General features: G+C 40.2%; 1 protein-coding gene and 1 long non-coding RNA gene across 8 annotated transcripts in view; both read left to right on the top strand.

Annotated features, from left to right (window-relative positions):
• Window positions 1–4,425, top strand: part of LOC124137521 — a 6,205-nt gene extending 1,780 nt beyond the window's left edge. Inside the window, exons 2-3 of the long non-coding RNA XR_006861533.2 lie at window positions 1,827–1,972; window positions 3,145–4,425. This is a non-coding gene — a long non-coding RNA (uncharacterized LOC124137521). The remainder of the gene's footprint in view (window positions 1–1,826; window positions 1,973–3,144) is intronic.
• A 33,760-nt stretch (window positions 4,426–38,185) lies between these two features.
• LOC124137454 (glycine receptor subunit alpha-2-like) lies at window positions 38,186–124,363 on the top strand. 7 transcript variants are annotated; one of them, XM_048387750.1, is made up of 11 exons: window positions 47,706–47,857; window positions 88,393–88,461; window positions 105,780–105,920; window positions 108,439–108,509; window positions 110,089–110,156; window positions 111,335–111,561; window positions 116,055–116,137; window positions 117,597–117,731; window positions 121,484–121,869; window positions 122,265–122,461; window positions 122,700–124,363. In XM_048387750.1, the coding sequence occupies exons 3-10, from the start codon at window positions 105,820–105,822 to the stop codon at window positions 122,418–122,420; spliced, it is 1,227 nt and encodes a 408-aa protein (XP_048243707.1). In that variant the 5' UTR covers window positions 47,706–47,857; window positions 88,393–88,461; window positions 105,780–105,819; the 3' UTR covers window positions 122,421–122,461; window positions 122,700–124,363. The 7 variants fall into 7 exon arrangements, with proteins under 7 accessions (XP_046359695.1, XP_046359699.1, XP_046359697.1 ...); XM_046503739.2 differs by lacking the exon at window positions 47,706–47,857 and adding an exon at window positions 38,186–38,335 and having other exon boundaries at window positions 122,265–124,363; XM_046503743.2 differs by lacking the exon at window positions 47,706–47,857 and adding an exon at window positions 38,484–38,503 and having other exon boundaries at window positions 122,265–124,363.
• The last annotated feature ends 2,285 nt before the right edge of the window (window positions 124,364–126,648 follow it).

The following is a 126,648-nucleotide window of genomic DNA, read 5'->3' as shown; positions in this document are numbered from 1 at the left end:
GCATGTACAGGTACACAATGTTTTCATTGTCTGTTATTATTGATAGGAGTGTCAGACAAACAGAGGAACGTTAACTCCTGGAAGCATGTACAGGTACACAATGTTTTCATTGTCTGTTATTATTGATATGTGTGTCAGACAAACAGAGGAACGTTAACTCCTGGAAGCATGTACAGGTACACAATGTTTTCATTGTCTGTTATTATTGATAGGAGTGTCAGACAAACAGAGGAACGTTAACTCCTGGAAGCATGTACAGGTACACAATGTTTTCATTGTCTGTTATTATTGATAGGAGTGTCAGACAAACAGAGGAACGTTAACTCCTGGAAGCATGTACAGGTACACAATGTTTTCATTGTCTGTTTTTATTGATATGAGTGTCAGACAAACAGAGGAACGTTAACTCCTGGAAGCATGTACAGGTACACAATGTTTTCATTGTCTGTTATTATTGATATGAGTGTCAGACAAACAGAGGAACGTTAACTCCTGGAAGCATGTACAGGTACACAATGTTTTCATTGTCTGTTATTATTGATAGGAGTGTCAGAAAAACAGAGGAACGTTAACTCCTGGAAGCATGTACAGGTACACAATGTTTTCATTGTCTGTTATTATTGATAGGAGTGTCAGACAAACAGAGGAACGTTAACTCCTGGAAGCATGTACAGGTACACAATGTTTTCATTGTCTGTTATTATTGATATGAGTGTCAGACAAACAGAGGAACGTTAACTCCTGGAAGCATGTACAGGTACACAATGTTTTCATTGTCTGTTATTATTGATAGGAGTGTCAGACAAACAGAGGAACGTTAACTCCTGGAAGCATGTACAGGTACACAATGTTTTCATTGTCTGTTATTATTGATAGGAGTGTCAGACAAACAGAGGAACGTTAACTCCTGGAAGCATGTACAGGTACACAATGTTTTCATTGTCTGTTATTATTGATATGAGTGTCAGACAAACAGAGGAACGTGAACTCCTGGAAGCATGTACAGGTACACAATGTTTTCATTGTCTGTTATTATTGATATGAGTGTCAGACAAACAGAGGAACGTGAACTCCTGGAAGCATGTACAGGTACACAATGCACAGGAACTGACTGTAGGTTCTTGTTCCTTGACCTGAGGTTCATTTGGTTCTCCAGTTACACGACAGTACTGTTTCCGTCCATTGCGCCGGCGGATACTGTCAAGTCGATTAAAGGTTGGAAGTTGATCAGCGAGTGCAGTGCACTATATTCAAGTAGTCATCTTCTCAATGAGATTCATGGAAGCATATATAATGATATTGTTACAAGTAATAATTTAAAACGTGGTGAATGTACGCTCCAATAATTTCTCTAATTGAAATCACGTATGGCAAATGCAAATAATGCTTTAAACATTGGGTTATTAAAGAAACATAACAGAAGATAACAAGTTCTTAGTTCTTTGTTTGGAGATAGTAACAAGTTATGATCTTTATATGTACACTGAGTGGAATGACAGAGTGGGTATTAAGTGAGTTCATTGCACTGGACATTTGATTATACCAACACTATTAATGATCGCCGAGAACCTCACAATATGAGGATCAATGCTATATTACAGTGATGCATGGTTTTAATGAATCCGCCAGATGTGATTGCTGAAACGGGTAAGATATTCAATTAGGAATTGAGTTTCCGTTCAGAACCGAAAGTGAATTACCGTATCGAGGGTAATGAATTAGCTATAGGAAAGATGATTAGTGCTATCACAAATTTGATCAACGTTGTATTCATCAATTGAACAACGAAATTGACTTACATGTATATTGAACATTTCTTAACGCAGTATTTCAGCTTTGGTCGGTAAATGATCAGAACCAGTGGCTGATAGCATGAACATCGTCCCTGGAAGACGATGTAACCACCGACTATCATGGGATGCTGGGACCTCGCGGGATCAGGAATCCTCAAGGGAACATTTATGAAGAACAGGTACCATGTCAACTGTGGACATCCTGACTGCACGAAACATAAAATAGTTTGACGTACCACGACCTTTATGGTTAAATGTATTTTCGAAACAAGGGGATATGTACCGTAAGTAGCCTCACAACCATCACAGGGAGGGGCTTTGGGTAACCTTCTTTCCTTCATGAAAGCCTGCCTCACTAACCAATGATATGTGAATCAGAAGGTGAATATAAGAATCAGTTCGAACTCTAGTAACACGGCGACAGGGCTAAGAAAACATACCTTTAAAATCGTATATTGTGTCTAAAATTGTGTCCGATGGCCTCTTATTTGCAATGGTAACGTATCAGTGATGACAACACTTGTTGAATGAACGCAGTTGTGAATGAGCTTACGGCGATATTCGGTCACCAGGGGCCTATGTGCACAGCTAGTGATAGGTATTAGGTTTAATGGGAAGCTATGAGCTTTATCGCGGTTAGACTACGATAGATGCCTTGGAGGATTACTTCCCTTCCCTCTCAGGTGGACAGTTTGATGTGATACCGTTTGATTGGTCGACTATTCTAAGATTTCTATTTCAACCCGAACTGCTCCTTCAGGACGGTTGCTGTACTTTGCTATTTATTTTATGCCAGGATACTCCGTGACGATGATTAATTTGTTCTTTATTAACTTTGGTTTCGAGTATGCGAACGAAACAACTAAACCCATACTTAACAACACGCACATGTACAAGAAATCACTAAGAATGGATACCATCCAATAAACAGTGCTATAAATTTAGAGATGATTACACCAGGCTGTGTACTGAGCGTGTATCTCCGCTCAATTTGCTTTGGAAATTTCATATAATTATCCACGATGTACTCGTTTGAAATCAAGACCAACAAGGGATGAAGAAATCTGTTTTATGCATGAAAAATAGATTTAAACATACTGTGACAGCCTGGAATTACCTAGATTGTTCACAGTTAACATTAGTTTAATCAAAAGAACTAGAATTGCTTGTTACTGAACACTCTGTAAGTTTAGGGTGATTCTTAACGGTCACTAAACGTCATGTGAGATGAACATGTTCATCTTCTCTTGGAATCAAATAAAAGATGTGTCCTCACACAACTTCAAAACCACAAAATGAATTGTCCAGCGTTTCACTATCTAGCAAACTACAAATGTCTTATTTATTGCAGAAGAAATTGATACTGTCAAGGCCCTACCATTAAAAGAGAGAGCAGAACTTTGACCAGCCTGCATCCTTGACTCTAACAGTGCCCAGGTGTTCGTGAAACCGACCATCATGCCCTTCTCGACAAGGGTGTTATTAAGTTACTATGATTGTCCGGAAACTTTGACGTTGTTTTGATCAGGCAGAAAGGTCGTGGATAACTGAGGAGAGACGGTGAGCAGCACAATCTGTCAAGCACGAACAGATGTGTCGTTGTCCGGATAACAAGGATACAGTCATTGACTATACGGTAAAATGAATAGCTGGACGTCTCCGTTATGATCAAACATGTGAAACCCAGATTGTTGAATTAAGTCATGCGTCTGTCATGTTAAATCTGTGAAGTCTTCAAGACGAATAATGACTTGGTTTCCCACCGGGTGTGTGATTTTTCAATTTATGTCAAAGTATAGGAATGGTATCAGTCATATGCGGAGAACACGTTGCGGCACACGGTTCCCAGAGAAACGCATTGCTGATACATACAAATCCAGGGAATATGTAAAATATATTTGTCCAAAGGTGATAAATATTGTAAATATAAATATTGAAAGTTCTAAAACCAAAATGCATTGATGTAGTTAGTTATATAACAGTATGATAGGTTTCATTCTGTGTTTCTGTGACTTTTGTAACATTGCCGGGTGTTAAACAAAATGTGCTATCTGTTATTGTTATTTGTCGTGGATCCGTGGTCCAATGGATAGAGTCACTGCTCTGGTTATAGCGGTTTGATTACATCAAAGAAACATTTGATCACTATCATCGAAGATTAAAGTCCTCATAAATTTTGTTTTGGATGAAATAAACTTCGATCAGCGGGTAGTAAAACGACATTAATATTCGGAGTTTTACACGCATGGCATCACATCCAGCATGAAATAGTTTGCGTTTTGCACTGGTTTTATTACTGTTTTGTTTTATATAGCCGCCAACAATAATGTTCCAGTATATAGCATCTCAAGGAGCCACTTAATAATTACTTGATTAATGGACAGTTTGGGTAAACTCCAAATAACTATATCATTCAAGCGAACACATGCAGTCGATATGAGTACAACTAATGTCCAGTCAAAACATGATAAATGTGGGCCAAATAAACGCTCTGTTCTTCACAGCTGTTCTGCTGGCAAGCTTGTTCAGGGAATCCATGTTGATAACGTCTGGTAAGCTATTTGACTGAGCATCATATATGCTTTACAAACAAGTGCATGTAGTTGTGACTGTCATGTTTCTGGCGAAATAGTGCGTGACATGGTAGGATGTCAATCAGCTTTTACCAAAAACTTCCTGAAAACGAGAAGAAATGATAACGTGGTACATGTATGTCCCCTACAAGGGTTGTTACGACGATAATGAAGGTAATGTTCCGCCTAATGGTCTGAAGGTGTTCAAAGTGGCAAACCCATTTCCATAATGATAAGAAATCAACACACTATCATTACTGCCAGGCAAATTAAGTAAACCCACGTTTGATGGTGGATAAAAATGAAACAAATTAAAAATGAAAATATTATTCAAAGTTGATGTATTTGATACGGGTAGCACGGGTTATATTACATGCATCATATCAATAAGTATCTCACTACCGGTGAGTGGCACGCGAGGATCGCAATTTCCTAGTACACAGTAATGAGCAGCGAATAGGTCTTCAGCAACCAATGCTTGCCGTAAAAGGCGACAATGTTTGTCGTAAAAGGCGACTAACGGGATCGGGTGGTCAGGCTCGCTGACTTGGTTGATGCATGTCATCGTATCCCAATTGCGTGGATTGATGCTCATGATGTCAATCACCGGATTGTCTGGTCAGACTCGATTATTTACAGATCGCCGTCATATAGCTGGAATATTGCTGAGTGTGGAGTTAAACAACAAACAAACAAACAAACAAAGGGAAGCAGGTATTTACAAGTGTCTTCTAGTTTCGCCCGGCAATCAGAAAGCATGCAGTGCAGTCGGGGTGACCTTTTCACTCACATTATATGATAGTTATAACTTACACATATATAGATTTATTGAATTTATGCTAATACATACCGGTGTTTGTACTGCCCGTGAAAACCTGTCATGAGTGATGAGACAACTTGACAACGTACCAAAATAGATATTTACATTTTCTTGTCAAATAATGTTATATACTGTTTTTCTTATTGCATACGCACATTAACCTGACAGCGTTAATATATTCATGATATCGCCAAAATATTAGATATTCTTTGACCTGAAAACATAACTGTTCTATTTACTAAGTATTTATGTGCTGCAAGAAGTATGTTTTTCGCGATCATACTCTGAAAGCCATAGTGTCATTGGGACTTCCTACGGAATAAGCTATTAGTTCATTCGAGTAAGATATACATTCTATTTTCAGATATATACAGTATTTCATCACTTAATATTTGATAAAAACCTCAACATGTCCTTTGCTAATTATAAAGACATTTTGGTATAGGTTTTAACAGGACGTTTACATATGTTTATGATATTTCCTGAGTTAAGTAAATCAAATACGTATGCTTAAATATTCGCAGTGAAGTCAAAATAAATAAGAAAATATCAATTTATCTAAATTTAGATAGATATATCAAACTTCCTTAACTCAGGGAATATATAAAACATATTTCCTCTACAGTTTCTTATCATCTATTACCATAGGTGACGCCAAGACATTGCATAGATATGTGTAAATTATTCTGCAGCTGTGTTGCCCACTCCACTATGTGGGGGTGTCATCATTGGCCTGCCAACAATTACATTCTTAACAGAATTGCTGAGCCAGATAGCCGTAGGGATGGAAACATGCTACATAAATCCAAGTACTCCGACACTTTAGTCAGCCTCAACCTATTCTACCAAAGGTGTGAACCAATTACTCACAAATTGGTATCGTAGGATCCAGACCCTATGGAGCTAAAATAACCTCTTACATTACCAGTATCTTGCTACAAACTACAGAACAATTACTTTTTGTTTGTTCTTCTTGATGACGATGCAGCCAGTGTTCTTGTCATCGGCCAAGGCGCCATATTTGTCTCCAGGCACCACGGATGCTTACATAAAACAGAAGGGCAGCGTTCTGGAATAGGTGTCCTTGTTCGGGGGACAGTTTTGGAACGACAAAAAATGCCATGTTCTGTAATCACTTGACAAGTAAAAGTGTGTACACATTTATGTTGTGACTCCGAGCATTGATCGCTTCATGCAATCTATGGAAGAGTTTTGGACATATATATAAAGTATTTTACTTAAGCTTGTACTTATACTTCTATAGATAAGAAGCCTTGTGATAAGGTACACTGACATGGTTGTCAATTAATCTATTACCAAAAGGGGATGCTGCGCTTTGTGATTTTACGAGCACTTCAAGTCGACCTAATTCTGCACTCGGCCACGAGGCCCTATCACAAAAAATACACATGAGTTTAATAACATGGTAGTTGTCCCAGATGCATCATCTTCCTTACACCCCTTTGGGTGAGAAACCCATTTGAGATAACTGGTATCAAACATATGTGTGAGATCGAATTCCAGGCCCGTGCTTGGCTACTCCATGGTGATGACCTGAGGTCAGATGATGACGGACTACTTTTCTGAGTGTAAGTCATTCATAAGTTGCTCGTGCTTCAGTCGAATGTTCACATCCGTCTGTATTGAACCACAGGACCGTGTAAATAATAATATAAATAAACAAACTCGTCCTCGTCTGTGAGCGTGTTTGTTATTATTATCAGTTACATTGTCTGTTGTTATTTCAACGTTATGTTTTTTCCGAGTATGAACCCCCTGGATGCCAGAGCGACACATATACGTCCCTCCCCTTCAAACCTCAGTTCGAAGTCGAATAAAGTAAAACATACATTATGCAAACTAATACACTTCCCAGTTTGAATTTCCCCCATCTGTTTATCATTTACTGTCATTTTAGGCAAAGCAAAGTTACTGAAAGTGACTTCTGAAAATTATGTACATTGTAAATCTCGCCAAATCACAATTCACGGCGCTATTTACTGTGTGTTCAGAAAGCTAAATATCGGATATTTACTCGAAGAATTAAAGTAGAAAAATAGCATATTAGTGATCACTTGTATCAAATCACTAATTATAATTCTGAAACGTCGCTGATTAGCCTAGAATCGTTTAGAATGTTTTGGAAAATACACGAACGCCATATTGGATTGTGTTTACAAAATGCCGGTTATGAGACGCCTTTTTGATCAGGTATATTTCAAACTCAGCTGCTATACCTGCATCCCTGAATTCCTCATACATGTTAGAAACAAATGACAAATGGTCTTTGTCACCAATGCAAATTGTCTTGATGAAATTATGCGAAATAAATTAGGTATGGACACGAAAACTGTGCTCGGAAAACTGAACTTGTTGAAATGTAAACAAAGCAAAATTAAGATTTTACACTGTGTAGCATTTTTAGAGGTACTTACGTCTAATTGTTGCATACATTGGCTCGATCATCCGTTTGAGAATGTTCATGGAAAGAGTATCGTTGCACTAATTATTGAATTACACATATATACATTACAATGATGTGGTAAATTTCATCAGAAGCCGTAAAAGTTTCCGTCCTGAGTGATGCAATGACTGACACTAAATCACGCACAACGTCGACGGTAGTTATCTGCATATCTGACTTATTCTCTTTGTTACATTGGAAAACATGGTAAACAAAAAACAATACGCAGATTGTCGGAATTTTTCTGATTACTTACGTGACACATTTATGCATATACGATCCCTCCCTCAATCAAAGAAAATCCTCCTGTGGAAATCTCGCGTACTGTTGTCAGTGAACACACCATTTTGTAAAAGTCGGTCACCGGTAGTGATGTCATACGGAAATAAACATCGTACATATTTGGTAATTTCTTTGAGGTGTAAACTTTTAACTCGGCACCCGCGTGTTCTTTGTGTTTGTCTAGTTTGAATTATCATCATCGCCTTGATACTCCACAGACATGGTGGAAACCTTTTTGTGTAGGGTCACATTATTTATGAGTAGTAAGCAGTACATAGGAGTGAGTGAGTATGATTTTACGCCGCTTTTAGCAATGTTCTAGCAATATCACGGCGGGGGACACCAGAAATGGGCTTCACACATTGTACCCATGTCGGGAATCGAACCCGGGTATTCGGCGTGACGAGCGAACGATTTAACCTGACCTGACCGCCCCCAGTACATAGGATAATCACTGATGACATTGGTGGCATGTATTAATGCGCTACTGCAATCATGAGAATAGACAAAATGCGGTTCGATGCTACAAAGGTGCGATTTTAGGGTGTGTAAGAAACATATAACTGCACTCGTGCCTGTCAGATACCATTTATCTTACAACTCGTTGTTACAAAGCGTATCTAACTGGCTTTCGCTCGTTAGATACGTCTTGAAACAACTCGTTGTAAAATCAATGGTATCTGACAGACACTCGTGTAGTAATCTCAATATCTTGCTGCCGGTGAGCGATGCACCATTGTTCTAGCTGCTGGTCACAGATGCATCGCCTACATGTACCCAGCTGTCTGTCAACGATGCCGATCTCCACCTACCTAGCAGCTAGTAACAGATTCATGAACATGCTTCCTATGCAACATCTATGATAATGTATCTTACCTTCTTCGTAGCCGTTGTTTTGCAATACATATACAAGAACGATACATGCCTTTATAATTTTCAGGATATGTCATACATGTGCGTCAGTTTGTTAGCTCGAACATGTGGAAAAACCAGACAAGACAATTCGTATGGGAATAGCATGCACGTTTTATTGTCCACTCCATAATGGGTTCGTATAATTGCATTCATTCACGTTCCACTGCTAACAGTTTCCTCTCACCACATTAATCACCTATCCTGTCACCTGTATGGCATAAGTCCTTCCCTATTTGTGATCTAATCATGCTTTTACGACGTGCCGTGGCGACATATAATAGATATTTTAAGAACCCGATATTGGTAAATTACTGTATCGAACCTCAAAGGACTTGGCCGATAAACCACTAGGATACTCCAGGGAACTGAAGGCTGTCACCTACGTGTTCCAGGCTTTGATCTATTACATCATATAATGTCTTGCAGAATTACGACTCTGTCAGAATGAGAGACTTCATTTAACGGGGCAGTATTACATATGACATGTGCCCGTGCATCGAGTTACCATGGTGCGTTTGGGCGATCGGTTTTATTGTCATCTGCTTTGGTTTTTTATCATCAAATTTCATTTTTCCGGCGAAGGTTATGTTAAATTTTAGAAACTTTGACAAAAATTCCCCGGATATTTAAATGGCAACTTTTCATGCAATGGTTACTTGGGGTGACGTTTCTTTTGCGGTTCAGTATAGTATCGAACCTGTGTGGAACGAGCTGCAGACCGCCCTCTCACGACGCCATCTCCTTCCGGCAACTCTACAGGATCTGGGTAAGACACCGAGGTAACAGATATTCAAAAGCAGTCAAGCTTGTTAATAGTCAACAGTCAGCTAGTCAAATTGTCGACAGTTAATTGCGATAACAAGTCATCTGTAATAATGCCTTCTAATGAAGTGAATTGTCTGGCGTGTTTCCTCTGCACATATAATTTGTAATACAATTTTTACGTAAATAGTAAAACCAAACTAATTGCAGGAATTCCATTATTCTTTGTTCTAAAGTACTAATTTGCACAGATGGTTGATTAAATTCTTTGAAATAATAGAAAAAATACAAAACATGCACGCTAACAATACATAACAATCTGCTGGACAATTATGTACTGAGATGAAGAGCCTGTACACTGTACAGCCTGCAGTGATGATTACAGCCACCACTCTCATTATGTGGTATAATGTTACATGTGTCGGGCATCGTGTGAACATGGCTCCCTTCCAGACGACATACAAAGTAGCCTTAAATTTGTCATAAATACTTTCAACTGGAAATGATACAAAAAGGAGTGAATTATCGTAGTTCGTCAGTAAATACCCAGAACACAATTTCCCGACTTTGAGCACGATGTCGGCAACATGGCACCACGTGTAAGATCAGGGAGACCCAGCATCATCACAAGAGGCCAGGATCGCCACAACCGGGTCCTTCTCTTTCGATATGGGACTCTCACTGCAATGGACACTGTAACATTTCAGTGGGACATGCATATGGTTTATATATCATTTTCATGTGCTAGACAGACGTTTTTGTCAACGTCAAACATTGCCACCGACTCTTCAGAAATTATGTCAAGCGTTTCAGGAAGAATGTCAGAATGAATCACTTGAAAATTACAAATGCGTTTCTTTTGAAGGAATATATTTGCAATACATAGAGTTTATCACGCGAGTGTGTTTGGGGATGGTAAATATCCTGCATTAGGAATAAACATATACATATACAAGAACGATACACGCGTTTATAATTTTCAGGATATGTCATACATGTGCGTCAGTTTGTTAGCTCGAACATGTGGAAATAGTAATATCCTGCATTAGGAATAATAAACATTGTATTTAGCGAGCCTTGGCATATAGTGTTTATTCCTAATACAGGATATTTACCATCCCCAAACACACAAGCGTGATAACCTCTTCATCATATAATGTCTTTCTTTAATTCTGTGCTTCAAACTCGCTTTCCCTCTCTCACAAACATTACCGGAACATTGCGAATTTTCCTGGAATGCGCGCATTAATATTTATTACGTCACAGGGTAAGTGATGTGTCAGTCGGACAGTGACAGTAGCCAATATAGTTCCAACTGAAATCTGTTTCTTATACAGTGGCGAAGCAACATATACGCAAAACAACAATTGTTTTTTAATTGCCTTTCGTGGCAATCCATCGGTCTGACCGCTAGAGTTACTGCCCTTTGTCAAAGGGAAGCTACTCTAACCCTAGTCAATGAGACGTCACGGCCACGGTCAGACGTTGTTGACAGACGGTCTTTCCTGTCATAACGTTCAGAAGTGTAGTCAGATGTACAGACAGCGACAAAACGAACAAGGTAACAATTCAAACATATTTCGGCCAAATCCAACTATTTTAATTTGTGCAGAAGGTTTCAAGCCGCAGAGGTCTACAAGAACATAGATTCTATATGGCTGCTGATTCCGCTTGGCTAGGCCTAGCGCCCTCGCAAAATTCTTTCGAAATTTATATCTCCAAAGTTGCCAAAACTTATAAAATGCCTTAGCTACGTCACAGTTAGACACAGATTTTAAGTATATTAGACTGTTCTTTTGATAATGATAGCAATTATGCCTGTAGTTTATCAAAATTCCGATGGTTAATTCTGACTCGATTACCGAATGACAAGGGCGACGCCATGTTTGTTTATAAACACTGAAAGTAGTCCCTACTTGACCTTTGATGTTTGCATCTCTATTCGCATATTACCCCAAGGGATATCTTTTTTATCCGTTGGCTTTATCCTGCCGAGAAACCTACCCATTATATGATAAATGAAGGTTATTCGAATGAGTACTTTGTTCATGGTTTCAAAGTTGAATAGTAATATAAAAGTTAAACACGACTTCGCCCTTCACATGATCCAGAAAGAGAGTCACCATAACGATTAAGAGGTAAATTAAATCCATTCTAACACCGTTAACGATACGATACTCAAATTCCGTATATAATACCCCAATATAAGCGACAATGAAACCATGAGTCGTTTAAATTAAATGTTCACGGGCTGACACGTTTCTGAGTGAATGTTAATTAAAGCAACAATGCCTGTACTCCAGGTACTGGGTCTAAGGACTAGAATATCAGGTATCTATTTCTAACACAGCTAAATACATTCACACCCAGTGCTCGTCCCTGAGGCGTGATACTTCAAGATAGAGCACGTCACCTTTCTCCTTCCAGCACACATCTGTGACCAAAGAACCGCGTACAGTTGCATATTTATCTGGACGCTCTTTTCTCATGTATCTTTTGTCTCTTATATTCAGTGACGACCATGTAAAGGATATATGCTTTCGTGGTTGATGAACCCAAGTTTATTATAATCGTATGGTTGACTTCATGGTATCTTTGACACGCCCTGCTGTAAACATAAAGCTCCACTCACAAACGTTTATACTAGATGTTCGTAAAAACAGATTTATGACAAAGCCCTACAACTTCCACAATTCTGACTGTATACTTTGATGTCGAACGTCTTTCAATGTTACATTCACGGACTTATGTTTCGCGAACGTAATGAATCATTGTCAAATACATTATTTGGGTGTTTCTGGCATGTCGCAAAACAGCTTCAGTAGGCCTTATAGTTGAAGCATTTTGCATGTGTAAAATATGCACAAAGTATACCTGTCACATCTGTAGATTACGGCAATTAACCTTTAATGTAATAATGACATATTGGTGAGTGATTAAAAGTGTGGGTGAGTTTAAAAGTTCATTTTTTACGCGTTGGCGATAATTTCAATAACATCAAAGCAACAGATCGAGGTGGCTTTAAATGTAGCCCGGGAACATGGCTGTGATGCTGAAACAACAAGAATCGTAACAAGGAAGAATCTGAATTTCAAACCCATGGTTATATATGACTGTGTTACGACTGAGGGACGCACTCTGAACATCCTTAGAAGTCCTTGCTTAACTTTTTCCAGGTCTATATATGCTATCTTTCTCTTTGATTATGAGGGAATATGTGATTATTGACCTTGAGTAAGATTAGCTTATCACTCTTGATTGCTCTCAGTATCAGTATTTAACTACCAACACACACACATGGCTGAAGTCAGACTGAGAATGACCTACAGCCATTGGAGTGTCATGCTTTATGATTCTAACACACGAGAATGTCGTTGTGTGGTTTTAAAAGGTAATTTCTCTTTTAACGTTATATTTGAGAATCACTGAATAATACTTTTCAAATGCAAATACAAATGCATATACAAAATCAAATACAAAAAGGAAAAATCCCTTTTCCATTACAGCCATTGCCGATGTTATTGTACTGATTAAGAAAAAAAAATTGTTTAATGGCTTTTTTATTGAAGTTATAATTAACGTGTGGGTTAGTCGGTGCTGGTTTGATCAATCACGTGGGTGAAATGACATTACCAATGAAAGAACCATGTAGTTTTATCATGGCTCCATCAAATTATTGCCAGCACACAGGTTGTATTACACGACTGATCATTATATTCAAAAGATAATGTAATGTTATTATAACTCCGATCTCTTTCACTGAAAAAGGTTATGTATATTGTATTCTAATTAGATTGGAGATGGACCCCCTAAGCAATCTGCATAATTTGGTTTGATTACACTTTTAAAAAATAACTCCAAGGAAATTCTTGTATATTAAGCTGAAGATGGACCCCCTTAGCAATCCACAGAATTTGTTTTAGCTTTAATTCAAATAATTAAGAAATAATTGGACATCATTGTCTTGTGTTTCTTACAGATGTCATAATGAAATGTTTATTTTCATTACCCGCTTCACCAGTATCGTGAAGCAAAATGGTATTTAATCATTTATATTGACCAAGTGTTATTTAGACAGAACCATTAACATTTCTACATCAAACGTACGGCAACATCACATAAAATATGACCCTGAAGGAGAATGGCATCATAATACATGTAATAGTTCATTTCCAATGTCACTGTGGGCACTTTCTGTTCGTAGAAGATGACTTGTGTTGGGTCCAGCTGGCGGCACATGTTTCCACATCCTTATATATAAGTGACATACATGTAAACGAAGAGAGGTCCTGCCACTGCCAGATGTGCACAGTTCATGCTGTCAATAGATCTTGTAGTAATGAGCGCCCGGTGTATAAATGCAGCTGTGTCTATCCATCTACACATGTATATGTAAATACACACGCATGCATGATATATGTATATGCTGCTACTAATAGAAATAGGCGTGGATTAAGATAAGAGCAGTTTAAATGCTCTGGACTGTTTTGTTTGCTCAAAGACGCATTATAATTTCTTTTTGAGATACATATGTGCAGCCCGTGTGTGAAACATATGTACTTATTACTATATCGAGGGCTTATATGAAGCTAGCATGGTTATGATGATTAAATGTTTGAAACGGTTGGCTTCCTAGTTTGAAGCATATTTCTTAGTAACTATATCTCAGTTAATAGTAGATAGATGGTTAAATTCCACAGATTGATACAATTTGTGAAGTCTGTTTCTGGTCCCTCCACTTGTTCTGCATTATTTGTACAACGTTAACCCTTTTCCTCACATGTACGAAGAGAGCCTAAATAATCTTTGGAGATGTCAGTTACAAAGGTGAGTTTTTCCAGGAATATATATCAATGCGTGCTAGCAATTTCTGAAACCCAAGAAGACGACAGGACATACCAGTCCGCCTGACTCGACGAAACATTGAGTTAATGTGTGAGGCTCAACGCAGCGTCGCAGGCATTCCAGGTATGTAGTGTGTCAGCTTTAAGTGAGAGGAAAGTAGCCTAACGATGATGCATAGTTGATGCTGGTATTTCATCTGGCAACTCACAGCTCAAGATGTCAAACCACCGAACCTACCATAGGCCCAATGAGACTTTGTCCTGTAATGGGCCTGATAATAAAATTTGTGAATTTCAGGAGATTAAATTTGTTTTGTGAACGTGTAATGATCGTTTTCGAATGTCGAAGCCTTGTCCGACAATTTGACCTTGTTGTTGTCTTCGAGGAGATAAGATCTTGCCTAATCTTGTAAACAGGATGCTAACTTGCATAGTGTACATTTCTTTCAAGGAAACGTTTTTCTTTTAAAACGAATTAAATAAAGTATTTTAACTGTTTTGAAAAACGGATGTAAACTGCTACAGACTTACTTCCTCCCTATGACATGAAACTAAATAAAAAATGAATAAGAAACTTAAATTAAATAGAATACAATAAAAATATACAAAAAAAATAGAATGATTGTTATCTGTTTGTGTAGAGCTTGACGAAATCATACCTAATTAGGCCCTTAAACGTTCTTTCACATTTATCCTACCACGAATTTGGAAACTACTTGATTCTGATTGGTCAATCAGGGGTTGTCGAATCCCTCTGATTCAAACAGCCGATTTGACGGCCGCATCACCACGGAAGCCAGTATTCATGGAATAGTTGTTTTTTCAGTAATTATCAGTAGGCATATTTAAATAAGTATATCTACAATTATGGGTTACAAAATGCAAAGTTGCGGTTACTACAATATTAGAATGTGTGGCAATACATTTCGTTCAGAAAACACGATAGAAATCTGCAAAGAGAATGTATTTTCAGTATTTTGGAGGACAGAAAGCTTGGATTTTGGCGTTTTCTATATACAACTGTGACGTCATCTTTTACGTCAAAATGAGCGACATGGTGTCATCATGGTGACGTGCGGTGTAGAACGAAAGCTTTGCAAGGCTCGCTTGGTTTTTTTAAGGTGTGGGATATTACGAAATTATATAATTTATCTCGGAACTTTAGTTTATCGCCTACCCTTGATGAAGAGATCATGAGAGGAACATCGAAATCTTGACGATTTGTTTATATTATCAAATAGATACTGATACAATGTACGTGACAGCTATAGCATATAACCAACGATTTGAAAACAATATCTAAGTTACAATACGCTGCATCAACTTGATGTGGCCTAGGCTGTTAAATCATCTATCATTTCTAAAACCCACAAGCACAGGTACTGACAAACTAAATTTACTCAAGACAGCGGACCCTTTACGGCAAGGGACGCAACTCTGCACATCAAATGCCAGAGACGAGTGGAGGTCTGTTTATAATCAATCTATATATTGATACACATATCCAATGAACAATTATTAGCCAAAATAATGCCACTTGTGCTAATTTCTATTTACATAGTTTTCTGGCTTTGAGTGACTTACATAAACAAAGGCACAAAAAAAGCCTTCAATCTGTCTACGCCAAAACGACTGTACCCCAAACAGGAATTATCACTATTTGATAGTGAATCATAAACACATGCTTATGACATATAGTCGGATTTGTACACCAGAGATTTGATTTGGAAAGGACAGTTTACAAATATTTAAAGGAGCTGTGGGCTGTCGGGAAACAGGTCAGGGAATTCAGACACTGCAGCTCTCCCTCCAGTAATTTGGGGATGCGGCGAGATTACGACACCTGACACAAGACCTACTTGCATAAACTCACAATCAGCTGATCAGGCCAAGAAACGGTGGCTTATCTTGCTCCGTCTTATCTTTCTTAGAAAAACGTGTATGTGGTGATTACATCTTTGTAGAAATACATTATTAATTGCTCTCCGAGAGTAACACGGAAACATATACTGATCTAAAGCACAAATACATGCAATACTGGGATCTCTGATTTCTTTTCCGTCTGGATGTATCGTCGTCTTGCCTTGTCAGGATAACACGACAACGGACAAGGCGCGGCACATGCCAATGTTTTACTATTAATGAAACCAATCTGAAGTAATAGACGATGAGGACCTTTTTGGCCAACTGATAACATAAACGGTAAACTGTACGGTTAACTTGTAATATTGATATGAATTATCAGAGGAAGTCCTTGACACACGATGTATGTGTACCAGGTGCTGGTGCTGTCAAATATTTACTAGTGTTTAAATGTTTTGGAAAAAATGTTTGCAGAAAACATAAGAAGTCAGATTTTTTACATAGTTTCGCTTTACCTATACATGCATTCTTGTTTTAAGCTTTGTTCACATTCTCATAAACATATGTGAATACTTACATAAGAATTTTAAAAAGTTTTGCTCATTCCATGATATTGTGCATATCCTATCGACAAAAAAGGGCACTTTCCATGTGTTGTCCTTTAACCTAAAGACATCAGTATACGAAAATGGGATCGTTACATCAGTTAATTGTTGGAAGTCGTTGGCTTATGGATATTTACTGTATACGTTGTAGCTACATGGGTACATGGTACATAGGGTTTTATGCCTCCCGCGATAGGCTTTATACCACGAGCCCCCGTCTTTTTGCATCGAAGCGGGGTAAAAGGGATTTATCCTGCCTCTCAGAAATCCTTATGCAGCCTAACTTGGCCATGGCGGGGTATAAGGGTTTTTGTCACCCGCTGAAAAATGTATTTCCCTCCAAGGCGGGATACATATTATTTTATCAAGATCACGTGGATCAATCAGATCTCATCATTCTGACATGGAAGTGTGATAATACTTTGTATGTGACGCATGGTGGAGTATATCCAAGTTCTAATTTATGAATATCTGATAAACCTACCAGAATGTATCATATAAATTCTTGGAGAGTGTTATTAATTCTTTTGTACACAAACAGAAATAAGTTGGTTCCAACGAATGTCAGGAGTAGAATATGTTACTCCTAGAATAATAACATTGTGTACAAATAGTCCTAGGGGTACATGACGGCCAGCTACTGATCAATCTCAGGTAATGTAATTATTGCCAAGGTCAGGCCGCCGACACAGATGAAAATGGAGACCACATTTGGAATCTCATTAACACTTGCAGGATAGTCATTGCGGTATTAGTTGAATTGAACATTGTGAAGTAGTTGTCTGGACAACGTCCAACACTCCATATATGTCAAAGGCTTTCGCAGTTGTTTCCATAATGAGAACATGGCATTGTTTGGGCGCAGTTGCTGCTACTACTTCTGTTACGTGAGGGTTCTGGGTTTAAGTATGTACCCAGGCACCTCAGTGAGTGAGTGAGTGAGTATCGTTTAACGCCACAGTTTAGCAATATTGCAGCAATATCAAGGAGGGGGATACCGGCAATAGGCTTTACACATTGTACCCGTGTGGGGAATCAAATACTGGCGTGACAAGCGAACGCTTTAACCGCTAGGCTACCCCACCCACCCTAAACAACTAAGATGACGTAAGAGGCGTTTTAATAGATCGGGTGGTAGACTGAAGTGATCGGGGCTCATAATATCAATCACTTGATTACTGGTCCAGATTACCCACAGGCCGCCGTTAAGCCATCACATTCACATTACACATGTGACCAGTGCCTGTTATGTGTGGGTGTTAATGCCACGCGTGAGGGGAGGGGTGAGTGGGCGAGCATATAAGTAGAAGGTAATATATCCTCTAAAAGCCGTCGGTAACATTACTGTGGCAACACTGCATTTGGAAGGCCATGCATGTGGACACTTCCTTATGTTTTGTGGTTTACGTTTCACGCAGTCTTCTCTATATAAATTCACATTAAATCAACCATTGTGTGTCACCTTGCACGGAGCAGAGGTATTAACATGGGTCTTTGCATGAATGTGTCATTCATCTTTGTCTCAATGATTAGCTATACACTGCATCATGGTTTGACGTGTGATTGCTAAGTGAATGAAGCTCCAACCCCATCCATACTCCACACGTTATGTCTGAGTGATGTTCCATGAGAAAACGCATGAGTCTTATACTCTGGAATTCCTTGTCGATCTAACGCACATTGATTACTCCTTCCTGACTTTGTCGGTTAAATATACGCTTCCCAACTTATTTGCGCAATACATCTGATGATACTGGAAAACTATATATATCCTCGAAAACACGAATGTATTTCCTTCTGGATAGTTCATGTTTGAATTGTCTTGTTTTGGGTACAGTTGCCACACACGTTTTACAGACAACAAAACATTTCATGTCACATACGAACCTTTGTAGGCTATCATGTAAAATCGACGTCTATAAGGTACTACTATAAATGTACGTTTGTTTATTGTAGCTGATTCGTTGTTTTGTCGCGATCTGTAAGAAAGAGTAGAATGAAAAATGAACTGTACTAGATTGATCACATGGATCAGAATGCATACGGTGTATAACAAAACAAGCCACACGTGTATCAACAGTAATACCGTGATTAAGTCTACATTGTTGACATGTTTACCTGGATAATCACCTGGAACAAATGAGATGAGGTTCATGCAATGTACAATGTAACTGTGTTATCAAATAAAGCAATGTGCAATATATTGTAAATACATGTAAATCAAGGTAAAAATGTATTGTTATCAAAGTTATAAAACAGAAATTGTGATAATTGATAAAATGGTTAAGTAAAATAGCGAAAGCAAACTGCAATATGTTGTAAGGTAATGTGAACCAAAGTGCAATGGTTTCTTACAAAAAGGTAATAGGTATAACATAACACATGTTGTTGACTATTATATTATTGAATAAAACGTTTTGCTGAGTACATGTTTATTGTGTAATGCCGAGTGCGATATTAAGTATTGTATTGTATTGTATTGTTTTTTATTGTATTGTTCAAGAATCTGCATTTCTACACAACAGACACAATTCATAATTTAGTTATCGTTTTTAATTTCAACAAAAACAGTGAATGCGCTGTGATAGGATGTCTGGTTCATCACTTGATTGTCTGGTTTGTTCACAAGTACGAGTATTTTTATGCGGCGTCAGCCAACAAACACATGCCTTATTTATGCAAATTGTGTGAAAGGCGGGTTCTTCCGGTAGGGCAAGACATGCTTACCCTTTTCGCGAACACCTGGTGTCATCACTTATTTTCTGTGATCCATTCATATAATTGGCACCGCCATGACCACTGTAATCTGTTTTTTCGGCTAACCGAGACTGTTTATTATAGCTGCACAGCCTGTCCGCAACCTGTCCGAGCAAGAAGGCCTACGTTGTCGACTACAGCGACTGCAGTGGTGTCGATTACAACATCAAGAGCGTCCCGACGTTGGCGTTGTGTTTGGTTTAGAGAACGAACCCTGTACCTTTCTTCATAGGAGAGATATTGTTGTGTAATGTATAGCTAAATGCTGTGATGTAAATGTAACCGTCAACGCTAGAGAAAGCCTTGGGCAATGTAAGTATACAATAGTAAGCCAATGTACACTAAATCATGAACGTATTATCCATATCTGATTCAATACAAGTCACACAATGAGTATGTACTAGAGCAGTATAATATAAGTGATTAACACACTTCGCTCCGACCCAAACAAGAACATTTCAATATCTGACCTCCAACCAATGGCAATGGTAAGTAGCGCCATACGACGCCTCTGATTGGCGACTGGATCAGCCGCAGCTTAACATGGGTACTACACTCAGACACATTATGAGGACTCCGAGCTTACCAGTCCTTGTTTTCTCTCCTTTATGCTGAGCACCAGGCAGGGTAACAATAAGAACCATCTTTAGCGACTTTTATGCGGCCTTGTAAGTGTTTAACTCACGTCTATCAAGAAAATTTTTATATGGCAAAATATTTAAACAATATTGAAAGATGTGTACTTGGTGCTAATTATAATGTGTTCGGTTTCCAACGACACCTTTCCCGTGTCAACGATTTAAATCAAAGAACAGAAAAAAGAAACAAACTAAATGTATAATTTGAAACTGAATTGAAGTTAAATTAAGTTCAATATTTATACATATCACGACGTCAATTAACGCTATTCACTGAGTTAGGGAATAAGTCTTTACGCAACATAAAGAAATATATTTGACGTCGACTATACCTGCCCTGAATCACGTGTCACACAAAAACAATCTTTATTTAATAAAAATACAGAAGCAATCTAATTAAATTCCATACATCTTAATAAATGTCGTGAAATGTCGATCAAATCAATGCTACTAACTTTTTACCGAAAAAAATAGAGATTCCATTAGCTGTTCTGAATCACTTAATATCCACAGAAGAGACTGCCAAGGTGTTTTATTTGTGAAGTGTTAAAACGCTTTACGAACAGCTTCTGAAAACGTTTTAAAATGATTGATCCTTAAAAACAATTGTAAAGTTGATAATGTAAGTACCTACTTCACTGGTATTAAGGAATTCTTTGAAGTTTAAAAGACTGTTTTGAGGCCCTGTTTCTATATTCAAGAATACAATCTAAGGTGTTGATATTGTTTTGTGACGGACATGGCATGTGCAGCCATCACAAATGTAATTGCACTGTATACGAACTAAAATAATTCAGATTAGGCCGTCCAATTAATTCAAGGTAAACAATCTTTCTGATTGGTTACATCCACATGTTCATAAATACAAGTTACTCCTATAAATAGTTACTGGTGGCAATGAAACATGCCACCTACATAAACAAACTGTTACACTTAAATAGTTTGTTATAACACAGGCTATCCAATCACTCTCAAATTGGTGTCGCAAGAACCAGATGTTCCAACGCCAGCGCACATGGGGAAATGACGTTTTACCAAAATAGGACTTTTTAATGTTGAATGCCTTCTACTCATAAAAAAACTCTTAAGTTGTGTGTCTGTTGCATGCCAGTTTCTGCATATCATCCTTTCACGTTTGATTGAATTACTGTAACATCATCCCACCTGTTCCTACCAGGACTTGTTTGTCATCCTAAAGCTCGCATGTTGTTTTGTCTGTGACTATGTTGCATCAGAGATGGACAAACAATCTGCTTCAAGCTGCTAACTACTCTAAACTTTATTCCCTCCGCACGTTATATTCTAGATTGTCTGTCGTGACAGAGGGTAAGTGCATTCTGAGAAGTTTTCTCTCAAATATACGATCTATAGAGGTTATCACGCGAGTGTGTTTGGGGATGGTAAATATCCCCTCAATAGGAATAAACATTGTATTTAGCGAGCCTTGGCGAGCTAAATACATAGTGTTTATTCCTAATACAGGATATTAACAATCCCCAAACACAAAAGCGTGATAACCTCTTTATCATATAATGTCATTCTTTAATTCTGTGCTTTAAAATCGCTTTCCCTCTCTCACAAACATTACCGAAACATTGCGAGTTTTCCTGGAATGCGCGCATTAATATTTATTACGTCACAGGGTAAGTGATGTGTCAGTCGGACTGTGACTGTAGCCAATACAGTTCCAACTGAAATCTGTTTCTTATACAGTGGCGAAGCAACATATACGCAAAACAACAGTTGTTTTTAATTGCCTTTCGCGGCAACCCATCGGTCTGACCGCTAGAGTAACTGCCCTTTGTCAAAGGGAAGTTACTCTTACCCTAGTCTATGAGACGTCACGGCCACGGTCAGACGTTGTTGACAGTCGGTCTGTCCTGTCATAACGTTAAGAGGTGTAGCCAGATGTACACACAGCGACATCGAAACAAGGTAACAATTCAAACATATTTCGGCCAAATCCAACTATTTTAATTTGTGGAAAAGGTTTCAAGCCGCAGATATGTCTACTGATCCAGCTTGGCTAGGCCTCGTGCCCTCGCAAAATTGTTTCGAAATTTATATCTCCAAAGTTGCCAAAACTTATAAAATGCCTTAGCTACGTCACATTTAGACACTGATTTTCAGTATATAAGAAATATATGGTAGCAATTATTCCTGTAGTTTATCCAGATTCCCGATGGTTAATTCTGACTCGATCGCCGAATGACGAGAACGACGCCATGTTTGTTTATAAACAGTGAAAGTAGTCCTACTTGACCATTGATATTTGCATCTCTATCCGCATATGACCCCAACGGATATCGTTTTTATCCGTTGGCTTTATCCTGCCGAGAAACCTACCCATTCTATGATAAACATTATTATCTATTCTAATCTTGGAATGAGGAGTAGCCAATGGTCAAAGTGTTGCCAATTTCTGATAGAAGCAAAACAACCTTTCCACAATCATATTAGAAATCTCGGTTAAGTGTTCAATGGGTGACCTGTTTCTGTGTGAATGTAAATAAATACGACAAAACCATTTCTATAATCATAAAAAATGTCTGCCAAATGCAAAGTACATTGTGCGATTCCGACTGTATCAGAAATATGGGTTTATGAATAACATAATAATAGTCATGATGCTTAAAGGTGAGCGTATCCTGCATCATACTTGTCACCCGTGACAAATGCATGCAAAGGCAAGTCAAGAGTTCACCTGAACAATACGGTTACATATGGTAATGTCAAAATAGGGAATTGCAACGGACAAAAATTTTGGTAATTGATGCGTCAAATTTGAATTTGAATGTTGTAAACCTGATCAAAGAAAGTTTGAGCAAGACGCTCTTTGACATATTCTTAGATTGTGCATGCTCATTTGTATCAAAATTGTGAACTGTACACACCAAAGGCTGGAGCTGCTGGAATATTCCTCGACATAAAGGGAAAGTGGACTATCGGAAAGTTGAAGTCATCCCTCTAGTCAAGAATCTCGTGGTGACATTTGCACAGAACCAAATATGAAACGGTTTATTAACTGGTATCCTTTATGTGGGTAAATCAGTGGGAGGGCATAGGCTTTTTTACTTTTATTAAACGATATCAGATTATAGATATACCTGAAGCTTAACTCAAACCTCTTGGCCAAATTCCCTTGTTTTGCTTGTGCCAATCTTTGATGAAATCCCCATTATAAAGAAACAGATCAACAAGGAGGCATTCTTGTCCATGGAAATGCATACTTCTTGCCTAAATGCCCTATCCTCAAACACAGGAAGGCAAGGCAAGTGTTTACAAACATGGGGACATATATATGGTTTGCACCTTTGCATTGATATTACTTGTTGATTGCTAAAAGACCCATAAACCTTATATTCACCTACTCAGCTTTACTTGACATAATTTTCTATTATATTTGGTCCTGTTAACAAACAGTTAGATTGAGACTGCTTCATGCAAGTCAATAACAACTGATGCATATACTAGTATATGTTTCAATAAGTTAAATGGCTATGACTGATGCTAATTTTTGAATGTCGTACTTTAGCAGCCATTTATCATTTAAGTAATTCGAGAAGCCTTCGTAAACGCAAGGTGTTGTTCGGTTTAAGTGCAAGGATCTGAAGGTAATAGTTCAAAGAATGACAGACAAAGCGAAATAGCATAGCTTTCCTTCGTGTTAAGTACTGATTGAGACGAGAAAAGGAGCTGATATATCTTCTTTGTCAACAGTATTAAGTATTCTTTAAGGGGTGCGAAAAGAAATAGAATTGAGTTGACATTTGAACCGATGCTCTGCCAAACTACAAATACGATACTGATCTTTTCTTCACTTCATGTGCCAATCATCCCCATAAGTAAATTGAAAGACATCAAAAACACAACACCCCAACACACCCGAAACATTTCACGTGGACTATGCAAGTCTTCCGTGCACGTGGGTAGGATCATTCTTCATTTTGACACTTTAGTGATAGGTCGTCAAATCGCTCAGAGCCATTATTATTGATGATTTTCAACCGTATTATGTAACTCTCAACGCTTGCTTTAATGGACCGGCCATTTGATATGCAGGGGATCTGGGGTGTTAAGGAATAAAATAGATTGTCCCTGAAAAGTCTTGAAAAATTATAATTCTTCAGACCTGGTTTTACAGCTGAAGCTAAAGAAATATCTCATCTCGATACAAGGCCACTCCTTAGGATATCAAATAGTCGATCCCTAATGCTGTAGTTTTGACCAGATTAAGAACGCGTCGTCTACAACGTGGTGAACGCCGAATGGCTATTGGCATGCTTCAAACTGTTAGAACACAACGAGAGGTAGCCAGTATGTTCAACGTGTCTCAGTCGTGATTTGCAGACTTTGGAATAGGTTTCTGCAGACACAAAACGTTAATAATCCGATTCGTACCCGGTGAGCTACATTGTAGGTCAACAACACAAGTCCAGGAGTAATTAATGAGACACCGGGCTTTACGACATCGAGCCAAAACATTCAATCAAATATCTGTTCACTTGAGCCAGGCCACCAGAGTTAAAGTTACTGACCAGACCACAAATCGGCTGTAGGCTCGTCGACCACGTGTTGTAGAACCGTTAACAAATCGACATATGCTGGCCAGACGCTAATTAATGGTGTTCAGATCGTGGAAATTGGGGAAATCGCCGACGCTCTGGTGTAATGTTTTCAGATGAGACCAGATTCGCGCTGGGCCTTCTGTATAGGCGTGGACTTGTTTGGATATATCCTAACGTCATGTGAACGTCCACGAAAATCAACATGACAGATCTGGAGGTTGGGTCTGTGTAGATTTTGAGCAGGGTCACTATGATTGCCAGAAGGCCACCGCATTTGTCCATGGAAGGGTCACTAGACAGTACTACTGAGACAACTTACTGGCGACAATAGTTGAGCTGTTTGCGCCATGCTGGTGCACATGCTGGTCGGGAGACGTGTAGGCCAATGTCAAAGGCCGCCCACTATGTCAGCCGAACAGGGTCAGGCGATACAAAAGGTGTGGACAAGACTCAAATTGTCATTGGGAGATTGATTCAAACCATGCCACGCTGTATAATCAACCCTTTTTTATCAACTATTTGTTGTTTGGTTGTTCGTCTTTCTTGGGTGTTTGCACCCTCACAATACCCCGCACACATGTCCTGTTGATTGTCAATTTACAGCTGGTCATTCCCTTTACTTATCTATCCAATACCATCAGTTAACGTACTCCTGCGATCATCTATGAGTTTCAAATGTTTCATACTTTCTTCGAGAGTATACTTCCATGCCGAATGCCAGGGAATTGAAATAGGGACTTTTTTTTACAAATTATGTCAACAAATGTGCTAAGTCCAGAATGCGTTTAATGCTTCGACATATATCAGTGGGAAGTAATCATTGTGATTGTCATCCTAACTTACCTTGCTTGCTTTCGTACATTAACAATTTGGTCCTTGCGTTTATTGGCATATTAAGAAAGAATGAGCCATACAATACACAGACACACACCCACTCACATGTACGCATCCCCACAGCCCTCCACCCACACATCCCCACCAATACACATATATCCCTCCTCTATTAAGAATACAAATACCGCATTATATGACAAGGCGGCATTACAGTTCATGAATATGAAATGCGCCTGGAATCTAAGAACTATTATTGAAGCCAAAATCACATCACAAAATCACTTTTTCGTCTGATGTACTGATTTGTATCCTTTACCCTCAGCATTCTACATCAGCTTTCTATCATGAAACAATCTATTCTAATGACAAACTTCTTGTTCTGTTCAACCTTATCTATGATATAATCATTATTATGACCCTTTCATGGCCAGATAAGCCATCAGGAACACCACATCAATTCAACATTGTATCATTTCTTCCAAGACTATCGATTGATGTTTAACATCATGGAGCAGGTTCCCAGTCTGCTCCACTTGTCTCTACCTCCCAATTATCTTCAATTATGGCTTATCATGCTTAGCACCATCATGAATCTTTCAGATGGTGAGTGCTCGTTTAACCGTACATTACTCACTATCACAGGACATATTGCTGCCCTATTTTGTCTGCACGACAGGTTCGAACACAAGATGTAATCAAACCAATCCACTTAAACAGCTCCCGGTAGTAGGACAATGACGTATTGGTATACTCCTTGATCTGTGAATGTAGTGGAAGACCGAGTACTTCCTTTAATGATAGAATAGTCGCTATATAACAATGATATATGCGTTGAATTTGTGAAAAAACGGTGTAAGAAGGTCTTTGTGCTGTTAAATAATTAAATCAGCAGATGGACAACCCTAGTATAGAGACGGCTCTTGTTCCCACAACTAAGTTGATGAATTTCTAGCACATTTACATCCGCCTGTGATGGGTAGTGTACGCAACGGCCGCTCTCAGTGTAGCTCGGCGTTTTTACTGTTTCTAAAGCAGAGTCATATGGGAGGCGTGTGGGAATGACAACGGAAGTGAAGGCAAGAAGTAGGCATCCCATGGCAGTAATTGTGCTTCCCTTCTTACTGATCTGTTTCTTTATGCAAATCTGTCGACATTTCTTTTGGGACTGGCAAAATCTAAACAAGGTAATTTGGCCAGGAAGTAAACTGGGCGGCAAAAGAAAGAATAGGCCGAGTTCCATGATCGATAAAAAAATAACAAGAAGAGGTTTTGTTGTGAATTATAATCTAATCTACGGAAAGGTAACAAATGATTAATCAACCACAGTTTGAATGAAATTGTGCAATCACAGGTAATGTAAGCTCAAGGTAAACAATGGTGGGGTAAGAAATTTCATTTTCAAAAGTTGTCTGAAATGTCACCAAAACATTGTCAGACACACTACAAGTTTATTGTCGACACAGTTGCCTTCAATAGCGTGTATGACCTCCAGCTGCCTCAATGCATACTGTGATACGCCGCCTCATCGATGACGTCAGTTGCCACTCGTCTCTCAGGGCCTGCTGCAATTCTTGTCTGTTGACGGGAGGCTGACGGCGTGTTCTAATCTGTCTGTCAAGATGGTCCCACAGTTGTTCAATAGGATTCATATCGGGTGAGTGGGCAGGCCAGGGCAAAACTTTAACGTTCTGCTGGTTTGGACAGTTCCGAGTCAGTCTTGCAGTATGGGGCCTGGCATTGTCGTTGTGAAACAATGTCCCCTGCTGTTGGTTTTGTAAGAACGGAAGCACAACTTGCTGCAACACTTGGTCTCTGTACTGCACAGCGTTCAGGTTTCCCTGTATAATCACCAAATCAATCTTCTGATCTCAACAAATACCGCCCCACACCATGACACCTCCCCCGCCGAATGGATGGACCTCTCGAAAACACGCCGGAGCCAAACGTTCCACTCTGCGTCGTAAACTCTGCCGTAATTTCGAAACAAGTTAAACCGACTTTCATCACTAAACAGCACTCGACGCCAATTTCTCACTTGCCAGCGTTGAACCTGCCTCGCCCATCGGAGTCTCAGGTGTCGATGTTGAGCAGTCAGTGCCATTCCTCGGAAAGGACGATACGCTCGGATTCCAGCAGCACGAAGTCGTCGTAGTACTGTACGTTGGCTGATGGGATGTCCCAACGCTGTTGCTGCTGTCGCCGTCGCCGTTACGAATCTGTTTCGCTGGTGAATGAGCCGTATCTGACCGTCTTCCAGTGGTGTTGTCACTCGGGGTCGTCCGGTTCTAGGGCTGTCCTGTGTCCTCACTGTCTGCCTGCACCGTTCAATCAGCCTGGCTACTGTAAATTGGTGTAACCTTCTGGTAATTTGGACCGGGTGAGGTGTTTTGGTACCAGTTCCAGGGCAGTCATATTCCCAATACCCACTTTCCACTAGTTATCGATGTTTTTAAGAAAATTACAAATTGCCAACCTATACTTTCTTTTGCCCCTTAGTTTACATATAATGTCAAGTTCTTGAAAGAACACATTTGGGTAAAAATCCTTGTTTACCAATTCTTACTACTTTTGTCTCGATGTGATATCACGTAATCAACATGATGGTATTATTCATTGCTGAATGCTAGATGTTGTTCAAAGAAAAAGCTCATATTCGAAATGTTCCAAAACAACTTTATGTGTAAATAACTCATGCAAACCAGAAATGTAGCGATATCCGCCATTCATGGTCGTGAGTAGACTGAGATGAAGTCGTCCCCGTGAAAAAGAAGACTTTCTGCTGGTTATTAGTATTCATTTGAAAGCCATCGCCTCACAGCTCATGGTGTCGCGGTGAGCAACCCCGTGGAATTCCGGGGTATAATAGGTCATCAGTAACCCATGCTTGCCATACGAGGCGACCTAATGAACTGGGTGATCAGACTCGATGCATGTCATCGTGTGCCGATGGCTGGGGATGTTACTCGCAATATCAATAACTGGTTTGTCTGGTCCAGGCTAGATCAGCTGGAAATTGCTAGGTGCCGCCACAAACAAACGATTAAACCAAACAAATAATTGATCATATCATGACGGCCATTTACGTTCCATAAAAAGACGAACGAATGAAGGAGACAAGAAAACACACTTCATGCCAACTATTCATTATCTTAATAAAACTGAAGGAAATCTAATCCACTTGGTTTAGATTTATGAGGGTGATTAGAAAAAACACAGTGTGTTGTAAATACGGATCAATCTGATACTGTCAAAAAACTTTCTTTATTAAATCAAGTGGCACAATTGGAATACATTGGTGATGTAAATATTCCCCATTATCACGTTACATGCTGGAAATACCAATCGATCGAATGGAGTAACAGATTGATGTTCCCCTTTATGCAAAACATCTGTATTATATATTGTAATGTTGGGATTAATCTGCTCGTGTAATGCAGGATTTAAAGAGCGCATAATGACTACAGTTCTTATGAAGTAACTTAGAACAGAATAAATCGTGGCAAAACCAGTTCCTTATCCAATAGCAATCTCTGCATAAAGCAAAGTCGATTGAACGATTCCGACTATATCATTGGCATGTGTTTAGGAAACACTATGAAATAGCGATGATAACAGGTTTTTTGCGAACAGATGAGCGTATCCTACCCCATCGGTGACACCCGTCACAAACAGGCAAGTCAATTGTTCATCTGAAAAAACAGGGGAACATATGGTACAAGTCAAAATAGGGAATTGCATTGGACATAATTTTTGTCACTGATGCTTTCAATTTCAAAATGTCCTCAACATGTCCAGCATAAAACGTTTTGAAAGCTTTACTGAGGCCTTAAATGTTGTAACCTTGATCGGGGGCACGGGTGGCCCAGTCGTCTAAGGCGCCGCGATTCGCTGTGCAGAGTTGCGTCCCTTGTGCACGCCAGAAACCTATGATTGTGGGTTTGAATCCCGGTACGCCCCAAATATGCTTCCTGGTTTGCCACTACCATACCAGTGCTCGTGAGGTTCAGCAAAGTGGTAAACGTCTGACACCTGCATCACTTCGGGCTTTCCTCATTAAGCTGACACGCCGTGATATTACTGGAATACTGTTAAAAGCGGCGTTGATCCCAACTCACTCACTCACTGTAACCTTGATCAAACAACTTCTGAGCAAAATCATATAACGCACACAAAAAATTGAAAAAATAATCAGGCGACGAAAATGATTAATAACAAGAATTTGCGCATTGACTGATTTTAATTCATTATAATGGCCAAATACTGTTGTTAGGTTGAGTACAATTGAAACTGCAACATCAAATACGTACTATAAATTGTATAGTATACAGTCAATTCCAAATCAGGCCACGCATGAATCATAAATTCTATAGCAGCGATATAAATATTAAAGAAGTTCAAACAATCTCCCCATATTTTGACGCCCTTTTTTTCTCAATTCTTTCTCAATGTGATTATATTCCCGCGTTGATCCACTTCTGTTGTGAACATCAAACATGTTCACATTGTTTTCCCCCTTTTCCCAAGCTGTGAGAAGAGCGGGCACAACAAGAAAAAGATCGCTCTCTCAGGGGATCTGTAATCTGCAGGAAGGAAATCGACGTCTAGCAAATTCTTTTATATTGTGGAGCTTGCCAGCATCCTTGGCCACAGATCTATTCAATCACCACTGTTGCCATTTTATGTGTAATTCACTGTTCCAAATTCCCGGTCTTCAGCACAAACACCTGCCCAAAGACTTGGTTCATTTTCAATTTAAATAATTGTTATATATACAATCACCAAAAATAGGACGTGGTTCCAATTTCGATCTTGTAAAACATTCATGCAATTTTGGCTGGTGTGGTTGTAGACGCATGGAGATGATTGCTTTCGAGTGTTAAGATTTCAATTAAGGACTGGTGCACAAAACCAAACGGCAAATCCTACAGCCCACAAATCCTTGTACGCACTGTCAACTAGTGTCATCATGCCCCGACGGCATGTGTCCATTGTTCACCTTGTCATCTCGTGTTCGACATGATCAGGTCTAGATTTGGTTACAAGCAGCTGAAATATTCCGATAGCGGTGTTAGTGAGTGAGTCAGTGATGTTTGATTACATCACTGCAGTCTGTAAAGAACCAAGACCAAATCCATGTTCAAATGCATATCACATCACTGCAGTCTGTAAAGTCGTAAGGGGCGACTAACGGGATCGGGTGGTCAGGCTCGCTGATGATGATGCATGTCATCGATTCCAATTATGCGGATCGATGCTCTTGATGCCAATCACTTGATTGTCTGGTCCAGACTCGATTATTTACAGACCGCCGTCATATAGCTGGAATACTGCTGAGTGCGGCGTTAAACAACAAACAAGATCCATGTACAAATGTATATCAACGCGTATATCAATGTGTATCAATGTGGTCAACGTGTTTGGGAAACGGTGACACAGTCCAGGTCAGACACTGTAACCACTCGGTCGAGATGTCACTGGAACAACTACCTAGAGATAATAGAGCCCCCCTGTCGAGCTGAGTCAGACACTATATTTCAAGGGTTACAACCAAGCCCATTTAATGACAGTACATTCGCAACGACTATTCCCAAGCGTACATAAGCCTACATCTGCAGTCTTTCTAAGAAGCTTATAAGCTATTTTTTCTTGAACTGATATAAGTATTGCTCTATTTTATCAACAGTTAAGTTTAACGAGACAACTGATACAACTATTGTGAGGGGATTGACTGACTGTAAGCATCTTACATCCATTTATAGTAGAGGTAGCAACCAGAAAGCCTGAAAAGAATCAGTACTTAAAAAGATGAAATACCTTTCGCGTTGAGTAATGTTTGGTGTCTACAAGATTTCGGTTTTGAATAGTTGACATATTTTTTAGGTGCTTCGTCATGGTCGGTTAAGATCTACAAAACACAAAAATAATAGATATTCTTGGTCCTATTACATAATCATAACTGATATCTGAATCTGAGCTGAATGATCCCACTTCGGGTTCAAATCTGGATAGAACATTATCCGTACAACAAACCTGACAATGAGTATGATTAGAGTACTTCAAGTAACATCGGTGTAAACACACAAGGTGTTGTTTTTCGGCAGCATTCTGTTTCGTGTATTCTGTGTTCAGCTTAACCATTTATCTCCTTCCGTAACAACCAATTATATCTTTTCGTAACAACCATTTTTCTCCTCCCGTTACAACAATTATCTCCTTCCGTAACAAATCAATTATCTCCTCCCGTAACAACAATTATCTCCTTCCGTAACAACAATTATCTCCTTCCATAACAACCAATTATTTTCTTTCGTAACAACCAATTATCTCCTCCCGTAACAACAATTATCTCCTTCCGTAACAACAATTATCTCCTTCCATAACAACCAATTATTTTCTTCCGTAACAACCAATTATCTCCTCCCGTAACAACAAATATCTCCTTCCGTAACAACAAGTATCTCCTTCCATAACAACCAATTATTTTCTTCCGTAACAACCAATTATCTCCTCCCGTAACAAACCATTTGTCGACCACAAGCATTGAGCGATGGTAGCAAAAACACTACGATCGCTTGAAGGACCAGATCATGGTGTTCCGCAATGTCTTATCACCTTCAGCACACATGTGCACACATGAGCTGTTTCATAGTAGAACTTACTCAAAGCATAACCAAGGCGGGTGTTGGGGTAGTCCAGTGGTTAACGCCGAGGACCCGGGTTCGATTTCCCTCATGGGAACGATCTGTGAAGCCGATGCTTGTGTCCTCCGCTGCGATAAACTATAGTATCTTACGTTTAAGGATTTTCTCCACTTTAATTTAAGATGACAATTTGTTTAAATCAGTAACATGTCCCCAGACTCGCACGGTACCCTGAAACAATGCCAATATGTTGACGCAGAGTGATGCCTCCTTAACCAATATCGATTGACTTTCTGATTACCTCCAGCAGTTCCATTTCCCGTTTGTAATGAAAAGGATTCCGTTGATCTTGAGTCATTTCAAACCTTGCATGTTGAATCCCACAAAAGGCATTAATTAGGACCCCTAGGGCTTATGATGAATCGACTGTCAAAAACAATGCCATCAGCCTTTGCTTATGTCATTTGTATCCAGGACGTAGCTGATGCATGTGGATGTCGGTACCTGATCACGTCCCGTAATAGACATTCACTACGGCAGTAACACGTATATTGCATCCTGTGCTCTTCTAATAACACTTCAGTGAGTCTGTTACTTATTATTACCAAGGAAATGGGGAATATTGGCAACGCGCTAATGTAACTCAACCTAATTGATATTGATATAGGTGATGTACAGCTGCAGTGAGGAGCGGAGAAGTACAACCAGATTGAGTGAGTGAGTTACTTTCCAGGACTATTCTTCTTGTATCATGAGTGCCGGTATGTAACGAGTGGCCAGGGAAACGAGTGGTCAATTACATGGGCATGACCCACGCCGTAGGGTTACGTTGACACACAATCTGTCACACATTGTGACTATCCGATCCTCATCAGTGAAACCACACTGGAAGCATGGGATACTTCATCTTCCCGAGGCAAGGGAGTTAACTGACTATAAAATTCCAGTTTCCACCCTTGCCAAACTAGGCTGGTATAATGGAGTTACAGTTTGGCTGGATTAACGAGTCTATGCATAGTCCAATCAAAATCGCGCAATGAACTCGAAATCCGGTTCGTAAACAATCATGCAGATTTCGGTCGATTCCACTATTGGCAAAGCATTTGCACCGACAACTCAGTTTCAACAGATATTTTCCCAAATCTGTTCATGTTTTTAACCAAGGTGTTCATGTGATTTGAAGCCCTTCGCGATGTTAAATCCGTTTTATCACAATATAGATCTTGATTATCGATCAGATCGTCTTGACTAGGCACCGCCATTGTGTTTGAAGCAAATGCAAATGCAAGAGATACGAGGGTTGGAAATGATTGGTCCATAGGAGAGGCATAGAAGAGACATAACTCGTAATATCCACTGGTGGCACTACGATCGGGCCCAGGAACTCCAGCCTAGTTCGGCAAGGGAGGAAACTGGATTTTTAGAGTCAGTTAACTCTCTTGCCTCGGGAAGATGGGCATAATTGGACAATGTGCCCTTTAATCCCCGTAAGATATAAGTGTATAGGATCGAGGAAGGATTTCTATTTTGTTCTGTGACACGCACTTCACCTCAGGACGTCTCCCTTGATGATGAAGCACGGATCGCCCCTGTTCTGAATGGTGCAGGATCCGCTGGATCCGTATCGCGTCGTGCTATTGTGCATACTCCATCATCCACCCACTCTACACTCACTCACCCACTCAACACCCTCCTTACCACTCATTCACTCACTCACTCTGTTGGGTAAATATATTTTGTGAAAATACGTTCCATACACTTTTTCAATGAAACCAAAATATAATGTTAGCATTGACTGTTTACATATTGCATTTGGAAACAGATCCTCAACAACAGTGAACGTATATGTAAGTGTGTCTATGTTTCCGCATGGTAAAATAAGTAACGAAATACACAGAAACACGTACATAGTAGCCTCTTCAGTTTTCTCTAGAGCATCGCTCTGGTACTAATTGTGTTTATATTTGTTGATCGCGATCACCTCAATTTGAATATGCTAGGTCGTCGTTGAGAGTGACTAAACCCCAGAGACATTTCTCGAGTTTATTTATTCAGAGGATCGTCTCGTGGTGTTTTGTGAGGCGCAAACGAGCTTGAGGCTGCTCACCTAAACCATCGGCAAACAGTTCGTTCGGGTGAACCTTCACGTCTCGGAAGGTATTTTAGATTATCATGTAATGGGTAGGTTTCTCGGCAGGATAAAGCCAACGGATAAAAACGATATCCCTTGGGGTCATATGCGGATAGAGATGCAAATATCAAAGGTCAAGTAGGACTACTTTCAATGTTTATAAACAAACATGGCGTGGCCACAAGGGGGCGTCATGGTCAGTACCTGGTCACACCACCTCTTGCAGCCGTCACTGCTCGACACCTCCTTGGCACAGATTGCACAAGTTTTCGGATTTTTTCGTGGGGAATTCTTCGCCATTCCTCCTGTAAGACGATGGCGAGTTGTGCCAGTGTGTGGGGACGCTGGTGACGTTGACGGACGCGTCGATCAAGTTCGTCCCACAAATGTTCAATCGGGTTGAGATCAGGCGATTTGGACGGCCATGGAAGGACATTGATGCTCTCATTAACAAGGAAATTAACTGTTGCACGTGCTGTGTGGGGCCGAGCGTTGTCATGTTGAAACAGCTCCCTCTGGCGGTCCAAAGTTGGGAGGAGGTGAGGACGCAGAATTTGGTCTATGTATCGGTTAAGATTGCCCTGGACAACAACTTACTGTGATCTACCCGTGTAGGATATTGCTCCCCACACCATGACACTCCCTCCACCAAATCGGTCCACCTGTCGAACGCAGTTCGGCGCAAAACGTTCATGTCGACGTCCGTATACACGTTGTCTTCCATCCCGTCGCTGAAGAAGAAAACGTGACTCATCGCTGAACTAAACGCGTTGCCAGTTCCTGAGATACGTACTCCGTTGTACTCTGTTGCACCACCGGACACGTCGTTGACGGTGTAGACGTCGCAAGACAAGTCCAATTTTTGGTCGTCTCGCTCGAATTCCCACTTCCCTCAGACGATTTCTGATGGTTTGGTCGGAAATTCTTCGCATACCAGGCACTTGTCCTGCAGTGCCCGTTGCTGAAGCAAATCGATTCCGTAGGTGATGCAACCGGATGTACCGATATTGAGCAGGGGTGGTCACTCTTGGTCTTCCACTTCTGGGATGATCTTGAGTCGAATTAGTGCGGGTATATTGATCCCATAGTCGATATATGGTGCCTTGGTGAACGTTGAAGTGTCTTGCAACGGCAGACTGGGACTCCCGTGCTTCCAAACGTCCAATGGCGATATTTCGGTCAGCTGCAGTTAATATTGGCATTTTTCGATCTCCGTTCACGTCAGAAAATTCGTAAAGAACTGATGAATTTTGTATGGTCTTTTATAGTCAGTGTCTCTACTCTTGTTTCCAACACTTCACACGTGCATTGTGTTGAAAACTTTTTCTAAAAGCAATTTCCGTGCATCCTTTGATAAACGTTTACAAAAAAACATTTTAAGATGTGTTTGCGCGCAATGCACAACAAACATGAGATGATTAACGGGAATCAAACATAAGAATTATCTTTATGACGAATGCTAGGAAAAACAAATCTAATTGGAATTCTCAAAACATCTATGCGTTTCTTTTTTGGAAGAGTTTATTCCTAATGCAGGATATTTACCATCCCCAAACACACTCACGTGATAACCTCTTTGTATCCAATCTCGTCATGTTTGACTTATTTAAAGTAATTTAAAGTAGTAAAAGAGTATGATTATGGAAAATAATTTAGTATAATAATATAAGGGATAACAACACACAAGGTGTGTGTTTGAGTATGATATAATGATTATGACAACAACTACAACAACGATATAATAATAATCATAATAATAATAATAATAATCATCATCATAATATGCACCTTTGCACACATTTATTTGTCTGATGATCCTTTTGTGAAACATGTCATGACTTATTATGAAAACAAGGCCTTCCGCAATTTTCTTAAACGAAACAAGGATGTAGGCCATAATCTCAATGTCAATGTTGATTTTGTTGATGGTTTTGTATAACTGGACGGAACAGAAATGAGTGTCAACCAAGCGAAGTGCCATATCAAATCGCCTCAGACTCAGTTTTCCAGGGAGAGGCTTTCGGAACGACCACTGCATCGTGTAATTGTGCAGAGTGTTGAGAAGGTAAGCAGCCTTGCAGAGTCTTTCGCTAGGATGAAGTCGCCTGGCCTGAAAAGTAAAATAGAAGGCTTTCTGGTTGCTGCTCAGGACCCGTCACTTACCACCCCAACCCATCAATGTGTGATTTTGCATCAGAATGTAAATATGAGAAATTATACAATGAATTTAATGAGACTGTTCAACACCTTGCCAGTAGTTGCCTAGCTATGGCACAAACACAGTTTCTTAGGCGACATGATGGAGTGGCTCGATCCTGTTATTACCGTCTTCGCTATGCTGGTGGTTTTGAGACAGTGGTCATCTATGGTACGACCCAGAATACGTAGAGCGTTTCATTTAATATGATAAATACAAAATTCTTTGGAATATGCCCTTATACAGCGTCAGACCTATCTAGGCCAACAAACCTGATCTTGTCCTTTTTCATAAATCTAATGAAATATTTTACTTCATTTGATTCTGTACCTATTGACATTAATGTGATTGACAAGATCTAGGAGAAACATGGCAAATGTGCGGACCTCGCTTTCGAAATCTCAAGCTTATATCCCAAGTACCAATTGTCCGACCCCCCCGTTGTTCTCGGTGCCTTTAAGGGCTGCGTGTGGAGGGAACAAGGGCCCGCAGCTGATGATGTCACTGTGCCAAACCCTCTTTGCTGCGTTATTTTTTCTTAATCTGTAAATAATAATTAAGCAATAACGATATTATATATACATTATCGCACACGTGTGACCCGTGAAGATTCGGGGTAGAATAGGTCTTCAGCAACCCATGCTTGCCGTAAAAGGCGACTATGCTTGTCGTGAAAGGCGACTGACGGGATCGGGTGGTCTGGCTCGCTGACTTGGTTGATGCATGTCATCGGTCCCAATTGCGTGGATCGATGCTCATAATGTCATTCACTGGATTGTCTGGTCCAGACTCGATTATTTATAGACCGCCCTCATATAGCTGGAATATTACTGAGTGCGGCGTAAAACAACAAACAAACAAACAAACCGCACACGTGTTTCTGTGCTGATAATATTCTTCAGCTTCCCATCAGTGCAGTGACCCTTGCTGTAAGATATAGATGTGCACTACCACGCCCAAGTTCACCGAGTAATCTTATTCAATCTTCCCCGTTCTAGGATGGAGTTCAAAGTCATCACAAATTCAAATTTAACGGAAATTGTGTTGACGAAGTCGATACATCTGCAAGTCTCTAAAGAATTTGCGCTCCGATGCACACTGCACTTTTTGAAACAGAAATATTCCCTTAGCATAGTATTTATCTATTCAAAATCCTATTGATTTTTGCTTGACGACATCGACTATCACTCCAAAGAGGCTTAACACATGTTGCTTTCTCTGTGACACGGTTCAAAAGTGAAATCGTAAAAGATACTCCTGAAAACGGCATCCCATTAGATCCTTCCGTGGTCAACAATAGGCTACTTTCAGCTCTAATGTACATATGATTCAGTAACGGTAAAATAAATGCCTCGGTTGGTCGCCAGTTCTTATACTTCCGCCAAATCCACATCTTATTAGGTGCAAATAAACCACTATGTCACGAGATGCGACGAATAGGCTGCATCTGCCCATGAAGTGAAAAGCCCTAGCTCCAATTCTCCATAGGCCGGTTTGACTGCTGATCGTGCGAGTCAGCCTTCTCCGTCCTCATAGGGAAACGTTCTTCTAGTGAGTTAGCGATCAATATTTCTGCCATGCGGCTGTAGCAGTAGCGAACACAGTGTTTAACCATAGACATCATACTAAAGACGCTGGACGCACCAAGGTAAGCTTATCTATTAGCTTATTTGGCGTTAATTGTTTTGACTCCTGTAACCCCCACACTGCCGTAATAGATATTACGCCTGCCTGTCATTGATATGACCTATATATGCCGTGGTGTTGGATGCATGGTCTGAATGTGGTGATCCTGGATACAGTTGACGTTTCTGGAGTGAGTAGCGTTGAGTGTTGGGGATTGGTACACTTTGGGCTGGATCGGGGGGACGGGGGCTGGTGTTTTGTTGCTGCTGTGGCGAGGCAGTCAGTGGTGTTTAATGATGTGAGTGGATGTCATTGTGATTCTCGTCAGGTAGACTGTGAAATGCGTATGTTGGGTGTACACGTGGCCTTTGTTAAATTGACAAAAGGAAACTCCAGCTATGTTAGCATTTGGACATTGACCATGTTTGTTTTTTTCTTTCGATAAGTAAATTTTAAGGCTAGTTTCAGGCTAGAACTCCTGTTAGAATATACACATGGCAGCATTGACATTACAAATGAAACACACCATGTTAAATCTACAGTGTGATACAAAAACAACATCAGCCATTCTATTCGTGAGAATGTTGTACACACAGGCAACAATGTTTACACAGTGATATCCAAGTTCACGTGCGGAATTTGAATGCATCTAATAGTGTATTTTCATATGGTTCATGACGACATACGAACTCGTCGTTTGTACTTACCATACCGACATGAGATTTCACTATCAATAGCTTGATACATTTCAAAAATGTTTGACATAGATAACAATGTATACGCAGATATCCGTAAATGATGAATCGTGAATTATTTCACAGAAGTGTAACTATACATTTGTCTCAGCTACCTGTGGTTCACAAACGTCTGCCAAAGAAAGCCTGCATAATGGCATTACAAATTTATAAGGAAACATCACCATCGGAGCCTATATTGATATTCCTGAAGTACTTGCGTTAGTTCCCCTGTACAATTAGGAAATAACAACACTGCATTGATTACTGACGGACGTCTTCTATAGTTTATTACAAATGTTTGTATGTAATTTCGGAGCATTGTCTTCACGATGAAGGCTTGAATCGATAATCACGACACTGAGTAATCCACGGTAGCGCCAATCAGCGGAACAGTTGCGGTTGCATTGGTTACATACGGTATACACTCTCAGACGGCGTGGCCTTTGCGTAGTTCTTGCTCATATAACATGAATTTAACCTTTGTTTGATTTCTAGGGGATACAGTTGTGGCTGTTGTTAATACAAGCCTTCCTTGTAAATAACGAAAGCACCCATGAACGTAAAGTGTAAGTAATATTTTCTTTAAATCGTGTCAGAATCCTAAGGAGACTGCCTTCCCAGTTTATGTAAAGGTTTACGTGAATAAGAAATGTATATATTGATATTTGTTCGTTCAATGGCACGAAGAACATAAAGGGAACACGCATGATTTTGAAATGACACGACGAAGTGAAATTACTATTTTCTTACAAGTAACAACTTACATTTCAAGGTGCAATCTCAGTATAACCTATGGTCTATGAAGTCTTTTATAACGCACTGCATTGCTCTCCCCTAAAATCAAAACAATTAATTTTCCTAATGCTGATGAAATAGACCTAGCTAGAGCTGGCTAGAATTGCTTTTGTATAAATCTAGATTGGTTTTGTTTTCATAAAATGCATATATTCCTCAGTCATGGCGCAGGACTAGGTATAGCCTTCATACATGGAAGACAAAGCGTGACGGGGACACATGACTAGGTATAGCCTTCATACATGGAAGACAAAGCGTGACGGGGACACAGGACTAGGTATAGTCTTCATACATGGAAGACAAAGCGTGACGGGGACACAGGACTAGGTATAGCCTTCATACATGGAAGACAAAGCGTGACGGGGACACAGGACTAGGTATAGCCTTCATACATGGAAGACAAAGCGTGACGGGGACACATGACTAGGTATAGTCTTCATACATGGAAGACAAAGCGTGACGGGGACACATGACTAGGTATAGTCTTCATACATGGAAGACAAAGCGTGACGGGGACACAGGACTAGGTATAGTCTTCATACATGGAAGACAAAGCGTGACGGGGACACAGGACTAGGTATAGCCTTCATACATGGAAGACAAAGCGTGACGGGGACACAGGACTACGTATAGTCTTCATACATGGAAGACAAAGCGTGACGGGGACACATGACTAGGTATAGTCTTCATACATGGAAGACAAAGCGTGACGGGGACACAGGACTAGGTATAGCCTTCATACATGGAAGACAAAGCGTGACGGGGACACATGACTAGGTATAGTCTTCATACATGGAAGACAAAGCGTGACGGGGACACAGGACTAGGTATAGCCTTCATACATGGAAGACAAAGCGTGACGGGGACACAGGACTAGGTATAGCCTTCATACATGGAAGACAAAGCGTGACGGGGACACAGGAGTAGGTATAATAAGGGTATATGTCGTGGACTTACAATACAACAACACTAAATATACAGGAAAGACTTATATAGGTCAAAATGGATGTATTTAGATGTTTTAGGAAGCGGTTTCCTATTATTAAACATGTGTTTTGAATGAAGCTGATTTGTTAACAAATGTAAACCAAACTGTCGCTCAGTCTAGCCGCACCTATTTCCTCGTGTCAGAAGTCCAAATCCTGCAAGTTCAAGAAAGCGTCTTAGCACATGTTTCTGAGATCGCATTGACTTAAAATAGGCGAAGTGGATGTGTATTTAAAACGTAAGCAGTTATGGTTGCTAGAGTACAACGTGTGTGGTGTATTTGCACAGATATTCGCAATGTGTGCAGGCCATACACTCTGAACCTAATCAGGGTGTATGTGCCCTGTATTCATATCTACTTTTTAATTGTTGACATATAAAATAGGCGAAGTGGATTTGTATTTAAAACGTAAGCAGTTATGGTTGCTAGAGTACAACGTGTGTGGTGTATTTGCACAGATATTCGCAATGTGTGCAGGCCATACACTCTGAACCTAATCAGGGTGTATGTGCCCTGTATTCAAATCTACTTTTTAATTGACTTGTGTGACACTGAATATGAAATAAAGGCGACAAACAATTTCCATAATTATAAGAAACATCTTCTGAAAGCAGTGTATTTATAGGTAATAAAAGGTAATTATCAACTGCTGGACATGTTCAACAGTTGGGAGACTAAAATTTACAATGTATAACGAAACGAGACCGAGCGAGTTGAAACGACCTTTTGTGTAGGATGATATGGTATTGCCATTAAATATATTAGATGCACTTTCATGTGTTTCAATTTAGATATCTTCGATTTTTCGTGATAGTTTCCCATTCATCTTCAAACTGTCAAAGAAATGGCTTGTAAATAGTCGTCTTCAATATAGTGTATCCATCACTAACCATCATCAGTAACGACATCTTCTCATAGTCTTACATGTTGGATTGTTTCCTGACAACTTGTTTCAACTGTAATCAATATATGATCTATGCAAATTCCCCTCTCCATCTTTAAAAAATGGTTTAATCAATAATCTCACAAGAATCCCACGGCCTGTTATTGAGGCTCAACTTTTCTATATAGACCAAGTATTTCAAAGGTATAGGCATCTGATCTCCAATTATCCTCTTGTCCTAGGTGTATGTCAGCTAGTTAATGTAAAGAAAAGCGAAAAGAACCATTTCCATAATCATAAGAAGTCTATGCCAACAACAGAGGCTATTGCACGATTCCGACCACATCATACGAATGTATTCATCAGTCAGGTGCCAGGTGGTACAAATCAGGTGGCACAAATACAATGGCAAGGACATTGTTCACATGGAAATGGGAATTGCACCAGACATTAGTTTTGTCACTGATGTTTCAAATTTGGAAAGGTCCCCAAGAGTCGTGTGAAGTCTTTGTAGAAAGATCATGCTCGATTGTGTCTCAAAGGTTGTAAAACGTAGACACCAGTGGCTGGAGCTGCTGCTCGACACAAAGGGAAAGTTGACAGTTTGATTCTCGACGGATTTACGCATTTGGAGATGCTAAATAGAAACCGGGTTCCCTTCTTCAGCTGTTGGTTTTACGTATATTTAGAATGCAGTCAGGTGAGCAACTGTGCAAAGCCACATTTCCTTCATTGAAAGTTATGTAAATTAAACATAGTCTTAGCTTTATTGTGTGGATGACATGGCACGAAAGAAACAAAATAATTGTCAAATATAGTTAATAAAAAGTTACTGGATTTGATTGAATGTTTGCCGCAGGCCATTCACGATGTAATAAGGTTAATTACAGAAACATTGTACACAAGAATAAAGGTAATAATTCAAGCACAAGATGCGCTTGATGCATGGTGCCAAGTCCCAGTTTGTTAAGTGTTTACTTTGTACGTTAATGCCTTTTGTGATTTCCCTGCAAGCTAATTCTGGAAACTGGGACAACAGTACGACGTTTCGATCTCTTTTCAGGTTGCTGTAGGTTGGTCGTTGCGACAATAAATCAGCTCTGACTATATATTATCCGTGGTACTTATTATCCGATAAAGCACACATACTTTCCCAAGGTGCTTATCACAATGACGCGGATCTACCATTGCGGACTATTGCTGCAGCGTCCAGTGTGGCGATTCCGTCCAAGCTGCTCATTTGATAAGTAGTAAACGTCATAGGGACTCTCTGACTTTCCCCTCAAGCCCTCGTGATATAAGTGAAATATTGGTTAGTGTTCAATTCCAGTACAAACTCGTGGTAACCCAAATCATCCAAAATTAATAAAGAACAATTCGACTGCTACTACTACCACCTTTCTGGTAATATAGATTCACGCGTGTAATTAATTAACTTATCGTAATTGCTTCGCTATCAGCATTGAAATTACTACCGTTTTTTAATCTAACAAAACCCTTTTCAAATTCCTAAGAAATATTTACCAAAAACAGAGTCGACTGTACGGAGTCGTAAATCGCTGTATCAGAATCCAATGATTATTGGTTCGAATCCTGGATTCGCCCTAATTATGATTCCTTAATTCTCAGCACCATACCCGGGTTTCACAAATTGGTAAACGTCTAAGAATCCTTTCGAATTTTTCCCAACATTAAATGAAACTGACGACCTATGGTAAAATCAAATATTGTTCAAAACGGTGTTAAATTAATCACTCACCCATATTCACTATTTGGACCACACTCTGGGTATCATGCGAGAAACGACATAAGACTTATCATGCATCTCGTGAATATATATGTTCCTACTTTTCATAAACTGTTTAATAAGTAAAAAACATATAGTTTATTATGCATTAATTATGTGCACCTATCTCCGCTTAACAACATAACTGGAACTGATAAATCCCCCAGCAGACTGGTCACGCCTCATTTGAACACAATATAGTGTTCAGGTGTCCCTGGCAATGCTTGGTTGGCAATGTATGAATAAATTATAGCACCAGGATAAAACCTCTACCAGCTATCTGTTCATGTTCAGTATAGTCATCTTGCACCAAACATGGACTTATTGACATTAACGATGCTAATAGACGTCCACAGTTCTCGAAGGCCTTGTGTTGTGGTTTATGTATGCTATGGAACTGTACCCACGCGTGACCTCACAGTCGTAATTGGGTCTGACGCGTACGGACGTTTCACGATAAGTGTTCCATCAGTCAAGGAAATTAAGTTCATTCAAATTTTTACTGGAGTTACGAACATCGACTGCGTGGTGTACCTGGACATGAGCTCCGATGAAAGGAGACATACAAATTATACCTTGGCATTTCAGAATCCTGCATTCGGATTGGTCCGGTATCGAAGCTACGTATGAATGACATTAGACCTCGTGACCTTTTATTTGTAAACAAATCCTCGACCATGCTTCTACCTCCAGCAATGTTACACATTACGATCCGGGTTCGAATATGCCGTAAAAGGCGATTATATTTGTTGTAAGAGGCGACTAACGGGATCGCTCGCTCAGATGGTTGGTGCATGTCATCGTATCCCAATTGCGTGGATCGATGCTCATGATACCAATCACTGCATTGTCTGGTACAGACTCGATTATTTACAGTCCGCCGTTATACAACTGGAATATAGCTGAGTGCGGCGGAGAACAACAAACAAACAATCTGGAGATGTCTCCAACAAAGATATTACTTCAAGCTCTCCTCCCACATGAAGTTGAAACACCGTGACATCAGTGACATGATGTTGAAAGTGGCGTTAGACCCAACTCTCTCACTCTCAGGTGAGCATGTCCTGTCCCTTCGGTAACACCTGTGATCCATTGAAGGAGGAAGTCATATACACTTACACAAGAATTGAATTCGACAGCTGTCAATGGCAAGGATACTTATATTACCCTTCGGGGGAATTTGGGAATGAGGTCATACTGAAACTGTGACAGGTCTCTTGGCTAAATTGGCCAAATTGGCACTTGTGTGAAGTGTACTCTGTGAGGACAAGTGCTTGGGGATTTTTGCTTGATAGAAGGAAACAGATGGTATTGGAAACATAAACGCAATCTTCCTGCATTGTATTTTCTCTGTGCAAAGTTTTTATGCGAAACTGAAGCCCTAGATTATTTGATTTCTGTCTAATGGATAAGCTATCGATACGTACTCTGTTAGTTTGATGTTATTGATAGAGATCTAGATTAGGGCAAATTTAACTTTACATACAGGTTAACAAGGAAGAAATGTTAATGCACATACATAGAGAACGTCGCCCGAGTGTCTCTTGGTGTCATATATATACACATAGTGTATATAACACAAGTCTCTGATGTTTGTATCTGTGTGTTAAACCTTTTTTGACGAGTACGGACGTATCAAGAGCCACAAGGATTAGATTCTGTTGATCATCCCAAATGATCCTTCCAACAGTTGTACACAGTAGTTATCAGTGTGACAAGTACAGCTAATTTGAAGGATAAGTGTTGCCATTTGATTGTAATGTCATGATAACAATGGTTGCAAAGAATTATGACGCAACTTCAACAAATCTGTATCTCCTAGGAGGCATCGTTTGATCTCCTGTACCTGGTTATTCCTATTTTGTGTTTTAATCTACCGTGGACACCGTTAACTTCAACATCTGTTTCTAAATCAACATGCCAGGGGTATTTGGGTTTGAATTTGTGATGACAATATTTTATTTTCCATCTTCTTGAGTCAGTCAGGCGAAGAGAGACACAAATACGAAACATAAACATAAAACACACACCTACATACATGTTGCTACACTTGAATGCCGACATGTAAACACACCGAACAAGTCCACTGCTGATTTGGCACATAACATCATCACAACAAACCAATACAACTATGTGTCTAGTAGCAGAATCTCGCTTACTTTAGATGATTTAGTTCGATTAATTCGCCCGGACTTACAGCTTGCATTTAGCGAAGCATGGATACAGATACACCAAATTGTATCCCAATCTAATTTTCTCTTTGTTGCTTTCAGAAACAAGATTTAATGGTGCATATATTTGCATATAAGTTTAATTTCCCATTCAACATCAATACGTGAAAGGGTTTGGACACGGACAGATTCCGTTACAAGTTTATGTCATCTAATTTTATTGTTCACCTAATACAGAACAATCATCCAAGAGCACTGGGTGCAATTATCGTCATTGTAGCGTCTTAACTAACATATCACGAAATATGTTTTCTTTAAAGAGCATTTCTGTGTAAAGGAAGTGGGATGAGAGCACGACAAGAAGGACATATTTCCTAATGGGTTGTAGGGGACAATGTGAGTGGTATTGATCAGTATTTACATCACCATTTGCCGTTACAGAATGATGGAAATCATAGTGTAAGCCTGGACATAGGCTATTGCTGACGCCAGTCCAGGTAATGACATCGACATTCATGCTCCTTGTGCCATGATACCGCTTGTTTATCACACGTCAAGTGATCTCTAAGTAATTATGTCTGTTGCATGCGATGCTTCAATGAGCTTGGCTGTCGTTTCGTACCCTTCATAGTAGCGGTGCGCGTTTCAGGCTGAGATTTGAGTGACGAAAAACCGAACCACTTTCTCTCAGGGTTGCTGAATGCTGCCTAACGAATAGTTAGTCCCGAGACATCGAGTCCCGTGACACCAAGGCTTCACAGTTTCAAAGGTTGGTTTTCTGCTATGTTGCTTTGATTGTTGTTTAACGCTGCCCGCAGCATTATTCCAACTTTGTGTCTTCAATATTCGAGTCATAGGACAGGTCATTTTCAGTTTTCGGGTTCAGATAGTATTTTGACCAGTTCTAAGATATTTCTGGGCGGTGGGTAGCCCACTATTTATTGCATAAGTTCGTGACGCATATGGTCCGGTTTGACTCCCACGTACAATGTATGCATGTGGAATATTGCTAAAAGCAGCGAAAAGCCAGACTCATGTTCATAGGTTTCATCAAAATGAAATAGGATAGTGGTGGGCGGGGATGGGCGGGTTTTTGTTGGGGTGGTTGGGGAGGCAAAAGAATGAATGACAGGGATGAGGAATAATATTTTATCCCTGGGCTTACCTGCGACGACGAAGGCGATTTGATGCAGTTTTGTGTTGTTGCAAGTTTGAAATATCGATGGTAGGCATCACATATTGTGCCATTGTTTTAGTAGCATGAATACAATTTGTTGAATCTCAAATTTTATTTTGCCTAACCACATATTTCCAATTCCAAAAAGCCATTTACGTGGCATCAGTATGGTTGATAGAACAACTAGTATTGCTCCATCAGTGGTAGGTTGAAACCATATTCTACATGTATGCAGCCCATGGTCTCAGTGGATGTTTAAACGATCTCAGTCCACTCATTCTTAAGTATAACCTCGACAGAAGGCGTATATTGCACCCAAGGGAAATTACTCGGTAAGTCTACCAGAGGGCTGCTGTAGTTCAGAACTACACGTGGGCATTCAAATTGAAGATACCTTAACGGCGTAAAAAGAAAAACGTATTGTGGTAAAGACACAGTTATAATAAAATCACGTCGAACCTTTTGAATCTTATGACGGTTCCGATGTCATTGAATTGCCAAGAAATGGAATCCGGATTCAGTTAACATGGATTAGAGGATGTTATCGCCAAATGTAATCACTCGCCCGGATGGTAAAATCCTGTTGAACCAGAATCCAATAAGGCATCCTTCTCACATCTGACAATTCGACAAAGTTTCCTTCTTATGACTGAAGCCGGGGAATGGTCAGTGGACCGTTTATGCCATCAGGCGTTATTTGCGCAAAAAAACGGAGATGGAGATGCTAAGCTCATTGGCTGTTGTACAGTTTACATGCATTTGATTGGCTACGGTTTCTGATTGGTTCAAAAAGCCAAACCGGAAGTATTTCTCAGCTAACATAATAACACAGAATCTAACGCGAGTTGGCGACGTCACAACCTCGGTGTCATAGTGCGGGATGTCAGTGATAGTACGACGGAAAATCAGTTGTCAGTCAATTCAGTTCTTAAGACAATTTTCTGAAAACTGGAATCATAAACGAATTATATTGACGGCGCTTGTAACACCAGATGTTCACGAAAAGGGTAAGCATTTATTCCGCACCTCCTCCTCTTGTCCTCTTTCTTCTCGTCAGTTTTAAGGGGGCAAAGCTGAGGTGTATTGGCACTCCTTGTAAATTTTATTGGAAGATGCCCCATCCTTTGTTCCATACATAATTATGTATCAGTAGGAAAGTAGCAATTAACTGTTTCCATAAGACAATGTTTGATATTGTAACTAATTAATAACAACGTTTAGAGCCAGACGGACGATACACGCGGAACATGGAAACTATACTGCCACCATCTGGACCTGCATCGTAAATGTATATGAAGCCTCTTGGTGACAGATGTTATTTATCTGTATGAAGTTCATAAAAATGATCTTGAATTACATGTAATACTGTTGTAATTAATTGCTGTATTGACGAATGCACTTATTAAAAAACCCAGGACAGTTGACAAGTATAATTAGTAACGTCAGTGGCAGCCTATGGTGGGTCGCCCTTGTGTACATAGATTCCTGGATGTGACATGAATGGCAATCAATATTCGTGAGATGAAATGTTTCGAAAAATGTACAATTATCCAAAGAGCTGTACCTTTTTGTGTCAATTATCTCTTCACAAAGAACATAGCAAAGAAAAACAAAATGTACTTTTGATACGCGATTGTTTCCATAAACAACACTGGCGTACATACATATAATCTTCATACATGACCAGACCGCCTCCGTGGTCTCGTGGTAGAGCGTCCGCCCGGAGAGCGGAAGGTCCGGGGTTCGATCCCAAGCCGCGTCATACCAAAAGACGTTAAAAGATGGTACTTGTTGTTACCCTGTCTGGCGCTCGGCATTAAGGGGCTAAAACAAGGACTGGTTGGCTCGGAGTCAGTATACTGTGTCTGAGTGGGATATTCATGTTAAACTGCGGCATGGTATCTCAGTGAGCTAGCACTATAAATCGGCATCAGTCAGGGCTAGTACAAGCAGCCACACACACACACACACACGTACATGCACGTCGCTATAATCTTGTGCAATAATCTTTAGCGCGACGTTAAAGCCAATTTCACCTCACCTCACCGTGAAACAAGAGTGTCAGCCTTGCAAAATGCTGTACATGGATAAGGTAACTGATAAATTACGAAAATAGCAACAGGATTTAAGTTAGAACACGAGGACCTGGAGTCTAATCGTTGAAATGGTTAGTTTGAGTCAGCGCGGACCAGGGTCAAACCTATTTAAATCATGACCAACATTCAAAGAGCCTCAGCATCTAATGTTTGAACAGCAATTGTGTTGAAAACCGTAACTAAAGGACTTTCAAAAACTCTTTGCTTAGCTATAAGAACACTCGGGTTATGAAATACAATCCCGGGGCAAGTATACACTTCATATTGCACCAACGTGTGCAAATTTATCAATCACATAAATATCGGCAATGTTGATGAGCCAATTATGAACTAGCATAGACCTGATCAGGAAAGGAGCAACGAAATAAAGAAATCACAAATGTCCGTGTTCAGAAACGATTAACTATTAGCCTTGATGTCAGTAAATATACTATAAACAATGTTGATTCCATATGTTTTCTTCCATTTCGCTCCGTCAAGATCCGGGTTACAATTGGTCGACAGCAAACCGTATTTGTTGTAAGAGGCGACTAACGGGATCGAGTGGTCAGGATCGCTGATTTGGTTGACGCATGTCATTGTATCCCAATTGCGTAGATCGATGCCCATGATATCAATAGCTGGATTGTCTTTATTATTATTATTTACAGACCGCCGTCATTCAGCAAACAAGCAAACAAACAAAACATGCCGCCATGGCAGTAGATTACATTTGTTAGCCTTCCGTACGCCCTCCTGTTGGCGTCACACGTTTTGAGGGAAATTATTCTCTCACGAAGGTGAATAAAAGGAAATAAAGAATATTGCGAAGTGGTGTTCAACTAATAATTCAGTTAGTTTATGCACAGTCAATGATAAAAGAGCCATGGTTTCAGAAACTAGAGTTCCATTGATCTATATGCAAATGTGTTGAAGAACTCGTACCAGAAATACATTACCATTGAATCCTGCCAATGCCTTTCGTGCCAGCGTGGATGTCCTTGTTATAATTTCATTGTTGTTTTGAATTACGTGAGCAATTACTTCGAAATCAAACATGCTCAAAGGTAGAGAAAGTAAGTTTTCTCTGGATCTTCCACTGACACTAACTCGTAGAAGGAATTGGTCCTTATAACCGTTGTATTTATTGTTACTGCGCTTGGTATCAATGAAACGTTGTCGAGAAACGTTCAATCGACCCTTACAAGTAAAGTACTGTTTGATGTTAACTCCCAGGTAAGGTGCCAATTTTCGCTGAAAGATTGTTTCAGCAATGTTCGTGCCCAATAAAAGTCCTCTACACAAATCCTGTTACTGAAACCTTCGATTAACGGCTTTTCATAGTTTTTATTCCCGATTTATTTGTATGCTAAGGCTTACGTTGAATACCTCGGAGTTTGACGGAGAACCCCGGCATTGACGGCATTGATAAGATTACTCTCCTTCTGTGTATCTAATTTGAGTCAACGGGGAATCTCAAGTAGAGATGGGAAAGTGGAGCTTCTCGGCTGTTGTGCTACTCGTGGGGTTTAGTTTCAAACGAATATGCAAATGAAGTATTTAAACAATGAATTCATTCAGTGCAAGGGAATCTACCTTTGCTGCCAATTTGTAGTTAAATATATTTGTTTTAACTGGGAGGAGTCAGAGGTGAGCTAGGCGAAATGACAATTAACGTCGCGTTCAAGATTATTGACATATCTGGTTTTGCAGCTGCAAAATAACAGAAATTCCCCCATCCCTCTCCCTTATACTGAACGGGGAAGATTACATGTTGGGTCATAAAAGGTCTGAGAGGAATTTGTCTGTTGTTGTCTTGAGACAGCTGTAGATTGAGAAAGTGAGTTATTTTGAACGGTATTTTATATATCAAGGCGTGTCAGATTGAAATGGGAGGAAGCGTGCTGGACGGGCATAGGTATAATGGTGCGATGTGACATAAAAACATAATCAGGAGCATCTGGAATTTGGTCCCACGATCTTGAAATGCTGACAAACGAATTACGGTGCCTGAGACGTGCCCCCTCGAGTAATTTAGTTTGGTTCTAAGTAGTACCCACAGCATATCACACAGTCTGGTCAGCCATATATTTGATAATGTTACCAATGGTATTCATCTGGAACTTATTAGGGCATTCTACTGAGACAAACGAACTTTGATATTCACAGGTGCATCATTTGTTGTCTCCAAGGCACTGAAAATGACAGACAAACAGACTGATATTTTTCGGTCATGAGGATAATGACATTTTATTTGAGAGACATTTATCGTGGAGGAACGTTTGTATATTGCATTTCGAATTTTATTAGTATTCAATGTATCATTTTCTTTCATAAAAATGCAAGTCTGAGAAGAATGTGGCTAATATTGCCGCCCATTAATTGAACACATTATCTTTGTGTTGGCTACGTCAGGTAGGTATTTGATTTATATCATTATATGATATGAAGAACATAATTATAGTTCCAACATCCTGGGATATCCACGCAGATGCAAATCAATGAGAAACATGTAACATCGGCCAGAGTATCTCGCAAAAATATCCAGTATGAGTCAACCTTGCATTGATGATCTACAAATATTGGGTACCTTCCACGTTATGCTAAAATTCCTTATTTGGTTACCAGTACAAATTTACAGATGTTTTATGGATTTACCCAATATTGTGGTGTTTTATAATACATCAGTATTGGCTTTCTTAAACAGTTATTTAGCAGGCATGTTTCTAAGTTTGTTAATAAACTATTCAGCTGAATACACTTCTTTATCTGCTTGCCTTGAAAGTACTTCACATATTTGTCAATATGTTTCGACATGAAATTGTTAAACCAAGATATTTATAGACTAATACTACTTTCTTGACCGAAAAATCATTTATCATAAATAAATATATCTCCACCTTTTCCCGAAATCAACAAATTTTGTATTTATAGTATTTACAAATACTCCCCACTTATATTTATATCGAATATTTATCTTTTCTCTAAATTTACAAAACTATCTACACACTTTGTATAAGCAAATATACAGAACCGCAAAAGAAACGTCACCATGGAAAGATATATGAGAAACCTTATTTGTCCAAACACTGTAAACATACTTTGAGACATATTAAAAAGATGAAACTTGGCAAAACTGATCATCAAGGTTGAAATTAAAGTGTCAAATGTTCTTAAAGTGAAACAACACTAGTCTCTGAGAAAATGGCATCACAAGTCAGTATCTCGTGTGTCTCAGTGTCCGCCATGTGCATTGATGATTGCCGTGCAACGTCGATACATGGAATGGATGAGGCGGCTGATGAAGGCCATAGGCACTTGAGCCCACACTTTGAGGAACGCCTGACGCAGTTCAGCTGCAGTTGTCAGCCTTGGTCGGACGTCATTCAGCCGTCTTTGAATATCGTCCCACAGGTGCTCAATGGGATTTAAATCGGGCCTGAGGACAGGCCACTGCATGGTTCTGATGCCATTAAGCTAGAGAAATTCTCTTGTTGCTCTCGCAGTGTGGGCACGGCCGTTATCATGCTGAAACTCTTGGTTGCGTCGACGTGCCAAATGAGGTATGGCGTGTGGTTTCAAGACTTGATCAATGTACAGAGCTGCTTTGACACCATTGCCTCTCCCTGGACCGATGTTCTGGAAGACCACAGGGCCGACCCTCTGTGCAAGACCAATTCCAACCCACAGCATGATGCTCGGACCACCCCACGAGTCTCTCTCAACAACACAAGCATCTGAATAACGTTCCCCACGGCGTCGCCAGACTCTCTCTCTTTTATCTGCTGATGAGATACAGTAACGGCTCTCGTCTGAGAAGAGGACTCTTGTCCACTGCTGCTGGCGCCAATGTTGGTGCTGTGTTGCCCACTGAAGACGATCCCGGCGATGACATGGTGTCAGAATGGGTCCTCGGTGTGGCCTGAGACAGTGGAGGTGTCTGCTCGTCAATCGTCGACGCACGATGTCCGCACTGATGTGTCGCTGGTGTGTCTCCATGGTCTGTCGTGCAGTTTCCGCAGCAGTAACAAAGCGATCTTGAAGATGCTGTCGCACAATCTGACGATCCTGACGTCGGGTGGTGACCCTTGGTCTTCCACTACGTGGTCGGTCATCTGTAGTGTTGGTGGTCTGGTACCGTTGCTGGAGCCTGTATATGGTCCTTATGTGGACTTGAAATGCATTGGCTACTTGCCGGGCGGTTTGTCCAACTTGCAATCGTCCAAGGGCTTGGTGTCGCTGATTTCTTCTTCTTCATTTTTATGCCTCTTAATCGTGTACTTATCTTACAATGTATACCTTTACCGAGCAACGTATAAAAGTACCTGTCTCAAGAATAATGGCAAAAAAGACGCTTGCGAATAATATTTCTTTCAAAGCGTCCTTGTGAAGAGAATACAGCGTCATCCTCTTCTTAAACAAAAATTAATGTTCATGATTCAAATACACACACATTACATGTCGATGCTTTAATGCGTGTACAGTATATCTCGATGATTCCAATATGAATGCGTGTATATGATTAAAATACACGCACAGTGTATGTCAAATCTGACTGAATGAATACAGTACATGTCTTGGACTCAAATACACAGAGAGTGTACCAGTGTTTTACGCCTGAACCATGTATATCAGTGCTTCTAATGCATTCACGGCATGTGACAATGATTCAATACACACTTCGTTCATGCTCACGCAATGTGAAGACGAAATTATCAGGGAAAAGTCGATACACAGCCATGCACTGTCATGTGAGTGTCCAACGGACTTGCTGGTTGTCATGGGGAAAAGTCAGGCTCTTTAAAACATTCTACTTCAGTTCAAATGTCTAACATCAATTCGATTTCAGTAAATGGTCATATATTTTTTTAAGTTTGAAAGTTTATATTGTAATGCATTTTGAAAACGTGTGCAAAGCAAATTTACTCCAGTGATGTATTTCAGTATTCAATTTATATCCACTAAATTGATCCCATTTATCTTTATTGTATACACGTGCACTTGACTGATTGGCAGTCTTTCCAAGTTCACACCTCACTGGAAGGTGGATTAGAGTCAAGCCATATACAAAACTTGTTATCTATTTTCATCGTAAATCTTTAATGATTATTTTGAAATTGATTAGTACTTTTCTTTTACAAAACATATCTATACGTAATACATTTGCATAGTAAAGAGTAGCCATGTGGTTAACGCGTTTGCTTGTCACGCCCAAGACACGGAGGGTTTGACTCGCCACAAAGCTACGATGTGAGAATCCCAATGTTGGCATCCAATAAATACTATACACACACAGCCACTCGGCATAGTTCATCGTTACGTTTACAGCCTGACAACATAGCAGAATGTTCTCCTTACACATCACGCAAACGATACTTCGGTTGTTCCCGCAGTCTTGACTTTAACCCAACCTGTTAAGGGAGAAACCACAAATTCAATTAGTAATGCGTAATCTTTTTTTCACAAAGGAAATATCTTTTTGAAATGATATAAACGACAGTCCAAAACTGTCCAAACTGACGATTCGTACGCTGATTCTCGGCCCAATGTGCGCTCTGACAACTTGTGACACGTAGAGATGGAACCAAGCTGTTCGCTGTTTCCGCATCGTTTAAAGTTTGTCTTTTACTACCGAATGTCTGACATTACCAAATATTTTGTAGTGATTTTTGGTGTGAAATAGCAACTTTTGTTCAGGCAGGTAGTGGAACAGGAACTGACACGATTGAAGTTAACGAAAGTAAACACCATGCAATATCCTTTATAACAACGAATGCGACGTTTCGGTGTAGAAACTACAGAAACCTACGGTTATAACGAGCACGCTTATAACGAACTTACGGATATAACGAACTTACTTTTTTGCTGTAGTTATGCTGTATATATGCTTATTACGAACTACGGTTATAACGAACTAACATTAGTAGTCCCTTTGAGTTCGTTATAACCGTACTTTACTGTAACACCGTTATCAAGCAAGATGATAAAGCGTTTGCTTGACATCAGTCTTAGTATCTACCCGACACACGTGATATCATTTTTTAGATTCAGAATTAGTGTGTGGTGGGGGTGTTGATAACACACTAGGGACCCCTCCTCCCAACCACACATGGACTCCCTCAAGGTTACACTGCCTTATGTGTACCACCTTGACTGGCCTGGATGCTTGCTGTGATAAGACCTTCACATATCGCATACATTCACTTTTAATCATGTGGCGTATACTTCAGGATATGACAATTGATGTAACATGGGTTAAAGAAACAATATAGGTACAATCAATATACCAGTGCGGACGTACCCCAAAGGTGGAGGCTGCACTGGCTAACTGTCTACAAGTACACGGCATGGAGCTTCCCAATGCGTTTTCAGTTTAAGGTTAGCCCGGCTTGGTCAGCGCTCCTAACGAATTAGTTAAGGGAAGACAAATTGAGGTAGTCGCCCACTGTGCACTGGTCATCACAGGAACCTGGCACTAATACTTGTACTATGCTACTATTACATGTATTCTATTATTGATATGCCGCGAGCACCCCAGGAATTAGGAACACAGTTGCTGTTCACTTTTAGTCCATAGTCTCATCAAACAGTCCGTAATTGCACAAACCAGTCTGCGTGTAAAGGATTCATTTCCAGATCAGCAGGTTCTTCTGTACTCACTTTGCCAAGGTTATACTATCCACACAACGTGTGTCACTTTCTTCACGAGAGACCTCTGTTGAAGAATCACTTTTTGCTAATGAAATGTTAATTTTTCCTCTCTGTTCCCATGTTCTGTAAACTAGATTACTTGTCGAACCCTGGGACCAATCACGAAGCAGTTAGCCATCATGTTACATTGTCCTGTCCAATTACATACACGACTTTAAACCAATTTTCTTTACGTTTCCGAGAGAACATTTCCAAAGAAATGTATTGCAATCTTATTATTATAATATCGTTTTTTGTGAAAACGCGTACCCGTTTTTGGAAATAATTCGTTTAGACATTAAAAAATAATTAATTTTCTTACTGATACAAAATTTACGAGGATTATAAAGAACACTAGAATAAACACCCTCAAAGTAAACAAAAAGACTATGTGATTTGTTTGATGCAAACGAATAAAAGTTTCGAAAATTGATTCAATGTAACAACATTCTAATATGTAATCTTAAACAGTGTATAAGCAATTGAAAAACAGGTTAATTAAGTTTTAATAATTCAGGGGCAAACTTCCGATAATTGAGATTATTAACAGTCGGGAATGATTCGACAAGGGATACAATGACTCATGATTCATAAAGGGCTAAACTCGTTTCAGAAACGTAATTTAGCATGCGTAAATCTTTTAAGCTACAATGGATTAGTTTGTATTATAACTTATTTACATTGCGGTGTCGAGTGTCTGAGGCCAAATGTTCTGTGAGCATGCTTGGCGTGCGGCCTTTGATTGGTTCGCACTGTCATGTGGCACATTAAGGAACTATATGTAGGTCGAAAAATCTGTGTCAGGGTTTACCGACCAAACTAATTAACAAATAATCATTATTCTACCATGAATTTTGAAAATACGTTAATCAGATGTTTCAAATCACACTTACCAGCTCAGATTGAAGAAGTGGATCAAATATCCATATCACCGCAAATGTTACTTTGTACATGTATAGGAAATTTTAAGTGCACCTACTACTACAAAGGACTACAGACAGCTTCGCATTTTCTATATCCAGTTGTGACGTCACATTGTTTGCTTTGCAATGAACTCATTCAATATTTTTCGAAATCAAATTCAGATTGGCCCTTCTGCCCACGCTCTACGCCTGACATATATGTGAGTAAAGTACGGTGATGTAAACAGACAGCATTTGAACAGATACAACACCAAACTTTCTTGAAAAGCTATCATTGATTAAGATCGATAAAATGCATCCTGTTCAAATAACCTGCGGAATAAACCAATTCCTTTGCTAGCACGAAAGAGTTGAATCTTGTCATGGAAGAAAGAGATAAATCCACTTTGTTTTCTATGAAGTGTCGCGTGTACATGTATGTTACCTGTAGATTTAACCACTCTAAATTAAGTACTTCAAGTTAACAACTCAATTCTGAGCAGTTAATAATACAGATAACCTAGCTCTACACAGAAACACAGTGGGTCAATCTTCTAAATATTATACCATAGTCTGAAGAAAATGCATCTGTTATTGACGACGCAAAGGAAATCAATTTCATTGCTTTCGGAATCAGTTTGGGAACGCGTGGCGCCATTTAATGTTAATGTTGAGAAGTGCTGGTGACTATTGGGTTGTTTTTTCTTACTACTGGGAACAAGAAGGCTAAACGTTTAAGTTATTGAACGTGGAAGTCATTATTACCCAATTTTCACTTAACATTGAAAGCTTGTTGAAGCATCTTGACTTTCACTTTTTTCTCTGTGAGGTGATATCTTGTTCTGTAACGTTCGGGATTTCTCTGCAGATGGAGAAACGTTACGCAAGAAAGCAATAATTTTTTTTAATAATGACAGTTTTCCATTAAACGCGAAACTACATGCAGGTACGTCGATTCCAAATACACTCAAAGGTAATTGCGACCCTGACCTTATTCATCGTGGCGTGACGGTTTGGAAGCACACATCTCGAAACACCAGTAGTCTTCTAACGACTTTGAGTTTACTGGTGTTTAATTTGGTTGAAAATGAACACAGCAGGAGTAACAAACTTTTAAACATTTTAATTTAAATTTCATATTTCAACTCCTGTGCTGTCTGTAAGTATTTGTGTTACTTTTCACAAGTTGCGCGTATGTGTTCGGTCCGCTAAAGTAGTGTTTGTGTTCATGTATTTAGTCCATTTCAGTGTTCAGTTATCAGTTAATTGCTGTGGTAACAATCACGTTTCTCTGTTATGACACCTACATGATCATACAACTGTGTAACCAGGGAACAGTGGTTGTGTCATGGGATGACGTGTGTCATCCACTCATTTTGGATCGTTTACATTTTGGAGCAGGGATGCGAATTGGGTGGGGATGGGATGTTGCAGAGGTGCGGACCCAAACATTTCAACAAATCTTTAAGAAACACAGTTTTATTTCCCAAGCATGTATTTAGGCATTATTGTACTTTAAGTGCTCGCCCTTTTCCGAAACCTCGGAGCCGCGCTTTGGGGCCGCGTGTGTAAAATGTATTACTCAGTGTTTCTGTGAATTGCGAACCCGATTATCCAGTCTTCTTGAAAACATACAGTCTGGATGAACATCTGGATGTAGTCATCAAACCGTCACTTAATTATGGTTGATTTGAGGTCATCGGCTGTTTTGTTATTTGCAGTCTACACTGTGACAACAATAGTATATAAACTGCGCCATCATACTTGTTTAGCTATTTCTTCAGTAGGTTCGTTCAACATCGTTGGAATAAGTACATGATTTGAAAAATAAATTGACGCTGACCAACTAAGGGATATTGTTGGACTCAACAAATTGGCTAGGATTTAGATTGAAGAAGGGATGGAGGGTTGTTATCAATGAAAAAGGTCTAGATGCCTTCAAAAGCATCTTATTAGAAAGCCGGTAGTCATTTGTTAACGGTTTTTTTTTATCTGGATATTGAAAACAAAGGATTCATTTACTGCATTTTCACCCAATGCTATACTTAATAATAGACTTAAAGCAACACGTTACCATAAGAGTTATTTTACACTTCGAGGGTTGTTTGTAATTATTTAGCATCTCAATTATTTCTTGCCACACGGAAATGTTATCAATGATATTATTCTTTATAACATATTTCTAAAAGATATTGTGCAATGTAAAGTTGTTCTATTTGCTTAAATATTCTTTTTTTCCGTATGTGGATATATGTGCCAAGATCGTATCATGGATAAACAAGGTCATGCCAGTAAAACGAAGTCATTGACCTGGATGTTTACTTTGATCTTTTATATGAATAAATAAACAGAACATTATCCTGACACATCACGCTTCAAGGCTTTATTGCTCCTTAGCATGCAGTTATCTCCCCTATTTTCGAGGTTTGTTCGTCGGGTCGGTCTGTAGCGACCATAACGCGGGCGATATGGTTATATGTTGATAAAATATTTGTTGCTTATAGCAAAGTTAAACATTTAATGTAAGTCATAATTTACTAGTATCAGCTCTATTAAACATTGTCCAAACTCAACACTAACGTTATTGAATACACAGTATGCCACCAAGTACTGCTGGTGGTGCATATGCTTACCAACACATGAATAGATAATGTGTCACCACCACCCGAAATGAACATTTAACTGTCGTCGTATGTGAGTGAGCATGACAGAGTATCAATTACTTAAGGAATCGAAGATGGAAATAGATGCATGATGACAGTGACCTAATTCCGCAGTGCCAGCACGAAAAGTGCAAGTGCCAATCAACGTGCCAGTGGCTAATGGGCGGACGAAATTGTTGGAGTTTTTGGGTAGGCTGAGTTTACAGTAAAGCTGAAGCTGTAGCAAAGTCTGAAGTTATAATAGAGGCTGGAGCTATTGAATAAGTTGAGCTTACTGTAAAGTTGAAACTATAATAAAGTCTGAAGTTATTATAGAGGTTGGAGCTATATAATGGGCTGGGTTTACAGTAACGTTGACGCTACAGCAAAGTCTGAAGTTATAAAAGAGGCTGGAGCTATAGAATAGGCTGGAGTTACAGTAAAACTGAAGCTATAGCAAAGTCTGAAATTATGATAGAGGCTGGAGCTAAAGAATAGACTGGAGTTAAAGTAAAACTGAAGCTATAGCAAAGTCTGAAATTATAACAGAGTCTGGAGCTATAGAATAGGCTGGGTTTACAGTTAAGCTGAAGCTATAGCAAAGTCTGAAATTATGATAGAGGCTGGAGCTATAGAATAGGCTGGGTTTACAGTAAAGCTGAAGCTGTAGCAAAGTCTGAAGTTATAATAGAGGCTGGAGCTATTGAATAAGTTGAGCTTACTGTAAAGTTGAAACTATAATAAAGTCTGAAGTTATTATAGAGGTTGGAGCTATATAATGGGCTGGGTTTACAGTAACGTTGACGCTACAGCAAAGTCTGAAGTTATAAAAGAGGCTGGAGCTATAGAATAGGCTGGAGTTACAGTAAAACTGAAGCTATAGCAAAGTCTGAAATTATGATAGAGGCTGGAGCTAAAGAATAGACTGGAGTTAAAGTAAAACTGAAGCTATAGCAAAGTCTGAAATTATAACAGAGTCTGGAGCTATAGAATAGGCTGGGTTTACAGTTAAGCTGAAGCTATAGCAAAGTCTGAAATTATGATAGAGGCTGGAGCTATAGAATAGGCTGGGTTTACAGTAAAGCTGAAGCTGTAGCAAAGTTAGAAGGTATAATTGAGGCTGGAGCTATAAAATAGGCTGAGTTCACAGTCTGAAATTATCGTAAAGGCTGAGGCTCCAGTATATTTCATTGAAGTGCGACTACAACTTTGCACAGTAGTTAAATGACTGTTTTACTTCAAATCACATAAAAGGGGGCAAACAGAGAGTGAGATAGTTGGCAAATAAGCTGACTTAACCCCGCTTTGAACTGAATTTCAGCCATATTACATCACGTCATCTTGTAGTTACAATAGAGTATGATACTATTACTTTTCTCAAGGACCGTGGTACACAGTTGATGAGACAGCAACACTGTCTCTTTCAAACATCGATAATAATCCCAACTGTAATCATATAAAGTGTCAAAACTTTGTCACACAGTGTTAGGCCATTTAGATATAATCGTACCAAAATCCGGGATGAGCCCCCTTTTCACAACCTTGATGACCAGTGTGTATGTAATAATGTGTTTTTGTCTGACGTCCATGCCATTAGACGGAGAAATTGACCTGTTTTCAAATATTATCGAGGCATGTGTTTGTAGACAGACACTGACCCTAATCCAACATGACATACATGTCTGATGCCAGACAAATCCCGTTTTCCGCTGAAAATTGAACAAGAAAAACAGATAACATATCAGATTTACAATTGTAAATATACACTCAGGACGTTCACCGGGACCTCCATTTGCAGTGCGCATTTGCAGTGGATACATCTCAGGTAAATGGGAGGTTAACAGAGGTTTTAGGTCGCGTTCAGGATAATTGCACTTTTATGGCGACATGCATGCACGTGTGTGTGTCCTGTTTGTAGTAGGCTTGGCGAATGTCGGATTTTATTGTGCTGGCCCTCTGAGATAACATGCAGTAATAGCTTCCCCAATCAGATACATAATACTGACTTTAAGTGTGCCAGGTCTGACTTCATTCCCACCGAGCGCCGGACAGGGCAACAGCAAGTGCCATCCTTAACGTCACTTGGTACGATTTTAAAGGTCAGGGGATGAAAGCTAAAATCCTACCGCATTCCGGGCAGGCACTCTCCCACTACTCCACGCTGGCTGTGGATATATATTGTGAGTTTTTGATTGCGTTGTGTTATGTCTTGAGTATATATAGTTTAATTAGAACAGATTTCATCTTAGGGCATCGTCTTGCTGTCACCAATCTACTTCCAGGGGAAAGTCGAGACTTATTGGTTAACTCTTAACGTCTGTTATGTCACGAAGCACTGCTTGATCGAATATTGGCATGGTGGTCAAATAGATATATACCTCTTGTTCTGGTACGAAAGTGACGTTCGCTATAACGTCACATTCTAATTCAACGACTGTTCTTCGCTGTGAGTTTCCTATAATGGCTGTGTAATGAATTTCCTAACATAGAGAACGTGATTTTGGTTCATTACCGTTTAATTGTTGTGCTGCGTAACGTAGGTGTGGTAACGTAATGTAACTATGAATATAGAATTTCCCATAAAGGGAATAGACAATTAGGAGGAGCCATTCAGAACTGCATCAGGAGCCAACAAAATCTCTACAACCACTAGTATCTGAACGTACTACATGACATATTCATAGAATATTTGAAGGACTGAATTGGTTTTCGTTATCACATATGGGTATGGTTTGTTGATATAAAGACTGATACACTATTAAAGAACCAACTTATGATTATGCATTGGTTATGCACATTACAAGACAGATCTTGGTTGAATAATGATTTCCCCATAGTCCTTGTTTGAACCAAAAAGCGACAGAACCATTACCATAATCATGAAACTGTCTGCTCGTCCTTTGTACGAGCTCGATTACAACATTAGCATGTTTCAATGAGGTATGATGCCAGGTGTTGTCGAAAAGCTGAGCGTTTTCTGCTATACCGGTGGCGCCGTCACAAACACATGCAAATGCAAGTCATGTGTTCATATGAAAAAGAAACCTCACCGGAATATGTGGTACAATATATAGTCAATAATAATTAGTAACCACAATCCTGAAAGTTTCTACCGTTCAGTTAAGACTCAAAAGTCAACATTCAACCTTAAGCTAAAAATGAGTTGATAATTACCAACAAGGAACCTCCTAAAATTGAGTTTTGACAAACATTACAAATCAACATCCAAACGGTAGGAACATCTGACAGAAATCTCAGTTTCATATATAACTATAAACGTTATTCACATGATTTCCAATAATTACCAAATCTTCGCGAAATGAAATATAAGAAACTACCCTTTTCCATGTGCTCTTTCCCTACTGCAATCATGCTTTTATTAAATGGTGTATTAACCTTTACTGTACCACTATAAGTCTTTGTCGCAAATGTAAGTGAACTGTTTCACTTATACTGTCAAAAACATCTAAGTCGAAACTCTGAAACCACATCCTCCAGCCTCCTGGCGTTCATTTTAATGTTGCTGCGTAAACCACAATACCCGAAACCGGAATGTCGCAGCTTAAATCGATATTAGTGGTGTCAAGCACTCGCCACATACAATACCAGTAGCGTCAAATGAAAAACTTCAAAAAATGCCAATAACAAACACAGCATCTTCAGACAAGATAGTCTTATTACGTCGGTGGCCTCCATACCATAAAACGTATATTCATGTTAGCTAGTTTATTGATTGTGAAATGTGTTACACCAACGCAAGGCAAAGTACTGTTCCATCCCTGTCGGCGAAACAGACACCTTGTTAACACACTGAAGTGTTATGTGAGCTGATATTTAAGGCTTTCAAATGCGAGGTAGCTGTAGCAATCTTTCTTATACAATATTGTTATTCTTCAGACATCAATCCAAATTGCTGTTAAACTGCTGCCACGAAAAAGGGTCAATTGTCTGGGATGTCTGGTGAAATAACTTTCTTCTGAAATGCACAAATGAAATAGCCCGACGTTGGTAAGCTGTTCACTCCGACAATAATGTCTGTTATAAATCTTTGCTTAAATTCAGATGGTAGTACCGATAGGTGGCCCCTGGAGTCCGAGTCGCTGTAACGATTGTCCCATAACTACAGCATCATCCAAATTAACTAGTGATAATAACCAGTTAGTGGAATACGGTTTGTGGTTTCATGCTTGGTGTAGTGCCAGGACGAATGGCAATTGATTCTTGTTACTGGGACATTGGTCTTAACGTAAACTATGATTATCTCTTGGGCCATCTGTTCATTTACGAAGAGCAGTGTGCAAGAGTGGTGATTAATACATTTATCGAATGTGTCACTGTTTACATGATAGCTCAAACATCACTGCTGCCAAACAGACAAGAGCAACACGGGCTTCACATATTATTTTTATATTTTGGGAATCGAACCCTGCACTTTTAAGTGAAGAAAGAGCACATTGTATTTGACTATATGGCACCATGTCACTGCACATAGATGTGGAATGACCTAACATAGATTTTATCATATAGTCAAACCTTCTGACCTTTATCAGTGACTCTAAACACCGGCAGTACTTTCGATCTATTTAGATGTTATAAACCAACAACGAAGTTTTCACACATGTTAAAGCGTTCTATAAGTTCCATTTGGGGCATGGGTGATAGGTGGCCCTGTCGTCTAATGCTCCGCAATTCGTGTGCAGAATTACGTCCCACATCATGTGTGTATGAAATAGGGTTCGAATCCAGGTTATCCCCGATTATTGCTCGAGGTTTGTTAGCACCATGCCGCCCTCGTTGGTTTCACCTCAGTGCTGAACGTCCAATACCTGCATAACTTCGGGCTTTCCAAACACATTAAGCTGACACGTCACAATATATCTGGAATACTTTTTAATACGACGTTAAAAACAAACTCTCTCACTGCAGTTCCCTGCAATATGGTTATTGTGGATAACGTTCACACGTAGCAGTAAACGCTCCAACCTTCGGAATAAAAGGTCTATATGATATCGCCCTTACTTATCTTCAGTAACCTTTGCACACGCTGAGATGTTTGGAAGTAAAACAAAAAATGACACAAAAACGTTCTGCCTTCTATCAAGAACCATGCTTCATTAACAAAGAAACTGCTGGTCGATAGGAACATAGCTGGCTTGTCTCTTGTTTTTAAGGTTTTGTTTACTTTTTGTTGTTTATGACTTTTGTTTTTGCAGGCGTAATCTCTTTTAAGGAGATTATTAACGACGTTCAGGTCTGTCTCTGGGGATCGAGTTGCTTGATTTTAATGATACCGACCTTTGATTCATCGTTTGGGTTAGGTGTCTGTTGAATATTTTGCTTCATTACGAGAGAGCAGTACATTCTGGTTCGAGAAATATCAGCGTATGCGATCTTGCCAAAATACCAGTATGGTTATTTGATTAATGTGATCAATCATTAATTTTTATTAACCCGAAAATCACAATAACGTCTTCAAGGTATAGCCTGAACCTTATTATTAACGCTTTCTGTGGGTAGAGAGTGAGCTGATTTGAGTCATATCAGACGCATTTGTGAGGAAAGTCTAGAGTGATGCAGGTTGATGATGCAGGACCACTCTGGTAAAGCCAACGACCCATGGGGACGACCAACAGAATATGCTTCCAGAGTTTGGAACCTCAAGTAGAGACTAATTATGTAGTCCTGTTCACCAGAACCATCCCGGCATATTCACATGTGTGTTTTCCTAACTGTGAACAGTTGTGCAGTGTCTGGTTGAAGGAGATAGGTACCGACTTCCTGGTTCTATGTCTTCTATTGAAAAAGAGGTGATTTATCGCCTGGCTGTTTAGCCGTGGTTAGGCCGTAATGATGTCTGGCATCCCCGCCTTGTCGTGTTGGCTTAGTGTACTGCCACAGAAACAGGAAACAATGTATGTCTCCCTTTCCTAGTTTGTCTGGAAAGAATAACAGACCATGGAGTGTAGTCCCCTCCCAGATCCCAGGGAATAACATTGAAAAATGAGTCCAACTCAAGTCCAGAATGATTTGGCTAGTCATGATTGGTTTAGCTCCTGAAATTCTTCTGGGCTACATTGGATTTTATTTATTTTTTACTTTGTAAATTAATATTTTTAAATAAGATAACCTTATAAGATAAATGTCAGTCTACATAGAGTGCAACCTGGGGGACGACGTTTCTCGAGGCCACCCATTCCTGAAACTTGGCATGGATATTATAGAGCGTATGGTGTAACTATTTAATTGTCAGTGCAGTTATCCGCCGAGACAGATTTCATTTGTCAATCCATGAGGCCGTTAAAGATGAAGAACTACTTTTTGAAGATGTTAATGTTCAGATTCCCTGTGTCTAACGTGTGTAGATGCTATTCTCGATGTATCACCTTTTCAAAACTACACGTCTGTTTTATGGTTTTAAAAGAAGTGCAAAATCTTTCTTTCGGAACTGGAGGTTTGTCACAATAAATCAATCTCAAACGCAAAATTTTACTGCCGGTTGAATTCTCAGTAAGCATTATCGGTAGAAGATATTTTCGTCTGCAGTCACTTTGTTTTTGGCAATAAACACAGATAAACTCAAAACAAATCGACTTTGAATTCACTGCTTCAAAACCGGTTAATAATGAAGATAGGCACGTGATCAACATCTGTCATAAGGGTGAGTGAGTGAGATGGGTTTAGCAGTTATTATATCATGGCCTGTTTGTTTGATGTAAGAAGAAACCTCGCATGGCAGTTATACAGGTCTTAGGCGTCTACCACGTTGGTGAACCTGGAATTCGAACCCACGATCATAAGGTTTTGGCAAACCTGTGTTAAGCAACTCTAATCAGCGAACTGTGGCTCTTTAGACGACTTGACCAGCCACGTGTCCTCCACACATTCTTATCTAACGTCCTTCCTAGTTGACCGCTTGCTTGGTACATGTACCAGAGACTCAAGTAAAACGTTGTATTTGCAGATTGTCCTCCAGAACCTGGTCAGTTCGCAACGGACAATTGAATGTGGATGTTTAACGACGCCAACCAAATGTGTTTTTTAAGTCTGGCTGATCTTGCTTCTTTACTGCAATGTACCGCTACAATAGGTTTGCATGCGGCTTTCCCGCACGAAAATACTTTCTTGTGACCTCAGGTTAATGAACCCCAGTTTGCCATCGGCTTTGATGAATGCAGTTTCTTATTTGGGAAATGAATTATTCAGATCAACAAATGCAAATTTAAGATCTTAAGTACAATTGGGAATTGGTAAGCAAATGAAAAACATGAAATAATTTACACGATCGGTAAATTAGACAGAACCTGTGAATAATGATTGTAAGTTCGAAAAACATTCCAAAGATGAAACTAATTACAGTTACACAGGGTGTAAGAACGCGTTACATATGTATATGATGCGGTGACATCGATCTATACATTGTTGATAGTGAATATGCTGGACTTGAATAATACGTGAAAGGACCATGATATAACGTCTATAGTAAATTTGAATTACATTTTTCTTAAATTATTGCATGCACTTAATAACTCATCATAACTGAATTTGTTTTGACTATCTCGATTTTTACAATTTCTCTTTCTTTGAAAATAACGGATTTTGGCATCGAAGAAATATCAACACGGAAACGATGAAGACGTGAGTTGTTTTAACGCTGTATTGAACAGCATTGCACGTCGTGATTGCGGATGTGAGAGCTACGCTGAAGGTGATGCAGGTCAATACGTTTACCATGTTGGCGAAACGCGCACATACAAACCAATAATCAGATCAGAGATTTAAAACAGCGATCACGTGAATCTCGCGAGCCCAAAAAACTCACCAGGTGCGAGTACTGTAGGGTGTATCACCCTAGCTACGTCCAGGGGTATCTCAGGCTCCACTGAGCCACACGCAACAAGTTAGAATAGAGGTAAAGACGCCAAGCCACGTGCATTCAATAACTGTCTACAGTAGATAATAACAGAAATACAAACTGAAGTAACAGTGACGGTGTCTTCAGACCATGATGGCCATTATGTAAGTACCAACCTACCAACAAATATACCCAAGAAACTAACTGACCCACACATCAGTATAAATAGCAACACACAGTGTAGTGTTTTAATGTTACCGCCAGATGTAATTAAGACGAACCAAGGAACTTACCAAGTTCCCCCCATGGCCAGCGCAAGTGAGCGGTCCGGGTCAGCAGTGGTGTGAGTCCTGGGTAGAAAGTGACCCATGGAAGGACAGCACAATTATTTATTACCCTGGCACGGACGTCAGAGGAATCTCTGGCAAGACCTGGTACAAAATACGTGTACAGACGTCAGAGGAATCTCTGGCAAGACCTGGTACAAAATACGTGTACGGACGTCAGAGAAATCACTGGCAAGACCTGGTACTAAACACGTGTACGGACGTCAGAGGATCTCTGAAAAGACCTGGTACAAAATACGTGTACAGCCTCTTGGGACCAAAATGTGTTTGTGTAAATTTGATTTGTCAAATTCAAACAAATACTCGTTAAATAAATTTGAGTAGTGTTTACACTGCATAAATTTTGAAGTGCAGAATCTGGCGTTAATCATAGCATAACAACTGACGACATGATGAACATATTCTCAGTTGGAATTCCCATTTCAAAATAGGAAATGTAGTAAATTTCTAATACTCTTGAAATATATAAACCATCCACTTCACACGTGGTTAACATATTATGCAAGGCACATGTAAGATTTGAAACTTGATTGCCAAAGTAATCTTAAACTTATGTTGATAAAACTGTGTGTTATGAAACACAGATGTATGTCATGTTCTGGAGTATACTAGTATACACCTACAAACGCATAAGCGCACGTCGTTATAGTGCAGTAATCGTAGACACGTACTGATACGTGCATTTAGCCAAGTATACGATGGTGTGCATATACTGGCATACCTGTAGCGATACCACCATGACAGTTTAGCCCCTGTCAATAAATAGACATAAACGCACGAACGTACAAACGCACGTCGCTATAGTGGGTAATCGTGAACACGTTAAACCCTATGTCAAATCAAATTTTAAAAAGGGTTAAACTACATTTGTGACGGAATAACGGTTAACGTGTTATATCAACTTCGTTTTATCCCTTTACAGAAACTCAATAGTTATATCAATACAAAAACGATATCAATGTGCATGTATGTCGCCCATATATGATTTTTTAAATAAAAAATTTAATTATATCGAGGTTAACTAACAGCAGATAACAATAATCGTTTTGTCTAAGGACGCTAGGCTGTGGTGTAATATGTAACTACAATTTGACTTGTTGCTTACCGCTATTTGAAGTAGATATATTAATAAATATGATAGATATACTCATATTCTGTATGGGTCAAAAGAAATGAAATCCATTTATAGCAACAAATTCAAACTCCAAGGTTGTGGTAAACTGGTAAACTGGTAAACTAATATTAGCATACCGAACCCCAGTCTGGCATCACACTGAACAGACCATCTCAGGCATTTCCTGCCGATAGTAATGTCATGGATTACAGCCCATCTCGCTGTGCGCTCATCAACCGATAATATCCCTCACACACTCGAATTATTCACCAAACCCCCTGGCACCAACACATGTTCGATGTATAGTGTTAAAAGACCTATTACATCTTCTATTTCGGAGACTTGGCTTTACCCACGTTTAGGTCCGGTCATTCTTAAACATTGGCCATGTGTGAGAGCGGGCTTCCTCTCGTAATCAGCAATAGCTCAGCGTTATCCCATCGGGAGCAAGTGTAAAAAGGTCTTTGGCAAGAGTACAAGAGGGATTTAACGTCAGCGCTACACGGCATTGTGAATGAGTACATGTAAGTAAAAACGCATTCAAAAGTTCTAGACCTCATACAGTCGATTGATTAGGGTACGATGACACACACGATTTTCTGAGGTACAAGAAGATTGTTAGTTTTCCTCTCAGGCCACTCTGCTAACACGGTCACATTTACATAGTAGCTCCTCCTATTTAGAGAACAGTCAATAATATATAACAAAGTGTTAAATGTCCATCATCGACACACAGTAACATTTATATGTTAGTCGGTGTTCTTCTGGTATTATCGTAACGGTTGTTCAAATGAAGTGTATACGCGTAGATATGATCATGATTTGTCCAAACTAGATTTGCTAATGTAACAAATAAACACACCATTTCTGTCGCAAATGTAAATATAAATATGCGTGTTGGCACCATGGAAAGTAAGGTGTTATATGCTGATACTGCATTTAGCAAAGTATACGATGGTGTGCATATTCCTGGAGCGATACCACCTAGACAGTATAGCCCCTGTCAAATAAATAATGCCAAAAAGCTAGCTTATTATTTACAGCTGAAGATGTGAAATTCTTTGTAAAGATTTGTTCAATTAATTTAGGACAGAAAACACTGTAAGCCAGCATGGGCAGAAGGCACGCGGAGGTTTCTTTACTGACTGAAATACATCCATTCGTGACTGACCGTTGCTTCAAGGAGCAAGATGTGACTTGAATGTGCTTGCAATGACCTTTTGTGATTTTGCCATGTTTACTTTTAGTGATTTAGTCACGACTCTAAAAATTATAACTAATACTTGAGCCCACCGTGAAGATTCGGGTTTGACTTGTTCTTCAACAACCCATGCTTATCGTAAGAGGCGACTAAGACTCGCTGACTTGGTTGATGCATGACATGGTATCCCAGATGCGTAGATCGATGCTCATAGTGTCAATCACAGAAGTGTCTGGTCGAGACTTGATTATTTACAGACCGTTGCTGAAATGGGCGTTAAACAAACAAGCAACAAACAAATTGTACTTGCCTTGACACTGCTCCTATGTGTACAGACCGTTATCCTTCAACAGTTCATGGTTATGTTATGTTTCTGGAGTCCTCTATAGTTATCTCTTATCTCGAGCCTAGAAAGCCATATATGATTAAAACTGAGAATGATAAAGAACAGACAAATGTGATCAAATAATAAAAGACTTAAACGATAAGTTGTTACCATGGTTTGCACTAAATCAATGTACTTGACCGGCTAGAGCTTGACGAATGATATAATTAATGCAATTTTTATAAACCAAATTGTATTTTTTCGAGAGGGACAGCTTGTTATTACAACCATTATTACTACCGCTATTGGTGAGAGCTGAACTAAATCCTCATTCGAATGTTATCGTGGTACACTCACGACATTATTTCGTTCTCATGTATTGCGTCAGAAAAAACAAATGAGATATTTGTACATCATTGTCCTTTGATGGTTGTCGTACTTGCAGTGAAACGGGCTTCGTGACGAATACAGCAATAAGACTACACTTTTGCGTGTCAAACACGCTCAGCCAAACGGAGATTAATAGGTTTTGTTCTACCAGCTAAATGGTGGCGCTAGCACGAGACGTGTACTCCTTAAGATCAATTGCTTTACTTTTTCACATACCCAGCTTGAGGAGATCCCGGACACGGAGCTACACAGAGGCCCAATGGGTATCAAGGAACCAGTAGGAACCATCAGTCGGTGCATTCTTTATAGATTCTAATCAATTTTCCCCGATTACGTTACCCTATAATGCTCGCTTTGAGGGTATTTCGGCGATAAAGGTTGGAAAAGAAGTGTTATTCTGTTTAATAGGAACCTCAATTTGATTTCCTGTTTGTGAATTCTTGAATTATATTAAGAAGAATGTTGAATATAGAACTTTTTTTTTTGAACGTATGAATGTGAAATCCATTCCACTATTAAAGGGGTTTGTTTACGTAGTTCTAGCTTCCAATGGTTCCTTCTGTTGTATCAACGGCGTGTGCCACTTTGCTTTTGATGATGTTTGTTTGTTGTTTATACAGCGTGAACATAATTCGAGGTATATGACGGTGATCTTTACATAACCGCGTCTGGACCACAACCCAGTGATTGATATTGTAAACAACGATCCCCGTCGTCGGGGTACAATAAAACACTATCAACCCAATCCATGGCCTGTTTAGACAAGCATAGGTTGCTGGGGAACTATTCTAACCAGGTATCCCATGGGGTTTCAGGATGTTCGTTGCAGGAAATGTGTTTGTGTGATGAATCTGATAACTTCATTATTTGAAGCCCATGCTTGTTCATGTGTTTGTGACGGATGCCACCGGTGGGGCAGAATACGTTCACCTTTTCGCGATGTTGTGATACATATATACTTACGCTATAGTCGAATTCGGAAAAGGGACTCTACTTTTAGCAGAGATTTGTTACGATTATGGAAAGGGTTTTGTCGCTTCTACGTATGCAGCTCAAGAAGCGTTGGAACATCACACACGGACACAATGTCTTTTCGTGTACATAACAAGATTGATGTTTAAAAAAACAATAAGAGAAAACTGTTTATAATTCGATTGTCGGTAACGGGAGGTGATCAGGTTAAAAGTTATTCATCATGATGTTTTTGCAATAAACAAGAAATCGCACACACTATCGGTTAAAACCAAGTATTGGCACATCACTCATATTTGCAATGTCATATATCACTGTGTACAGAAGTTTAATGGCGTCTATTGACATTGGACACGATATAAGGACATGTGCACTGTAGAGAAAGGAGTTTGATAGCCTTATGAACTGCCTGAGTAATGAAGTGTCCTGCCCATAACATGTACAACGCATCGCCACAAGTCTCAAAATAGTAGAGGAAATCTTCTTGACAGCAAAGAGTTGTATGGAAAATACTCTTTCAAATGTTAACAGCCAACTAACATCAATATGATCGTGTCTTTATTCACATGGTTCTTGTGTCTTTTCGCATGACCATAATCATTCAGCAAGTATTTTCCAAATGATCAAATTAAAGTTTAATTTCGGGGTCAGGGTTTATTCCCGGAGGTGATATTGGTCCTTGCTCTCATTACTTGGGTGATCGTCTTATCAAGCGTCCTCGCATTACAGTGTCAGGTTTAATTAACATTTCATAAAGAATCGGTGCTACCTCTAATCAACATTCCATTGGTTTCCAGGAAATTGTCTTTCTTTCAACTTCGTCTTCTGACAAAGGTAATCTTGCAACAATAATGAAGTAATTTACCAGAAACGAAGGACAGGACAAATGATCATGCGTCGTGTTTACAAAGGAGCAACCTTTAAACAATTCCACAGAAAAGACGAACAACCCATTAACGATATTAAAGAAAATGTCCAGTCTCGAAACGTAAACCTTTTAAGGTTTAGATAGAATATATATTAATCGATTGTCGTTGGAGTGAGTGAGTCAATGAGTGCGTGACGTTTTACGACGTGTTAGCAATATATCCAAACATTAACTGTTTGAGACGATCACAATGAGTTTCACATAGTTGGAATCGTATCTGGTAACGAAGAGGGTATTTTAAGCTAATGTTCCGAATCCAATCACTTTTGTGAATATAAACTGTTGAAACTAACTATCGTTCCGGGGATCGGCGTGACGAAAGAACTCTCTTGCAACTGAGGTGTCCCAGGACGTCGGAATAGTTTTGAAGAAGGGAAGCATTCATGATCTTATATTGTGTGTGGAAAATGGCAACAATGAGATACTTGTGATTTTAACAAAACAATTGTATCTCTTATGTTCGCTGTTCATAAGAGTATCACTCATTCAACGTAATATCATGACAGCCAGTTGCACATGTACATGTACATCATCGCTCGCTTAGATCAATATCGAGCTCCATTTCATCTCGCACGTTCAATATCTAACAAAAACTAGGCAGATATTGTATTTCAGCTTGAACCAGCAAAAATGCGAGGCATACTGACAAACAAGTTGTGGTACAATTTGCATGAATTTGTCGTCAGACAGTAGCATAGTCACCTTTCGATACAACTCACTTCGGGACCATTCAGTAGTCTACAAAATAAGTAGAATGTCAACCTACTAATTCGATGAACTAGGAATGAACGTTAAAGAGACACGCTCCTTATCAAAGTCATTCGGCCGCCTCCGTGGTCTAGTGGTAGAGCGTCCGCCCGGGGAGCGAAGGTCCGGGTTTCGAACTCGGCCGCGTCATACCAAAAGATGTTCAAAGATGGTACTTGTTGTTACCCTGCCTGGCGCTCGGCATTTGGGGGCTAAAACAAGGACTGGTCGGCACGGAGTCAGTATACTGTGTCTGTGTTAAACTGCGACATGGTATCTCAGTTGGCTGGCACTATCAATCGTCATCAGTCCGGACTAGTACAGGCAGCCACACACACGTACATGCACGTTGCTATATGAGTGGAATAATCTTGGACGCGACGTCAAACCCCATTTCACCTCACCTCACCAAAGTCATCGACATATTGCAATGAAACATCCCTAAAGATCGCGATCCCGATGGGATGGGATGGCTTCCGGACCTCTAAAAGTCAACATCCGACAGGATCGCGATCGTATTGGTTACTGCTCTCGACAGGTTTTGCTATTTACTGTATTTGGATCATGTTGAAAAGAAGTTAGTTTGAAATGTAGTGTATCTAGGCAGATACACATGAAGTTGAAAGTGATGGGAAGATATAATTCCTGCCATCTGCCCCTTTCGTCAGATCTATATCGTCGTGGCAAAATCTTTCGAAACTTACGGCGTCACAATTTCAGTACGAACCAGTTGCATGCTCTATCCCAGTTCGTCTAAAGATGCATTGTCAAATTAAGTAATACTCTTGGAGAATGTCGTCACAGAGAGTATAGTTCTTGATGTTGTTTTGAAACGTTTGGCCAAACCAGAAGTCTACTAAATCAGAATCAGACCGCATGTCCCTGAACTTGTATCGGTTTCCCATTATGTTACACAGTATTTCAAATTTCATGAACCATCAATAATTTCGTTCCCTAAAACAAACACCATTTCATAAGTTGTTAAATTATAGGAACGTGTTGTGGAACTTGTTGTCGATGTTAATTCCACTTCTTGTGTCTGTCACGACTCACTGCTCACCACCTGACTACACATCACTCAGATGACTATTGTTGACAAAAACACCATTTGTGGACTAACTATGGCTAACACATCGTGAACAGCCTGTTATCAGTTCGGATCACAACGTATTGATAATTAATTAAATAATTATGAAGAAGATATGAAGATGAACCTGTTGAATGTCTCTCAGACTGAGAGTAGGGTTAGTGCGTGGTGTTGGCATGAATGAATAAGAGGAAACAGAATCGGAATAAAAATAAAAGCGACAAAACCCTTTCCATATTCATAAGCTTAAAGAAGAGTCGGTTGTACGATTCCGACTATATTACGACCCTGTGTTTATGTATAGGATATAAACCGCCTCCGCGGGCTATCCGTGAACATAATGCAGTCTGGCAAAGGCCGGCTGGAGTGCATTATTTTCACGGATAGCCATAGGAGAAGGTTTATATCTGAGTTATAAACCGACAGATATGAAGATGCTTTTTTGTTTACATGACATAACTTTAATTCTGAAATTTCAATTGTAGCACTCGAAAGTTCTCAGTCAAAAGCGCACAGCTCGAGAATCCCGTGGGCAGAGGGATTTTCGGAGAAAAGAACAACCTGTTGTAACAATGGTCATGCATCACTGGAGGTTTATAAGAATCACTATCAACCAGTGAGGATATCTTTATTCTGTCCCAGTCAGCTGTCATCCAAAGTCTGGCTACCCACATGAAAATGTGAAGTTGTCCCCACCGATATATGAAACACGTAGGACCAGTGCGTTAACTGAAGAAGTACTCTCCCCAAATTTTGTAAGAGTCCAACATCGTTTGGCTTGACTCTGAAACCTGAAGCTATGTCCATTCTTCTTTTGTACTGGATTCCAAAGGCCCATAAAAAATGCACAAAGAGAGATATATTGCAAAGGTATCACCAAATCCCTGTGTTAAAGGTAATTCAAAATACCGACCAGTAAGACGTACTATACATTCTCAGAAAACATTTGAGACAAGTGGAATTAATGCTTGATTTCTTTTCCGTCTCAGAAAAGAACGAAAAAAAACCCAGACTTTTTTTAAACTATGCACACCGCTATCCCACACGTCAAACATAAAGAAAAACTTTAAAACATTCTGTCATCCGTTGGGAATTTGTGTCCCTAACTTGGTGACTACAGATAAGTTATCTCCATTTTCCAAGATTCAGGGCAATTTGTCAAAAATAAAAGTAAATGTCATCTGAAGTTTTCTGACAAAACAATTTGTATAATGCTGGAGTATGTGAAATGTGGGAATATGACATTTCAGCACGAAGTAGGCATCCCCATGGGGCCCAGTTGTACTGCCCCCTTGTCTATATTTAAATGGCAGGAGTATGGCTAGGTGCGGCGTTAGGGAACAAACCAACACCTACATTTCTTAATGATAATTAAGTATTCGTTTTTCGAAATTTGTCTCATCCTTATTGATAATCATTAATTTATCTTTTGACAAAGATACGAATGAATGAACGTTTAAAGTAAACTCAATATAGCAACTTTGCAGATCTTAATACTTTGTGACTACTTAATCAAAAACGCTGGAACTAAGTTAAATTTGGAAAACGGTAATAGCTAAAAAACAGACGATATCGACCCCCCAAACGAAAATCCGTGACAGGGGGATTCCCCCCTTAAAACGGGTTCCCTGTGCTTGACGCGCTGCAGAATTTCAACGATCGGGACGGCGCCCAATCTGCCTGCTTCCGCCCTGAAATTATTTAAGGACGAGAATATATGGATGTCAACTTCTTTATTATGAGGAACACAACATTTCGGAGTATATGCTTACTCACCTGATGAAGGAGTAAGCATATACTTCGAAACGTTGTGTTCCTCATGATACAGAAGTAGACATCCATATATTCTCTTCCTTATGTGAATCACTTCTAAGTGCCTTTCAAAGACCTGAACTTATTTGTCGTCCTTTTCTGTCTGCTCATCCGTTCCGAGTTATCGCTGACAGGCATTCTCTGTGTGGGATAGGACTGACGACATCAGGTGGGTTATGGAAAAGGTACAATGTCAATGCAAGAAAATAACCCAAAGAGAGAGCTCAAAGAATAACCCAAACATTCAAGGCTGGTTACAGGTCGTTAATTGCTGCCTTAAATATCCACAATGCCAAGATCAAAGGTCGTTTCACACGTTCAACAACGTTCGTCACGGGATAAGTTACTGTTAGTTATTGAACATGTATAGCTGATTGCAAACCCTACCTATATCATGATTCTGTCATGTCGTTAGTAGCACAACTCTCTATATATCAACAGTCCCAGTCGCCGTTTTCCACTGTAAACTGAAATAAGTGATGTATTGTCAATTATGTTTTTTGAATGGTCTCATTGTAGCAGAGACACTTGTCTTCTTTTAATCGATGTTTACCGTGGTAATTTATCGTGTGTCAAGAAGTGAATGTGTTTACGGCGGATGAAAACCGTAGTTTCATTACATGGCACTTCAATCTCAACCTTAACCTCATGGGGTCACCACCTGATAGAGTGTAGTCTGGTTACCGAGTTTGACAATATCTATTTGTCTGATGATTCACGTCTATTCTCTGTTTAAGATTGTAGTCCCTCTCCACCAAATGTAGTTTCATTGTCTTTAACCTGACATAATCAGGACCGAGGCTTATTAGAAGTGAAATATTACGATGAGCTATCTATTAATCTCGTCATATAGTTTATTGTATCCATAAGATATATCATGATTGATAGATAACAGAAAGTGTCTGATTCGATATCTCTGTTTTTCATCAACCTAGGAACATAGAATTATCAGTTCGAAATGTAAAGGACAATCCGCCTGTGCCTTATATAGCTGCAGAGACAATGGGTTTGGTGATGTATTTATATGGTGGGCAATGGTGATATTACACAATTGTTGTGGATACCTCCCCTGAATAATCGTGAGATAAAACATGAAATACAGATCCGGTGGTGGCTTTTATATTACAGACTGATTCATTATGTCAGAGAAATGTAATGGAAGACCCTTAATAGGTTTTCAAATGTTTTAGAAGGGGGGAATCACTATCAAATAGTGATGACACCGGGTGTTCGCGATACGGTGCGGGTATCCTGCCTCACCGGTGTCACCCGTCACAAACGAAATTTTGTGATGTAACATGATGAATGGCGGATTGTAAGGCATGGTCACGTAGATAAATACACATAATGTGTTTTGAATGCTAAACTTAAAGCATAATGATAGAACAGAACAAAGGGTAAAACTGAATTAAAATGACTTAACGTCAAAACTATCTTCACCACTTAACCACTGCCAGGACCATCTGGTCATAGAACTAAATAGAAGTTTCGCCTTGATTATGCCCCTTTGTTTCTTCCTTGTCCTTAAATTGTGGTACTCTTCCACGACCTCCGCAGTCGAACAATAAGCTGCCACGCTGTGTTACATCTGATGTTTAAAGGGTATCTTCCCAAAACGTAGACCTGCCAAAACGCAGATCCGTTAAAACAACACTCGTTATGGCTGGTTGCATCAGTAATTAGTACCCTGTACCCTTGATTAAGTAAAATGTTATCACCCATGTAACAAGAAAGAAAGCTGGGTAGATTTAACAATTTTCTATTCAAATGTTATTTCATTGTCATTCATGATTATCAGTCATTTTCACTTGTTTATCATCAGTGGACCAACTGCATCCAGGTACTGAAGGGGTGTCTTTTCATGGCGATGAAGCTGTTCCTTGAATCGGACAAGGCGATGTTCTTTCTCTCTGTAGACAGTCTTCCTGGGTGGCGGTGCTGCTCCAAATTGCATCTGCGCTAGTTTCGCTCTCTCCGAAATTTCTACCTTCTGGATCAGTTCGATAAATCTGAAGATGTTTGGAGGAGAAAGGAGGAGTTTTTTAAAGACAATGTTGTTGTTGTCCACTACTGCTCATTGTCTCAACATATTGATAATCCCTCATAGCAGGGGGGTGGACCAGTTCATTCATTAATTAGGTGTGACCAGCATGGCCCAATTAAGGGAGGTCTGCATTTTGGAGGTCTACGTTATGGGAGGGAACCGTTTAAAGGGTGTCACGGAGCTGTGCTCCAATGATCAGGGGAGTCATTAAGCATAATTAAAGTGATAATCAAAGCGCGGGAAAAAGTTCACAGGATATTATTAACAGCTTATTGTACCAATAGATAACAAAAATACAGGATAAAATAAACCGTGTGCGATGACAAAGGTCACTGATGAATTACATCAGCGCAAATACACAAGCGGCTTAGCTAAGCAACTGTATTACAGAAATAAAATGAGAGTAGCCAAAATAAGACTTTGGCAAGATACAGACAAGAGACATAGACAGCCAATGAAGGCGGGTGCGACCAATTAGCACCTGAGTTAATTAACACAACACTCTAAAGAGTGAATAACCTCGGCTGGGTTAAATAATAAACACATAAATCTTTCCCTAAACTAAGTCACTTGGACTATAAAATAGACGAGTACGTCTGAATATTAAACTAGTCTAGACTAAAGAGTCAGTCACTTTGACTGAGCAAGAAATGCTCAAATTCCCCAATAGTTGGACAATCACAGGAAGGTTGGTTGTCCACGGATAACTGAAAAAACGGATTATTGGAAAACCTAGTTTCTAACTTCAACTCAATACAACCAGAGTAAGTCAGTACAGGATCAAAAGGTGCCCCGTATTCACTTACTTACGAAACCTGAATTTTCTATGACCACCCTGTAGCAAACCGACCCTTATAAATTAAAAACAGCCTAACGAGTCCTTGGGGTAAAGACACAAGATCTGACGAAGTTTTTTTTATATACTGCGCGCTGACCTCAGAGCGAACAATCTCTCCTGAACAGCCGTGGAATACAAAAGTCTGTGGCGCTTAGTCAACCAGTGTTTCTAAACATGGTGAAAATACGAATAACAAAGTAACTACTATATCTGTACTGAAGATGTAAGTACCAAAATAAACCGCTGAACATATTAAGCTATCCAAGGGTATCATTAAATATTTACAACAAGCTATGTACAATTATTGATGAGGCAAAAAATACATGAGAAATATCTGAATGTACATATTAATTCCCCGAATGTTTGAAATCAGTCACAAAAAACATTTTCAATACTTGAACATATAGGAGATAACAAACATCAAATCAATACATGGTATGAGTGTGCCATTAAATCACAAGAGAATGAAACAGGTCACTAAATCTCTAACACAGAATGCAATGAGACTGTGCAACGACGACCACCGGACTTTCCCGAGCGGTGCCGGAAATAAAGTGATGGACCGGAGTGGTGACTTGACCGTGACCAGGGTAGATTCGAGAAAAGGTGGCAAAGCGCCTGCGTGCTTCGAGGCAGCGGTATGTCTAGTGGCTGCGGATCACCCGCTTCGACGACTGATTCTGCTTTTCACATGAATGTATTTGAATATAACAAGGAGTCTCTATGACTGACTGTTGTTATGTTGAAAAAATGACATTAATCTACAGCGGTGCATTTATGTGCAACAATGTTTATTAGCTGAAAGTTTGAAGAAACCCCATTTCTAATTAGATAACGCCAATGTGTTCAGAGCAGCCTCGTTCCTTGGAATCAGCTACTTGGTGCAGTCTCCCCAAAGACGACATGATGGGTACTTGGCATCGGAAATTTAACTTCAGTGCAAAACAGGGCATTGCATGTGCAACTCCGAAACATATAAACGCGTTATCCGCGTCTCTTTTAAAGATATAAAGAATGTCGGTAAAGAGAGAGAGCTCTACTTTGAGCAAGGAGTTCATACGAACAGTCCTGTGGAATAACGTAATTGTATTGCATACACTCCGGATAATAAGTTCATGAAGGTCGATCCGTGATATTATCCTCAACTTTGTTGTGGTGTTTTGTTAATTTATTTCTGCTATTTTTTCGAATCTTTTATAGGTTCAGATATTTGTCACAGTGTTCGGTTATATTAATTTATTTATGCATATGCTTTTAACATCGGTTGTACTCGCAGCTTTTTTGGCCGAGCTTGCTTTGTTGAGCTCTGATTATCAGAAAGACGAGAGCTTGCTAATAGAATCTAAAAACGTACGCACAAATACATTATTCATTGTTCACTGGTTTGTTGAATATGTTTCTCTATTGAATATCCATTTCTATTCTAAATTACTTTTCTTTTAGATCCCATTTCAGATGTATTGTGTGGTTGAAAGTACTGCTGTTTAGAAAAGCCCGTGGTTACTCATTACAGCAAGACCTTTCACAATATTATAGTCATTTAGAATATAATTATTTGGGATCCTGAGTTAATGGATGAAGAGCTCACATAGAAAAACTAATTGACGTTAATTACAGAAACTGAGGATAAGAAAATAACTTCAGCATTCCCGTTTTCATCTATTATCCGTACGAAATATTCTTTATTGAATGATGGCCGACCTCTGGGAAGAGAATTGTAACCCGGCTCTGCTGGTGTTATAACACAAAACTTTAGAGCGATCAGAAAACCTATATGCTATGACAGCGACAAAATCCTTTCCACATTCATAAGAAATAACTTCTAAAAGCAGAGTTGATTGTGTAATTCCGACTATATCATGAGCATGTGTCTAAGTGTCGCTATCAAATAAATTGTTTGATAAGCTTTTCGGTATAGATCATCACACCGTTGTCAAGCAAGATTATCATTACTTGTTAACGGTATACCGAAACGGTATTACAGTCAAATTAAGAAGTTGTTATCCATTATTTGTGTCTAATTTGTCACCATCAAATAGTGATGATACCAGCTGTTTGATGAAAGGTGAGCGTATCCTGCCCCACCGGTGGCGCCAAAAACAATAAGGAATAGCATCGGACACTGGTGCGTCAAATTTGTAAATTCTCTCTACGTGACCACTATAAAAAGTTTGGGAAACTTTACTGAGGCCTTGAATGTTATAACTCTGTGCTCAAATAACCTTTGAGAAAGAATCGTATGACGCTCATTTAAATATCCATAAAAATTACAGAGCTCGAGTGTAGCTAAAAATGTGAAATGTAGACACCGAAGACTGGAGCATGTGGAACAGTGTCCGACATGAAGGGAAAAGTGACTTCAGTGAACCTTCTACAGACCGCCTGGTTCAGCTCGTAGTTTGTTTGTTGTTAAATGTCGCCCAAGAACCTGTAAATATCCGAATCTGGACTAGACAAACCAGTGATTGATGCATTGACCCACGCCGTCGTAAACGAGCTAAGGATGTGGGACATAATCGCAATGTCAATGTTGATTTTGATGATTGTTCTGTACTGCTGGACGGTACGTAAATGACTGTCAACCAAGCCAAGTGCCATATCAGATCGGCACATACTCAATTTTTCAAGGAGATGCTATCGGAGCGACCACTGCATCAAGTTTATCATCAACCCTGAGTCCTTGGCTTGGATGAAGTCGGCTGGCCTGAAAAGTGATACAGTAGGCTTTCTAGATCTGTTTGCTGTTCAGGAACAGTCACTTCCCATTCGAAACCGTCAATGTGTCATTTGGCATCAAAATGTAAATATGAAATGTAGATTATGCAATGAATTTAATGAGATAGTCCAACACATTGTTAGTGGATGCCCAGCTCTGGCACAAACATTGTATCTTAAATGACATGATCCAGTTGCTCGATCATTTTATTCACCATGCTTGTGGTTTTGACACAGAGGTCCACCCATGGTACGATCCACGATATGTAGAGGGCGTCATGGAATACGATAAATACAAAATTCTTTGGAATAGGCCCCTATGCAGTCTCCGTTATCCAGACCAACGATCCTGATCTTGTCCTTTTTTATACATCCAATGAAATCATTTATATCATTACTTTTTTAGTCCCTTTTGACACTATTGTAATTGACAAGATTCAGGAAAAAACATTGCAAATATGCAGACCTCGCTTTCGAAATGTCACACTTGCATCCCAAATACCAAGTTGTTCGACTCCTCATTGTCCTCGGTGCCTTAGGCTTGGTACCTCCAAATCAGATGACATTGGAGAGTAGCCGGGTTTGCTGCAAGGAATACAGCCTTTCTGATAATCTGGGTAATGTAAAAGGTTGCAGTGTTGGGGAGTCTTCACATTCTCCGAAAAGGTATGCGTGGGTTCGACGTGGCCTCGACTAGCGACACTTATTGGGAGAAGTCCCATACGCTGTCTGGGCTGCGTGTAGAGGGGGCAAGGGCACTGAGCTGATGAGCCTCACCAGCCTGTGCTAGGATAACTCAAACCCTCTTTGCTGCTATTGTTTATTTTAATCTGTATAATAATAAGAAGAAGAAGAAGCAGAAGAAGAAGAAGAAGAAGAAGTCTAGGTCACATGTATAACGTCAACACTACGAAGGGGCATACTTAAAGCGCATGGCATTAATAGATCGGGATTAATTCTATTTGCATTCTCCTGTCGAGAATACAAACCGAACTGCCTAGTGTGTATTTATAATACCATCTACTTAATCGCTGTTGGATAAACAGGCAAATTTATCCAATCAGATGGCTTTCCGAGCACGGTCACCCATGTCGCTACACTCCGCCACCAGCTTCATTTACCTTTGCGTCATGCATAGAATCACGTGACAATATGATACAATCGGCTGGGTCACTGAACGTTGTGTCCTACTTAGCGTCTTACAGTCATCTATCTCACAATATTGTTTTAGTTGCTCCTTAGTGAACAAAAGTTGAATATGTTTATTCATAGAAAAGCGATTGGTGAGAAGTGCATACAGTTTATGATATTCAGTATGAGGTCAGCTATGAAGAAACTGAGATAGGTCAGCGTTGTGTCATGACCTTAGTCTTGATGCTGGACGAAGACTCCTCGGGGAAATTTATCGAAACGGACAATGCTACTTCAGACAGTTTATTGAAGGTGGCACCTTGACTCTAATTGTGTGTTGTACTATATTCTCAGGACCTTGTGGTATTCAATTATGCGAGGCTAAGACAATGATGTAGGTTTCATGTGAATAAAATAGGCTTCATGGTAAACACATCGCCCCAAGATAACACATTCTGAATATAGTGATGCTGTGTTTAAATTTAGATAAAACATATGGCAGCAACTCCCACAGAAGGAGATCGAGGCAACATGTGCTCTATTAATGTAAGACAGTCTTCCATAACATATGAGGAGAAATGTGTAAGTAATTGTAATAGCTTTGATTTAACAATTGGACTTTCTTGAATACATGTGAGTTTTAGTTATTTCTGATCAATGACAATTTCATATACGTAACATAAACAAATCTTATGGATTTCAAAATCGCTATTCGTTCAATGAAACGTGTCGGTACAGAAAACTAGTTAAAAACTAAGTCAGCTCTGTCTTTATTGATACTACAGCTTCTAAAATGCCAATTAAAGACACAGAAACAAATCCGATGTCCTGAAGAGTTCTTATACGTAACTGCTACGAAGTTCCATGTGGGAAATGCTTTAAATATAATGCCGGGGCAATGGATATATATCCCAGTCGCAATGTCTTGATCATGTCCGTTCTTGATTCAGATAGTTCAGATACACCTAGTGTAAATGAGATTCATCCATCTGCAGGCGCTAATTCTGTGGAGTTTGGCATCGGTCGGACGCGCGTACGAAGACCTGTGTGATTGGTGTCGTCACTTATCTGACCGTAGGCCAGATAATGTGTTAACATTGCTGTATATAGGCCCATAGCACACACACACACACACACACACACACACACACACACACGCACGCACGCACGCACGCGCGCGCACACACACTCCCACACACGCATATATATATATATATACACATACACACACACACATACATACACACATATACACATACACACATACGCACACATACATACACACATACACACACATACACACACACAAACACACACTGACATGACGTATCTCATGCATGAGCGCACATAACGCGTTCATGTGGATCATATTATAGAAATATCATTTAAATCATTATCGCCTGACGCTATATCCACACAACTCATGTATCAGCAGTACTGGAATTGTACAGGGTATGGTGGGGGCGTATCATTACACACATGACATGACAGATTAATTAACGCGGTTGTCATCAGTGCTTAGATCAAAGCCACGTCCGTCTTCTCTACGTCCTCTCTAGATTCAAAGACGACATGGCACGAAGGGTCCCTTAATTATTTAAAAGGTTCCAAGCGATGTCATTAACACTTTTGTAAATCCCCCCGGGTGTCTTAATGCTTCAGTTTCCCGCACCGTCCTCCCTGAAGCAAAGGACTGAATTTTAACGTTTCAATAATGCATGTTTTATTATAGACTTAAGCATAGGTTTTAAATGTTGGTTCAATGTCCTATAAAGGTCAAGGGTGATTTTAATAGATAGGATACGCATCTCCACACGTCACAACCAGCAAACGCAACAATAATAGCGTTACAAGCTGTTTATGTTGCCATGAAGCCAACATGGTTGTGTGATTCAAGAATATTTTAACATGTTGATAGTTTCATTGTTTTCCAAATTAAGTTTAGTTTGCACTTGTCATTTAGCCATCAATTTTACTTACGATAGGTTCGAAATAATGTGTAAGTCATTGCAATGTATCAACATCTTGACAAAACATCTAAACATCATATTGCCTTTCAAACACTATACTATAGACATATCGGAATCTGCCTATAAGTGAGTGAGTGATTTATCCCCAACATTAATTCTGTAACAGTACATCAAATTGACCATTAGACCATCCTTGACATCCTGAGGCATAAGTAATATTCAATATGGTTCCACTGTAAAACAGACATTGAAATATCGTCCAACTGGTCGGATATGTAAACAGTTACATTGAGAAAAATACTCGACAAGTTGTTTAACAGCTGCCGACCCCAGTCTGTGTGTAAATGAAAACCATCAGACTCGACGTGTCAGGAAAACACGGACTGATTCATTTATGAGTTGATGGATTCAAAATGTTCTTGGAACATCCTCTGATTTTTATTTATGAAATGTAAACATTACGCTGTGGCAAATCCGTTAACGAATCGGTTAGAAGCAGCCAGACGAAAATGATGATAGTAAACGATATGTTGTCCTGACAGAAATACATACCAACCGGTGTCGGTCTACTTACACGTCACATAACCAATGACAGTACTAGTGTGCATTACGCATGCGACGGGTCATCCTGAATCGAGAATACTGAATAATGAGACGCGACTATAACACACAAAACATTCAACATAACCAGGTGCAGCTGATGGACGAATAACGTCTTCACGCCAATATCTTCTCACAACAAGCTGTTTTCTAGTCACGGTATGCGAATAACGAATTGCGTTTTAATTGCGCATAATCACATGCATCACGATGCAGTGCATCATGCATTTGGCAGAAGCAGGTCATAACAGCTGGGTTGCCATAACTTCACTGGTGGTTAAGGATATAGCTCCACTGATATTGCGTGTTTCATGTTACCGTTGAATTAGGTTTATCGCTGTTTATAAAGATGTTTTATTCAGGTCAGAGAATCTCAGGTAAAATGCTCTATCGTCTGGGGATCACTCTCTCACTCGAGGTGTATATGTTGTGATTGGTGCTATGTTAGAAATTACGACAGTGTCTGAGTAAACAAGGTAATCAATAATTACAAAGTCCACCCACATAAAACGATTTGAACTTGCCCTTGCTAGGACGGACATCTGACTTACACCAAACAGACACCTAACAGACATCTGACTGACATCTAGCTGACATCTGGCGGACATCTAAATGATCTCTGGATATCTGTACACTTGACTTACCTTTGCATGTGTTTGTGACGGGTACCACCATTCCGACAGGATACGCTTATCTTTTCTTTTTCTGTCTCTTGAGAATAGGATAGGGATATTTAGCATGATAATGATACATGTTGATATAGTAGAACGTTGTAAGATTGTGGTATCTACAGCAAGACGTATATTTATATAAGACCGCCTCAGTGGTCTAGTGGTAGAGCGTCCGCCTGGAGAGCGGAAGGTCCGGGGTTCGTTCCCTGGCCGCGTCATACCAAAAGACGTTAAACGATGGCACTTGTTGTTACCCTGTCTGGCGCTCGGCATTAAGGGGCTTAACAAGGACTGGTCGGCTCGGAGTCAGTATACTTTGTCCGAGTGGGGTATTCATGTTAAACTGCGGCATGGTATCTCAGTGTGCTGGCACTATAAATCGGCATCAGTCAGGACTAGTACAAGCAGCAACACACACGTGCCTGCACGTCGCTATATAAGTGCAATAATCTTCAGCTCATTATATGTATATATGATCTGAGTAGTGGCAGGAATTGGTTAGGTTGTGACGATCATGATCGTGTTCGGAAGCAACCAGCTCTTCATGATAGGAATTATATATGGCTATTGACTATCCACAGCAGTTTTTAAAAGTGGAAAACTATTTTATCGTTGACCGATGTGGAAGGTCATGCTGACGGAAGATGACCCCCCCCCCCCCCCCCCCCCCCCCACACACACACACACACACCCCCACACCCACACCCACACCCACACCCCCACACCCCCACACCCTCACACACACACACACACACCCCTCACAATATCGACTACAGGTTATGTATCGTGAGACAACACTCGTATTACAATGTACTCTCTCCGACACACGTGCATACATTCGGGACAGGTGAACTGGACATGATGTCCACATTCTGAACCCAGAACGCCTCCCCACCATTTTATCACGGGAAATCAGGTTCACGGCGTTACAGCAAACACCCATGGATGCAATAAGCCAAGCGCGTAATTCATAGCGATATTTCCTTATCACGGCTCAACTCACAATGAAACATGTCAGTGACCACAGGACATAGCCGACGAATTAATAACCTATCATGGACCGCATCAGGGGAGTCACAGGAGAAAGACAGATCATCATCTTTGACCATAACAAACATGTGTTGTTGAAGCTTCGCTGACAAAGGCTTTGCTGCATCGCTTCTCGTAGTGTTAGCTGTATCTCTGGAGATACATATTTTCTTAAATAGGTTCAAGTTGGACAAGTTCCCATCAGTGAAAAGGTACAGCAGTGTACATTATATACCAGTTACACCTTTTCAAATAACCATCGGGGGTACGGGTGGCCCAGTCGTCTTAGGCGCCGCAATTCGCTGTGCAGAGTTGCGTCCCTTGGGCACACCAGAAACCTATGATTGTGGGTTCGAATCCCGGTTCGCCCCGATTATGTTTCTAGGTTTGTTAGCACCATAGTCGTGCTCTTGGGTTTCACCGAAGTGGTAAACGTCCTGAGACGTTCACTTCGGGCTTTCCTCCCACATTAAGCTGACACGCCGCGATATGACTGAAATACTGTTAAAAGCGGCGTTAAACCCTACTCACTCACTCAAATAACCATCGGTCCTAGAGTCGGAATTTAAGAACGTTTTCTGTCCCTCATCTGTTGTATGTGTTATTTGTGGTGATACGTTGTTAATAATGTAGCAGGAAACACACCAATAGACTTAACCTCGGGTCTGCATAACATCTGTCACGTTATTGAATGTGTTCACGCAAGGTATTTTGTACAGGGATGCTTTCCTTTATTGTCTTGAGTCATAAATAGGGCGGTCGGGTAGCCTAGTGGTTAAAGCGTTCGCTCGTCACGCCGAAGACCCGGGTTCGATTCCCGACATGGGTACAATGTGTGAAGTCCATTTCTGGTGTCCCCCGTCGTGATATTGCTGGAATATTGCTAAAAGCGGCGTAAAACCATACTCACTCACGCACTTGAGTATAATGTATATACTTTGGTGCTGCCGATCTGAAGCCCCAGAGGATGGTACAGCTGTGTGTATATATACTTGCTCTATACATTCAACTGTTTGTGAGAAATATGTCTATATTGATTCTTGCAATGGCGTTATTATACAGTATCGTACATCCAGTCCATAACAGCTGTGTCACTGAGTGCTGTTCATACTTAGGGACACATATACTCCATCTGCATAGCAGGATAATAGAAAATCTAGGATATCAGCACTCGCTGCATACAACAGAGAGACTCTCCTCCACATGAGAGATCCCACTTGACCGATCACCGTTAGCTGTTGGTCAATTAAACCTCATTCCTGCTTGATGAATTGTTAATACAATCCAGCGCTCAAATTCTTATTAACGAGGCTAACAAATTAAAGTGTGTATTGGATATGACCATCTTCAGTGGCTTCAGATCGGCAGCACCACTGTAGTCCTCGCATTGATTTTTCTTCCGGAACTGACTGACTGGAGTATTTTCACGAGAAGTAAACTGTTTGAATTTTGTATTGCAGTGTTACTCAGCTCATCCAGATACCAAGTCTTGGATACAAGCTCTGAAGGCCTGGTCGTGTTTGGCTGAGGTAGGCAACCTTTTAGATTCTATGTAAATGTCTTTACTCTGGGGTTTGCTTTCTTCAGCTGTAAAGCTGCAGTGTCTTTCTCTTGGTTGTCGCTGTTAATCGACCCAGTGTTGATGAGAGAACAGGAAACAGCCACAGATATCTCTATCCTTGTCTGGTAGCTAGGTAGAATCAGGTCACCGAGGTGTATTGTGTGTCTGAACGTAGCTTGGTGTAGTTGCATTGCATTGTATATAGCAATGGGCACCTACACCTTATATTCAGTGAATACTAAATGTGTGTGTGCGTGTGTGCGTATGTGCGTGGGATATATGTTTGACAAAAGTGTAAGAAATGTGATATTTATGGATAGTTTCCTAAAATCAATAAGATGCACACTGTGCTTAACTCTAAATATCTTTACGTTCTTATTAGCTTTGGTTAAGAGAGAAGGCCGTATATATCAAGAGCTGAGAAATTAATAGTGAATCTCACACGTGAATATGCTGTTGAATGATTATAGATTACTGCTATACGTGAAGATCCGGGTGAGAATTGGTCTCATGTTTGTCTCTCTCCCCGCCTTCCCCCTCACCCCGTGAAGAAAAATTGGGTGATCGGTCTTTGGCAAATAGCGTACTATCAGCCATATCTCTGTCCACCCGATCATTTCTGTGGTCGGCTACTCCGACAAGAATTGGCTGTTAGGGACCTGTTCTTCCGCGAAACTGCCACGGGGGTAGTTATGTGAGATGTATACTGCCACGTGCGCGCTATATTTGCTATTTTAACATCGTGACCGGATGGTGTGGGTTGTGTCCATTCACTCTGACGCTGGTGTGCCTGGTCCAGAAAAAGGTCAAGGTCGTGGTTGAATTTTGTCCAGCGTGGCTTTCACAATATCCTCTCGCATAAATATCAAACCGATTACATGGAAGCTAAAATGTAAACAAAGTATATATTATCATGTTAACGCATTCATTTACATATACATCCACCAGAACTGCAACTATAAGTTAGTTACAATGAATTTTCTATGCAATAATTCCCTAAATCATACATGTATGATAACGCGCAATCAGTTAAGGGACCGGCCCACCAATCCATGCTGGTCGGTTAATATGACAAGCATGGGATACTGGGATAGGTATTTCAGATGTATACTGCAATATAAGTTATTGATTATTAATTTGATACATAACATGTTCGTAAAACGAGAGTAATGTATTGAGATGGTCTCTGGGAGGGTCACGATCAAGACAATGGTTAATGTAGCATAGCTCTGAAGGTCAGAGCCCTCATTACGGAATTCGTCCGTGTAACAATTGTTGGATAACCATATGTACAGTAGCAACGATCTGACTATTTGTACAGCGTACCGCTGCCGTCATTCTCTGAAACTAAACTTTTCAATTAGAAAGTAACTGTGCATGCTCAGTGTTTGCGTATAGTAAGGTTGTTATTGACTTTAATAGTTCCAAACAGTGACCGGGCAAACGTTTCTGTGATTGTGTACATTTTGCTGGCTGAACTCCTTGCAGTGCCTGCACGTGTGAAAAGCAAATTCCCAAGGGATTTACAGACAATCCATTCACAGCGATGCTGCTCCTGCTGGTGTGAGGATTCTGTCTTTCTCAAGTCGAAATCGATTAAATGCACGTAGCGGCAGAATGAGTAAAAATATGGCCAGATGGAGAGAACATTTGTGACTAATTCAAAATATTGGGTTACTTCATTATAAAATGGAGTTATTTTTGTGGACTTTGGTACTTGAAGGAGACGGAGTTAAGCGTACATGTTTGGGGCCTTAGATAAAGACAACAGACGCCGGTAAGTCGAAGCGATGGTGTCATTATACTTATGGCTTACAATGTATCACATATCTATGCATGATCCAGCCAGTAGCCACGACGTGCATACGCCGACCCTAGCTGTAGACGAGGAAATACAACAACATTCAGTGAAACCTTGTTAATCCGTAGGGTGCCCGGTTAAAATGGTCCAGATTAACAAAGTCTGCTGAACAAATCACTGAGTTGTGACCTTGAGATAGACGACTGGTGGATCAGTCGCTGTGACGAGTTGCATCCCTTTGGTGAGCCAAATTCCTATAATTATCGGATCATGTTTACAGAATCCTACACTCTTGCTGATTATGAATCTAGGGTTTCACCAACGTTATAGATGATATAGACTCTCTAAGACCCACATCCCGTTGCTCCCAGATCCAGCTGACACGCTGTGAAATAAGATCGAATGTTTACTTACATGTGTGGAGCGTTCCTTAATGATGTCCAAATGGTGACCAAACTGATGTCCGATACAAATCCCTAGGTTGACTTGTGCCGTATGTTCCCGTGTTTTTTCAAGTGAACAGTTGACTTACCTTTGCATGTGTTTGTGACGGGTGCCAACGGTGAGGCAGGACACGCTCACCTTTTCGTGAACACCTGGTATCATCACTGTTTGATAGTGATTCATAAACACGTTCTTATGACATGGTTAAAATCGTGAAGTGGACATGTTTCTGGACAGGGTTTTGTCGCTTTTACTTACTTGAATCGTCCGGACTTTGAGAATAAAGAAGCATCATAGTGTGGATGTAATATGATGTGGTATCCGATGAACCTTTCTACATATATAACCGTTGCTCCTACACGGACAGACGGGTGAAGATCCAGTGTAGAATAGGTCTTCAGCAAACCATGCTTGTCGTAATAGGCGACTAACGGGATCGGGTGGTCAGGCTCGCTGACTTGGTTGATGCATGTCATCGTATCCCAATTCCGGGACCGAGGCTCATGTTGTCAATCACTGGATTGTTTGCTCCAGACATTTTAACAGACCACCGTCATGTAGCTGGAATACTGCTGAGTGCGGCGTTTAACAACAAACAAATCCTACACTGACATACAAGGACATTGGCTTAAACGGAGTCCCTCGAAATCAATAGACAATAGGCTGGCAAGTGGTTATTGGGAAGACCCTGGCTCAACTCCTGTGATGGTACAATCTGTGAAGTCGGCTATTAGTGTCGCAGCCATGATTATAATACCAATACTAACCAGTGTTAGTAGTATCTGTTTCGATATATTTTCGTAATTTACTCAAGCATCGTTTCTACAAGCAGGTATGGTTTTAATTTTAATAATACCATCTTCACAAACACTTCCTTCCAGCAGAATATAGTACCTATGTACCTATTGCCTATTGTAAACATGTACCTATTGCCATAAGGTGATCTAAATATATATATGATGAGTAAGTGAAGTAAGGAAACTTGTTTTATCGCGTTTTAACATCAGCTTAAAATGAAACTGAGACCGACTTTAATAAAGAGATGGTGTATGGAAGTGTTATCACATTCAACCCGCGCCGCTGTTGTGCAAGTGCTGATAATGTGGAAATCCCTTACAGAGATTATGTAACCACTAGCATGGAACTGACACTTGCACACTGAACACTGAAAGCTGTTACAATACATTATCGTTACGTGTTGATAGAGATTTCAAGTGCAATATTCTTGAACACGACGTTACCTCCACTTCACCTCACCTGATGTAGCTGGTGGGTTTCACTAAAGTGGTACATTCTGCGACCTGCATCATGTCTTGCTTTCTTCCCTCTCATTAAGCTGACACGCCGTGATATAACTGGAATGTTGTACAAGGCGGCGTTAACCAAATTCACTCACTCACTCAAATTCCATTGCTCTTCCGCTGTATACGAGGTCTCAGTAATATGGTTATTGGGGATAATGGCCAAACGTTGCAATACACGCACCCACATGTCTCTGTGTTTCCCTTTCTTATCTCCAGCAATCCTTGCACACGCAGAGGTGACAGGACGTGAAACAAAAAGTGTCACAAAAAGGTTAAGCTGAAACGCCCTGATATAATGTTCAAACTGAAACCAAACTCACTCACTCACTCACTCACTCACTCACTCACTACCTGTTATAGTAAACCGTGGTGCTACTCTTTTCTTTTCTTACACCTTTGGCATGTGCTAAGGGAGAATTTAATCAACCTATGTCTGAAGACACGTGTGGACATCCTTTACAATTAACGTCTGGATCATGTTGAAATGCAGCTGCAGTATCAGCAAACGCGCATGTCAAACACTTGTAATACTTATCAATGTGAACAGAAGCGCTAATTATCACCTTAATACAGAACTACGTATACACACGGATTACATGTTTTAATGCACTAGATGCATATCTATGCATAGTAAACTCTTGGTGCACCATTTGGAACCATGTGGGGAGTCGGACCCGCGTCTTCGGGTGGCGAGTCCAAGCTTTAACCATTTTGTGTCTCCTGCCGTCATAATGTTGGAATACTGCTAAATGCAGTGTTCACGTAAACCCCGATCATATTTCATCTGTCCCCGCCGTAACTAACGTAATGTCTGCAGGAATAGAATAATATTGCCTCATAGGTATATTCGACTAAACCCTTTCCATATTCATAAGAAATATCTGCAAAATGTAGAGCCCATAGTTAGTGTCGCCCCTCTTGTTATCACCACTGCTGGAGGATTGGTAAACGATACGTGAAACGATGACCTACATGGAAATACACAGAGAATGATCAGTCTCGATTTTCTGCTGGAACAGATTCCATTTGGCGTAAAAGGCAAAATAGTGATGAAAATTGCATACATGGATGGCTCAAATACACTCACTCACTCACTGTGACCCTCGGAATGGTAATCACTCACTCACTCACTAATATGGCGACATTATCCCATTATTGATCACATGGTTGTGGTGACTCCAGCAATAGTGATATGTTGCACAAGCTCCACACAGGGAGTGTCAGTGTACAGCAGCAGTAGAGACATGTCATGAACTCTCGGGAAACCTTTCACTTATGCATTCATGAACATGATTATCGGGGTCGATGGGCTTTTTGCTTTAAGATATGTTTCGTGTTCACTTCGCGGAGGTGCCTCAACGGTGTACATTATACGTTGTCCACGGGTCTCGAGGGGAACATGAGTTGATGTACCCTCTATGTCAGTTTAGTTCCCTGACCCCGAGGGACCGGTACGTGGACAACGAATTTATGTTACCGCACACATATCTATATTGCAGACACGTCTTATGCATGCAAGCTTTGGTACGAATAGGTACGAGTACCACAGTTAGGCATTTTTAGCAGACGACAGAAAATATTGTAAATATTCGGAGTCTTACATAATTGATACGAGAAACTAAATTGCTGTTCATATTTCGCAGATGTAATGCCAACAGTTCAGCAATCCGAGCAAGGAACAAACAAAGTGTATCTTACATGTTAACGAGGTACATTTAAAATAATTTAACTGATCTGAGCCAGTCAGAATGAGACGTTCATGTGCGAGGTAAGATAAGTACGTTTATTCCATGTGTCCAGTATTGTTGCTGATACTCATTAAGTGAACGACAAAGACGTTTCATGACAAAGGAACCCAAGAGTCCCACATGCTGCCTATTGGTTGCGGCACGACATGAGTTGCTTCCAGTGTAAATAAGGAAACGTATAAATGTATTGATAACAGTTTCTGGTTTATTGCATATGGCGACGTTTCGATGTAGGTCCTCACACTCTTATCACTCCAGCTGGACAACGGTGTAAGAATCTACATCGAAACGTCGCTACATGCAATAAACCAGAAGTTGTTATCCATAAAAATGTACGTTTGCTTATTTGTATTCATTTGCTGAAATATGAACACACTGAAATTGACATGATGTTTCATCCACATGTTGTCAACACACAAATACTGTCAAGAATGCAAGTACATGAGAACTTTACACACAGTGAACGGGTCGATTATAAGACTTTTAATACTGGCCTTTTTTAAACGTAACCAAGAGAAGCTGCTCCAATCAATAATGTTGAACTCAAACCAAAAGAAAAAATACCTATAAAAGTTTAAAATTATATCTCCTGGCGTCAGGTATAGTTTAAAGCTAAGAATTCTTGAACGTACATGGGGTTTAGTACTGTGACTTTGACCCTTGACAACGGATCCTGCGGGACGCTCAGCCGTACCGCAGAGACACACTACCACTGTGTAATTGTACAGTGACTTGTGGAAGTCGGATTACCCAATGCTATTGATCTATATTGTTACTTGCGATATGAATTCAATGTCATATAAATAATTAATGAACTTGAATATCAACTTGAAAGCTCAAAACGTCGTATTTGCGAACAGGTCGCTGGAAAGTATTATTTAATTGCGTGTTTTCATCACAGTTTCTCTGTCTGTTCCCAGCCAATCAATATCAGTAGTTCACATGCGAGTATTTTCACCAAAACAAATGAATTCCGAACAAAGACACATGTTACTGGAACATATAAATGTTTGGCCTTGGCAGCATGCTGCAAACAGCTTCTCGATTCTCGCCACATTGCCACAGTTCCAAACAGACATGCAATGCCCTCTTCTCTGTACATTGAGGCGGCGTGATGGCCCTGTGGTTCTAGCGTTCGCTCGGGTTCCTCTGATGGATGATGTTAGGAAACATTGCTCCAAGAGGCATACAAAACCATTCACCCTTATTCTCTGCACATATTCGTTCATATTACATGATATTAATGTATCTTGCATTCACACCAGTTGGCAATCTATATACGCTTATGATTTCATTGTCTGTCTTAAGGTGCATTGTTTATCTATACAGATGTTTCAGACGTGATGGTACTTGTCGAACATCAAAAGGTGAAAGCGCGCTGGTAGATTGATTACAAAGTACTTAGATATATCCACTGAAACAATTGGAGTTTCAACGGATGAGTTGCAGTGATACTTACTGGTGCAGCGGCTCGGCTCTGATATGTACATGCACACAGACAGCAGGGTCACCTGGTACAGTGTCATCTTCAACAGCCAGTGGGTGTAAACCCGTGGGAGATTAGCATGATCCGTCAGCTGGACAGATGAGCGCAGTTCAATGTGTGCACGTAGTATAACCGAACAGTTACAGGTAGTCAACGAGCCATATTAACAGTCTGTAGGCAGTGGGTGTAAACCCGTGAGAGATAAGCATAATCCGTCAGCTGGTCAGATGAACGCAGTTCAATGTGTGCAGTGGTATAACCGAACAGTTACAGGTAGTCAACGAGCCATATTAACAGTCTGTAGGCAGTGGGTGTAAACCCGTGGGAGATTAGCATGATCCGTCAGCTGGTCAGATGAACGCAGTTCAATGTGTGCACGTGGTATAACCGAACAGTTACAGGTAGTCAACGAGCCATATCAAAAGTCTGGTAGTAACACGTGACCCATACACGTCAAATTTGAATTGTCTCTTCGCACATCAGCAGTAAGACCTTAATTAACAGTATCTTGCAAAACACAATTAACTGAGTAAACATTGTATTGTATCCAGTGTTCTGTTCAACAACACCTAGGGAGATATTTCTCGTTATGGGAAACCAAACCCCGTTAAACGATACCAACGTCTGTTGCTTTGGAAAAGCGACTGAGAATTTTTTTTATAACTGATTATTGTTCGTTGCGTCCGACTGGGTAGAACCAGTTTAAGTCACAGTGATTGATCTGTAGAGGCCAGTACTGCTGGGACTTGACCGTTTGAACTCTACATGGTAATCACCTGACAAATGTTCTTTTCTTGAAGTGACACATGGAGATGAAAGCGTGACAGAAGTTTCAATTATATTCAAAAATGTAAAAATGCTAAACATCAGCAAAATAAAGTTTATCCAGAGCACAGGTATTGTGTGGCTGACATGATCAAATTCAATTCCATGACCTTACCATCGAGCCATGTAAGGTGACTGTCAAGCCATGTATGTTGACTGTCGAGAAATGTATGTTGACTGTCGTGAAATGTATGTTGACTGTCGAGACAAAGTTCACTCAACTTTCAGGTGGTCGTCGAGCAGTAGTTTTATGAGCAGTCGACCTTGGGTAACAAAAACATAGGGCACAATACACTGCTTTCTCAATTATTTGTTCCTTCACTTTTCGTTTGTCAGACACTGGTGACGTGTGCAGAAAGGGAATTCCAGTGTGAGCCACGTGTTACTTTAGGTCTTCGAGACTATTAATAGGACTCGTTGCCTCCATGTTCTCCACAATACGACCATGTGGGTTTTATGTTTTTTACGTCCATGTTCGTGATATTTCCACTTGTATGTAGTAGCTTTTAACGACACGTGATGCCCCACCCCTCTTCTTACAGACATGATTCATATCTGTAGGTTTCTATAAGTTTTTCTGATATTGAATGCTTTTCTTTCTTATTGCCAAGGTTTTAATTATAAAACTCAGCAAAATGAACGTCTACTTGTATAGAAAGTTGAAATGTTTTAATATTCAGCATCGATTTTGCTGTTCTGAGAGCACGTGATACGGAGTCAACGGTAGCCACAGAACATCACCATAGAACATTTCAAGGTCAGGCCTTAGTAATCTTCTTCAGTCAGTCCCACTACTTTTTAACTTCTACCAATTTCATTAAACTCAAAGGTATATATCAGGGGATGGAGATGAGTGTATTGTGCCATCCTGTTCTGGATGTTACCAAGGCGGTCTGAGGGTCTGTCATTGGTTACCCAGGCGGCCACTGGAATTAATAATACGATTGAAAAGATACGGCACGTGCAAGCACCAAGTCTGTACCCAGCAACTGAGTCGTCCCCAATCACGTTCAGATGGAGAAAATGTGTATATAAAGACGCTTCCAAACAAAAGTTTATTCTGCCCAAATAAGACGGTTCATGACCATCAGAAAGACTTTACTATGCGTGGATTTTCAGAGATGGGATTGTTCCATTGATGGGCAGTCGTGATTGGCTTACATCCTATATTCCGACTCATTGCTGTTGATGGAATCGTGGTAGACAAGACCGTGAGATTAAAGGTTTGAAAATCAGCCTCTCTCGTGTCCATGTAGAGACAAGATTCATGCTTGTGAATGAGGTGAGAGCAACACGATATTTTCTTAGATAGCGCAAATTGAGAACACACATTTATGAAAAGGTGCACTTCGACTGGAGGCATCTTGATATTTTGTGATAGCTTGTCGTGTCTAACTTTTAATTAACTTTCGATTTTCTTGGAAGTTATCTTTCAGGATATACCTTCTGATGAAAACGTTCAATTCGGATAGTACAATTAGTCCCGCTTCACGTCCAAGTTGGTGTAAACGTCAGTAACTTAGCAACGTTTGATGCTACGGCACATCTGTACAAATACTTCTGTACAAATATTCTTCAATCCTGAAAGTTTGGTTAACATAAATATCTAAAAAATAAACATTCATAAAAAGAATTGTTTTCGACTCGCTTGTAAGTGACGCATATAAACAAGAATTGATTTTTCACTTTTGACAAAAAGCGTAGATTTACTTGATGCCCTCTCTTATGAAACACTCATGTTACATTCTATTTTTTCTGTAACATGTGGAGTTTGAAATATCAAGGCATCGATATGGAACAAATGCACCGCATACATTTATAGATATACACGGGACATAAACGTGATAGATGCACAAATCGTGCTTCACTTCACGATCGCATACCCCACACTGCATCTACATATGCGTAACACTGGACACAAACAATAGTCACTAGCATTTCGTTTCATAAATAATAAGTTGGTAGCATCTCGAATTCATCGTTTCGTCTCCAACATGCAAGAAAAAGACTGCAAATAAACTATATGAACAGAATCAGATTAGAACAGTATCAACTGACGTTTACCATTGGATACCTCACCGTCATACCAACAAACAGCCTTGGCATCAATACACTAGCGTCGGTCAATGTGTCTACGATGGTGTATAGCATGTACAATTCACTAGCGCCTGTCAATATGTCTACGATGGCGTAAAGCATGTACAATACACTACCGCCTGCCAATATGTCTACGATGGTGTATAGCATGTACAATACACTAGCGCCTGTCAATATGTCTACGTTGATGTATAGCATGTACAATACACTAGCGCATGTCAATATGACTACGATGGCATATAGCATGTACAATACACTAGCGACTGTCAATATGTTTACGATGGTGTATAGCATGTACAATACACTAGCGTCTGTCAATATGTCTACGATGGTGTATAGCATGTACAATACACTAGCGCCTGTCAATATGTCTACGATGGTGTACAACATGTACAATACACTAGCGCCTGTCAATATGTCTACGATGGTGTACAACATGTACAATACACTAGCGCCTGTCAATATGTCTACGTTGGTGTACAAAATGTACAGTATACTAGCGCCTGTCAATATGTCTACGATGGTGTACAGCATGTACAATACACTAGTGCCTGTCAATATGTCTATGATGGTGTACAACATGTACAATACACAAGCGCCTGTCAATATGTCTACGATGGTGTATAACATGTACAATACACTAGCGCCTGTCACTATGTCTACGATGGTGTATAGCATGTACAATACACTAGCGCCTGCCAATATGTCTACGTTGATGTACAACATGTACAATACACTAGCGCCTGTCAATATGTCTACGATTGTGTACAGCATATACAATACACTAGCGCCTGCCAATATGTCTACGATGGTGTAAAGCATGTACAATACACTAGCTCCTGCCAATATGTCTACGATGGTGTATAGCATGTACAATTGACTAGCGCCTGCCAATATGTCTACGATGATGTACAGCATGTACAATAGACTAGCGCCTGCCAATATGTCTACGATGATGTACAGCATGTACAATACACTAGCGCCTGCCAATATGTCTACGATGATGTACAGCATGTACAATACACTAGCGTCGGTCAATATGTCTACGATGGTGTATAGCATGTACAATAGACTAGCGTCTGTCAATATGTCTACGATGGTGTATAGCATGTACAATACACTAGCGTCTGTCAATGCGTCTACGTTGGTGTATAGCATGTACAATACACTAGCGCCTGTCAATATGTCTACGATGGCATATAGCATGTACAATACACTAGCGCCTGTCAATATGTCTACGATGGTGTACAGCATGTACAATACACTAGCGCCTGTCAATATGTCTACGATGGCATATAGCATGTACAATACACTAGCGCCTGTCAATATGTCTACGTTGGTGTATAGCATGTACCATACACTAGCGCCTGTCAATATGTCTACGATGGTGTATAGCATGTACAATACACTAGCGCCTGTCAATATGTCTACGATGGTGTATAGCATGTACAATACACTAGCGCCTGTCAATATGTCTACGATGGCGTAAAGCGTGTACAATACACTACCGCCTGTCAATATGTCTACGATGGTGAATAGCATGTACAATACACTAGCGCCTGTCAATATGTCTACGATGGAGTACAGCATGTACAATACACTAGCGTCGGTCAATATGTCTACGATGGTGTATAGCAGGTACAATATACTAGCGCCTGCCAATATGTCTACGATGGTGTATAGCATGTACAATACACTAGCGTCTGTCAATGTGTCTACGTTGGTGTACAGAAGGTACAATACACAAGCGGCTGTAAATGTGTTTACGATTGTGTATAGCATGTACAATACACTAGCGCCTGTCAATGTGTCTACGATGGTGTATAGCATGTACAATACACTAGCGTCGGTCAATATGTCTACGATGGTGTATAGCATGTACAATACACTAGCGTCTGTCAATGTGTCTACGATGGTGTATAGCATGTACAATACACTACCGCCTGTCAATATGTCTACGTTGGTGTATAGCATGTACAATACACTAGCGGCTGTCAATGTGTCTACGATGGTGTACAATACACTAGCGCCTGTCAATATGTCTACGATGGTGTATGGCATGTACAATACACTAGCGCCTGCCAATATGTCTACGATGGTGTATAGCATGTACAATACACTAGCGCCTGTCAATATGTCTACGATGGTGTATAGCATGTACAATACACTAGCGTCGGTCAATATGTCTACGATGGTGTATAGCATGTACAATAGACTAGCGTCTGTCAATATGTCTACGATGGTGTATAGCATGTACAATACACTAGCGTCTGTCAATGTGTCGACGTTGGTGTACAACATGTACAATACACTAGCGCCTGTCAATATGTCTACGTTGGTGTTAAGCATGTACAATACACAAACGACTGTCAATGCGTCTACGTTGGTGTACAGAAAGTACAATACACAAGCGGCTGTCAATATTTCTACGTTGGTGTACAGCATGTACAATATACTAGCGACTGTAAATGTGTCTACGTTGGTGTACAACATGTACAATACACTAGCGTCTGTCAATGTGTCGACGTTGGTGTACAACATGTACAATACACTAGCGTCTGTCAATGTGTCTACGTTGGTGTATACCATGTACAATACACTAGCGTCTGTCAATGTGTCGACGTTGGTGTACAACATGTACAATACACTAGCGCCTGTCAATATGTCTACGTTGGTGTATAGCATGTACAATACACTAGCGACTGTCAATGTGTCTACGTTGGTGTATAGCATGTACAATACACTAGCGACTGTCAATGTGTCTACGTTGGTGTACAGCATGTACAATACACTAGCGCCTGTCAATATGTCTACGTTGGTGTATAGCATGTACAATACACTAGCGACTGTCAATATGTCTACGTTGGTGTATAGCATGTACAATACACTAGCGACTGTCAATGTGTCTACGTTGGTGTACAACATGTACAATACACTAGCGACTGTCAATGTGTCTACGTTGGTGTACAGCATGTACAATACACAAGCGACTGTCAATGTGTCTACGTTGGTGTTCAACATGTACAATACACTAGCGACTGTCAATGTGTCTACGTTGGTGTACAGCATGTACGTATTGATGTATTGTGCACTAATCCCAAAGCGTGTAAATCAACGTATGCTACACACGCGACGTGTTTTGCATTAATGATATGGTCTAAACAAGCAACGGTTAGTGTCCATATAACTTACTTTGCAAATACCTTCAACGCCAGAGATTATCCGACAAAAATCTGAAAATCAGTGTGACACCAGGTATTCACGAAAAGCATGTCCTGTAAGAAAGTGATTCATAGAGGACTTTACAGTCCAGCTTGGTCGTTCCGTGCTCGCTAACAACAGCTAGTTAAACCCACATGGAAACAGAAAACGTTTGGTTTCTTGTCATTTGCAAGCCGCATAAACATGGTTCTCTCTTGCGCTGGAACTCACCAAATCTCCCGACGTTCAAACACCGTCTAAAAATACACCTCTTTAAGCGTTATGCATAAACCAAAACATTGTCATAGCGTTTGTACGCGCATTGAACATACCACAGGTATGTCGAGTCAAGCGCTGTATGTATGTCCTTGTTACTCTACATGAGACATTTATTTGCTGAATGTAGTATCTTGTCTCATTTTGTGACAAATCGATTTATTGTCTCGCTACGGTTAACATGCATTATTCATTCGATTTAATAAGGATGCAACATACCAAAACAATATATCTGTCAAACATTTGACAATCTTAAAAGTATGCAAACCACCGTTTAAGTATTAAGCTGACAAAAGTACAGTATCAACTAATGCTGTATCAACCAAAGATGAATCAACAAATGATGTATCAACCAATACTGTATGATATAAAGATGTATCCACCAATGATGTATGATTTATTAACCAATGCTGTATCAACGAAGGATTTTATCAGCCAATGTTGTATCAACCATACAAAGATGTATTAACCAAGCATGTACCATGCAAAGATAAACGCTTTAAAGGCTTTACAAACCAAGGATTTTATCAACTAAGGATGTATTAACCGAGGATTTATTGGCCAGTGGTGTATCAACTAATGATATATCAACCAAGGATTTTATCAGCCAATCCTGTATCAGCCAATGATGTATCAACCAATGCTGTTTCATACAAAGATTGTTCATATAATGGGTAGGTTTCTCGACAGGATAAAGCCAACGGATAAAAACGATATCCGTTGGGGTCATATGCGGAAAGAGATGCAAATATCAAAGGTCAAGAAGGGACTACTTTCGGTGTTTATAAACAAACATGGCGTCGCCCTTGTCATTTGGCGATCGAGTCAGAATTAACCATCGGGAATCTGGATAAACTAAAGGAATTATTGATATCGTTATCAAAAGAACAGTCTAATATACTGAAAATCAGTGTCTAACTGTGACGTAGCTAAGGCATTTTATAAGTTTTGGCAACTTTGGAGATATTAATTTCGAAACAATTTTGCGAGGGCACTAGGCCTAGACAAGCGGGATCAGTAGCCATATCTGTGCTTGTACACCTCTGCGGCTTGAAACCTTTTCCACAAATTAAAATAGTTGGATTTGGCCGAAATATGTTTGAATTGTTACCTTGTTTCGTTTTGTCGCTGTGTGTACTTCCGAATGCACGTAACGTTATGACAGGACAGACCTATTGTCAACAACGTCTGAACGTGGCTGTGACGTCTCATGGACTAGGGTTAGAATAGCTTCCCTTTGACAAAGGGCAGCTACTCTAGCGGACAGACCGATGAATTGCCGCAATTGTTGTTTTGCGTATATGTTGCTTCGCCACTGCATAAGAAACAGATTTAAGTTGGAACTATATTGACTACTGTCACTGTCCGACTGACACATCACTTACCCTGTGACGTAATAAATATTAATGCGCGCATTCCAGGAAAACTCGCAATGTTTCGGTAACGTTTGTAAGAAAGGGAAAGCGATTTTCAACCACAGAATTAAAGAATGACATTATATGATAAAGAAGTTATCACGCGTGTGTGTTTGGGGATGGTAAATTAGCCAAGGCTCGCTAAATACAATGTTTATTCCTAATGCAGGATATTTACCATCCCCAAACACACAAGCGTGATAACCTATATGCATCAGCCAATGCTGTATCAAACAAGGATTTTATCAACTATGGATGTATCAAACAAGGATTTTATCAACTCTGGATGTATCAACCAAGGATACAGTGGTGTATCATGCAGTGCTGTACTTGAATGGCGGTGATATGGTGTTAGTGTTTCTTTCAGTATCCACGTGCATGGATTGCATGGGCCATGACACCTGCTGTTATCAATCAATCATTTCTTCTGTGACATTAGAAATGAATCTGCGATGCGTAACGTTGATTGGGGCTCATGGTACTAATGATTACGTTTATTCAACCATTCAAACGAACATCAATAACAATGATTAAGGATTGCATGTTGGGTTTCCGCAACTGTACACAACTGTACAAGTACCTCATGAACTAATAAATCCCAGGTACAAGTTGAACGAGAGGACACAAGGTCACACTAAGCGATAACCATGGTGGTCGATTTTCGGACAATTTAAGATGTGAACCGAATATGAGAACAGTATAGATTGCCGGTGGATAAAGTTAACGATAGTCGTGGTAGACAGGTAATAAAATCTGTTTTTGTTCAGTGAACAATTGATTTGCCCTTGCATGTGTTTGTTACATGTGCCTGGTGCCATCTGTTTCATAGTGATTCATAAACTCATGCTTTTGATATAGTCGGAGTCGACTATATAATCGACTCTCCTTTCAGTAGAAACTTCTTATAATTATGGACATGTTTCTTTTACCTTTTATTGCTGTTATGTTAATGTAAAGGCTTTGATTTAGTGAAACTGTTCGTTTTACAATACAATTTTGTAAATACGAATCATACCGAATTCGCATTTGAAATGTCACCAAGTCGCGAGCAAACCAGATTCTTTTGAACGTATGCCAGGCTATAATGAAACTTGTTCGTAACTTGTTTTGATGGCCCTCCAAATATCTGAGATGAATATTTATTTCTCTCACTAAATGAAAACTTTTGAAAGTTTAAACAAGTACGTGTCAGTACACTTGTCAGTACACTTACCAGTACACTTGTCAGTACACTTGTCAGTACACTTGTCAGTTCACTTGTCAGTACACCTGTCAGTACACCTGTCAGTACACTTGTCAGTACACCTGTCAGTACACCTGTTAGTACACTTGTCAGTACACCTGTCAGTACACTTGTCAGTACACTTGTCAGTTCACTTGTCAGTACACCTGTCAGTACACCTGTCAGTACACTTGTCAGTACACCTGTCAGTACACTTGTCAGTACACCTGTCAGTACACTTGTCAGTACACTTGTCAGTTCACTTGTCAGTACACCTGTCAGTACACTTGTCAGTACACTTGTCAGTACACTTACCAGTACATCTGTCTGTACACTTGTCAGTACACTTGTCAGTACACTTGTCAGTACACCTGTCTGTACACCTGTCAGTACACTTGTCAGTACACTTGTCAGTACACTTGTCAGTACACTTGTCAGTTCACTTGTCAGTACACCTGTCAGTACACCTGTCAGTACACTTGTCAGTACACTTGTCAGTACACCTGTCAGTACACTTGTCAGTACACTTGTCAGTACACTTGTCAGTTCACTTGTCAGTACACTTGTCAATACACTTGTCAGTACACCTGTCAATACACTTGTCAGTACACTTGTCAGTACACCTGTCAGTACACCTGTCAGTACACTTGTCAGTACACTTGTCAGTACACTTGTCAGTACACCTGTCAGTACACTTGTCAGTACACTTGTCAGTACACTTGTAAGTACACTTGTCAGTACACTTGTCAGTACACCTGTCAATACACTTGTCAGTACACTTGTCAGTACACCTGTCAGTACACTTGTCAGTACACTTGTCAGTACACTTGTCAGTACACCTGTCTGTACACTTGTCAATACACTTGTCAGTACACTTGTCAGTACACTTGTCAGTTCACTTGTCAGTACACCTGTCAGTACACTTGTCAGTACACCTGTCAGTACACTTGTCAGTTCACTTGTCAGTACACCTGTCAGTACACTTGTCAGTACACCTGTCAGTACACTTGTCAGTACACCTGTCAGTACACCTGTCAGTACACCTGTCAGTACACTCGCCAGTACACCTGTCAGTAAACTTGTCAGTACACCTATCAGTACCCGTGTCAGTACACCTGTCAGTACACTCGTCAGTACCCGTGTCAGTAAACATGTCAGTATTTGTGCCTACCCGCCGGTCAATACTCAGTACAAACAACCTTTAAAACTCACAAACCCAATCCCATGAAAACACTTATTGCCTGTGAACCGACATATGGACATACATAAATCAAATATTACAATATAATTATCACTTAAAAACACGGGCTTTTAGGGACAAAATATTGGCAACAGTCAAGCAATGGACTCTCCCGCTGCAACACGTGTTTCATATGTTCGTGATACATGTATATAGAAATCTGACAGCGCGCAGTAGTTTTATTGACAAGTGTATACTTGCGGTATAATAACAACTGTACATTTCAGGTCCGCTGCAGCCTCGATTGAAGCTTCGTCACCAACAGCGATGTCAGCTCCATCCAAGACAGTGGTGGTGCTTGCCACAATATCATTGCTTCTTTGTCCTAGATGGGTTTCTTCGAAGAAAAGTTTGAATGGAATGTCAAGGTGAGTGTAAATATTTTGTGCGGATACAGGATACACAGTGCAATCTCGTTATCTATCGATTTATCCGAAGTTCCAGATAAACGGAATTGTAGGCATTAGATCACGTTATGTACTGTGTGTTGAGTCCATTGTACGATTCCGGCGATACAATAAGCACGTGCTTATGAATCACCGTCAAATAGTGATGCAACCAGATGAGCGTATCCTGCCTAACAGGTTGCACCAATCACAAATACATGCAAAGGCAAGTCACCTGCTCACCTGAAAAAAACCTCGGGATCATATGGTCAAAATATGTGCATTGATTCAGACATCATTTATGTCACTGATGACTCCACATGTCTAGCATAAAACGTTTAGAAAGCTTTACTGATGCATTGAATGTTGTAACCCTGATCAAACAACTTTGTGCAAACGTCGTATTTAAAAAAAATCCACATGCTTTAACTCACCCCTCACAACCACAGAATGTCAAGCTTGTGCTTAGGATTGAAAATAGTGACAGCTTACTTTCAAATATAGTTCATGTGTATTGTAACATCTCGTCTGTTAGGTTAGATTGAATGTGTTTACTCTTGGCGGTTAAAACCCCTCTCTCTTGATACAGATTTCCATTTCACCTCTACAATAACAGCTACATTTTATCATTGAAATGCTCTTTCAAGTTGGTCTTTGAAGATATATTTGATATCACAGCCAACATAATCGTCATCTCAGTATTTCTATGTGAAAAGGCTTTTATAGCCTTTCTCATCCAGTTATCATAACGGTAATGCCTTGTTAAAATGCATGCCTGCAAAAAGTAAATGCAGATTGAAGGTCTAGAAAGTGTTCATTTACATAAAGAGATATCAATTTTGCCAGAGTTTTTTTTTATATTCTCTATTCGCATTTATAGGCTAGAGTTTCTGGTGATGCTAATGTGGGACTGGAGGGATTCATTTAAAATATGAACTGTGTGTGTGCCAACTGACATATTCCTGTATGTACATCATGGAACATTTAAGTGGATTTTCTCTGAAGACTTCTTTTGTTTCAAAATCATACCGATGAAATGACAAATAGATATAAACCACAAAGCAACAATTCGTCTTAAATTGCATGAAAGTTATTTATTTGTCCATACCAATTCGTCTCCATAATTTCAGACATTGTCATGATGGATATAGAAAAAGTTGTTTAACAAACTTGTTGTTAAAAGGGGGTCTGCACTGTAAACTGAACACCCCTACATTCGCACGCGAAATCTGTCATTTCTGTAGTAAAATTATGTCAAATGAAAAGTCGAAATCAGAAGCGTATCTTTCTGTAGTAGTTATTAAACGGAATATACAATTATAAACTGTAAACTATTCCCAAAGCAATGTTAGGGATGTTCTTGGTATTGCTAGTCAGCTAATTTCAAATGCACATAATAAAATAAACAGAACGAGCTCAATATATCATTACAATACGGTACATGATGAAATTCACATACAATTTGATAACCTTGGTAGTGAAGGTTTATGATTATGGCAGGTCGCAGGGGGTGCACTGACAAAGTTGAGACCGGAAATAAAGCTTCATATTGGTAAAGAAATGGTTTAGATCACGCAACTGTTAGTCAAATATTATTTCAGTTGAGAGTAATTACAGAATCATTTTTGAGACTACCCCTGTGTTCCGAGATGCCCTTCGGCTGTAATGTCGCCACGTCGAAGACCCGGGTTTGATTCCCAACATGGGTACAACGTGTGAAGCCCACTGTCCGGCGTCCCCCACCGTGATATTACTGGAATATTGCTAATAGCGGCGTAAAACCACACTCACTCACGTACTTATATAGTCGGTCTCGTACGATGGACTCTATGGTTTTTAGCATAGATTTCTTTTGACTTTGGAAAGAGATTTCTCGTCAATATTTATGTTATGAAATCAATGTATTCTAACTTTAACTTGTTTCGTGCAAACGTTCATCCGCACGAGCAGAAAACTTAGAACAACATAGTTAAAATGACGTGTCGTGTGACGTTAATGTGAATTAACGCTGATGGTAAACGAATAAATGTCAAAACCTTAAGAGCGGCCTGCAGTTTCACATATTAGCAATGTTTACAGTAATTCCCAAATGAGACCATTATCTGAACAATCATGTATTGGTTGTTATCACAGAGCTAACGACAATGCAATTCAAGCACGTTAAATTCACCCAAGTATGGAAAGATGCCTTTGCTATATAGCATTCCATCCAAATATTATTTGTGAAAATATCAAATATTATATTTTCTACCGCAGACTTTGAAACTGATGTTTATGGCTCCAGGAGGCGAAGGCGCTATCATGTTAACACTATTGATCTGTATGTTTTAGTAACATGTGTGTCAGGTTGTCAAATTACTCAGCAAAGTAATCACATGGAACATCTCCAATAACAAATATTCCATTTCTGTAACATTCGTGACACCGCAGGGAGTAGAACTAATTAAAACTAGTAGGAAGCTACGGGTGGAGGTGAACTTTTGTGTTGTTTTTGTTTCAGACAAGATATCCTTGATATGTTGCTGATCAACTCAACCTACAACGCTCGGATATCTCCTGATTATGAAGAAGGTAGGTTAAGATAGCACTCATCACCGATACGAATTATTTCACAATCCTTTAAGGATTCATTTCAAGCTTGTTGTGCAGGGATCAAATTGATTAAATGTTGCCCTAATATACAATATGATGGTTGGAACGACGGTGGTAGAGGGAGTGAATGGGTTTAGGTTCACGCCGCTTTCAGCAATATTCACACTAGCGACATGGGAGTCACGATCAAACATTGCATGGAATCGAACCAGGGTCTTCGGAAGGGAACATGTACAATCGCATGTACCACTGGGCTACCCCACTGCTAGGTTAGGATGCTAATCAGTCTTCATCACGGATGCTGTTGGTGGCATCTGCTGCTGGTTCTGTGACAAGGTAAAAGGATGAGACATTCTCCCATACTGAGTACACAAACATTATGAAAAGGTTATGAACGAAAGAACGACGAGTGTATCCTCATGATTAACAGGCCAATTCACTCTATGTTTTTTTTTATCGGTATCTCATAATGGTGTGTCATATTGGCCCCCGTTAATAAAAGTTCTAACCACTAGGTATACGTACTCGAGAGTTGCAGTGGCTGTAAATTTTAGAATGTCACTTGTTACGTGTGAAGTCATTGAAGTACCTAAACGAGTACATGGCAGTCCATGTGATATTGTACAACTCACTGTGGTGGAATGACATATTGTGATGAGCAAGAGATAAGTGAAATATCTTAGATAATTCAGAAATTATTGATTATTTTTGTGGATGAGTGGGGTTTAAAGCCACTTTTAGCAATATGGCAAGCGCTGAAGATGATGCAGCTGTACGTACGTCACGAACGAACGCTTCACCATTTGATTATGTTAGTAATTGAATACCTCACTAATATATGTGAAGTAATTATGCCGTTTACTGAAACAAAAAGGCAACATTGATTTACACAAAGGACTGGTCGGTCATGCACAGTGGAACCATCGACAGCCACTGTAATATGAACCTTGTACAGTTGAGTTGGAGCTTTTAACAATATTCCAGTTATAACACGGCGTGTCAGCTTAATGTGGGAGGAAAGCCCGAAGTGATGCAGGTCTAAGACGTTTACCACTTTGGTGAAACCCACGAGCACGGGTATGGTGCTGACAAACCTAAAAACATAATCGGGGCGAACCGGGATTCGAACCCACAATCATAGGTTTCTGGCGTGCGCAAGGGACGCAACTCTGCACAGCGAATCGCGGCGCCCTAGACGACTGGGCCACCCGTGACCCCGAATGTCGTTTGAGGCATAACTGCACATGCCAATGACAGGTAGCCGCTTACGTTGAACTCCCCCTGTGATCGGTAAGAATATACCTCTTCAACTTTTGCTGGTGGAAAGACGTGACTTAATTGATCGGGTGATCGGGTGATCGGGTGATCGGGCTCGGTGAGTCCGTGACTTGGTTGATTACGTGTCGACGTTTCACGATGGCGTGGATCGTTGCTCATACCGTCTTTCACTGGTGTGTCTGGTCCCGATTATTTTATCATACATTTGATTGCGGTTTCAATTAAACAATATAGAGCAACACCTGAAGCTGACCATTTCTCCTGTTCCATATCTCTCCAGATCATCCGACAACAGTGGGCGTCCAGGTGTATGTGCTGAGTATCGACTCCGTCAATGAGCAGTCCATGGTAGGATCGCTATGCTTAATGCCAAGGCATATAAACATACGGGAAAAGTTATGCAAATACAAATGTGCAATACATTTCCTCATCAACAAACCATACACACAAACCGTAGTCCTGCACCATGACTGTGGAATATATTCATTTTATAAAAAATAAAACAATCTAGAAACGTTTTCAAAAGCAAGTCTAGCTAGCTCTAACTAGCCCAATTCCACAGCATTAAATCAGCATAGGGAAAAATATTTTTTTATATTTTGAAAGTCAAGAAGGGTATTGTGTAATATAAGATATCATAGGCTATAGGCTAGTCTACACTAACCGTACCAAACATTAACTCTGACAGACACAAATGTTTTCGTGTACACAGTGACCTATTGAACTACCGAAACAGTGACATATCTGGTAACATGTTTTGAGACTGTTCCGTTACAACGAGATAACAGTCCATTACTTCCTCGGATTCTTGCAATCATATGTTATGACGTAGTTCTTGCGACCATCTGGAGATAAATGCTGTGTTCTGACGCTGTATCCTCCCAAATAGGCTTCCACAGGAGACATCGTTTGGGTGATAGGACATATCTCTGTAATGAAGTTGCAGCACAATGCTTTCAATACCATTGTGACGTCATCGTTACATGACGTCTCTGTCAAATGACATCACTAATACTCTCTTCCACCGAAGTTGGTTAGATGTACCTTTTACAGCCAAGACACTGGTTGTTAATGTTTACAAACTAAAAACATGTAATAATGATTTTGGATGATAAATATAATCCCACCCTTGTCTCTTCTGATATCAGATATATAAACACTCGAAGTAGCTAGTTAATCGACGTCTGTTGATATATTTTACATCAAAGGACACGCGGATGAGATTCTCTATATAATACCCATGCCAACAAGTACCTGTGATATCTTGTAAAATAAGATCAATGCCATAATGATGTAATTATTTCCGAAACATACATATAATTTCGTTGTTTTTGAAACTATAGAATGGGTGGTACGTTTTGTAAGGTGCACAGATGTACTGTAAAGCAACTGCAACTGGTTCATTCATCAGTGCCATTCACTCCATCACATTAACACTCTCTTTGATCAGGAAGGGGGGACGTCTGGGGAGAATATTTAGTGGCCCCTTTCATTTGAAGCATTCATTTTTCACAAATACTTTCCAGGATTATTCTCTCAACGTATATCTGAGGCAAAGATGGGTGGACCCGAGATTGCAGTATATCAACTTCTCGAAGACGGATTGGTTAGAGCTGGATACAAAGATCATGCAGAGAGTGTGGGTGCCGGATACGTTCTTCAGGAACGAGAAGAAAGGAGCCTTCCATGACGTCACTGTGCCAAACAGGCTGATGCACCTTTACCGGAATGGCACGATCTATTACAGTATGAGGTAGGTGAACACAGCACAGTTATGTTCTAGGCGATCCTCCTTATTTGTCAGGCCCAATATATGCAGGGCTGTATCATGTATGCAGTCGCAATTCGTCATGTTTCAGGAACCTTTGACTTTTGTTCGAATCCGAGATTCGCCTGACTATTTCTCTATGTTGGGCAGTAACAAACCCGTGCTCTTTCTTCCCAAATAAAGCTAAAACGCCATGATATAACTGACATAGCGGCACTGCACGTGTTTTAGCTTTGTCTTAACTACGGACTTATTTAAATTGAGTAACAGTTTAGCTAAAAAATGAAAGAGGACAAAGTCCTAAAAGGAAGAAGAATGTCATAAGTGTAATGAAACAATACTTACACATGGAACGAGAGAGCAACTCTCTGACATACTACATTATTTTCATTATCAACTTGAAAAGCATGAGTCAAGGAGTCATTATATTCACATTCAGGAAGTTTTATGCATGCACATGTGTGTGTGTGTGTGTGTGTGTGTGTGTGTGTGTGTGTGTGTGTGTGTGTGTGTGTGTGTGTGGCTACTTGTACTAATGCCGATATTAGTGTGCTAAGCCGCTGAGATACCATGCCGCAGTTTAACATGGATACCCCACAGTATACTGACTCCCAGCTGACCAGTGCTTGTTAAGCCCTTTAATGTCGAGAGCCTGGCAGGGTAACAACAAGTACCAATTTTTAAAGTCTTTTGGGTTGACGCGGCCGGGGATCGAACCCCACACCTCCCGCTCTCTGGGCGGACGCCGTACCACTCGACCACGGGGACTATCCAAAGGTCGGGGGTCCCATGTAGCGTGTAACCGTGGAAACCTTTAAGAGTGTTTTTGTCAAATCTGGCCATCTAGAAGCATGCTGCAACAAACGTTGAAGAACATCCGGTGAGGGAGATGAATCAATATTTGTGTTTTTAAGCCCATGGGCTAAATGACGAGGAAGCTTAAAACGTGCAGCCCCTGTACTGTTTAAAAGAAACTCACTCACACCTATCCTGTAACCATCGATGCCACGGTGAGGTTTGGACCCGTACTGTGCAAGAGGGAACTGTGTCGATAAGGATGAACAGCTCTTTGTTCACCAGGGTAGATAGAACAACATAACGTTACCGCAATCAGTTGCGGTTAAGGAACAGCATTGTCTGACCGACTGCTAAAATTATTGCTTAGCTGCTCATGGAACACAATGACGATCAAAAGAAACATTTACTATCTACATACACAATGAAGGCGGCTTAGAGTTGTCAATATTCACAAGAGTGAGAAAAACAGTACAACTTACCGGCCCTACAGAATTTATACAACGCACATACATTCTGTACGTGTCATGACATTCATCAGACCTATTTTAGATGTACAACACAGACAAGGTCTTATGCAACTTGGTATTGTGTGAATGCACTGGGGTGTTGTTTGAATTTGACATATGTGCAAAAATCTGGAAGACTACGATCGCAAATACGCTTCTTTTTATTTTCATAAATACCCCTGGGAGGTGGTTAGCAGATTGTAATATACGATCTCTCATTGTGCTGTCAAACCAGCTGAATAGAAACAATCGCTGCATTGGTCCCCGGGGAACGTCAGGGGAGGAATGTGTCTAAATTACAGGAACTCGTGACTAATAATTCTTTTGCATGCTTTGCCAAAAGGATTGTTTCACGTTTTTGGTAAAAGAGCTCTAATTTCTTCATTTCTGAGTTCGTATGTATCAAATCTTCTGTGAAAGGTGCATGTCAGACCACGAAAAACGATATTCCCGAAGGTCAGTCCCATTACTTCCTCTAGATCTTTTTGTCTCACTATGGCGGCAGAGTTAAAGACCCATCCCAGCGCAAGACATCATCGTCACACTCCCGGTAACCGCGCTGCCACCAGCGGACGTACATGTAACCATTACCAAGACCTTGAAAAATTGTGTGTGTGTGTGTGTGTGTGTGTGTGTGTGTGTGTGTGCGTGCATGCGTGTGTGTGCGTGCGCGCGTGTGCGCGTGTGCGCGTGTGTGAGTACAGATAATGCCGGCTCTATAGTGCTCGCCCACTGAGATACCATGCCGCAGTTTAACATGAACATCCTGCTTAGACACTGTATACTGACTTCGGGAAGGCCAGTCCTTGTTTTAGCCCCTTAATGCCGATAAGGAAGGATAACAACACCATCTTTTGAAGTCTTTTGGTATGACGCGGTCGGGGATCGAACTCCCGACCTTCGGCTCCCCGGTAAGACGCTCTATCCTCTAGACCACTGAGACAATCTTACAGTGAACAGCTATATTAATTGTTCTAGTGCTTTGTTTAAAACATTTGTCGGATGCGAATGTAAAATATGTCTTATATAATATCATCATGAGCAAACATCCCACCAGTTCCTGTTTCTCCCGACCCATTGAAGCCTGACTAATGTACAGTTAAATTACATGTTACATTTTGACATTTATTGATTTTTACCCTATGACATCACATATGATGGACGACTGAATGATTCGACACGTTTCGGCACAAACATAAAACTTCCTTAACGTGAATATAATAACTGTTTAAAGAGTTGTCGTGTCATGTCAAAGATCCAGTTTCGATTCTACGCCTGGTTCAGTTTCTTAAGCACTGTCTTCACGTTGCTGAACTACCGGTGCAGCTAATGGTGGGTACATCCCAATTCACCCCCTAACCTTCTGCACCGGACGGGTAAGACAAGGACACAAAGTATCACTATTCATTAACTATCTGTCCAGTCCGAGAAACTGTTAGACGGAACGGCTCCCACTATCCACAGCTGACCGTGCTGTACGTATGTCCATTTCATTGACTAGTAATGTGTCAAGGTTCAACAATATAGGCCACTGTGCTCCCAACACGATAACTATCTGAATACAAATTGGATACATTCCTAAAATTCTACCATTGTATAAGTATAGGAACGGATTTGTTATTTGACGTTAATGGGAATAGAATAGTACACTCTCATATTTCATTGTATCACAAGCTGATACCATATCACAAATATATAGGTGATTATACCTTTACTAGCTCAACATAAGCTCGGACTAATTCCCAAAGTGTCGCTTTATATTCTGAAAGATTATAACAAACTGTAATGATACATTGTAGATGGCAATTTTCCGTTTCTTTATTCCGTAATTACCGCAAAGCGCAAATAGCTATCAAGTAACATTTACAATTTAAAACAAAATTGCTCTATTTTGCAAAGGATTAAATTTCAATCCATTTATATCGAAACTGATCGTCACTGACAATGAGCAGATTATATTCTCATGATATTTATCTTAACGTAGAAGTAAAATCGATGTAATATGAATTTTAAAAATCTGCCAGAAAACCTGACCCAAAGATACCGATATGAAAATTATGTAATAATGGTTATTTCCGTGCCTTAAAGAGAGTAGAGTGAGTAGCATAGTATTACTAAGGAAGTCACTGTAAATTATAGACAGAAGCACCTCAAGCTATGTCATTACCGTATATACTCAACAAATCCGTATTGTTAGTTGAAAGTAAAACCCATTAATACCATTGAGATGAGGAATTATAGCTATTTATACAGCAGAGGAATATTTTCCTTCAATGACCTAAGACACAGAACTCGTAAGAGCAGAAACGTTTCATATAAATGAAAGCGACAAAACCATTTCCATAATCATAAGAAACATATTCAATTTACAGTTCCAACTATAACATAAGCATCTGTTTATGAATCACTATCAAATAATGAAGATACCACGCATTCGCGAAAAGCTATATAAGTGACGAAGTACATGTATAAATATATATCCGTACGTTGAAACGTAAAACCTAGGACAGATATCAAAATTATTCCATTCCATATAACCGTCACAAACAGGATTTGAAGATATGCATTGCACGAATCCCAGTATGTACAGTGACAGTGATGAGGTATTATTTCAACACAAATGAAATGAAGATAAGTCACATATGTGTTATATTTTTCCGCTTATCAAAAGAATATGAATTGCCGGATGACGCACAAATATGGCGCCATAACATTGTATATTATCATACACGTTCATATAACTGTTTATTAGTTTCAGTATATTATTTACAAATTGGCAAGCCCGACTTAGAGTGAGACTCTCTCAACCTAAGCTTGACATAGAAGGCAATTATATGAAGCTAATTGTCACGTGACATTTCGTCGTAGGCCATCGGCGTTGAACTCTTTTTTTTACATGCCACAGCCACATTGCTGAAATATTGGTGAGTGTTGTGTTAAATATCTAAAACCAAACAATCAGTGCGACAAACACTTTAGTGTTTCTAAGTACATTATTCCTTTTACGAACACCTGGTATCATCGTTATTTGATAGTGATTCATAAACACGTGCTTAGGACATATTCAGAATCGTGAGACTTCTTAAGATTGTGGAAAGGTGTTTGTCGCTTTTTATTTATTATTTTGTTGTGAATAACATTTGCTCTCCCATAACCCTTTCACTTCACTTGCAGATTGTCAATAACACTGAGCTGTCATATGCGACTGGAAAAATACCCCTTGGATGTACAGAAGTGTCCTATCCTCATCGCCAGCTGTACGTACAGATATGTATACATGTGTTCTCGTTATCTCAAACCGAACTCGTTATTACTCTATTGTCCTTATAACGCAGGGTAGAGGGCTCGGGGCGTGTTTTCTTTGTTAGTCTTTGGGTACTTTGTTAGTCTTGGTTATGAAGAGATCTGATAAGGATACGTTTTGGCCCACATGAATTACCAAGTTTGAATTTTCGGGTTCAATTGACAGAGAACTTGAGCATTTTTCTTTTCAATAACTACACAGGATAATCCTGGCCCTGGTCAATTTCAGAGGTTTCGAGTGAACGAGATGTATCTGAAAACCTAACAAACACTGATTACGGATTAAAACATATGAACAAATTCATCCTTTTTCATACAAATGCTTTAAAGAAAACAAATATAGTTGTCACATTCGTTAACTTTTCAAAAGGGTTTCTTCCAAAACCTCATCCCTACTGAAATCCACGTTAAGCTTGAAACTTTGCCCAACATTAACATATATATAGTGTCATTTATTTTTTCCTTTCGACACGTCCATTGGCATCACATAACAGAATATGATTGGTTATCCATTAGGTATTTTGTAAGGAACCCTTCTGAAAGCCATTCTGAACTAATGAATTTATTTATTCCTACAATTATTGATATTTGTAGTTATTAGATTTCACTCCCCACATTATACACTATGTAATCTCAGCCTGAATCAATGTTCCGCCTCTCTGTTCTCTTCTGAAGCTGGACAAGTGCCATGAAAGTGCGAGTGATGGAAATTATTAACTGTGGATAGGATTTAGATTAGTCCCATCCATGATGACACGCCCGTGATTCCTGGGAAGGAAATGTACCTATTCCAAATCAACTATTGAAAGTCATATTGACACGCTATCCTGGACGCCATGCCAAAACTGTCACTTGACGTGATAGTTATTTAGGGATGATGAGTCAGGCAAATAGCCGCTTTCAGTAGCTGTTGATGTGCAGCCAGATTACTTATTTCTCGTATAACATATCATTTCCTTAACTTTGGGGCACATTTAAATTAAAAACCCTGAGTTGGATGTTGATGGAGTACAGTTGTCGGACTATGAAGTTTCAAAAAGGGGTTGAAAAGTGCACGATAAGGATCACACTTTATCTATGCTTGAGTTCCTTGTGGTCTATCATGGTAAAGCTAGCACTCAGTCTGATATATGTCAGTAAATTCGAATCGGAAATATCATATTGTCACTGTATTGCACTGTAAATATAATGCAGTATGGGTTAAAGTTAATCATTGGTTCGAATCAAATTTGATCTTTGACTGAGGGTCTTGAAATGCTACGCGTCGTCTTCGTGTAATGGCGATAGGTAATCTGTCCTGTTGGTTTGTCACGTTAACAACTGAGTTCTGTAGAGTCAATGCATGGTCAGCCCCATGATCATCCCTGTTTTGGTTGCTTGGATGCGGTGATATAGAAGCATTGTTCTTTGCAGATGGCTATACCATGGAGAATATAGTTTACGACTGGGTTCAGCACAAACCAGTTGACTTCAATGACAATCTGGAGTTGCCACAATACACTCTACAAGAACATATCCTGGGAAACTGCACCAAGACGTATAAAGAAAGTAGGTACTCACACCGACACCACCCGTGATGTTCAGGTCCATGATGGTCCATGATGTGTCCGACACAATACAGGTCCCCAGTACCCATTACAGGTCCTGAGTACCCATTACAGGTCCCGAGTACCCATTGAAGGACCCCCATTACATCATTACAGGTCCCGAGTACCCCATTACAGGTCCCCAGTACCCCATTACAGGTCCTAAATACCCATTACAGGTCCCGAGTACCCATTGCAGGACCCCCATTACATCATTACAGGTCCCAAATACCCATTACAGGTCCCCAGTACCCATTGCAGGACCCCCATTACATCATTACAGGTCCCGAGTACCCATTGCAGGACCCCCATTACATCATTACAGGTCCCAAATACCCATAACAGGTCCCCAGTACCCATTGCAGGACCCCCATTACATCATTACAGGTCCCAAATACCCATTACAGGTCCCGAGTACCCATTGCAGGACCCCCATTACATCATTACAGGTCCCAAATACCCCATTACAGGTCCCAAATACCCCATTACAGGTCCTGAGTACCAATTACAGGTCCTGAGTACTCCATTACAGGTCCCGAGTACCCATTACAGGTCCCGAGTACCCATTGCAGGTCCCGAGTACCCCATTACAGGTCCCCAGTACTCCATTACAGGTCCCGAGTACCCATTACAGGCCCCGAGTACCCATTGCAGGACCCCAGTACTCCATTAGAGGTCCCGAGTACCCATTACAGGTCCCGAGTACCCATTACAGGTCCCGAGTACCCATTGCAGGACCCCCATTACATCATTACAGGTCCAAAATACCCCATTACTGGTTCCCAGTACCCCATTACAGGTCCCAAATACCCATTACAGGTCCCGAGTACCCATTGCAGGACCCCCATTACATCATTAAAGGTCCCAAATACCCCATTACAGGTCTCCAGTACCCCATTACAGGTCCCAAATACCCATTACAGGTCCCAAGTACCCATTGCAGGACCCCCATTACATCATTACAGGTCCCAAATACCCCATTACAAGTCCCGAGTACCCCATTACGGGTCCCAACTACCAATTACAGGTTCCCAGTACCCATTACAGGTCCTGAGTACCCATTGCAGGACCCCCATTACATCATTACAGGTCCCAAATACCCAATTACAGGTCCTGAGTACCCATTACAGGTCCTGAGTACCCATTTCAGGTCCCGAGTACCCCATTACAGGTCCCTGTACCCATTTAAGATCCCCAGTACCCCAATACAGGTCCCCAGTACCCATTACAGGTCCCCATGACATCATGTCCCCAGTACCCATTACAGGTCCTGAGAACCCATTGCAGGACCCCCATTACATCATTACAGGTCCCAAATACCCAATTACAGGTCCTGAGTACCCATAACAGGTCCTGAGTACCCATTTCAGGTCCCAAATACCCCATTACAAGTCCCGAGTACCCCATTACGGGTCCCAACTACCAATTACAGGTTCCCAGTACCCTTTACAGGTCCTGAGTACCCATTGCAGGACCCCCATTACATCATTACAGGTCCCAAATACCCAATTACAGGTCCTGAGTACCCATTACAGGTCCTGAGTACCCATTTCAGGTCCCGAGTACCCCATTACAGGTCCCTGTACCCATTTAAGATCCCCAGTACCCCATTACAGGTCCCCAGTACCCATTACAGGTCCCCATGACATCATGTCCCCAGTACCCATTACAGGTCCTGAGAACCCATTGCAGGACCCCCATTACATCATTACAGGTCCCAAATACCCAATTACAGGTCCTGAGTACCCATTACAGGTCCCCAGTACCCATTACAGGTCCCCAGTACCCATTACAGGTTCCCAGTACCCCATTACAGGTCCCAGTACCCATTTAAGATCCCAGTACCCCATTACAGGTCCCCAGTACCCATTACAGGTCCCCAGTACCCATTACAGGTCCTGAGTACCCATTACAGGTCCCAGTACCCATTTAAGATCCCCAGTACCCCATTACAGGTCCCCAGTACCCATTACAGGTCCCCATGACATCATGTCCCCAGTACCCAATTACAGGTCCTGAGTACCCATTACAGGTCCCCAGTACCCCATTACAGGTCCCGAGTACCCCATTACAGGTCCCGAGTACCCCATTACAGGTCCCGAGTACCGATTACAGGTCCCGAGTACCCCATTACAGGTCCTGAGTACCCATTACAGGTTCCCAGTACCCCATTACAGGTCCCAGTACCCATTTAAGATCCCCAGTACCCCATTACAGGTCCCCAGTACCCATTACAGGTCCCCATGACATCATGTCCCCAGTACCCATTACAGGTCCTGAGTACCCATTACAGGTTCCCAGTACCCCATTACAGGTCCCCAGTACCCATTACAGGTCCCCATGACATCATGTCCCCAGTACCCATTACAGGTCCTGAGTACCCATTGCAGGACCCCCATTACATCATTACAGGTCCCAAATACCCATTACAGGTCCCGAGTACCCATTACAGGTCCCGAGTACCCCATTACAGGTCCCGAGTACCCCATTACAGGTCCCCAGTACCAATTAAAGGTCCCCAGTACCCATTACAGGTCCCCAGTACCCCATTACAGGTCCCGAGTACCCCATTACAGGTCCCCAGTACCCATTACAGGTCCTGAGTACCCATTACAGGTCCTGAGTACCCCATTACAGGTCCCCAATACTCATTAAAGATCCCCAGTACCCCATTACAGGTCCCGAGTATCCCATTACAGGTCCCGAGTACCCATTACAGGTCCCGAGTTCTCATTGCAGGTCCCGAGTACCCCATTACAGGGTCCCAGTACCCATTACAGGTCCCGAGTACCCATTACAGGTCCCGAGTACCCCATTACAGGTCCCCATTACCCATTACAGGTCCCGAGTACCCAATACAGGTCCCCAGTACCCCATTACAGGTCCCGAGTACCCCATTACAGGTCCCGGGTACCTCATTACATGTCCCCAGTACCCAATTAAAGGTCCTGAGTACCCATTACAGGTCCCGAGTACCCATTACAGGTCCCGAGTACCCCATTACAGGTCCCGGGTACCCCATTACATGTCCCCAGTACCCAATTACAGGTCCCTAGTACCCCATTACAGGTCCCCAGTATCCCATTACAGGCCCCCAGTACACAATATTTGTCTCCCGTTTAGGATGCGGCCAAAACCCCGGTATCCCATAATTGTCCCTCTGGGGGATCCTTGGGCCGAATAGCTAGATAACAGGTTCCCCATGCTTCGTCCCCGAGGGGATTTAGCGGCACATGAACTAATTCCCAGGGACGAAGCCAAATGAAATTCATACCGAGTGTCATCGCAACCCGAAGATTTGAATCAGCGAAACCAATGCTTTGTGTGTTACATACCATGATACAATACAATGTAGATGCGATGAAATCACAAACCTGCACTCAGACATCAATAAAACCTAGTACCTAATACATGTTTTAACCACATACACAAAAGCATTATTTAAGTACGTGACCAGTACCTTGACGGGAATATCCATCGCGCTTTGTTTGATGTGTTTTCACATTTCCTTTTGTGTTTCAAATGCACCAGCTGACATACATGCAGTTTAAAAATGATTTTGTTTGTGTAACATGAATTAAAAACAGGTGTACTATTTTAATAGTTTTGCGTTAATCCTCCAAATCGACCAGAGGATAATATCACAGTAAATGCGTTACCAGCTGTCGCAGTTTGTGTAAACTACACGGCAATATAACGGTGATATATTTTCAGCCGGCAGCTTTTCCTGCGTTCGAGCAGATTTCATCCTTCAACGAGACGTCGGCTTTTACATCATCCAAGTGTACGTCCCGAGTGTCCTCATTGTCATCCTCTCCTGGGTGTCCTTCTGGCTCGATATCGAGGCTATCCCTGCGCGAATTTCATTGGGCGTCCTGACTGTGCTCACCATGACAACGCAGAGTTCCGGTGCACGTGCGTCCTTGCCCCGTGTATCGTATGTGAAGGCCATTGACGTTTGGATGTCGACTTGCCTCTTCTTTGTGTTCGCTTCCCTATTAGAATTCGCCTACATCAACGTGTTAGCAAGAAGACGAATACCTTGGAAGTGCTTTGGATTCTCTACAGCGAAGACAGACGAGAGTATCGCGTTAAATGGGGTGAGTGCGATAATATTGCCGGGAATGTCTGGCTATATTTCAGTTGCCATATTCAAATTTATGAAACCAAGTTTATGGTGAGGAACCTTAAATGGCACACAGCAACATAATTTAAAATCTTAAAGTAAAATCATATTTATAAGTGTGAAAAATAGACTTTGTTCTCATGAACACATGGGTATTATAGACTACTTACAACATGAAGTTTAGATATCCAGCAGACAGATGTCCAAATGGTTGATATTAGATGTAACATTACAACGTTAGCAATTAAGCCAGGCTGATTCTCTCTCTCTCTCTCTCTCTCTCTCTCTCTCTCTCTCTCTCTCTCTCTCTCTCCAACAAATACTTTTTGTGTCAACTAGAATCACACATTCAATGCATTTTCCCGACAGACCGGAATTGATGCAACGGAGAAGACTGATGTGACTCGGATGTACGGCAAGATGGGAGCGCGGTATGTGGATCGGTTGGCACGTTATGCATTCCCAGCAGCCTTCATCCTGTTCAACATGGGGTACTGGTTAATCTACATCTTTGTCGAAATGTAGACCGGCATTGCACTGATGAAGAAAGTCTTGTCGAGATGCAGGTTAGTTTGTGTGACACGATTCCAATGTCAAACAAGATACGGACTGAAAAAAACACATTCGGAAGTATACATTCACACATGTATCTACTGGGTTGAATGACGTATCGGTGACGAAGAAAGCATTTTGGAATTCTTCACGGAATGAGGAATAAGGCAAAAGACCAACACATTCTAGACATGATATGATACTTTTGGAAAGTATATATAATCTTGTAGCCAATGGTTATTTCTCTCGCAGAGTAGCACCTGAGAAACACCCGAGAAACACGTATGCATGTGTTACAAGACCAATACAAGTATTGATAGAAGAACGGACAGACATCTTTTGCTCAAGAAGAATCACAACTTCACTCTTTCTGTGCCGTTGAGGTTGGGTGTGTGTTTGCGCTGACAATGGCGGTTGTAGAGATGTATGCATATGGATGAAAGTAAGGAAGAGGCAGCTGGTGACAGGTTCCAGCATTGTTGGGAAGATGGAAACTCAAAAGACAAGCGTACGGCGTGGACAGGTTGGCATGCAAGAGTGATCAAAACATCGAAGACGATGACTTTGCCAAAATGGTCTCACAGACACTGGAGCAGGCTACAAAATGGAGTGCAATAATTGTTGGAGTTTCATTTAAGGTACTATCCTTTGTGTATTTCATTCCGTGTACATTGTACATTTTTCGCAGTTTATACATCACGGCGTGAAGGTTTGAAAAGGGAATTGAAAGATTTAAAAGAAACAATTATGAATGGACATCATTATTTTAAAAAAACTCAAGCTATCTTTCTAAAAATGATTTCACAAATAAAGTTTATAAAATGAACAACGTGTTTACAAACCCTTCAGCTTACTTATTAAGATCAGTTATGATCATTTATATTACCAACTCGAAAGCTCAAAAGCCAAAATAAAAAACCGATTAACAATTCCGTTTAACGTGGAACAGAAAGCCAATAACGGTAGCTGCACAATTCGTTGACACACATTGTGGCATGCTTTGTTTGAAATTTTTAATGTTAAACCATTATGGTAGATTGTCTCAATTGTTTAATCATAGTTTAGTATCATGTACATAGTTCTCATATATGACACCGTTTTTGGTGGCAGTCTTTAATTCGAAATATTTTATATGGTTTTTTATATTGTCTGACGGGATACGATGGGTTCACATACATTGTTTGGTATACATGTATGTGATATATTGTTTAATTTGTTTGACGGCATCTTCTTTATCTTGTATAGTATTAGGTATAGTAAACGAATGTGTCTTAGATCAGTCCTTTCCTGAGGAACATATGCCATGAATAATAAAAATATTGTATTCGTATTTGTATTCAAAATTTAAATAATTTGGTTTAAGATAAATATTACAATATGAATATATCTACAATATTATTTATTCATAAATATTCCGGGCCGTGAACGTGATATAAGACAAGAAGACTTTTAGACGTTCATGAGTGGACATTGTTCGGGGTAAAGTCGTACACATATCAATCACTGACATCAGAAATAATACGGACGTTCCTACGAGTTCGTATGTTGAATAATTCTATATAGTTGAAACATACCACAAAGTATTGCTATGAGTGTCAATTGACCGTAATTTTAGATGAACGGTAACATGTACATAAATGTGTCTTTTCATATAAAATAAACTATGTGTTAACGTTGTTTTGAATACAAAGTCATCGTTTTGCACCAGTATCACATTTTGTATCCCGCTTCTCTGTTCCCCATGTCCTCATTGTATCATTGAACCATTGTGATATCTGATATGCACTGACGTTCTAGAGAGAGTATAATTTATTGCAAAATTTATATTTTTAGAATGCTTCAAATACACGTACGTGCGCATCCATAAATTACCCATACCATGTTGATTTGTGTAATAAAGGTTTTGTTGCTACAAACATATGTATTCCTTCTAACTCTTCGTCTCTGGCTTAATCTATTTATATTGTTTTGTTTGCTTGTTTGTTTGTTGTTTAACGCTGCACTCAGCAATATACCAGCTGTGTGACAGCGGTATGTAAATAATCGAGTCTTGACAATCCAGTAATTGACATCATGAGCATCGATTTAGGCAATGGGGACATGATGACATGCACCAACCAAGTCAGCGAGCCTGACTACCCTACCCCCTTAGTCGTCTCTTACAGTGAGTGAGTATGGTTTAAAGCCGATTTTAGCAATATTCCAGCAATATCACGGCGGGGGACACCAGACATGGGCTTCACACAATGTACCCATGTCGGGAATTGAACCCGGGTCGTCGGCGTGACGAACGAAAGCTTTAACCACTAGACTACCCGCCTCTCACAAAAAAACATGGGTTGCTGAAGACCAATTCACGGGGTATGTACATATACATGGTAACAGTTGTAACAGACGAGTGTTTGCGTGAATTTAATAATTAATGTCAGGATCAAAATATGTTGGAGTTTCAAAATATCAGCTAGTAACACAGTTCAGAATCTACAACGGTTATAGCCAGTGAGAAACAACAACAGGAGTTGAGGGTCGGAGAAACTGTAACCTCATGGTCACTTTCATTGCTTGGTTGGGGTGTTCGCCAAATAAGAGTAAGTAATACTGTGTTGAAACAAGGAGTTCACCCAACCGGTGAACGTTCAACAACAAGGAGCTACGTGCTTACCAAATGTGTTGAGGTTTTAAATAGGTAAGCGTATTTTTCATATCTGTGAAGGTTTTGATAGTTGTATTGCTTGTGGAAAAACTATTAGTAAGACGCCAAGCAAGGCAAGACCTATAATACATGTACACTCATTGTTATAACCAAGGGTTAGGACAAACCAAGCGTGGCGACTTTTGATGCATTGAAGAACTGCAATAGTTTTGGTCAATATTGTGAATATACTGGGAATAAAGTACAGCGAAATAAGACAACGACTATTGTCCACATGAGACATTTTTAAAAAACACATTCTTCGGGAGGTGTTTTGTCGAGAAACAAGGGATTAATTGTTGAAGAAACCACCAAAATACTGTTGCCATTTGATACATGTGTTAAGCTTCATGTAAATATCACCATTTTTAGATTAACTGACATGAGTAAGTGTACTTTCTTTCAGGTGTTAATTGCATATGTGTAGTACGTTTTTGCCTCGTTTCCCTTAATCACGCCAAATTGATTGCGCGTTTAGTATGACGAAGTTCTTTATATTTTCCTCATGTATTACTTAGTAATTTGAACATAAATATCCCTAATCACCAATGAAGTATGCTAAATGTAACACAAACGCATTCTTTGGTCTGGTATTTTCAACGCGTAATGGTCAAATCACTGAATCGACTTCAATTACTACTCTGGCGCCATGCTCTTCAAGCAGCGAACTTCAGAAAGAGGCTCTTTTATTTCAGCCTCTACAAATGTAACACTCCGACGCAGCATGGTTCCCGCGGTACGTTATAGGATATTATTGTTAAATTATGTTTTCAATAGTGATTTCATATTTTTCACTGAATTTTTACAAATTAGTGAGTCACATGTGATGGAGTCATGGGCGAAGACATTGAAGAAATCCTCGAACAGGCTATGGTCATAGGGGGGACACAAATAAATTATGCTACAGAATAAATAAGTATAGTGTATTTAATAGCCATGTTTTTAATTCTAGATTAACCACCGGAACAAATTCCATTGGACTTAAAAGACAAACTAGCTGTAAAATGCGTGAGTGTTAAACGAGAACGCCTAAAGGTGACCGTAAATTTCCCGTCTTCCCTCAACGGAGTCGACTCCTTACTGTTGTGGACGTTGTTGCTGCCAAGAAAGGAGTTTTTGCGGCCTGTCATTCACATCCATATGTGAGGGGACGTGAAATGGGACGTGTGTGTGTGTGTGTGTGTGTGTGTGTGTGTGTGTGTGTGTGAGTGAGTGTGAGAGTGAGAGTGAGAGTGAGAGAGAGAGAGAGAGAGACACACAATATAAAGGCTCCGAGCCGAATGGTCCTTGTTTTATCCCAGGCGCTAAGCAGGGTAACTAAAAATACCATCTTGTAAAGTCTTTTGATACGTCCCAGCCGGGGATCAACCCCGGACCTTCCGCTCTCCCTGCTTACGCTCTATCCTCTAGACAAAGGAGGCGATCTGATTTTACAGAGGCTGACAGAGCAATCACTCTTTTCGTAGTGGGATAACGTAGGGAAGGGTTTAAATTGGGTGGGGTTAGATG

This window comes from Haliotis rufescens, unplaced genomic scaffold (assembly GCF_023055435.1).
Source record: "Haliotis rufescens isolate VD_foot unplaced genomic scaffold, xgHalRufe1.0.p SCAF_7, whole genome shotgun sequence".
Lineage (NCBI taxonomy): Eukaryota > Metazoa > Mollusca > Gastropoda > Lepetellida > Haliotidae > Haliotis > Haliotis rufescens.
The sequence above is the reverse complement of the archived record's forward strand: the minus strand, read 5'-3'. Positions and strand labels throughout refer to the sequence as shown.

What these genes read in the sequence shown, in the direction of transcription:
- LOC124137454 (XM_046503739.2), top strand. Translation starts at nt 105,820, where the DNA reads ATGTCAGCTCCATCCAAGACAGTGGTGGTGCTTGCCACAATATCATTG. An exon ending in AGTTTGAATGGAATGTCAAG is followed by an intron (nt 105,921 to 108,438) that starts GTGAGTGTAAAT and finishes TTTTTGTTTCAG; the next exon opens with ACAAGATATCCTTGATATGT. An exon ending in CCGTCAATGAGCAGTCCATG is followed by an intron (nt 110,157 to 111,334) that starts GTAGGATCGCTA and finishes AATACTTTCCAG; the next exon opens with GATTATTCTCTCAACGTATA.